This window comes from Parasteatoda tepidariorum, chromosome 5, assembly GCF_982258835.1.
Source record: "Parasteatoda tepidariorum strain Cologne lab strain chromosome 5, Ptep-v5.0, whole genome shotgun sequence".
Classification (NCBI taxonomy): Eukaryota; Metazoa; Arthropoda; class Arachnida; order Araneae; family Theridiidae; genus Parasteatoda; species Parasteatoda tepidariorum.
In genome coordinates, this window is record NC_141759.1 from 110025323 (window position 1) to 110169501 (window position 144179).

At 31.0% G+C, this 144179-nt stretch overlaps 4 protein-coding genes across 5 annotated transcripts in view; 2 read left to right on the top strand and 2 right to left on the bottom strand.

The window, feature by feature from the left end:
* The window catches only part of LOC107450145 (uncharacterized), a 14367-nt gene extending 4642 nt beyond the window's left edge, over positions 1-9725 (top strand). Inside the window, exons 2-8 of one of the 2 annotated variants that reach the window (XM_087164778.1) lie at positions 650-764; positions 2452-2754; positions 3081-3158; positions 3481-3726; positions 3923-3970; positions 4845-4994; positions 7618-7750. In XM_087164778.1, the coding sequence (XP_087020904.1) occupies positions 650-764; positions 2452-2754; positions 3081-3158; positions 3481-3726; positions 3923-3970; positions 4845-4894 (840 nt within the window). In that variant the 3' untranslated portion in view covers positions 4895-4994; positions 7618-7750. Of the gene's footprint in view, positions 1-649; positions 765-2451; positions 2755-3080; positions 3159-3480; positions 3727-3922; positions 3971-4844; positions 4995-7617; positions 7959-9620 lie in introns of those variants that run through there. The other variant, XM_087164779.1, reaches the window with a different exon arrangement.
* Positions 9726-19708: 9983 nt separating this feature from the next.
* Positions 19709-31304, bottom strand: LOC107445746 (popeye domain-containing protein 3). Its single transcript, XM_043055135.3, has 4 exons — positions 30421-31304; positions 27365-27467; positions 22969-23248; positions 19709-20179 (listed from the first exon to the last, which is right to left on the bottom strand). The coding sequence occupies exons 1-4, from the start codon at positions 31053-31055 to the stop codon at positions 20109-20111; spliced, it is 1089 nt and encodes a 362-aa protein (XP_042911069.1). The 5' UTR covers positions 31056-31304; the 3' UTR covers positions 19709-20108.
* An 84-nt stretch (positions 31305-31388) lies between these two features.
* Positions 31389-62576, top strand: Ns2 (nucleostemin 2). Its single transcript, XM_016060221.5, has 17 exons — positions 31389-31607; positions 34641-34722; positions 37156-37250; positions 39206-39339; positions 42836-42934; positions 44896-45048; positions 46596-46754; positions 48428-48541; positions 49504-49632; positions 52959-53063; positions 54461-54619; positions 55976-56071; positions 57831-57890; positions 59335-59467; positions 61676-61734; positions 61817-61936; positions 62452-62576. The coding sequence occupies exons 1-17, from the start codon at positions 31532-31534 to the stop codon at positions 62539-62541; spliced, it is 1863 nt and encodes a 620-aa protein (XP_015915707.2). The 5' UTR covers positions 31389-31531; the 3' UTR covers positions 62542-62576.
* Positions 62577-64739: 2163 nt separating this feature from the next.
* LOC107445747 (uncharacterized) lies at positions 64740-99637 on the bottom strand. Its single transcript, XM_016060223.5, has 10 exons — positions 99428-99637; positions 90194-90322; positions 86723-86854; positions 80709-81846; positions 77445-77719; positions 73618-73796; positions 69998-70181; positions 67560-67731; positions 65537-65685; positions 64740-64869 (listed from the first exon to the last, which is right to left on the bottom strand). Exons 1-10 carry the CDS (start codon positions 99492-99494, stop codon positions 64799-64801), a joined length of 2496 nt encoding a protein of 831 aa, XP_015915709.3. The 5' UTR covers positions 99495-99637; the 3' UTR covers positions 64740-64798.
* Between the last annotated feature and the right edge of the window lie 44542 nt (positions 99638-144179).

The window sequence follows — 144179 nt, forward strand, 5'->3', positions numbered from 1 at the left end:
ATCCGTAAAATAAAGGATTGTCAGATTTTTATAATTGTGCTTAACTTGCTGTATTTTTCTCTCGATACACTTAGAAGACATTAAATTTTTTAAAGGAGACATTAAACTTCGTAAAAATTTCAAACTCTGATGAATTTTAAAAAAAAATCAATTTACTCGAGTGCCGACAACAATTTTTGTTTCGTTACTGTTTATAATGCGGAAGATTAAAAAATTTGTTCAGTTTCCGTCTTTTCTTTCTATAATTTCAAATTATAAATTTTCTAAAAAAAAAAAAAAAAAAAAAAAAAAAAAAAAAAAAAAAAAAAAACAACTGATAATTAAAAACCTCTCCGATTAAAATAGTTTCGTCAAGAGTTTTTCAGAAAAGCGAGATCAAAGTAGACGGTGAGATCAATTCATTATGTGGGCTTTCATTTACGATCTCATCGATCGTAAATAACAACGAGCGATGAACGAAGGCAACTTAATTTGACACGATGTATTTTTTATACATTTTAAACTTTTTTAACAAAGGCAACTAAAATTGACACGATGTATTTTTTAAACTTTTTTGACAAAGGCAATTCAAGTTGACACGATGTATTTTTTAAACTTTTTTAACATAGGCAACTCAAGTTGACACGATGTATTTTTTAAACTTTTTCAGGTACTTCATCTTTTTGCATTGGTGGCCTACTGTGTGGCCGCCGTCAAGGTACAGGAGAAGATTACATTGAAGAAACCAGAAGGAAGGAATGTCGATTTGTTATCTTATGGTTTAGGTAAGCTTCACATACTATGAACCTTTCGAAATGAATCTTATGACTCACTGGAAAATCCATTTATTTGAGTCAGATTAGGGGTGAAGGAACACTACATCCCCGTCTATACCAAAATAGTTTAATAATGCAATTACAAAACTTTTTTGGATTTGTTGTTTTAAGCAAACAAGCTTTCAGAAATGGATGTTCGGAAAATAAAAAAACTTTCTTTTGATATTTAAACTGATTGTAATTTTTGATGAAAATATATATACTATCTGTAGAAAAGTATACAGACTACCTGGTTGTTATGGTGGAGGAAGAATAATGGTGTGGGGATGTTTCTCACGGTTTGGCCTGGGTTTGTTAGCTCTTGTGGTTGGAAACATGAACTCTGAGTTGTGTATGTGGACAATGCTGCACTCCCAACTCTTATGGCAATATTTCTGCCCATTTCTCTTCCATTCACATAGCAAGGCTTGCACAGACGTGGTTTTACGAAATGGGTGTTCAAAAACTGGACCAACCTTCGCAGGGCCCCATTCTAAATCCCATAGAACATCTTTGGGATGAATTAGAACGCAGGTAGCCAACCAAATTGCTCACTTCAGCTGTGATGGAAGTCAATTCCTACTCAAAAACTGGCGGAACGTCTTTTCAGACGTGTGCAGGCTGTCACCGATGCAAAAGGGGGAACAACATCATAATATTGTGTGCCTCAAGACGCTCTAAGTCCATATTGTTGGCCAGATAGTGTACGTTTTAGACTTGTTTTAATGCTGAGCGGGTGATCTAGATGAGATCTTTGCCGTCGTATGATTGTTATACATCTCTGATCAAAAATTAATTTCGTTGAGGGAAAAAAAATTCTTTATTTTCAGGAATGTCATTGAAAAAAATTGTAACCTTAAATGAACAGCAATGATCGATACTGGGAGATATTGGTTCTTTGCTGAGAGCACGACTGAAAACGGTAAAGCTTTGGTGGCTGTCAACAGCAAAAAGTTAAAAATCGCTAAATTTCTCACCTTTCAAAAATTAATTTGTAAAGGAAAAGATGCCTATTGACATTATATTTCGATGAGTTTTCTGAGCAAGAGTGAAGAAGTGCTTTCCTAAAAATAGAGACTTCTCTGACATTATTTTACCTTAATTAAACCTAAAAGCTTCGTACCCTTTCAAATTAAACCCTTCAACTTAAAATTATCGATCTTTTCACAGAAATCCTTATCGTTCGATTTGAATTAGTTATAACATTTTTCCATTAAAATCATTTAAAATATCTTTCTATATAAATAAATTATAACATTTTTCCATTGAAATCATTTCAAATATCCTTCGATAGGAATCAGTTATAAAATTTTTCTATATAATCATTTATAATATATCTTTAGATATGAGTTAATTATAACATTTTTCCATTAAAATAATTTAAAATATCTTTCTATTTGAATTAGTTATAACACTTTTCCTTTTAAATCATTTGTAATATCTTTCTACATGAATTAGTTATAACATGTATTCGTTACAATATTATCCCTACTTAGCAATCATTTGTATCTTTTTCCATGGGGATTATGGAATTTTGCATATGGGAATCATGAATCTGTAATGTCTTTTCAAAATGTGTATTGTCTCCAATGCGCAGCTCTAGTACGACATAAATGAAGTACTACTACTACAATTAGCATTTTTTTCGTCTCTACAGGTGACAGCCAATCAACGTACGGTTCAGATGGCTCCCTAGAAAAGACATATAACCTTCCTGGAGGCCACGAAATCAGTTTGGGTGTCGGCAAAGATGGGGGATTCGGTTACGGTTACACGACCGACGAGCACGGCCAGATTGGTGGCCTCTCCGAGATCTCTGGCTTTGATCTCGGTGAAGGTTATGGTCTGAGTGAACGAGGACACGGATACGACCATGGACATGGTGGTGGAGATGGCGGTGGTCACGGTCATGGTCATGGCAGTGGTCACGGTCATGGTCATGGCGGTGGTCACGGACATGGTAAGCAAATTTACAAAAATTAATGACACTCTATAACTAAACACTTAAATTTCTCTATTTTCATAGATGTTTAAATTGCATCAAATTACAAGATTAAACTTTCGAGCGATGAGAAATTCAGTTCTAAAGAGAATTGACATTAGAAATAATATTTTAATCTTAGTCATTGTTATGATAGATATATTTTGTTCACTAAAAATATGTATTTTTATAGTATAGTACGAGCATAAGGATCACTATTAGGTTCACTTTAAAATGAATTCATTTCATATTTTGACAAAATTTGTAAATGCATGATGTAAATATTAATGTATTGACTTATATAGGTCATGGTCATGGAGATGGTCACGGGCATGGAAATGGTCACGGACATGGACATGGTCACGGGCATGGTCACGGACATGGTATAGAATTTATGCATTATATTTGATAAGTTAGAAATTTCATTTTCCTTATAACTAAATAATATTTTATATCTCAACATAATTTTACACATTTTAATTAATATTTGATATTTTCGTTAATAAAAACCTTTCAATGAACTATATATAATAACATATACATTATAGCATATATACATATATGCAATAGCATGCAATAACACATACACACACACATATATATATATGTGTATATATATATATATATAATAACATATATATGCTGCAGTTGAAAAACAATATTTACTTCATATTATATAATCACGGTTTAATCGATTATTTTCAGGTCACGGACACGGTCACGGGCATGGACATGGTCACGGACATGGACATGGTCACGGGCATGGACACGGTGCCGGACATGGACACGGTCACGGACATGGGCATGGTCACGGGCATGGACATGGTCACGGACATGGGCATGGTCACGGGCATGGACATGGTCACGGGCATGGACACGGTGCCGGACATGGACACGGTCACGGACATGGAAACGGTCACGGACATGGACATGGCCACGGACACGGTCACGGTACACAATTTATGAATTATATATGATACATTAAAATTCAATTTCTAATATAACAACTAATTAATAGTTTATAACAACAAATGTGTACGCATTTAAGTCTATTTTTGACATTTTAATTAAAAAATATATTCCTTTCAAAGATGGTTTTTACATTTACTTCATATTATATTAACACTGTTTAATTGGTATTTTTCAGGTCACGGACATGGTCACGGTCATGGACATGGTCACGGTCACGGACATGGTAAGTTAATTCCGCTTTTTAATAAATTTCTTTAAAGATTGTTGACGCATCTTAGTTCTCTATCTATTGAATCTAAAAACATTTTTCCGCAGAATATGCTCCGAACTTCTAATGGATAAATAATTATTATATTCACTTAATTATAACAAAGGCGAATGCACTAAAATGCCTTAACTAAGTTTGAATCCACCAAATTCGATCAAAAGGCTCAGGTCAAATTGCTTCCAAAAAAGTAATTTTAGAGAAGTAAACTTGTATTTAAGAAAACGCCAAGCTTTTATATTCTGGTATTATCAGATACATATCGATTTTGAAAAAATTTTTCTGTTTGAATACTTTACACATTTAAAATATTTTAACGGGAAGAATTTTCAATTTTACTCTTAGAACTTCAACTCAAAAAGTGTGAAATTTCTTTGACAAAAATTTATTATAAAAATGATTAGAAAAATCAGTTAATTAAAAACACAACAAAAGAAACGAAAAAAAAAACAACACCTGGGTTGAAATGCTGCTAAAATAAAGCAAAATGAGAAGAAACTTTTTTGAAAAATGTGCACATAGAGAGGTTTTTTACACTTTCACGCTCTGCATAGTTTTTACAAAAAAATCTCTATTTACAAAAGAGTTTGCATACAACTTACGTACTGGCATAATGCTACGTGCAAAATATCTTCCAAGAAAAGGTACTTCAAAATTTTTTATTTTTAACATGCATTGATCCTCAGACCTAAACAAATTCTATTCATTTAATCACGTTGCGAATAAATAAATTCAAGTTGTAACCCCACTCAATATATAAGTATTTTTTTTAAATTTAATAATGTCGAATTTGCATTAAAAATTCTTTAAATGTATGATTACCCTTATTTAGGACATGGTCACGGACATGGACATGGTCACGGGCACGGTCATGGTCACTGACATGGTCGCGGACATGGACATGGTCATGGACACGGACATGGACACGGACACGGACATGGTCACGGACATGGACACGGACATGGTCACGGTCACGGACATGGTATGTACTGTATAAACGTATGCATGTTTGTAGATAAGACTATATTAAAGTTTCTTTTATCATCAAGATTCTGCCCCAAAAAATATCTCACAAATTGAGCACTCATTTATCACGAACCAAATGTAATTGTATAATGAAATAACTGTTTTCACTAAATTAAATTAGTATTCTTCTATAAAATTATATTATTTTCTTCCAATTAACAGAAGTATTGAATTTAATAATTCTATTTTTGAATACGACGAAACAGTTACTATTTCGAAAATCCTCTAAAACTCAAAAGTAATACATGAATTCAAAATTTTGAATGTTATGTTTTGTTTATAGGTCATGGACATGATCACGGTCATGGACATGGACATGGTCACGGTCATGGACATGGTCACGGTCATGGACATGGACATGGTCACGGTCATGGTCATGGTAAGAAAAAATCTAAATAGATATACTTCGCTTTATTTCATTTTTTAATTATTTTTTTTAATTAATTGGAAATATTCCAAATATCTTTACAAATAATAATTTGGTAACATCTCCTTAATTGTACTTGTTGATTTTACGCGTGATAACTTACTACACGAAAATAAATAAATCATTACTATAAACTGAAATTCATTTTTTAAATTTTTTTTGAATGGTGATTTAAAAATTCTCCTGTCGGAATCTGCACCAAATCAGGTCGTTCAGAATTTGTATAAGAAATTCTACCTGTCCTTAAAATATATTCCTTAATCATTGAAAGAAATGGTTGAAACTGGTTAATGATTAATAGTATGGTTTTAATTATTTTTTCAAGCAATGCGGCATCAAGTTCCATAAAATTTAAAGCACTTAAACAATGATTTAAACAAAGAGTTTTCTAATTTTATTGTAACTCCTTTCTGTACTCAACATATTTAAGTTCCGCGGCATTTTTTCAAAAGAAATTCTAAAGTTAAGGAGTTAAAATAATACATTACGAGTAATAAAAACCACGTGTTAGCTGTTCTTAAAATGAAAAGTTTAACAGCAGAACAATCTAGACAAATTTACCGCATCTTCTCAATATATATCTGCATAGAATCTCTCTGCATAGAATCTATCTACATAAAAAATAGATAGAAAAATTACCAAAACTTCCTTTACTCTAAAAAGTTCTTACAAGTTATCGTTAAGTATTTATTTGATTTTGTAAAAAAATTTATTCTTACGTTATTCCTTTTACATCGATTGTTTTTAATTAGGAAAAACATTCTGATAGCTAATGATAAAATTCTTATGTCATTTACATAAAGTACAGCCAAGTTTCAGCAAGTTTTGACGAATTCACTGTGAAATTCAGTCCTTCTTTCTGTAATTTACTGAACGACATAATACTCTTCTGTTTTAACTGTAAGTGTTTTAAACAAACACTTATCAAAAATAAAAATGTAAATAGAAACATTTTTGTTCAATTGAAATTAAAATCAAAACAGTTTATTTCCTTTTAAATTTCAAAACAGTAATCTAAAAGCAATGAAGCGTCTGTATTATATCTTTTTAGTTACGACAGTCAACAATTTCCATCCAAAGAAATATAGATCGATTTCGTTAACTGTAACTGACTGGTGATAGTCAGAGTTCTACTCAAGTCAAAATTTTTGATGGTTTTCCATTGATAGCTCAACATAATCCTGATGGTAACCATTATTTATTCCATCATGAACCATTATATTTTTTGATGGTAACTAATATAAGTAACCAATGAAGGAATTCGGACTGATTTATAATAGTCCAACTTGGATTACTTTGACAGCAGCCACACAGTAGGCCACCGATGCAAAAAGATAAAGTACCTAAAAAACATTAAAAAAAAAGCATCGAGACAACTTGAGTTGCTTTTGTTCATCGATCGTGACAACCCGACTCAAAATGTTTGATGGTTTTCCATTGATGGACTAACATGATTATTGTAACCATCAGTAAGTCTATGACGAACGATTATATCTTTGATAGTAACCAACATACGTAACCATCACTCCAAAGTAGGAATTCGAACTGATTTATGATGGTCCAAAGTAAGAATGACACCTTGTCTTGATGGTTTGTTCACGTTGAACCATCATATATTTCCATCATAGTATCTTAGAAATCAAATGTTGGAACGATCATCAACAACCATCCTCTTAATGTTGGAATTCGGACTGATTTATGATGGACCAACATAAAAAAAAAGAAATTGTTTTGATGGTATATTACTCCGAACGATTGAAATGTATGGGTGGAACTATCACGGATCATCATAGATGGTTGGTCCATGAGAGTCAAACTTCTCTCGATGGTTGACCATCCCAGTATTAAAGTGGCATTTTCCATCGTGGAATGATAGAAGTTTGTTGGCATATCAAGAACCATAAACACGTGATGGGAAATGTTGGATGATGGTTGGACCATCATGAATCACACTGAAACCAACATAAATCCTCAAAATATTTGTGATCGGAGAATCAAGAACTTTGACATGACTAATATTCAATAGTCAGACGAATTTATACAGAAACCATATCAATTGCTGAATAAGTCATTTAAAGTAATGCATTTAGATTCAATCGGTTCTATTGATTAGGCAGAAATTTTTAGAATACACCTGTTGTGCTTTTTTCAGGTCACGGACATGTCCATGGATATGGTTTGGATCACTATGGTCGATCTGGCAGTGGTCTTTTTCTTCCCCATGCCAACATCGGAATCAGAACCTACGAAAAAGCAGCCATCTCATCTCGCGCACATGATTCACCCATTCAACTGGATTCACAGGAGATGGTCCATTTGGAGGGAATCATCAAGAATCGCTTCGCATCATCACCCAGTCTGCCTATCGGGGGAACTCCAGAAGGCAGGATAGCCGGAGGATCTTTCACCGGTCCAGCTGGTGAAAAAGTCACCAAATCTGCAACTGCCAAATCTTCATAGAAGAATGTGATAGAACCCTTCTGTGTGTTCCAAGTACGTCAGAATTCAGTAAATTGTGTTTAACTAAGAAACATTCGCACAACTCAAATAAAATTAATTTAATTTAATAAATGGCCGTAACATTTATATCCAATTGTCGTTAAATCCACTGAAATGAGGCCGCGATGGCTCAGGGGAATAGAACGAAATGATGTGAGCGAACAGGCTCTGGTCGATACGAGTTCGCATCCGGTTTGCACCGACCACAGTGCTGACGTGAAAGACGGATCAAGGGTTAGAGTCCCTTTGCCGCGAGGCTAACCGTGGGAAGTTCTCGTGGTCTTCCACTCCATGTAATGCAAATGCGGGTTGCTTCCATCAAAAAAGTCCTCCACAAAAGCGAATATTTCTCTATACTTGATCCAGGAGCGTCCTTGTATCCTGGATTAGGTTCAAAATGACAACATTAGTAGTCGTAAACCCAAAAATTAGGTCGGCTCTTCAACGACAGTGTGGGGGCGGAGTTATTCGGCCATGCCAACCTTCATCTATCAAAAGGTACCTCATGATAGAATCAAGTTAGCATGCTTTATATACTAGTGAATGATGTTAAACTTTTGTAGTGGTAGTTACGCCACAGTACTCCCCCACCAGAATTTTATCAGAGATATAATTCGATGAACAGATCTCACTAGTTGATGTACTTGTGAAAGACCGGGAGAGAGTCACCGGATTTTTTGAGTGCTGAATGTGAGAGGTGTATTAACATCACAGTCGAAGTCGCTGCTCCTGTGTTGCCATTAGCAGTCGAGAGTATGCAGGCGTTGAGAGTGTAGACGTTGTGTGAATGTTCGAGACGAGACTGAGAAGCAACAGCGCAGGAGGTGAATGATGCATTCACAAATAGCAAGTCAACCGTTCAATGTGGACTATCCATCGAAGTAGGCGTAACCGTTAAGAGATTGCGAAGTGGGCGTTACTTGCGTGAGCAAATCACGTCCGAAGGTCACCAATGTGGGGGCGGAGTTATTCGGCCATGCCAACCTTCATCTATCAAAAGGTACCTCATGATAGAATCAAGTTAGCATGCTTTATATACTAGTGAATGATGTTAAACTTTTGTAGTGGTAGTTACGCCACAGACAGTTATAAGGTTATAAAATCCACTGAAATGTTCCACATAAGTTGTTCCTATTTTGCATATATTTTCATAAAGCAAGCTCCCAAAAGAACATTTGGGTGTACAGTTACAGGTAACCATTATATATCTTTAAACGTAATCAAAACAATGATTTTTCAACCTAACAATGATCTCTCTCAGGGGATAGAGCGCTCGCCTCCAACTGAGGAGAACCAGGTTTGGATCCTAGCAAGGCTGGTCGATATGAATTATGTTCTCGGCTCACACCTACCATAAAGCGAACGTAAAATATACTCAATGGTTGATAGATCATGGGTTAGAAACCCGTCAGGTGAACTGTGGGAAGATTTCACGGTTTTTCCCTCTATGTAATGCAAATATACAAGTTAGTTCCATCGAAATAATTTGTAATCTTCCACGAATGATAGTTTGTCTCAATGCTCAATTCAAGTGTCTTTTGGGTGACATTAAAATTACATGGCTAAACGTCAATAATGATATATCGACTGTTTGTTATAGAATAAAATGATCTTAACTATAAAATATAGATTAATTTTGCTACTTTATTATTATAGGTTGGAATGAATTCCAGTTGTTACCTCCAAAGAAGAGAGCATTCACAGAATCACTCAAAGATAAATGTTAATTTATTGAATAAAAAAAAAGTCTTTCCTTTTCAATTTCTTTTGTTTCTTGACTCAAACACAGATCATGAAATAAATATCTATCTAATCATTAAATATGAAGTTCCGTATCCTATGGTAAAAACCAAAACATATAATGAGTCTTTTTATAAGAAACCTAGCTGAATATACTCGTAAGAAACTATAGTTCGTTCACTAGGAGTTGGCACTTGGCTCCACCTCCTCGGACGCAGAGTTCATTTCAGCGCGGGAGAGAAACACCTCCGCGCTTGAAATTGAGACAACCTTTATTGCGCGCCAAGCACAAACAGTGAATTCTTTTTCAGTCATTTACTTCGCTTTATCATCTGCTATTATGCCTTTCGTTTCTCTAGCTATTTTAAATTTAAAAACTGCTGTTTTCCCAGCAAAATGTCTCGAAAAGGACAAACTATTCACTTAAAAGAGAGAAGTATCATAAAAAAATGGAGCGAAATATCGTCAAATGTATGAAATGTTTAACGTTAAAAAAAATGCAGATAAGGTTTGCGAAATAAATATTTTTGCCATACGATTGCCAAATAGCAACCTTGTTCACAACCTTCTCCCAAAGATAGCGAAATAGTATCGTCGCATACCACGTGATGAAGGCGGGGCCAAGTGCCAACTGCTGATGAACGAGCTATAGCTGAAACAAAGAATATATAGGGGCTTTGGCTGAAAGTCCATTCTTCGCTCTGGTTGAAAAAAGGTTCAACTAATCACAACAAAGTTTTGCACAAAACTTTCAAACGAATGCCGAACACAAATATTAAATAGCAATTTTTAAAACTTTTTATTATTATTGGTTGCCCTTTTCAGCAGCTTCACTTTCTTGGATTAAGCAAAAACACACTTTTAGTAGTTCATCCTATCAAAATAGAGATTAACTGCATTCAGTATTATCTGGAATAATGCTGTTGCTCAAGGCAACTCATAATATTTAAAATTTACCACAGTCAAGCTACTTTCTCCTGTATTTATATTTTCAAGAGAACATAAGAAATCTATCCCAAAAAAATGTACAGCATTGGTTCAGCTGCAATGCCACCAAATTTACTCTAAAACACGTTGTATTGTCTAAAATAAGAGCACATTTGGTATAGAATAAAACTGCAGCAATTACTATGAGGCCAGTAGTATAGCAGAATAATAATTTCCTAATTATCCTAATAATAATATATCCTAATTGTTGTATGGCGACTTTTTACGGTATCCCCTAACTAATAAGTACATTTTCTATATTAAGTTTTCTCTTTAGTTCATAGCTTATTTCTTCAATTCCTACTGTTAGTTCATACTCTCCCTATGTTCAATCGTCAATTAAATACTTTTTATTCATGTTCAAATACATTTTTTTGGACTTGCAGTGGATGATGACACTTGATGTTAATACAGTTTTTTTCAAATACAGTATAGAACCCGTTATCCGGAAATCAGAAAACCGGAAAACCAAAAAACCGGAACGAAATTCGATAAATTTTCTCGCCATTTTTTAAAAAACATTTTTTTTTTTCCCTCATAAGATTTTACGATTTTTCTTTCTTGTTTTCACGATGTTTACCTTACCATCATTTTGGAAATAATCATTAGTCTATTACAGTAGGGAACCGATTATCCGGAACGATCGGGACCATCGCTATTCCGGATAACTGATTTTTCCGGTTTTCTGAATCGCTACAAAAAGCCGTTTTTTTTATTGCTGAACCCAACTAAAAAAAAAAAAAAATTTAGAAATAATCTTGAAAAAAAGAAAAAACGATGAAGTAATACACTAATGATTATTTCCAAAAAAGAAAGAAAAATTCTAAAATCTTATGAGGAAAAAAAATTATTTTTTAAAAATATGGCGGGAAAATTTTTCGAATTTCCTTCCGGTTTTTTGGTTTTCCGGTTTTCTGATTTCCGGATAACGGGTTCTGTACTGTACTTCATCGTTTTTTCTTATTTTTAAGATTATTTCCAAATTTTTTTTTTTCAATGAATTTTTTTAACAATGAAAAAACGGCTTTTTGTAGCGATTCAGAAAACCGGAAAAATCAGTTATCCGGAATAGCGATGGTCCCGACCGTTCCGGACAATCGGTTCCCTACTGTATTAATTCCTTCATTAAATAGGAATGAGAGAAAAACGAAATGGAATTTTCTGATGGGTTAAGCGTTAGTCATTCTTTTTCTTATAAGCGATTCCGTTTTTCACGTATTTTAAAGACAGCATCCATCATAATTTCTAACTTATTAACAAATAGTTTTTTGCGCACATTTAAATATTTAATTATTTCTTATTCACTGTGTCTGATAAATTCCATAAAGAACATGACGTTTTATCACGTGTGATCCACGTCACCAGATTTATACTTTTTATAGTCGTCTGATACCACGCGCCTTATTTCTTGCAATTTCTTCTATTAGTTCACATTCTCCCTATATATATATATATATATATATATATATATATATATATATATATATATATATATATATATATACACATCTTGTTCAATTTTGAATCGTTAAATAAAATACTTTTTATTCTTCTATTCAAATACATTTTTTTTTAAAACTTGTAGTGGATGATGTTAATACAGTTTCTTCAAATATTAATTCATTCATTAAATGTAATTCATTTATTTTAGTTTTACACGGGAGAAAAAATTATTAATCATTCAATAAAAAGTAAGAAAAATGAAATATTTCTTTGTTGACCCTAAGTAGGAATTGACATTTTTCTTTGCATTACTTGTCAATGAGTACTTATATTGCATTCATTGACTTTAATAATAAATTTTTTACGCACCTCTCTTAAACGAGCCTTTAATTCTGCCTTTTAGTATTCAGTTCATTTTTTTTAAAATTTCAATTAGTAATTTAACAAAGTTAATTATTCTTGACGTCAATACTATCATTGGTGTTTTTTACGCTCATTCCGTAATGAATTAGTTACATTTTTCCCTTAAATGAAACTTATTTTTTTGAAGTTATACTTCTTATGCGACTTCCAACAAGGTTGCGTTAAACGTTTAACGCTACATTTTTATTGGCCGGGAAATCACGTGGTAGGTTTTCCCTCATTCATTTCCATATTGTTTTGGTTCTCACTAGCATAAAAATAATAAAAGTATTGTTTTTCTATAAATATTTTTTTAGTTTGTTTTGATACACTTATAATTTAATAGGATAGTATTTTTTATTTTCAAATTTAGTGGATAACAATTGTAAAAAATGAGTGAAAACAATCCCACGGACAATGCGACGGATTTAAGATTATGTCAAGGTACGTCTCTTGTGAATATCAATTGATTGTTAGGTTTTCTCTTTTGAAATTACATTATGACGCACTCACATACATTATTACTACAAATACATTTTCCAGGGAGAGACGATGAGGCAACCACAAGCACTTCCACTGGTTCAAGAGGTCCACGAGGGAAAAATGCACAATATTACCGTTATTACAGAGCACGGAAGCGAGCGGAGCAGGAAAAAGAGTCGTTGAATAGAACTAGTGATCCTTCTACGACTGCTGATTCTTCTACAATTAACGTCGCAGGTTACGAAGTCTAACTTCTTCCGCGCGGAGGGACTTTACCAGTGAGTATGCATGGATTTTCCAGATATTTACAACTCCGATATTTTACCGAATGACACCTTATTGGATATTAAAATTTGTTACTATTAATAAATGTTAAAATATCCACGAATAAATTAATATCAAAGTGGACAGAACAAATACGCTGGTAAAAGGAAGTCAGAGAATTTGCAGACTGGGTCTATTATCTCTGGAGCAATTTTAATGAAATCTGACGTGTACATAAATGGATACAAAACAAATAACCATTCAACAATTGTAATACACAGGCATGAGCGTACGTGACACTCTTTGGAGTCGGAAGGTATGAAAAAGCGGTTGCAGAATAAACAAAGGAAAATGGGTTTATAGGGGGGGGGGTATGATCCCCTCTTACAGGCCTTGCAGTGTGATTTCAAACTTGAATTCAGGCAGTTTATCATTTCCTACGGCAATTGACCTGTGGCTCGGTATACCCTACACTGGCGTGTTTTTAAAGTCAAGTGCTATTTCTGGGTATATATTTGACCGATACTCCAAACACTGATGTTTCTTCTAATCTATCGTCAGTAAGTATTAAAATATAGAATAAATGTAATTATTTCCAGGAATAAATTAATATCAAATCGGATGTAATAAATATTTCGGACATTCACCAAAGCGACAATGTGATTGTCAGCATTCACCGGTGAAAGTCAACAACCACCGATTTCGATCATTCACAGTAACATGCACATCATTTACATAATAACCACACAGGACGTTTATTTCATACTTTGCCTAAATAGCATCCGGCATTATATATAATGCCTAGGCATTATATACAATACCTAGGGAAAGTATGTAATAATTCTCACATTTCATACTTTGCCTAAAAAATCCGGCATTCTATACAATGCCGGCGTTTCATACTTTGCCGGTAACATATACAAATTTTTACACCATTTTAAAGTATGTAATTTTCGACTACACACTTAACAATGTAATACTTCATAATTCAAATTCCTTCGCTAGATAAAATAAATTATAATAATTATTTTACATGGAATTATATTCGGATAAATGAATTTTATGATTTTGTGCTAAAACTTTTTGCTTCCCTTAGCAACTTCCAGAGATAAAGCGAAATACGTAAAAAGTAATTCTTGCAGGAGTCAGGAACTTTATTTTCAATAAAAATAGACATAAGCCCCATGCTAACGAAAAACCCTTATAAATTTTGATCTACTTCACTATCTGAATGAGTGAAAGATTGATTTATTTTATTGAAATTACATACATTTGCTGACTTGTGTGCTCAATATAGGCTTATAAGTCATTGTCAAGTAGAAAATACAGATAGAACAATTCAGAGAAAGACATCACAAAGAATACATCCAGGGTTACGGCGGGATTCGAACCCGCTACCTCCACGCTTAACAGAGTGTTTGGACCGGCGATACCGCTCGGCCCCTGAGTGAAAGAGGACATGCGTTGGTGGGAACATCGTACGTTCTAGGAGCACAGTGGTCTCACTCTGAAACCAGGAAAATTAAATGTAAAAATTTAATACTTTTCTTTGGAATCTTTATTGGGGAAAAATTTGTAGGTCAAAAAGAGCTTAGAAACAACAAATTTAAGTATTATATTTCAAAAAAATTTTGTATTTTACTAAGTAAAAAAAAATTTTTTTTGAAGTAAAGAAAAAATGCATTGAAAACTTTATATTTTTCTCCAAGAAAGACATAATCTAAGTGTAGTGGTGCTATCTAGTGATGGTTAGGAAATAATTTCTAATAATTGTGAAATTTAATATACCAGCGGTGCAAAAAAATTTATTTCTCAGGTTTTGCATCCAAGAAAATATTTATTCAAATACAAACATTTAAGCCCCTGGTGTGGAAAATCAGTTACTTACCCTTGTTTACGCAAAGTTACTTCCCTGCTCTAGTTTTGTATGTCAGATCTCAGGTATTCACCGACTATGTAAGTGATCGTCTGTTAAGAAAAAGGCTTGGTCATTTTTTGATGGGATACCGGCAACACACAACTTTTTCTCCCCTCGCGGGATTGAAATAAATGTAAAACAATAGCAGAGTTGCCATTCAAATCTTGAAAAAAAAATTCCCTGTACATATTATACACAATATATTAAGAGGAAACACAACAATTACTGTACTCTTGTGTGAGCTATAGTGGGCTAATTATATTTATTTGTTTTAATTGCTGGAAAAACAGCTGAACATATTTAAATAATGCTATAGTAAATGAAATAGTTTAGTATAGCTGAAATATCATAATTAAAATATCCCATAGATTACGCTTTGAGTGGCCCCCATTTTTTAAAAGGCAAAAATAAGAAACAAAAATCCCTGCATTTTCCCTGTTATTTTAGGTGATTTTTAAATTCCCTGTATTTTCCATGTTTTCCCTGTGGAGTGGCAATTCTGAATAGCATTGTAGTTCAAACCATGAATGCTTGTAAGAACATATAATCAAATTAAAATAACCACACAAAAATTCAAGAAAATTTTTTCTTCTTCTTTCATTGGTGCTTTGTGGACACGTGTTTAATTAGCTTAATGGTCAATCTGGCCCTGGGTTCACTAGACACAACTGTTTGCTTATTCTGCTGATTATTTTAATTTCTAGCTTAAAAACAAGTGAATTCAAATAAACAATCACGTAGACAAAAACATGATGACTTTATTCATTAAAAAAAAATACACTATGTCTTTTTAATAATTATTAAACATATAAAATGAAACACAATTGCACAAAACAGAAATTAAATCTTGATTGTTTTCTCACTCTAAATACTTTCTTTGGTTAAATCTCTTTTTCTTTACCTTTAGTAAAGCTAATCATTAACTAATCCTCCCAATTAATCACGTAACTAATTATTTAAATTGAAAGATACACTAAATAAATAAAAAAAATGCAAATAGTTTACATTTCAAAATCTAATTAAAAATTGAAATGTTTATCTATCAATTTATGCTGCCTAACTCAAATAGCTAGAATAATCAATAATTTCTATAAAAATGAACTGATTATTTTAGGTCTAAGGAACAGAAAGAGTAAAAGAAATAAATAAATAACTGATACCTTCATTAATAAAACATCATTGAGCAACAATTGTTTTTAAGAAGTTTTGGTAATGGTTTTTCTTTTTTACTTAGTTAAAGAAAACATCTTTCTGCACGAGCTCTGCAACGTTCTGCGATTTTGCCTCGGGGGTCTGGAATGATGTATTTCAACTAGTGTTCATTGAAAAAGAAACTTTAATTTAATCTGCCTAATTTTATCAGCTTAGCAATTTTGATAAACAGATAATCTCCATTTTACTTTTTAAGTTTCATGTGTTTCAAATTGAAATTAAACAACATGCATTAAATTTTTGTCTACAAATTTGTGAATTAAAATTTTTCAACGCATATATTTGGGTAAACCTTATTTTTTTAATAATAGTTCTCTGCCTGACTGCAGGCAAATTTTGACTTCTGAAGATGGTGTGGCTCAATACATTCCGCTGCAAAGCATATAAATACAGACAGAAAACAAGAAAAGAACATAGAAAATTAAAATAAAAAATGATAAGAAATAATTATTTAAAATAATAATTTATTAATAAAATCAAAATTAGGAAAAAAAATTAAATTTAAAAAAAAAATTACTTAATTAAAAAATTTAAGAATGAAAAGATAAATCTTTTTATCAACTCATGTAAATAAAAATTAATGCTTTCTGATATTGTATAATATAGTCATATCAATACAATAGTGTGAGGAGCACCAAAAAAGAAAAACTAGACCAATCAGTTAAAATAATTTAATTATGAAAAAAAAAACACAAAATTTGAAATAAAACATGAAAAAATAATTAACATTGAAACAAGAAGAGAAAAAAGATAAGTATTAACGATAATCTTATTGATTTTTCTTTCAGTCTTAATAGTTATTATGACAAACCTGCTAAGTCTCCTGTTTTCTAACAAAGACTCTTGTATACCCATATATTCTCAAATTCAAATTTCTCTGTATTTGTTGAAGAAATTTTAAGAAAATTTATTTTCCTGATAAAATATCCGCTGATGGCAAAAATACTTCTCTTATTCCTCAACAGATGGTGCTACTGCAGTATGTTTAGTGAATAGTTTAAGAAGAGCCTTGATGGCTCCGAATTTCTCTTTTTGACTTATATGATTATGCATGATGTCTTAACTCATTTTTATTTCTCCAATGTTGGCAGATATGTTATGAACCACCAAAGCTAACACTCCAAAAACTCTGATTGTAATTGATACAGGCATAACCCACTGTATAATGAACCAATTAATTTAAATCTCAGTAATATTTCATATGTTGTGACAAAGCGCTGATCTTTACTCAAATGAAAGCGAATCACAGTTGATTGAAAGTCTTATTTAGGAGAAAGTCATACTTTTCCTTATGCACTCAATCATCAAATTTTTTAGAACTATTCATTTGTACTTTTTAATAGAATTGTTTAAAATTTTTCATCATCCCCACTTGAATTAAAATCCACACATCTCGATTGTAATTTGAATGAGCATTTCTTTTAGTTACAAAATGAATATTTTTTACATTTATAATGTGACAGAAGCTATTCGGATTAACCCAAGTTTAGTTCAACTTTATATACTGGAAAATAACATTTCATCCCCTTCCCATATTGTATAAAAGTGTATGCACAAAAGAATAGGGTTGAAGTTGATGCGTCATGTTACAGTTACTACGGCAACAAATACTTTTTCTTAGTAAAAACTGATTTTTAAACTAAAAATCTCAAAATTGAGTTTTAATGTCATTTTTAGCATGAAAACCAGCAGCACAGTATTTTAAAAAGCTTGGAGGTATCAACAATTCAGCTTTAGAGAATGTGTTTTGTAACAAGACAGCACAGTATTTGAATGCATTCACTATTCCTGATAAAAAATTTTGCTCAAACAAATATTTTTAGTTGGAGCTTAATTAATAATAAATTTTAAACACAAGGTTTAAGATCTTAATAAAAAAAAAGATGGTTTGAAAAATGCCTTGTAACAATGAGAGCTAGATATAGATTCCATTATTCTTGATGACAAACTTTTCTTACAAAATTTTGTTTTTTAGAATGACATAGAGTAAAGTTATTCTTTATTATTCTTGATTTCATTACTATTCTTGAGCACACACTCTTTATACAAAACTTCATTCTGTTTTCTAGAATGGTATTCTCAAAAGGACAAAGTTATTTCTTAATTAATATGTGTATTGAAAAGAAAATTCTAAAAAATACTAATGACAAAATATTTGATAGCAAAAAAAAAAAAAATAGGACTCAAGACATCTAAATCACACATTTAATCACAACATTTTAGCTGCTTCATGTGAATCAGCAGAATATTTTTGCAGGCAATTGAAGAGCTTCATTGAATAAACATGTTGAGAACATTTTAGTGAATTTCTCAAAATGAGTTACTTTGAAAGCATTTACAATGATAAAATAATCCCCCCCCCCAGAATACTGATATATTTAAAGATTTAACACAGCATGTTCAGAGTTTTTTCTCAAATTATGATACAGTAGCAATCTTTAAAAGGCATGTCTTGAAATGGGCAGTTTAGTGTTGTATAGAATTATGTGACTCAACATTAAGTATATCTATCAAAGATAGTAATACATGCATAAACATTACATTCTTAAAAGTTTAAAAAGAATTTTTTGAGGTAAATTATTTAAGATAAAAAAAAATGATCACAAGTGTTTCATATTTTCAGAAAATAAACTAAAAAAATATAAAAATTAACAACAAATATATTTATAACAAATATATAGATAAATTTACTGCATTTTTATAAATATGCAGATAATGACTGCTAGTTGCCAAAAATAAGTACATTTTAGAAAAAAAAGGTCATTGAAAAAAAAAAAAAAAAACTAAGCACCAAACAATGAAGAAAAAGCATTTTTAACCCTTTATGCACTGGTGGAACTCTTAAGACACACTAATATTATTTCCACTTGACATTGAAAAAGAACAAAATTTTCAACAGGACTTATCTGTCCCTGTAATAAGTTTATCATTACTAGTTGACAACACATGATTATCTAAAGTTTAACATCAGCTATGGAATTATTTAGTTGATATTTCATTTAAAGGTACCATTTTATAATTCCTCTGTTTTATTTTAAATTTTCAGCTTTCTATCTATATCAATTTTGAAAGTAAGTCTTTAAAATCCATTGACAATTTCAATTAGTTATAAAACAAAGTATTAAATGCTAAAACTTTAACTGAAATCTTATAATGTGGTTTAAGGAAAGTCTTGTAATGTAAGTCCCAAATTAAAATAAATTTTGAATATTAATTTTTTTTTTAAATATAAATAAATAAAAAATATAATATCTACATAGTATAAGAAAAAATATTAAATAATAAAATTATTTTATGGGACAAAAACATTGAGCACATTTCTAATAATTTTTTAATAATTAGATAAATAAGGGATTAAAGAGACCAAAAACACTGAAGATGGAGGTTTTCAAAATGTCGCTAAACATGATATTCAAATATGCTCTTCAATAATGTTATCTGCAATAAGAGGTTTGACTGTATAGACATATAAATAAATGCAAAGCTCTATATATAAAAAATATATCTACAATATTATGAGATTCATGCTAGGTTAGAAATAAATTAGCACATTAAAAATACATTCGATTCAAATAACATCTATAAAATCTCATAAATATAGAGAGTAGCCCTAGAGAATACTATTCATGCATATGACCTAGTTTCTCAAACAAAAGAAAAGAAAAAAAAGACATCAAATGACTAAGAGGCAGTTCTCAAACTGAAGTTTCAGCATCGACATCTCCGTGTCCTTTTTTGGCAAGCGTCCAAACGTTGGTTTCTCGATCTGAAAAAGATTAAATTTTTATTTTCACTATATCGTCTTACACATAAATTGATACTTCATCACCTATCAATTTTCAAAGTTAGCAAAGGGTTATCTAGTTGATTTCATTTGACACTGTTATATATCAGTTTCCAGCAAATTAAATAAAAAATTAAAATTTTAATTGAAATGGGGTACTTATCTGATTGATGGATCCATCAATGATCAAGGCCATCAGGCCGACCCTCTTCGAGAACCCCCTCAAAAAATGAACTGACTGCTACACACTCAGCGTCGAAATTTGAAAACCGAGGAGAAAAAATCTGGCATTCGTTGATAGGTTCTCGTCCTGTGACGTCCCTCAGCCATTTACTGCTTATTAGAAATTGTCATTCGCGTGAAGAGATTTCTAGATTTAAAAAGGAAAATTCGCTAACATGCGACAAAGCTAATATTATGAAATATACTAAAAATATTAGAAGATATTAAAAGGCTTATTTTCAACTCAAATATTGGTTGGTGATGTCTTGATTTTTTTATTTAATTCACTGAAAATTAATATATAACAACACAAAATAACTAAGATGAACATTTTTACAAGGATGGACACTAAAAAGAAAATGGTCTATGTAAAGATATAATGTTAATCAATAAATTAACTATTTATAAGCTAATGTAAATGCTCGGGAGAAACTAATTATTTTATCATAAACAGATCCCTCAGAAAATATTTATAACCACTGAACCATTTAAAAACAGATATTAGGAGGCACAGTTGGAGGATGTTCACCAGATTGCACCAGTCATTTCCTTGAAAAATAATATTTATTCTATTTCATATACAGAAGAGTCTCGATAATTCGAGGTCAAGAGAATCGAGTTTACCTCGAATTTTCAAGAACATAAAACTTAATAAATATTTAAATAAATGGGAAAAAGCAATTTCAGTATTTAATTGAAAAATATATTACATTCAAAGCTGCCAACATGGATAGGAAAAAATCCAGTGGATTTTCAAAATAATATTAATTTCATGATAATTGTTGCAAAATGTACTAAACATTTTATACATAGGGAATTTCAGGGATATTTATTGTCATCAAAATAGAAAATCTGCAATATTTTCTAGTTATGATTGACATGAAACATACTTGAAATATTATGTATTATGATTCCTCACAATTTCGAATATTAACGGGCATTTAATTAATCAAAGATAGTTAAAAGATTTTTTAATTAATTTAAAAAGATAGCTCGGAATAAAAATAAACTGAAAATTTTCGAACAATAAAAAGTTTTAAATGATTTTTTGAGGTTTGGTTCATTATGTATTAGTAATAATTATTTAATTATTCAAGCAAGAAATAATCCGTACAAAAATTCTATTTTAATAGGGACTTTTTAGAAAACTTACTCAATTTTAGGAAATTTTCTAAAATGTACAAAAACCAGGAGAATTTCAATTAAACCAGGAGAAGATTACAAAATGTAGAAGATTACATAAATAAAAACCTGCCATAGTAAGTGTTACACGCGTTGCGTAAGTGTTCATCATTTTGGAACAAGCCTGATTTTTTTTCTCACTAGCTCGAATTTACAGGAAACTCAAATTATAGAGACTCGAACTGCATTTTTTTTCTATTGTCACAAATATTATAACTTTTTTATTTTTTAGAATCACAAACATTCGTTCTGATTACAGTCCTAAGACACTTAATTAAACATTCAGTAAATTTAAGATGATAAATTTTTTATAGCAGTAGCAATGAACCAAATAAATTTCACTTAATTAGAGTAAACGAGACATCATAAACTGTTTGCCAAAACCTGTACCTTTGCCATTTAAGACAGCACAATCTAGTAAATAGATGTTAAAAAAACCCAAAGAAAACACCTTGGTATGGACAATTACTTCTAGGGACTAATTATAAAGAAGAACAATTAAAAGGATATTTTTCTCATGTCTAAATTTCTAAGTATTTCGAAGTGGATAAATGTATTTTTTAAAGTTTTCCAATACTTTAAATAATTAAGTTTATAATTTGGGATAAGCTTCGGCAATAACGTTTACAACTCTTAAATATTTTCATTCATTATATAAAAAACAATATATCATTTTATTATATGATATATGATTTTATTCATTATCTAAAAAATGATTCATCAGGGTGCGTAGCCATATTTTTCAACAAAAAATAAGCACCTTTTAAGAACTTTTCAAGCACTCAAAAAAATGCACTATATACACTACCAAAATGCAAAATAATTTTTAAAGACTTAACATGATCATGATAAAATAACTATTTTCTGACTTCCTTTCTTTTTCTTGATTATATTAGACATTATAAAATGTCTGAAATTGGAGAATAGCTTGCAAAATGCAACAGAGTTGCCCATCAAGGTGCAACAATAATCTCAATGATCCCAGCTAAGTAGATGCACATGTGGACTCATAAGTATTTCATCAAACATGTAAAATAATTACCGCTTTCATAGGCTATGGACCGACAGTACGCCGAAATGGATTGTGGTTGAATGGATAGTGAAAAGCACGCTTTTGCATAATACATGGTGAAAATCAACAAAAAAAAGAAAAAATTCCATTTTCAAAAGGGAAAAATTAAGCATTTTTTTAAAACGTCTAATGAAAAGAGCACCTTTTAAGGGCTTATAAAAAATGAAAACCAAAAATAAGCACCTGAAAGCACTTTTTAAAAGCATTATGCTTTATAAATTGCAATAAAATTTACAGACCAAAAGGCCCTGCTTAAAATAGTTAGAAGCTGCAGAGAAAAAAGAACAAATCTTACTTTTCACTTGTCGAGAAAGAAGTACACTTAAACCTGTTTGCCCCGGTTTGTTTTTACTTTTGGCAAGTAGCTTAGTAGTCTCCGCAACGACGTCTTCACACACATAAAATCCATTCCCATTGCAAGATGTCTCTGATACAAGCAATAACTTTTTCACAACATCTTTACCCAAAATATTGTCAAACACAGCTTGGAGAAAAGAATCATTGCAAATAGACAATTTTAGCTTATCTCTGTGCCACACAAGAACCTGGCTTTCCTCTAGAGCAGTTATAGACACCTGAAATAAAGGGTTTCTCAGGTTACAGGTATAAAGATAGCAGAATTAAGAATATATATATATAATGGTGGCAGTCATGTGAGCAGAACAAGCAGGCACAGGATTTTAAAAAGAGCAAATTAATTTTATTTAATCATGATGTGATGATGGAAAAGAGAGAGAGAGTGGCACTAAATCGTCATGCTGCTCAATAAAAGCTGGGGAAAATCTTGCAAACTAAATCTGTAAAATGCTTCATTTTAGGGAATAAGGGGAAACTTAGTAATTTTAATTGGTTTATTAAATAGGTCATGTGATTTCCACAAAGAGCAAAGGAAAAAATTCTTACTCTTAATTAATGCATACTTGAACCAAAAATAGATTAAAAGACAGGATGTGAATTTAAAAGTGTGAGAAACCATTTCGTTTTGAATAATAAATGAAGAAAAGGATTTACAGAAAAGGAATAATATAAAAAAATTCATTGAATATTTTTATGTTACATATATATATATATATATAATATCTAAAATAATAGCTAAATAGAAGTAAAAAACAATTAAACAGAAGGAGTTATTAATATGTTTGTTTAAATACTACCTCATGCATAGAGTAAAAATTATTAATTTTTTTTAAGTCTTTGATAAGCATTTTTTAAAAGTTTTTTTTTAATATTGAATAACAAATAGATAAACAGGTCATACATTTACATTATTTTAAAATAATGGATTGTTAGTGAAGTAAAATTTTGATTAAATAATATTAAATTACCATTTAAGCTAGCACTATTAAAATAAATATGTAAGGTAGTAAAACTAACCATAGGAACCTCATTTTAATTCATAAAACATATAACTTAGTAAAAATTAATAAGTGAATAAAAACTAATAAATCAACATAAAAGAATCTTTAGTGCCAGTACCTGACACAATCTTAAGTAGAATCTATGAATTTAAGTTGATTTGATCAGTTGTCACAGATTTTGTAAAGTCATTATAGTAACATTTTAGCAATATACCTGTTTTACAATATTCTCAGAAATGCAAAAGAGATACTGTTTCTTTGCATTATTAGCAGTAAAAAAAAATCAACCCACTTAACTGTACTTTCTTAACAAAACGAGAAAAAAAACCAGGTGTTTTAAAAATATTTAACGTTAAAAATTAAGAAAAACCGAAGTGAAAGAAACTATTCTATATTTTGCTTAGATAACTATATTATTAATACCTTCCAGATTTCATGATTAGTCACAAAGTTTGTCAACAGAGTGTGATATCAATAATACTTCAATTTGTTTATTATTTTGGAAGAAATAACCTAAGATAATTATAAATAAAACCTGTATTATTAATTGTATTGAAAATTTTTTTTGTCCTTTGATGGGATTCCTGTAATATCCTTGATGAGCGAGCAGATGATTTAAAAATTAATTAAATTTTTTTACATACATAAGCAAAACATTTCAATAATTGATTAAAATATTTTAATTAAAAAAATTGAATTAGTGAAAATAGCTGAATAATTAAAAAAAGTAGGTTTTAAACGATCAAAATGCATATAAATAATTTTACAAATTTATAATGGCTAAAATATTTTTAGTTGCAAATTTTTGATTATGAATATTGACAACTTGGCTATAACAATGAAAATTATTAACCTAAATTAACAGGCATTTACTTCTTGGTTAGACATTTTTATTCACCTTTTCAATTCTTTTTCCACCATAAGTTTTATTTAGTTTTTAAAAAAAGAAAATAAACCAAATTAATCTTTTTGTGATTTCAAATGTGTATTTTAGAATCTTTTAAATGAACTAGTATTTTATTTACGTCACACAAGAACTGCACAATGATCTTGGTCAATTTGTAAGTTGATCAACACTGTGGATTTAGACATATTAAGTAAGCTGCATTAACACAAAACTATCAGCATAACTTAATATATATACATATATATATATATATACACACATATATAATTAATTATAAATCGAACTTAAGTTGTTAATAATGAAAAACTAGAAAAAAGGGGTGACAACCTTTTTGAGTGAAGAGCCACTTGCAAAGCAAGTTGACTAATGAAGGGCCGCATGCGCATTTAAACATGTTGACGACAAATATGGTAATTTTTAAGTAAACATTAATGTTAAGCCCTAAAGTTTTTATCTGTTAATTTAATATTTACAGAAAATTAAATACTCTTAATTATTAAATTTTATTCAAAAATGAAAAAAATTGCATTTTTTTAAAAATATTTTTTCGTTTTTATCAAAAATATATTTATCAAAAAAATATAAATATTGGAGAATTTTTTAAAATTATATCAAACAATGTTAAAGCTAATTTTAAAATAAATTCTAACAGCAAAAAAAAAAAAAAAATCTGCAATGCTCACAGAGAGAATAAAATATTACATATAAAAAAATAAATAAATATTTCAATGAGTAATATAAATACAAATTTTTTCATTGAAATAAACTTATAGGGTTTAAAAGAAACTGTTATAGTACAAAATAAGATTCAATATTTATTTGGTGTAGGATATATTTAAAATATGTCTATTTATTGAATTATTAGAGGTTTTGTGAATGCTAAATAGTAATTTCTTTTACTCTAAAAAAATAACTCTAGCAACACAAAATTTAAAACAGTAAGCAGTTTACAATTTTGCGTTTGCATCCACTTTTGGAATTTTTCATGTTGCAACATGCTATGATGAAATGTGCACAAATACATTGTTTCAAAAAGTTATTATTTAAATTTGTGATTAGTTACTTGCATGTTCTAATAACATTGCAGTTAAACTAACGAGATCCTCATAAACACTTAAAACTAATTAAAGAAAAAAGCACCTATATTTTTGATGAAATCAATGTGAATAACGCATGTCAATACATAATTATTTAAATGCATGATTTAAAATTTGTACTTCGTAATAAAAATATCAGAATTATTTAAAACCATGTGGGAATGCATAACAATATCCGTAAAAAAATATGCTTAAAAAACAACTTGGATCTATGATGAAATCAGCAGAAATAAAGTGCTCCAAAAAGTGGTTATTTAAGTGGGAGATTTGAAACTCGCATGTGGTAATAATATGGTAGTAAAAATACAGGACTTTCAAAATCATATAGAAAAACTGTCTTAAAGACAAATAACTTGGATTTACAGTAATTCATTGGCACAAAGAGAGCTTGCTAAAAAGTTATTATTTAAATGTGTGATTCAACTTCGAGATTCATAGAAATAACATATTAAAAATATGAAGATTTTCAAAACTAAACAACTGAATAAGTCGGAAAATCGTATTAAATCTATCGGGATTTTAAATGGCAGTTACAACTGCAGAAATGTCACTTGGATTTCTGATGAAATCGGTAAAAATAAGGTGTGAAACGAAAAAAATAATTTGTGTATTGTTTTAAAAATATTGCTTTTTTTTTTTAAACAATGTAAAATTCTGTATAAATAATCACTGAAAAGGCGATCAAGAAGTAAACTGAGCTCATTAAAAAGAAATGACTGAAATAAAAAAACCTAAGGGAGCTCGGGGATAGGCTCTTTCAAACTCTGCTTTCTCCTAAAATTGCTTATTTACTAATTTTTTTTCCCTTCTTGAATTAGCAGTCTTTTTAAAATACCCGAAACTCTCTCTTAGGCAAATTGATAATGATTAGACGTAAAATAGTTTCTAGTGATAATAAACACCCTTAGACTGCCAGGTGGAGAGGGGGCATCTATTCAAATACTAAGGATTACATTATTATAAACATAAGTTTCCTAATATAGGACAAGAATTTTTGGAAATTTTTTTAAAAGATTCAAGTGGGAGAGGGGCAGGTCAGCTTAAAATGAAATCTGTTAACGTTACTAAATTCCTCATGTTCATTGGTCAAGCAGTTGCTAAATATCACAAAATACAGATACATAAAATAACAATTGAAAATAAAATAAATAAAAATAACAATTGAAAGAAAACATACAAAATTTGTCAAAAAGATAGAAAAGTATTCTTTAATGCTAATTTTCCCTCATAATACAGAAAAGGGAAATCCTCAAAATTCAGATGGCTCTCACGAGTAAACTATAAATTATTATTTTGTTTTTCAGCATAACAATGTACATAAGGTAGTACCTGGTAAGTATCATTCGTACATACTCCAAACCATTCAGGAGAGTCCAAAAATTGCTTGTTGTCCACAATGTGTAGAGGACGGCCATTCTGGGAAACAACAAGTCTGAAATCAATAAAGCATTTTAGTATATAATAACATTCTTGTGAATAAGTGAACATTAAAGTATAGTTTGTCTAAGCTTAGAACTCCTCCCGCCACGAAGTCTGAGGCAATCTGATGCTATGGAAACAAGAATGGTGCATTTTAGGGAGGGTAGCTTCACTCTAAGACTTACAAGGGTGATTGTGAGCCCAACTCAAAAATTTTTTGGGTAAAATCTTTAATGACGCATTTCAAAAAATTAATGTCTTTATAAATTTAAATCATTGATATTTTCACAACATGAAATTCTAAATAAATTATATGTGTCGTAATTTAAATTAATAATTATGTATAAGTTTACTTTTATCACTAATCACATTTATCATTCTACCAGAAAAAAAATATTTACAAATGAAAGAGATGACAAGTAAAAATTCTAGTTCTAATGTTTTTAAATAAAATATACAAGAATTTTTCTACATAGATGTGATTGATGATTTCTTGAAAGTTTTGGATCTTGGATTTTCCGATCGCGGTCAGCAAAAAATCTGTATTTTTTCTGGAGCATAATCATCTCTGGACTTAACACAATAGATCGAAGAAAGAGATTCCCTTTCTCTCACCGACCAGAGACCACTCCAAAACAGTGACCCTGCACCCCTACTTGAAAAAGTAATACTTCATTGCCATAGTCACGGCCACTGGTTCAGACGAATGTCTGGGGGAGTTCTTATTTTAGACACACTATACCTTACAATGCTTAACTTACAAAACTAATATAAAACCAACTAAGTAATCTGTTTTATTAATTGAAAGCATTTAATTATAATACTCATATAAGATTTATTTTATAAGTGTGATGAATTATTTTGTACTTATAAAATTTACAATAGAATTAAAAGAATTGTAGGGTATGAATAGTAAGTAATATCTTTTCATACTGGCAAATGGCAGTTAACTTACCAAATTTACAAATTATTTATCTAACTTTAAAGGCATTTATTGGCAATAGTTATTTATTATGCATTCTTAATGCTATTCTGGACTATTAACGTGGCTCGATTTCTATTCTTTCAAATTAAAATCTAAACTAAAATTGCATTTCTTTTATTATATAAAGTAATCCTGTAATTATTACATTGTTATGTAACATTTAATAAAAATACATGTGGAGAACAGAAATAACTAAATTAGCTTAAACAGTTTCCAGTCAAAATTTACAGTTAAAATTAAAAATACAAAATTGTTAATTATAATTATTCTTACAGAACATAAATAACAATCATTTAGCAAAATAACAAACATTTAAATAACTCTATAGTGAGAAAAAGTTAAATAGAAATTTAAAAAAAAAATTTGTAGGTAAATGCAATGGTAACTGAATTTTACCTAAATAAAATAGAACTGTAACTAAATCTGTGTTAATGTAGTGAAAAATTTTGGGATCTTTCAATTTAATAATTTAATGCAACAATTTGTTCGTTATTATCCTATAAAAATAATAACCAAACAGTTTAAAACTTTCGTAATCAATGTTTAAATTGCAACAAAACAAGTGATAAATATTTGAAAATCACATTAGGATCATGAAAAATATTTAAAATAACTCTAATAAAACCCGAAGAAGCCTGGGTTTAGATATAAGAAAACTCAGGTGGGTTGTGCTCTTAAAAAAAAAAAAAAAAAACTAGGTTTTGTGCAAACCCTGATGTAAGGGCTTCTCCAAAGGTAACTACAAACTTAACATGTTTAAGTTTATCCTATATAGTATATACTATGATTTTTATTTATTTCAATATTAGTACCTGTTCAGGCCACCAGAAATAAATGAGGCGGCAAATAAAATTGCTCAGTTGCTATACTACAATAAATTTAAAAATAAACACATAGTGGTTGGCCCTATTTCCACTTTTCAAGTTTGTCCCATGCTGTAATGTTTATTCAGTTACTAACATGAATAAACATTAATTTGTATCGTTGCCAAATTATCTCTGATAGTTGGCAATTGTATTAACACAAGTCCAGGTAGTTACTGATACGGATATTTTTGATAAAACTGACCCCCAATTGCATAACATGGAGAGGAATTGACCAGCCATCACTGGGATTTCAACCTGGGTTACCTGATTGGAAGGCGAACGCTCTATCTCATAAGCCACCACGGCTCTGAGACAGTTATTTAATGAATTTAATATCCGTCGCTGAACAGCAGATCCGATTTTGGGTTCATGACTACTAATGTTCAACTCCTTAGACTTGTAATTTTGAACCAATCCAGAAGACACGGAAACTCCTGGACCAGTACACCCAGAGGTATTCATTTGTTATGGGAACATGGAGGATATAGTGACTCAACAGATTTAACTTTCATCAGTCCTCATTTACTTCACAGGGAGTCTTCGGCCGGCGGGGATCGAACCCACGAACTCTTAGACATGAGCCCACTGCCATTCCAACCAGGCTATCCTGGCCTCGATACAGATATTATCAAGTTTTGTCACAGGATCTTGAATGAAAAATTTCACCGAGTTTTACTTGATTATTAAAAATATTTTTGAATCAGTTACTGCACCAAATTTTGGTGACAACCGTGCAACCGGAACTTTAAAAAAAAAAAAAAAAGCATCACGGAAGGAGACCGGGGGTATGTCTAGGTTTTTCTGAGAGGTACCCATTTTGTAAAAATTTAGGCATAATTTGTGAAAATTAAAAATTATATCAAAAAATCAACACAAAAATATGGATTTATCGATTTTTTAGGGATGCAAAAATAAAATTTTAAGAAAAAGTATTTTATGAAACTACCATTTTGTCTACCGCTGAACGGTAGTATATTTGGCCTGGACAGATCCCTGGAGACCAACTCCTAGACATACCACAACATATTTTTTGCAAATACAAACATGTTCCTGTGCCTTGGTGATAGTAGTTGGCGTGAACAGGTGCCAATAAGGAACTATTCCCTAAATATTACCTGCCAGAAATAACCAAGGAAAGGCGATCCACCTTAGTTACATTTTCAACACAATAAGGATCTTTAGGTTTCAAGCTCTTTATTTCCCGCATACAATGAACAATTCGTTTAAATTGATGACGTGAAACTCGAAGGGGTTGAAACAGTTCTTTATAGATCTCTTCTAACTTTCTATTGAATTTCACTGGTCTTAGTATGTACAAAAGTATAATGACATGTATGAAATTAATTAATGTGAATACTGCATTCCAGAGGAAGGTATCGAAGGCACATAGAACAATCCAACCCCACAGAGCAAAGAAAAGAGAACCCAACATCAAACAAGATCGAAGGAAAAGTAAACCATGAACACCCACTGGCGCCAAGTAAGAAAGGAAAAGAAAAACATTGGCTATCTGAAAAAGAGCATGATTTGGCGTTGCTGTCAAATAATAGAAACAATAAGTCCAGTTCAGAAAAGCTGAGGATGTCGAGTTGAAGTTTTCTTTATCACTAAAATTATATGAAGCATTTTCCATTGAGATATTGGGATTTAAAGTAGAACTGAACTGCTGAATTTCACTGAAGTTATGTTCTAGAGCATTGGGATGGGTAAGACCACTTTTTTCGCTCTCATATGAGGTAGTGAAAAGCATAATTCACATTTTCCATATAACAACATCGGAAAGTAGCAATTATTACGTTCAATTCTATAATACTGCATCAATTTTTGTTTTTTCTACTCAGAGAAATGATGATGCGTATTTGATTTAATTAAAAGTCCACACAACAAGTAAAATTCTTTAAATGTTAAAATGTTGAATCGTAAAGATTCCAATGAGAAAAACAAATCAAAACTTAGGACATAAATAAACATCTTTAAAAGGGCAGAAAACATAAATGACAAATCGTTGCGGTTAACAGTTAACATTATTGCAAAGATTTATTATCCTCAATTTAAGCTACAAGCAAATTGCAACATTCGGTTAAATGCTCCAAATATAGCTTCCTCCTTTTGGATCCATGTGTTGGCCAACAATAACAACGCAACGAGTAAAATTAGTGCTCAATTTTTTTCTCCGTTTAGATTTGAAAATTACTTATTAATAGTGTTATAAATACTAACTTTACAATGTCAAAAACAAAGAAAAGAACGAAAGTTGTGAGAGACCGGCCTTTGAGCAAGGCATCTCATAGTTTAAATCCTGGTAAAATTATCGAACTTCTTTTTCTTATGTTTATTGATATAAGGTTTTGTCTTTATTCATAAAAGTTCAATATGTATTATGGGAAGTTTATTGAATTTCATATTTATAATATATGTCGACTACGAAAATGAGCAAAGTAAACAAGTTGAATTAGTAAATATAGATTAGTAAATATAGGTAAATAAAGTCATTTCATTAAAACGTGATATGCTGCGTTGTCAAATTTATGCATTTTCTTTTCTGTTACAATACTATGCTTTGCATAGCGCATTATTCAATCGTGATTTAACAATTTGGTTCTCATTTAAAATATATTTTTCCTTACACAAATTTTTAATCCTGATCGTTTTTTATGAATTTTCTTGGTCTTAATCTGTTAGTTAACATTTGAAGTTTTTTTTTACAATAAAATTCAGATAATACTCTTTTTTATTAGTGATGAATTACATTTTCTTAAAAATGATAAATATTTTTTTTAGCACTATCTTGTTTTATTACTGTTAAATATTTAAGTTAACCCTTTAATGGGACATTTTTTTAGTAAAGGTACATTAAAATACTTTTTGAATTTAGATGAAAAAATTCATTTAGATTAGTTGAGAAAATTAATTTGAATTATAAATTTTTTTTTTTTTTGTGGTAAGTATGTTTACTACTACCCAGAATGTGTTATAAAAAAAAAGAAATTTAATTTCTCTTCATTTGTAAAATAAATTTCATAATTACTCCAAACTGTAAAAGGAATTATATGCAGTAGGGAACCGATTATATGGAACGATCGCTATTCCGGATAACTGATTTTTCCGGTTTTCTGAATCGCTACAAAAAGCCGTTTTTTTATTGTTAAACCTATCTGCCTAAAAATAAATATTGGAAATAATCTTAAAAAGAAGAAAAAATGATTGAGTAATACACTAATAATTATTTCCAAAATGATGGTAAGGTAAACATCTTTCAAAAAAGAAAGAAAAATCCTAAAATCTTAAGAGGAAAAAAATTTTTTTTTTTAAAATTGCTGGAAAATTTATCGAATTTCATTCCGGTTTTTTGATTTTCCGGTTTTCTGATTTCCGGATAACTGGTTCTGTACTGTATTATAATTTTTAACTCTATTTAATATTACATCATCAGAGCTGAATTTAATAACAAATGACATGTCAAAGTTATAGTGGTAGTAAATATACTTAGAAAGGCCATGACCTTAGAAAGGTTTTAAAAAATATTTTGAAATAATGTGGACCAATATCCAGGGATAAAACTTCTTGCAAATCTCAGAGATAATGAACTCTGAAAATTTTTTAATTATTGGCAGGGCAATGACCATGTCAATTCGATGTAATTTCAATCTATTATTAAACATCAAAACTTATTCATAGAAAGTCATGTGTCTTAAGGACCCATGATTTCTAAAGTCTAGAGAAATCACTGCCCCTGCAATGCGCCCTGCAATGATGCTCACCAGCATTTTATTGCCACTGACCGACCAAAGTCTTATAATTTTGCTGTGGTGAGAGACGTTAATTGTTTTGATTTACTAATTTATATTTATTTGAATGTACTTTTGTGGTGTATCTACTACTAAAAAAATATAATTCCAATTCCCTAGTATATAAGACATATTAACTCGATTCTATGTGGGGTACCTTTTCATAGATGAAGGTTGACATTCTCAATAACTACTCACTTCCCACATTGGTGACCTTCAGACGTGATATGAACATCCCCCCAAAAGCAGAAAGTGCCTAAAACTGTGACGTACGTCGTAGAACAAACAAAGTCCTGCAGAACAATTTGTATCTTGAATAAGTGACAGTGTTTTCCCGCCCACCTGCCTCTGATAGTTTTGCAGAACAATCCCCAACCTTAATCTCATGCATTCTTTTAAGGCAGCCCTTATTTTAATTTTCAGACCTTCATATCATAGGCATTTTATTAATAATTCATCGTCATTAGCAAAATTTTGTACTTCAAAAGTGATTGAAAAAGTAACAAATCAAGAATGTTGGTCTTGGTTTAAAAAATAATGTAGTGTATCTGTGCATGATCCTGTATTTTAATAAATGAAAATATAATATTTTAACGTTAATTGACCTCTTTTTGCTGTGAAATGCTTGCAGAACATTTGAAAATATTCTGCTTATGGGAACATGCCTAACTTGACTAAAACCCCCACTTCAATATGAACTTGCCTAACTTGACAGTAAAGGGCACTACGATTTAAACGTGCCTATTTCAGTGGATGGTACACATTAAACAGTTGACTTGCTACTTGTGCTCTTGACATAATCCACCTCCTCACGCTGTTGCTTCTCTGTCTCGATCACACATAACGTACAACGTATACACTCGACTGCGAATGGCACTGCAGGAAAAGCCATGACCGTGAACTTAATACAGCTCTCACGATCAGCATTCAAAGTTGGGTGATCTTAATGCAGTTCCCCTGGCTTCTCTCAAAACAGCAATGAATCAACTAGTGGCATCAAATTCTATCACATATATAATTCTGGTGTGGGAGTACTGTAGTGCGTCTACTACTACCAAAATATAATTCCAATTCCAATGTATATAAAGCATGTTAACTTCATTCTATACCGGGGTACTTTTTCATGGATGATGGTTGACATTATCGATAACAACTCTCCCCACTCTTTCAAAATTTTGTACAGTCAGATGCATGGTATATGTGAGGCTTTTGGTGACATCTGTCATCTTCCTCTTAAACTCTCTTCTATGGAAAGTCGCACAAACTCGGAAGAAATACACTAGTAAATGAAATACAAATAATTTAATGTTTCTTGAGTGGCCCTGTACCATTTGATCCAGGGGTTTGGGACCACTGCTCTACAAAACTGAAGTTGCATATTTTCACAAGTACCTCTTTTTTTTCTTTTCTTGTTAGAACATCTATGCCTAAACCATAAAAAGATATGAAGGTTTTTAAATTTTTGCTCATGAATTTTTGAGCAATTTGAAGTTGTCCATCTTTGTGTGACAATCTTGTATTAATTTTATTCTTATTATCCTTTTTAGATAGGGAAAGGACAAATCCAAACATGAGAGACAAAAGCACAATCAATCGTTTGAGAATGTATAAAAATTTTAAACCTAAAAGGTAAAGTATACCCTTTTATTACATTTTTAAAGTTAGTAACAAATGTTCTGATAGTTTCACAGTTTTTTCCCCATCTTGTTACACTTTTGTTTAATAAATCAGTTATGATTGTGAAAGATATATATTTTTCAATAAATTAGTTTAGTTATAATGTTATATACATTTTTTCTGAAATTAACAATTGCAATATAGATGCAACCCATGTGCCAACATATTCACAGAAGTTCTTTAAATTTGTGAATACTTTTTTAAGAAATACATACGTTTATGTAAAAAAAAAAAATTTTTTTTTACGAAGTATATTTCTACAGAATTGAATATTTAATAGGCTAATCATTAAACAAAAATGAGAACCATATTTCAAATTGCTTTGAATAGTTATAAAGATATTTAATTTTTTGTTGTTTTTAGAATAAAATCATTCTGTTATTAGGAATTATTATCAGTTCGCATATACTTTAGGATCATAGGCACATATAATTTATTTATTTATTCTTTTATCTTACTTTGGAATTAGTTATTAATTTTTTGAATTAATCATTCAGTTTTTACCACCATTGAAGGCATTGGAACCGATTTTTTACCCATACTAAAAAGAGTTTTTTTTTTTACTAGTAATTTTTAAATAAATTCCCCTGGCATTAATTTACATAATGTGTTAAAAGCGGCCCTGTATTATTAAAAATTAATTGTTATTTTCATTTCAATTGAGTCCATTAATATGGAATTATATTTAAAATAATTTTTGGAGCAATTTTATAAACATATAAAAACATTGTTGTCCATTTTATTTTCAATCTAAAATTTGGTACTGTGTTCAGCTCCTATTTCTATGCATTAAAACGAAAGCTGTACTTTGCAGAGTATGACCAAAAAATAACCCACATGAACTAAAAGTATCTGCAAACTCATAGTATTCCTTGGAAACAGAATAATTTTTATCTAAAAACTAAATATTTTTCTCCAGAACTTTTTCAGAAAATGTCTGCTTTTACAAATGTGATTATTTTGTCCCAGTATTCTTTTAAAAAATAATTTAATTTTAAAAAAATGCGTTTTCAAAATTTAAAAATCCCTGCCAAAATATTTATTTTTCTTTTAACCGCCGTTGAACAGCTGACCCAATTTTGGATTTACGACTACTAATGTTCAACTCCGTAGCCTTGTAATTTTTGAGCCAATCCAGAAGAAAAGGAAACTCCTGGATCATTACCCCTAGAGGTATTGGTTTGTTATGGGAACATGGGGGACTTTGCGACTCGACAGATTTAACGTGCATCAGTCACCATTTTATAGCACGGGAAGTCTTCGGCCGGCTCCAAATTCTTGTACGTGGGCCCAGTGCCCTACCAACAATGCTATCCCGACCTAAAATACTTATTTGTGATAATTAAAGAAGAACTGTTTTTATGATGATAAAGGCAAAATATATTCCCCTTAAAATATAGAGTATAAAATTTTTTTTTTTGTGCTTATTATTTATAGTTATATTCAGGGATCTTCAAAAATTTGAAATTTCTAGGATCTAATAGTAAGATTTTCTATTATTAAATTAGTTACAATTATTATCTGATTTGAAAAATTAATTAAATTTTACTGAAATATTAGGTGCGAGCTATGATTCTTTAAGTGACCAGGCAACCAGAATTTGTAGACCTCTTATTATATTATATAGAGATTTAAAAGATTATTGTTTTCTCTCTTTCTTTTGATTTTCTGAACTTTTGGTACCTTTTTTTTTGCGGAGCCATAAAAAACCCATGATCAATATACCAGTATTATGTTTTACCTCAGAGGTGAGTGCAAAATGCAGACGAAACTAAAGCAAACATTAAAAAAATTGCTGACAAAAATAATTTTAAAAATATTGCTCTCTCCTGTATTGACAGCTAAACATTTAAAAGTTAGCTTTTCATCTTTTAATTAAGTTTCTGTTCATTCATTTTAAATTCTTTCTTTTAGTAGCAAAGTTATTTTATCATGTATTGTATTATTAGATATTATTCTTAAACTTTCTAACTGTTGTGAAATATTGAACAGAAATATTTTACCATATACTCTGGAAAAAAAATTTCTGTGTGTTTGTGGCCACTTTTATTCGCACCAATATTTCTTTGCATATATATTGAAAAATAAATCAAGATTTGAAATTGATGAAATAATAATTTAAAATTCTCTTCTCCATTTGTTGTAACATCAAAGTCATCAGTCTCTTTTTAAATATTATCTTGTCAACTTTATTACATTGTTTAATCAGAAATGGTAAAAAGAAATAATATATGTTTATTCATTTTTTCTATAACATTTATTTTTAAGCATTGATTTTAGTTGCTCTCCTTTTTTTTTCCCTTTACAAAATATCTATGTTTAGGATTCATAAGATTTTTTTGTTTTAATATATAATTATTCATAATATGTTTTTTTTTATTCTAGAAATAAAATAGGCAAAATTATCAGAGAGGCTCCTTTTCAAGAAAGATTAACTCCTGGATCAGTGGCAAGAATAGCTCCAAATCAAAAATGGTTTGGTAATGTTCTTATTTCTTTCCCTTTTTTTCACACTGAAATTTGACTCTATAATTTTTGTCTGCTTTTTTTTTAAGGGTGAATATAAGTAAAAGTTTAAAGTGTGTAAAGTGTCTCTCTCTGATTTGCCACCTTTTGGAGAGTTATGTCATTGAAACATGATTTCTGGATCTTTTTTTTTCTCACTAAAATAGCTGACTGTAGACGTTGATGTTGTTTTCTTTTATTGTTGGACGTTCACTTGGCCAATCATTGACTTTCAAATTGATATTGCTATGTCTGGAGGTGTGCCCCAGAGTTTCACTTTTATCAACCAGGCTGTTCTTTCCTTTTCCATCCTTCCCTGAGAAAGGGGGAAGTAACGAAGTGTTACCCATGTCAGAAAATTAAGTTTAGCAAAATTGAAAATGGGCGTTGAAGGAAGAACTTTAGTTGTAAAAATGATTGGAGAGAAAAGCCTCTTTGTTTAATCAATTAACAAATGTAGACTACAAAATTTCAATCAAACATTAATGAACTATTTTTCAATAAGCGTTTTTTTTTTGGGTCTAACTTAGATAAATACATTTTTACATTTATTTTTTATTTATATAACATTTATTTAAAAACATTTATCCTTTAAAAATATCTTTGCTTTAGTGGTTTGTTATTTAAAATCATCCTTAATACCTTTTGCTGTTTTATGGGTTATTGCAAAAAGATTTTTTCAACCCATCTATTTTGTTTTAACAAGGCTCGACTGTATTTTAAATTTGAATCATTTAAAAATGTTAATTAAAAATAAAAATAATTTTAGTTAAATTCATATGTTGAAGGTAATTTAATGAATTTAAAATAAGATTGTTCTTGAAATCTTTATCAAATTAACCAATAGAAAGCTCTAAGTGATTGCTTGTGAAGTATTTTTTATTTAATGAAAGAAAAAGTTTTCATAAAATTTTGTTGTGTATGTTTTAGCAATGTGATGGGATATGTTTTTTTGCATAAGTAAATGATTGTATTCATGTTAGAAAGAAGATTACTTTTGAATTTTTTTTTTTTTTTTGATAAAAAAACTGAATAAACAATGAGTAAATGTTAGTTTAGTTAATTTTGGCAAAAATATTTCTCTATTTTAAATATATTTCACAACACTGGTTGTCTTGTCCTCTTTCAATTGGAAAGTCAAAGTATCTGAAGTCAATTACTAAATTATCATTCTTATATTTAAATTTCAAAACAACTCTCTTTTCAATCTTCATCATTAAGTGATAGATTTTCTGAATTTAAAGAAAATGTTGCAATTTAAATTCTGAAAAGCATTTAAATTGGGATATTCTAATGAATGTAAGAAACATTGTACTTTTTGCATATTATAATTGTAAGGTCGTTGTATTGGACGCTTGTATTTAATGAACATTCCTTTTAAATTTGCAGTAATTTTATTTGAATATTTTTACCTACTATACTGTATTGAATTTCATTCCTAACACATGTTCTTTTTGAAACCTTTTTATTTTTAAAAAAATAAATCTATGTTTTTTTGAATTAAAAAAAAACATTTTTTAATCAATAGTATACTTTAAGCTACTTTATTTAGAAGTAGATTTAAGTGTAATCCTCCAAACTGAACTCAGTGGTGCAACAGCCCATTGAGGGCCATGGCCTACTGTGCCTATCTCAGTTTTCTTTACCCTGATCTCTGGGGTGCTAAAGCTTTGTTCTCATTTTATCGACCTACTGAAAAGGGATAAAAAGCTGAGCCAACCTTGTCCGACGCGAGGATCAAACCAATGCCATTTGATTAAGCTAAGCCATTTGATTGTATTACTTTGATTACATCCATTTGATTGTAACACTCAGTCACTTGATTGTATATTGTGATCCAATATTGTGTTGGACACATTGTGTTGCACTTATTTAATTTCTATTTGCACTTTAAAGAAAAATATATGTCTATTTGTACTTTTATTTACAGGAAATACAAAGGTTATTGGGCAAAATGCACTTCAGCGTTTTCAAGATGAGTTAGGGAAGGCTTTAAAAGATCCATATCAAGTAGTAATGCGTCAAACAAAGCTTCCTATCACGTTGCTTAATGAAACAGCTAAAGTAATTTTATTTGATTCTCTATTCAGCTTTTTAATCGTGTCCTTTTTTTATGAGTGTATGTGTTAATTATATTCAATTCTTGAACTCTGGGTTACTTTGGAAAAATGATGTATAATATAATCTTAATTCCCATTTGGAAGTAAAAATTAAAAGATGGCGCAGCTAATTTCATTTGATGCAATGATAAAGATTTTTTTTTACCTTAAATTTACTTTTAATTTGGTTATTTTAATTATTTGGTTATATAAATGTACCATTATTTTTTTTACCTTCAATTAGATTTGTATATATTCATATTTATACTGCCAGTAGCAGAAACCTTTGTATTGATCTGCAAAGCTTGCTAGCTCCGTGGCAAAATCGCGGCGATATTGTCGCAGAATGTTACAGAGAATGTTTTTTCTTTTGCAAAGTTAACAACAAAAAAGAAGAAATCCAGAAATTTACACCTAAAATTTAAATCATTTATTTAGATTATCACTTTTTGAGGCGCTTAATTTAAGCCAATAGTATCTTAAATCAAGGTAATGTTTCGATTATATTTTTGGCAGTTATTGATATTGATTTTCACTTGGATTTTAAATATCCCAATATATTTCAAACAATATGAAAAATTCCATTCGTGCATTTAAGTATTTTGATTTGAAGGAAATAATTCTATCGAATTTTTGGCAGTTATTGTTGTCAATTTCTTCATAGTTTTAAAACCCGATGTTTTTTTATTCGATGTTATTTATTACAACAACCTAATCTCGAAACGAAACACACATTTGAGGAGTCTGAATCGCGTGATTTCATTGTCGATCTTTTCTTCGGCAATTACTTCTCAGGAATTCATTATTTTTTATTTTTTTTATTGAGATGATTATTTACAAAATGCAAGAAAGAAAATAATTTGTCTGTTCCCCCCCCCCATCAAAATGGGAGAATATCCCCATAGTATTAGAATGAAAACTTATTTCATGTTCAATTAAAAAATATACAGTCGGACCTCTATTTAACGAAGTCGGTAAATCCCGAAAAAAAGTTCGTTATATGGAAAATTCGTTAAATAGAAAATCATCTTTTGAAATACTTACACAACGTAGAATAGGTTTTAAATTCATGGATACTAGAAATAATTAAAATTGCAATTGATGCACCTTTATCTTGTAATTTTTTTCTTTAATAGTCAGGCACTTTCGCTTCGACATTTTGCAGCTGTAAGAAAAGCAACAAGCAGCACTCTGATCAGCAATCTTAAAACAGGAGCTCTACCGAGTGAACAACGAGAAAGTTGAAAATTTTTCTAGAAAGGAAGTGAACAGTGGGGGTGGAGATAATAGGACATGTCAATAAGGGACCAGGGACCACACACTTTGATGACCCATTCCTTTTATCTTCTCTGCTCATTTCCTATTCAAGGAATTTGACCCTTTCCCCCCTTTTCTAGTGGGATTGCATTTCCTGTATGAAATGCAAACAAAAAGGGAAAGGAATTTTACTGCTTTCTCTAAAAGTTAAGGGGATGCGAAAATCAGTTCAAGGTTATTTCCCCCATAAAATGCGTTAACTAGTTAATAATTTTCTCAAATATTTTGGGAAATGGGGAAAGTAGATCCCAAAAAAAAATTCGTTAAATAGAAAATTCACTTCGCTATTTAGAAGTTATTTAACGAAGAAATTTCCCAAAAGTTCTTGGTTCCACGAAAAAATTCGCAAAATAGAGAAATTCGTAAAATGGAAGTTCGTTAAATAGAAGTCCGACTGTACATATAGTTTTTTTTTGTAAACACAGAGCTTTTATTATTTTAAATCATTAACATATATGTTGGTTATTAATAAAAGTATCTTGCAGAAAATTATAAGTGCTGTAGAGTTTTGTCGCAGATAGCTCGAAAAAATTCTGCTATAGGGCCAGCAAGTTTATTTGCAGAGCGCTGGATAAAATATTTCTATTCAAACTTTGCCCTTTGGAAGTTCGTGTGTTTTAAAAGACTGAAATATCTAATACTACCAACTGTGATGAAATATCTGCTCCACTAAAGGAAGACATCTGAAATTAATTTTACCCTTATTAGTTTGAAAATAATTGATTGAAAAAAGAAAAATGCTTTTTAGTTTAATCATCTTTAGGCAAATAAAAAAAAATCAACATTAAATGAAATCTTAAAAAATAAATAAAATATTACTTAAACCAAATGAAGTTTGAGAGAAAATAAAGTTTAAAACAATCTAAGTCTTTCCAAAGTTCTGCATGGACCCAATTGAATGGTGTTTTGTGTCAAATAAATGAATTATTAAAATGTTAAGTTAAAAATAGTATTAATGTGTCAGTTTTGCATTTTAAAAATTTTGCTTATTCTTTTTCAAATTTCGCAAACCCTAATAAAATTTTATTAAAACATTTATTCAAAAACTATGTATAAATTCATAACAATGTTTTTGCTTACAAAGTCAAAATTAATTTACTTTTCCTATTACCAAACTACATGCAATGCTAATTCTGCTACAGGACTTCTTTATTAAATTCACTAATATTTATGTGTTATTAAGTTTGGCAATGCAATGGTTTCTTTGCTACAGTTTACTCTATGGTGCATAGCATTTTTAAAAAGTGCTTAAACAGGGGTCTGTCCAGGCCGAATTTACTACCGTTTAGCGGTACCTTCACAAATTCAACTTTAGGAAAAACGGTAGTTTCACAAATTCAATTTTAGGAAAAACGGTAGTTTCACAAAATACTTTTTCTTAAAATTTTATTTTTGTATCCCTTAAGAAACAATAAATCCAAATTTTTGTGTTGATTTTTTTAATATAATTTTTAATTTTTCACAAATTATATCTAAATTTTCACAAAATAGGTACCTCTCAGAAAAACCTAGACAGACCCCTGTTACAGGTGCTTATTTTTGATTTTCGTTTTTTAAAAGCACTTAAAGGAGCTTTTTTTATTGAGTGTTTTTAAGATGTGCTTAATTTTCCCTTTTCGAATACTGAGCTGGGTTCAGTGAGATTTTTGCAATCTCCTGTGCAACTCTGCTGCATATTGCAAGATATTTTCAAATTCAGGCTTCATTTTCCACCCTCTGAAGTACTCCGAAAAATCTTTTGATCTCTTTATGGTGGCTAACATAATCAAGAGAAGAGTTCTTTGTAAGGAAATAGTTATTTTATCAAGATCACGTGAAGTCAATGTGATCAATTATTTTGCGTTTTGTTAATGTATATAGTGCTTTAAAATATTTTTAAATGTTTAAAAGTACTTAAAATGTGCTTATTTTTTGTTGAAAGATTTGGCTATGCACCCTGTTCTCTATTATTGCTGCAGTTTTTTCAATGTTTCAGTGGAGTTAATGTTATTAGCTAATTCAAAATCATATTACTGGTAACAATTTGGCATTTTTTGAAAACTTTATTCGTAATTAATTGTTTGAACATTTTTATCATAAATTGTTTTATTTGATTTATTTATTTATTTTGCATGTCTTATATTTGTATCCTCTCTGTCTTGCAGAATAAAAGGTTTCACATTTTAGACACTGAAGGTTATGAAGTCACATTTGGTCCTAAAGCATTAAGAAAAAAACCTTTATTAAAAACTTGTAACTTGGAAGTAAGTATTTCACAATTTTTTTGTGCTTTTAAATTATTTGTTGAAATTAACATCATTCAAGCTAACATGACAAAGCATTTTTATTTTCAAATAACGAGATACCCTTAGCTCCTTAAATTTTTAGGCTATTAGCCGTGATTTTGTTTTAACTGGTAAAAAAATTATCATAGTCTTATAATAGAAGTTCAATAATTGTGTTTTATTTTAAAATTTCTTTTAAAATGTACTATTTTTTTTATCAATCTTATTTAATTAGTGGCCATTTATGAAATTGCTAATAAAATCAATTCCTTCCAATAGGGTATGAAGCATTTTCAAAATGTACTTGCAGGTACTCATTATTCATTGCATCTGTAAAAGATGGCTTGATTTTTTTATTTTCCGAAAACTTTATTCTTTTGTTTGGCGCCAAGAGTAACTAAAAAAAACCTAGTTTTCATGACAAGATTGTTAACCACAGTCTGTTTTAAGGATAAATTCATATCACAAATTGAAATTTTTATTTTTTTAATAATTTCTGATCAACTTGTTCACATCCTGAGTTTTTTATTTGAAAACGTTTAGGGTTGCCCATGTTTTTTTTTCTTAAATATTCTAAAGAAATAGCTGAACAGAACTAAATTTTCAAATCAATATATTACAATATTTTTTTAACCCTTTATTTCCACTTCTTAAAAATAGTCTTGTGTATATTGCATCAAAAGGTGTCCAGATTTTTTGTAAAGCATTGTCTTAATTTTTCTATTGAGCCACTAAGAAGACTACAGACATTGATCCAAATTACTAATTTAAATGAAACTTAAATTCATAGATTCACTAGTTTGGAATTCTAATTTGAATTTCATAGTTTGCTTAACTTTTTAAACAACCAGATTCATTAAATATAATTAATGAGCTATTATTAATTTTATAATTTTGTTGAGTATGTAATTAGTGAGCCTCAATGGCTTTGTGGTTAAGGCACTGAACTGTCATTTTGAAGAACTAGGGTTCGATCCTTGGTGGTGACTTGAAACCCACACAACTTCAGATTAATAGATTGTTTGGGTGGCCTTTGAGCTGTGCTGACCACATTGACACAGTCATGCCATTGGTCTCAGAATTGAAGGGTCTTGACCTCTGTGACCCCCTGGCTTACGACGGGTTGTTGCGGAAATGCTTTATTTTTTTTGTAGTTAGTAATTATTTTTTTTATATAAATCTAGAAAATGTGCCCAATAACTTTTTTTTAAAGTTAGTGTAACTAGCTGTAATTTTAAATTAAAATTAATTTTTTTTATTTAATTAAGTAAATAATTTAGAGAATTGAGAATGGTTAACTTTTTATTGAATATAATTAAAATTAGGCACAAAATATTTCTAGGCTGACTAATAAATTTTTTTAAAGTGCTTAAAAATAATTTTTGAATGCTAAAAAATGCTCGATTTTTATAGCTTCACCCCTTGAAAAAATTTTGCCTGGTTCATATTAAATTTGTAAAAAATAAAAAATTAAATAAATAAAATGTTAAATAAGCATTTACATTGTGACGAAATATGAATGTTATTCCTGAAGCAGGTTTGAGGATTTATATACACACTAAATAATTAAAAATCTAACATTGTTATTCTTACTGAGAATCAGTTGTTTTTAAAATATAAGTTGCAAATCTTCTGTAGCTACAAAAGTTAAAAATCAGTTTCCAAATATGAGATTTTTCAGTTATTTTACACAATTCAGTAATCTTTAAGGGGTGTTTTCAGTAGTTTTATGCAAGATTCATTAATATGTTGGCAAATTGACATCACTAGGCTATTTCAATATTTTTTACTTTAATTGAACCACATGTCTGGTTTCATAGCTGCTCAGTTCAGCCATGAAGTCATTCATATCAGTTTTGTTAATATATTTTCTCTCTCATTGTTTAAAAAAAATAATAATAATTTTTAAAATGTCATATAAATGTATCATGTTTTTATAGGAATTTGTTAATGCAGCCCAAGAGTCAACTGAAAAGTATGATTCAACCAAAGATGGAAGCATCATAACAGGAGAAGAGAAAGTTGTAAAAGAAGCAAGGGAAATGATTATGTTTAAAGGCCAATCTAAGCGCTTATGGAATGAGCTCTATAAAGTAAAATTTACTTTCCTTCTTTTTTTAACTGATATAACATATCTCTATATCACAAACATAGTTGCCAACATTTCTTTTTGATGAACATTTTTCCAACTGCTACGTTAGCAGAGATGCCAACTTGCGCCAGACAGCAAATAAATATTTTCGATTGGTGGTTTATTAATCTGAGATTCTTGGTTTTATAAATTCAATTTATTAGGTTTTTATCTGTCACTATTTCTAACTAATTCGTTGGTTTTTATAATTCATTACTTTGTTACTGTAAAGTTATGCCACACTGTTTAAAAAGTAGGCAAAATTAATCAGATATTTGTTTGCCGTTGTATACTGTTTTTTAAATTATTATGGCATGTCCGGAGCAGTTGGCATCTCTGTGTTAGAAATTTAAAAAATTTTAATCACTGTCCAAAGAACTAGATATTAATAGATATTATATCCTTAGGTACTCTTAGATATAGATATCCTTGTTTATATTCACTGATTTCTGTTTGATTTTTTTTTAAATAAGAAAAGAGTTAGTAAGCTGCATTTATGATGCAGAGAATTTGTAATGCTGCATCTACATTAAGTATGCAGGGGTAATTACAGACGTATCAACTCTCCCTAATTGTAAATTACTTTAATTCATTTTCAAGCCATACTTTTCTCTTTTACATTGACCTGTATCTCACATCTATCGTTTATAATGAATGGCTTCTTGAGAAACAATTGATCAAATTTCTACTTATTCCCATTTTCTTTTAAACTTAATGCTTTAAATATACTAACAAAGATTTTACTTGCATTATAATTTTGTAACTATTTACGTTTTGGATGACAGTTTCAACCAAGTTGTGATGTTTGTCATGTCAAAAACCCAGGCTTCATTTTCTATTTATTATTTTTTATACCTGCCAAGTATCCTGTTTTTTTTTACGAAGACTCCTGTTTACCCGTGTGTTCTCAAGTTTCTCCGTATTTGTTGAAGAAATTTTTTTTAAAAAAAAGAGGGAAATTTTTAAAATAAAATATCTGCTAATCGCAAAAATACTTCTGATGGTGTTATTACCAGTACTGTAGTATGTTGAGTGTTTATACTTTAAGTAATTATAAATAATGGTTTAAAAAAATAAAAAATCTTCTTTAGATTAAGATTTATTTACTTATTTTTTACTTCGCTACTTGTAGGTGCTTATATTATTTCCAATTTTGAATTTCTCTTTTTGACTTACGTGATTATGCATAATGTATCAAATTTTTACATGTAGCCTAAAAAATATTGTAGTAAAATCTACATTATTTTATTTCTCCAGCGTTGGCAGGTGTGATTTTGTATATGTTCATTGTTCTAAAAAGGAACACATTGCTGTGTTTCAGAAAATTTTATCAAATCATTCTCAGTATAGAGAGAACTTTGTTACAGATTATTAGAGGGTTAATTTTCCTATTGTTCGCTGAGCAGGCTTACATTAAAAAAAAAAATTCTATGCAGTGTAGAGTGTTTCATTGTTATAGGCTGCTATATGAATTTATTATGCTGTATTTACAGTATTTAAATTTTTTAGGTAATAGATTCTTCTGATGTCGTAATCCAAGTATTAGATGCCAGAGATCCTATGGGTACAAGATCTAAACATATAGAAAATTTTTTGAGAAAAGAAAAACCGCATAAGCATCTCATCTTTGTTTTAAATAAATGTGATCTAGTGCCTACCTGGGTTGCTGTGAGTATATTATTGAAATTTTTTTACGGCAGCTTTATTGAAATTTCATTTCCTTACCCGTTGTATGCTACATTTTCTATTTTTCTTTACATTTGTTATTTTATTCTTATAAAACATAGAATTACTGTGACAAAATGGTTTGGTTCTAGTTGAAAAATTCCAGTTGAAAGTTTGCCTTGCCTAATAGGAGTATGATAAATTCTGCATAGTCTACTTGTTGTACCAGCCATATGTAAAAGATTAAAGTTAATACATGTTAGAAATGTATCAAAATCATTAATTTTTGTACTATAAATAAAATGCTCAGTTTAGAGAATAATATAAACTAATATAGCAAAAAACTTTGCTTAGGTTTACCTATACTTAGGTTTATTTTATTTAATCTGAGATTTTGCATTGATTATCATAGGGTTAATTTTTCATAAAAATTTTAAGAGTTGAATATAGAATTGGGCACATTTCTTTTCATTGGGAAATGTCTGTTTTAAGCAGTATTCAATTGCTTGTATAATTTCAGTCCTGTGTAGTTTTGCCTCTATCATGTCTTCCTTTTCAGAATCAATTTCTAACTTCTTATGATTGTCCATTACACTGTTCAAAATCAATTCATTTGTTGGATATAGAGCAGTTAAGTTCTCATTAAGTTAAGTTGAGTGGTACGTAAATAACAACTCAAGTTGTTTGGGAAATATTTTCAGAATTATTTAATGCTATGCTGCAATGAAAAAATTTGATTTGGGAAGAAAATTGCTGTAATGACCAGAGACAGGCAAATAGTGGCCACCAGGTCAGCAAGATGACCAAAAAAATTTCCTTGGCTACCAACTTTTTCAACATAATTATTCTACAACTTATTATTTATTATAAGCAGTGGGATTTATTAACAAAGAAATGAAAAGAAATTAATGCTGATTACTTTTTTTGCTAGAAACTTGAAACTTGTGAGATAGCGGCAATATTAATGTGTATATCAATTTAATGTTTGTAACAAAGGTGAGAATATTAATGTAGCTACTGCTTTAGTTTTTATTTCATAGTTTGTTTTATCAAAATATAGAAATTGCAAATAAAAGACTTATTTCGTTAAAATTTTTTCAGATTTGTATTTTTCAATTGAATATTTAACTCTTTTAATGCAAAAGTACACCATATGATTAAACAATAGCCAGGAGTGTCTATGAGAAGTATTTTATTTTGCAATAAATGTGATAAAATCAATAAATCTAGAAGCTGTCTGCTGAGAGTTTTTCTTAGCTGCTAAAATTTTATAAGATTTGTCAGTCTTTGGTCAAGACAGTCTGAACGAAGACTCTACTACATATTATAGATTTCTTTTTAATTTGCTACATTATGTTATCATCTACCATGTTGTTTGTAATTAAATGTGATATTTAGTTGGTTTTTATGAACTTCAAAAACTGTTAATGAATCTAAATTAACTTGCTTTATTTTTTTATGCTAATGACATGCAAAACTGAATTTAATTTTAATCGTTATACTGTAAGTAAGGGTGTGCAACCTTTTTCGGATGTTATTTTATGATTGTGTATGTAATATCCATTTTATTTTGGGCTCTGTGTAGTGTATTGCAGAAAAATAACCTTCTTAAAAGTTTGTATAATGTGAATGAAGTTTCTTTCCTAACATGAATTCTTGAATGTTTTATCTCACAGCAACGTTGGGTAACAATTTTGTCAGCTGAATGCCCAACAATGGTGTTTCATGCCAGTCTAACAAACCCTTTTGGAAAAGGAGCCCTTATCAATATATTAAGGCAATTTGGCAAGGTATTTCTTTATTATTGCTCTTTCAAAATAATTTGTATTTTATTATTTAAATTATTTCATTTGCAATTATATCCTTTCAGTATCTTTTTTTTCTTTGAAATGTTGTGTAGAATTATTTATATTTTATGTATAATTATTTATATTATTAAGTTATTTAATGTTTTACCTTTTTAATTTGTTAAAAAATAATAATTTTTTTATTCGGCTGATTTCCGTTATAATAGTAATTAGTTATTTTTTTATGAGATTTAAAAAGTTTTTGTCCCATTTTTTTAAAAAATAAATAAATAAATGAGGTAACATGTTACAGAAATAATAAAGATTGAGTTTTTTTTTCTTTATTGTGATATATATATATTTTATAATTTGTGGTCATACTTCTAACAAATGTTTTATGCTTCTAAAAGTTTTTTAGCTGCATTTTTAATCTTTTTTCTTATGCATTATATCTTTTTTCCCCATTATTATAAAAATTATTATTTTTTCCCATTATTACTTAAATTGAAAAGAGCTTTAAAAACTAAATACGTATAATTATAACTTTCTTTATGGACTTATTTTAATTTGAAAGTAATATTTAAATATTTTGTGCTCATGATTTTAAAAGTTTTTTCTAGTTTTTGTCTCTAGCAAGTCTAGTTTTGTTTCTTTTATTTGTTAAATGAAATCAATATACATGCCTTTCTCATAAATGAATTATATTTTAATGCTTTTTTACCAGCATTTTTAGTAGTTTTTTTAATGCATGAAATCTAAATAAATTTTCCTTTTCCTATCATCCTATCTATTTTTAAAAAGACATGAATAATTAAATGCATATAATTATAATTTTATAAGACTTATTCAATTTTGATCACAATTTTATGCTTTGCACATGCTTTCATTTAGTTTCTATTTTTTAACAATTTTTTTTATCTGTCTTTTTTTTTTAAATTTGTTTAAGGAAATTTTTATTTTTAAAGCTCCATGAAGATAAGAAACAGATCAGTGTAGGCTTCATTGGTTATCCTAATGTTGGTAAAAGTTCAATAATCAATACTTTACGTTCTAAAAAAGTCTGTAAAGTGGCTCCCATTGCTGGGGAAACTAAGGTTAGTGTATTTAAAATAATTTTTTTTCTCCATAAATTTAAATGTTTTAAGTTTTTTAAGGCTCTCAATTATCTGGCTTGATAAGGCATGTTTGTACCTGCTGTTTTAATTTATAACTGTTGTTGAACAGTTGACCCAATTTTTTGGGTTTGCGACTACTAATGTTCTTGTAATGTTGAACCTAATCCGGAAGTCGAGGGAACCCTTGAATCTAGTATTGGAAGAAATCTGCCTTTGTAGGGACTTTTTGATGAAACTAGCCCGCATTTGCGTTACATGGAGAGGAAAATCATGAAGATCTCCCACTGTTAGCCTGACTGCAAGGAGACTCTAATCCACGATCCCTCTACCACTGAGGATACTTCACATCAGCACTGTGGATGGGGCTAGCCAATTGCTGCGAAATTCGTAACGCCTAGCAATCGCTGAGATTCGGACACGGTTTACTTCATTGGAAGGTCTATATATCCCCGTAGTCATCACGGCTTATATTTGTCATGGGATGAGAAGGAAGAAAAAATTAAGAGTGCTAAAGCAGTTATCTGCTATCAACCCACTCCTATCAGCCTGCCACTTGTAAAAAACAATATACCTTGACTCGTTCTTGTCATAATTTTTTATTTTATTTGTAGGGCTCACACCAGTATGCATACTTGCCAAGTCTCCTGTTTTTTAATGAAAACTCCTGTATTTTACGATTATCTCCTGTTTACCCAAATATCTCCGTATATATTAAAGAAATTTATTTAAAAAAAATTTGGTGATTTAAATTTGCTGAGAAAAATACTTCTCTTATTCCTCAATAGCCAGTACTGCAGTATGTTGAGTGCTAATAGTTTAAGTAAAGATATCCTAAGTGGTAGACGGATCATGGGTTAGAGTCTCCTTGCCATCAGACTAACCATGGGAGTTTTTGTGGTTTTCCTTTCCATGTAAGGCAAATGCGGGTTAGTTCCATCAAAAAGTCCTCCATGAGGACAATTTTTAGTCAAAGACATTAAAAGTCTTCTGCAAATTTGCAATTTTGAAACGTGCATAACAAGAACAGAAGTAGTGATAAAACAAACAAAAAATTGGGTCTGCTGTTCAATGACGATTATAAAATAAAATAGTTTTAAGTAATTATAAATAATTGTTTAAAAAGATATTTTTTAGATTAAGATTTATAAACATATTTTTTATGTCTCTAAATGTTAGAGCTTACATTATTTCCAATTATTTATTTAAATTTCTGTTTTGTATTCTGATGTAAAACTTTACTAGTAGCCTACGAAATATCACTTGTAAAATCTCCATTATTTTATTCTCCAATATTGGCAGGTATGAGTATGGCAACATGGCTAGAATTAATGCCAAATATTTTACAAATATCACTAAAATTACACCAATGGGCAACAACTATGTTGCCTTGAAATGATTTGCAATTTAAAAAATATTAATCAAAAATAGTTTTTTTGCATTGATTTCCATGCCATAAAAAAATTTTGTACTAATTTTATTTACTCGCATGGTATGGAATGACTGAATTATCGTCAAATTTAATATCTGGAAGTGTTTAGTGCAAAAATGTTTTTTTTATAATTGTTGAAATTTAAAATTTATATTTTGTGCTTTGCATTCATGTACTCCTAGTATAAATGTTTATCAATAAAAAAATCTTTTTTTTCTCTTTTAGATAGTAACTATATTTAAAATTTTGTAATTTTGTAATTTTTAGTATAATATTTTGTTAATTCTTTCTTTCTCTGTTCTTATAATTTATTTATGTGGTCTCAGCATTTTAGTCTAGCATTGTAGGTGCATTTATTTATTAATATTATTTGAGCCTTTTTTACTACATAATGTTGTTAAATATCTTCAATCATTATGGGTAATTAACCTGATTATTTTTTACAGGTTCTTAAATTCCTTAATTTTCTTTAAAAATAGAGAGTGTCCTTAAATGCCCTTAATTATTAAACATTTCAATAAATGTCCTGAAATTTTGTGTTTTCCAAATTTTTGTTAAAGTTAACAAGAAGAATAAATATTATTTATCTCAAAAATTCAAGAAATTTCAAATACAAAAGCTATTTTATATGCCATGAAGCAAAGTAAATAATGAATTGAATGACGTCTTCATAGCGTGCCCAGTACAATATTAATCTACTTCCAGCATTAGAGACTGCTACCCTTGATTTGATGGCGTAAAAGCATTCAATGTGGGAGTAATGAACGAAAAGCTGCACTATTTTCCTTACTTTTTGGGGAAAAAACTAAAAAAAATTTTTTGCATATTTTAAGGAAAATTTTTTTTTAAAAGTCTTTCTTTTTTTCACTTAAATGCAGGAACTTTTAAAACTATTCCCAATTGTATATCTGCGAATCCATGTTGGTATCATAGAAATTGCTCCCATTGGAGAATCAGCTTCCTTAACTTTTCTTCAGTTTGGAGGCAATTTTGTCCTTATTTTTTTATGTTTTGAACTTTCAGCCCTGTTTTTAGGGTGATATAAATGACAATAAGTAATTTTTGATGTGTACCATACCATGAATTAAAAAATTGCATATTTAATTTTTTTTTCTGAAGTTTGTCAACCATATTGCGTTTTTGAACCTATACCTATTGGAAATATATATTGATCAGGCTAACCGTGGGAGGTTTTCGTGGTTTTCCTCTTCATATAAAGCAAATGCAGGTTAGTTCCATTAAAAAGTTCTCCTGGAAGGCAAAATTTCTCCCAATAGTTGGTCCAGGTGTTCCCTTGTCTTCTGGATTGGGCTCAAAATTACATTTTAAAAAGAGATTTTTTCTTTGTCGTATCAATTGTCATTCTAAATTACAAAGAATGCATGATTTTCACAATTTTCTCCGCAATATTTATAAGAAACTAGTAATTTTATCATGATTAAGTAAAGTTTCTGAAAGTGTTTCTGAATTTTGTTTATAAATTAAGAACTTTATACAATAGAAAAAATAATTTTTATTGCTGTACAGATCATAATAATGAATTATTAGAATTTTTTTTTTTTTTTTCAAATGGATTAAAAATATTTTTTAAGTGCTAAAGAGGTGCTTATTTTTTGTTGAAAATCTGGGTACGCACACTGTACAGAGTTGAACATTAGTTGTCGTAAACCTAAAAAATTGGGTCGGTTGTTGTATGACCTTTCTAAAATAAAATTGTTTCCCTTTCATTAATTGTTGTTGACAACTGTATGTTTCTAATTTTATGGTTTTCATCATTCACAAACTTCTGATGATCCATTTTTCCATTTCTACTCTAAAGAAGATAAAAATATTTTTCATTTCTCTATTGATTAATTATTTCCTATGTTATTTGAAGGTTTGGCAGTACATAACTCTGATGAGAAGAATCTACCTTATTGATTGTCCCGGTGTTGTTTATCCAACTGGAGACACAGATACTGAAATTGTTTTAAAAGGAGTCGTAAGTATATTATGAATACCATAATTTCGCGAAGCCTTGGCTCAAAACTTGATTAAAACTATGTGTCATAAAATATATATCCGCACCACCATGTATACCACTCAAAATTTTACCATACTAATACAGGTGCTATTTGTGGCATTAACGCACATGTTATAAATATGAATATAACAATTTAAATGGTTAAATAAAATCATTTAAAAAATAATTATTAAATATACAAGAAGGAAATATAAACAATCTTAATATATATAATGGATTCTAATAATTTTCCAAGTGAAATTACACTTTTTTAAATTCTAATTTGAAGTATTCATTAAAAAATGAATCAATTAGACTTCATTAAAATTAATTTTTAGAATGTGATAAATTAAAATGAGCATAGTAAGATAAAAACATTAAGTATCTGCACACGCAATTCAAAAGTATCTGCCAGCTCATATTATTTTTGATAATAGAATAATTTTGTTAAATATACAAAAGCAGGTAACTATTTAAAAATTTTTATTACTCTTGACAAAAAAAGAAAAAAACATCTTTATATACATGCATATTAACAAGAACATTAGAGGAAGATTAATATTAATTAATAGTTATACATAAATAGGAATGCATAATTTTTAAGAACTGTGTCCATAAAAAGTAATTATATCAATTAATATTTGTAATTTTGCTCCAAACGAAATTTCATTAAAGGATTTCCTACTGTCATCGCAATAATTCATTTTCGTTGTAAAGCGATAGTTGAGTTGTAAAAAAAAACTAACTAATTGTCGACTCAATTGATAACTATGGGATCTCTTCTTTGGGCTAAAGTGGCAGTTATATCTTTTCTCTTTGGGAGCAGCGTGCATATAACTAAACACTGACTTTCTTCAACCATGTCTAGATCCTGATAATGCCGCCTGCATCATATTTTCTGCCCCCCCCCCCTCACTGCAGGCTTTGCAAGCACGGATGCTTTTTTTTATACTACAATAAATATTTAAAAAAAAGTATCTGCAAAATTAGAGAATCACCACCAATGTATCCGTGCACGGTGTGCGTCTGTATTATCTAACTATGAAAATGAGACAATCTTATTTTCAAATCAGCAATCCAAAATCTTCCTTTAAAAATAAGCAATAAAAACTAATGAATTTAGTCCAAAGAAAATTATTTATTTTGAGTTCACATATCACTACATATGTAAATATATATATATATATTTATATCTTCATGATATATTTTAAAAATCTTCCAAATCTAAATTTTTTTGTATCAGAACAAAACAAGTTCATTGATTAATTCAGTATCACTCACTCTTTCAATATGTTATTACTGAACACTTAATACAAAGGTATTGGAAACAGAATTCTATTAGTTTCTTCATCAATTTGAATTTTGATTTATTACAGGTAAGAATTGAAAATATTCAAGACCCAGAAGATCATGTTCCAGAACTTCTGGATCGTGTTAAAAAGGAATATATCATAAAAACTTACAAAGTACTGCAGTGGAGTGATCCAATAGATTTCCTTGAACAATATGCTCGCAAGTGTGGAAAACTACGAAAGGTTTGGATAAAAAAATATTAATCGTCTTGTTTATTTTCTTTTTGCCATTGCCAATCTTGTGTAAAAAAAATTAAAGGCAAAATAGTTTGTTAAAATTACTTTCAGTTTGATGAGTTGGACTCTAAAGCTGGCTTTTTAACCACTTAACATTAAGGCAGGACTGCCACTTCCTGGGGAAAACCTGGAAAATACAGGGAATTCACCTAAAACAACAGGAGTAATATTGAGTTTTTCCTTACAAACTTGGAAAATACAGGAAATTTTATTTCTTATTTTTGTCTTTTAAAAATGGCGACCACTCATATCACAATCTATGGGACATTTAAGGATGATATTTCAGCTATACTAAACTATTTAATTTACTGTAGCATTCATTGTTTTATGTACAGTAGGGAACCGATTATCCGGAACGATCGGGACCATCGATATTCCGAATAACTGATTTTTTCCGGTTTTCTGAATCGCTACAAAATGCCGTTATTTTATAGTTAAACCCAACTAAAAAAAGAAAATTTTAAAAATAATCTTAAAAAGAAGAAAAAACGATGAAGTAATACACTAATGATTATTTCCAAAATGATGGTAAGGTAAACATCTTTCAAAAAAAGAACAAAAAATCCTAAAATCTTATGAGGAAAAAGAATTTTTTTTTTTTTTAAATGGCGGGAAAACTAATCGAATTTCGTTCCGGTTTTCTGATTTCCGCATAACGGTTTCTGTACTGTATATTAAGCTGTTTCTTATTTTTTAAAGTTTGTCCAGCAATTAAAAATAGTACAGCTATACTAATATAGGTCACTCAGGAGCTCAGTGATTGTGTTTTAATATGTACAGGGAAAACTTTCCCCAGATTTGAGTGGCAACCCTGCATTAAGGCTATTCAAAACACATTTATGTATTAAAAAGTACTTACAAATGTTTTTTTTAAAATCATTTGCTTGAAAGTATATATGAATGTTTCTTTGTGAAGTCTTAAGTTAAAGGTAAGTATTGAAATTGCTTCCATTCCAAAATGTCAGGCTTTAATGCTGCCTCTTGAACCGCTTTAACTTAAGGCTGTACCAGAAACTGTGATACGTTATAAAGTGTTTCAATGTTAAATTTATTTTAGTAGTGTTGAATCTTATTAGGATAATAATTGAGCCTCAACTGCAAAAATACCTGATTATTATTATTTTTTTTATGGATTTAGGTAGCACACAATATTATTTTAAAAGGAAATAATTATTAAAGCTAATTTTCAATTTTCTTACAAGTTTGGAAGCCTACTTATACTATTACGACTGATGATAAGCAGTTGTTTTCTTGGTTGCTATGTTGAATTTACTTTTAAAAAAAATTCATTTCTCTGTAAAGGGAGGAGAACCAGATGTGACTGCAGTTGCGAAAATGGTGTTGAATGACTTTCAACGAGGGAAACTTCCTTACTTTGTCAAACCACCGGCAGAAGAAGTTAGTATATTTTTCAATGGATTCAATCAAACGAAATTTTCTTTTAAAATTATGTTTTTCTAATGTAAAAATAAGTGTTATTTTTAGGTTTTATTTATTTGCGACCAATTTCGCTTAGCAGAGAATTGATGCAGTTGGTTGTGGGTGGGGGTTGAAAGTAAAGGACCGGTTACTATAATTATTAGTCCATACATATTTTCACTGGTCTGAATACATGTCTCCATAAATTTACATGACTGAATTCATATATTAAGTAAATTTATATGAATACAAAGAATATGTAATGCTAAAAATTATAATGAATTAACTATTTTTTAAGAATCACAAACCAAAGCATGAAATTTTTTTTTAAAAATCAAGAAAGCATTAAATTTCATTAAATGTTTGTAATTACTAATAATAATTTGTTAAAAAAAACTATATACATCTCAATGGTACACCTTCATCAGTAAGATAAATGGCAAGAATGATAAAACAGAGATGATTTAATCCTACGTCACACTAATAATAGTGTCATTTATCATACTGATGACGATGTACTACTGACACACCTCGAGACATTTAGGTTTTAATCGAAGTTTTATCTAAATAATTTTGCCAATCAGTCGAATATTCAGCAAAAAAAAATAATAATTTGATAAACATAATTTTGTTTATAAATAAGTTTAGTCATTGTTGAGAAATAATCAAAACTTAGTTATATCGTTAGTATAGGGTAAAGGGAAAAAAACTATAACAGTTATCCATTAGAAATATTTAAGATAATTAAAAAACTGACTACTGAAATAATAAAATGGAAAATAAGAGAAAAATTCTCTTAATTCTTCTCTAAAAATTATATGGAAATATAAAAAATTATATCGGAAAAAGTATCCATAAAACATTAAAAGAGTGCTATCATAAAAATGCCCATAAAAAAGATTATGTACAAAAATGAAGCAGAAAAAATAAAAGTTGGTCTGAATTTTTGAAAGAAAAGATTAAAATTGAGCATTTCTGTTTTCCAATTACCATATTTTCAAACAAAAGTAAAGAAAAAGGAATAAAGCCTAGTAGAAACCCTCTTAATTGTCATATTATAATTTAAAAAAATTGATAACAAAGGAATTTTTTTTTCAAAAGGAAAATCTTTAAAGAAATCGAAACGAAAATCACTATAAATTTAATAACGAAAAATTCAATGCTAAAATTTCAATTTAGCTTTCTCAAATTGGTATATTTTTAGAAAAAACAGATAATAAAACAATAACTTTCATACGAAATGCTTTTTAAAAAAGGCTGTTATAATAAAAACGCTGATATAACGCAAAGGATAACAAAAAAAGCAAAAGATGAGTAGGAATAAAAATTGTTCTTAGTTGGTTTTTAGGGGTTGAAATCCTAGATAAAGACCATAAAGGTTATTTCTAATTTAACCAAAAACTAGAACATTGATGCCAAGTAATCAATTTATTTTTATCATTTTCTAATGAAGTTTATAAAATTTCAGTGTTGTATAATTTCTGATTTAGTACGTTTATTTTAGAGTTACTTTCTTTTTCATTTAATCATAAATTATTGCATGAATTTATTAATATTATGTACTAATGTAGAATTAAGTATTAATAGCACCTTTATACACTTTAAAATTGTATAATTTAAATTTCGCAAATATTAACTGTGTGTTTATTTCTGTATTACCATGTTTTTGACTACTGATAGCTAGTTTGAAGGGTTGTAACTAAATAGTATTATTTCATCAACTCTTGTTTATGTTTAGATTAAAAAAGAAGAAACTGAAATAACACAACAATCAGAAAAAATGGAGTCTAATCCTGAGGTGAGTATTTATTAGAAAATAATTGAGAGTATTGTAATTTTTGATACAGCTCCGCTGACATTTTTATTCTCTGTTAGCAATGCTTTACGTTATGTAAGTTAATTTTATACAAACATTTTCTATTTATTTTTCCTAATTATTGAGAAATCTCGGCACATTGAACGAACTTCTGCAGCTGCTTGCTTAAACAAAAATTTGTACTATTGTCGTATCTAAATTTGTTTGAGTTTTCAGTTTGAAATGCTGATTATTAGGAATGATTTGATTGAGTTTTCATTTTGAAATGCTGATTATGAAGTTAAGATTATTTTTAAAAAAAAGAAAAATTCTAGAGGTAGAACAAGAAATAAACAATGCTGAAACAAACAAAAAAATAGACATATAAATAACTTCATGAGAAAATGAATGGTTTATTAGCCAGTGAATTAACCAAATGGGGAAAAAATCAAATCATTGATTTAATATTTGTGCCATTATTATGGAAAAGGTGCATTTTGGAGTCAGTGAGCTGTAAATTTCTGGCAAACAACGCTAGATCGTATTAATGGGTCAAAAGAAAGTTCAATCTCGAAATTTTTTTATTTGGGCACCCATGCTTATGAACAAGTTCTACTTTATCTTATTATTTAATGATTTTAGATTTAATGTAATTTACTTAAGCTTTATTAAATACAATAGAACTCCTATTATCCAACACTTAAATAAAATAAAAAGGACACTTCGGTTATCCGACACAACTTTCACTCAGACGAGATTCATATTAGAATAAAAAATGCTAGTACTATAATGTTAGTAGTGCTCTAACTCACTCTGAAGCAAGAGATACATTAAAATTAAATAAATATGTTGATTGGTTTGAAAAACAATATGAAGCTGATGTTAACTGATTATTGCTAATAAAGCTATTCCAAAATCTGGCTGGTAAAAGAAATGACATTTGAACAAAAAACAAAAATGCATAACTGATTTTTAAAAAAAAATTTTTTTTTTTTTGTTAAACAGTTATATATATGTCAGAACAATAAAATTCAAGTTCTTTCTTTTCTTTTTGAGGCTACATTATTGTCACTATTTTAATAATTTTAATCATAGTTTAATATTTATAAATTTAAAAAAATTGTCTTAAGGAAGTTCCCTGATTATTTGAGGATTTTGATTTTCCAAAAAACCCCTGGTTCTGAGAGTGTCAGGTAATGAGGTTTCTATTTTTATTTATCATTTACAAATGTTCACTATTCGCAGAAGTATTGTTACATGATGGAACCTACACATTGATCAATTGTTTATGTTTACTGTAACTATTGATCAATGTTATAGTAAACATAACTGTTACATTATGTAACCTTCACATGTTGCATAATGTAACATGAACGAGAAAAATGCAAAATATGTTTAATGTTTTTGTCACCTATTAAGGTAATTAATGACTTTTTTTTACTTTTAGAATGAAGAAAAAGCAAATGAAGAGGATAGAGAGGAGGAGGAGGATGAAGTAGATGAAACTGAGATTGAAGATTTACGTGATTTAAAAAAGACTTTTGAATTTGATGAAGAAGATTTAATACCAGATACGAATGGTAAGTTTTATGGTTATTTTTGAAACAATTATATCTCGGAATTTTGGGTGTTTCGTAGTCTAGAACATCAGTTCCCAAAAGGTGTTCTGTGGAATCTAGACTTTAAACATTTTTGAAGCCTGCCATTTTATTTATATCCAAGCAAAACAATTAATTTTATATTTAATATTTTGGTCATTTTTATGAAATTATTGGTAAATTATTAGTCAGTGAAAAATATAATAATGTTTTTTAAAAAGAAAAAAAATTCTAATAACAATGTATTGAAAGGATTATTAAAAAAAATTTGCATTATAATTTCCCATCAAACCTTTTTCAATCCAAAGAAAATACAAAATTCAATAACAATCATTCTCAACATATGAGTTGGTTCAAACAATGTACATAATTCATTTTCTTTTCAACAAAAATCATAATTGGGTTCTTTTTTTTCTTTCTTTCATTTTTAGCTCATGTGTACACTAAGAACACATTCAGAGTTACATTTCATGCTGCTCCATAACTGAAAATTCTACTGCTTTACGTGAAGTGTACTTTTAAAACTATTACTGATAAGATGATTAAATAATTAGTAGTGTTTCTATGATTCGGTTTACAATTGAACTTTATTTATTAATTTGGGGTTCCGCCAAAGGAAGGTTGATCAATTAAGGTTGTGTAGCCGAAAACAATTGGGAACCGCTAGTCTGGGAACACCAGGCGTAGACAAAACTTTTGCAATATTGTTCAAGTATAAATGTACAGTGAAATCAGACAACAATTCAAGATCTGTTTTGCGATATAGATAGTTATTGCAACAAAAGCTATTACAAAAATTTCTTGATTTAAAAAGCTTAAATCGTAAAGACATTTGGATTGTGCCATTTTACATTCGAAAGTAACCCAATTATGATGAATTTCTCTATTTCCAGGGTTTCATAAAAATATCTTAAGGGGTTTCTTGAAAAATCAATGTTCCAAGTTCAGTCATCTAATTCAATCCAGTAGTTTGAATGAAAATAAAATATCCCTGTTCTCAATTTATTTATTTGAAGAATTGTCAAACCAACTTTAAGTTTTCTATATTTTTGTTCTATAGAATAAATTAGTTTTATATGCAGTCCAATAGTTATCATTTGCTATTAGTATTCAATATTTTATATATTTTTATAATTTGTTTATTTATTTTTATAAACAAAGAAGATAAGCTGAAAGATATATACTATTATAAATAAGTAAAACAAATCTAAAAATAGAGGTACAAGTTAGAGTTTGATATTATAAAATAATATATATAAAAAATTCATAATTTTTAAAACAATTTTTAAATATGTTTCAACATATATGAATTTATTTAACATTTATATAACTTCTAACAAAATGCAACATTATGAATAGTTTTTTTCTTTTTTAATTATACGCGACTTTCATTTTTCGGTGTAAATAATGTACAATAACAACTGTTTTATTACTAAACTAATTATAAAAAGAATTTCCTTTTGCTGCAACTTAAAGTACCTTTAAATTTAAACTGTAAAATAGAAGTATTACTTTAAAGAAATTACAAATAAATTGGGGTTCTGTTGGGGGAAAAAAGTTTGTCAGAAGGCTCCTTGAACCAGAAATATTTGGAACCACTGCTGTAATGTATCCTCATAGCTGCCAACTCTACTGGAGTTTCCAGTAGACTACTGGTTTAGGCCGGTTTCTACTGGTTTAATTAAAATTCTCCTGGTTTTTATACATTTTAGAAAATTCCATAAAATTGAGTAAATTTCCTAGTATTACTAATACATAATGATGCAAACCTCATTTATAAAAAATAGTTCAAAACTTTTTTTTTGTCCAAAAATATTCTGTTTATTTTTATTCAAAACTCTCTTTTTAAATTAATTAAAAAAATCTTTTAACTGTCTTTGATGAATTAAATGCCCATTAATATTTGAAATTATGAGTAAACATAATACATACTATTTCAAGTTCATTTCATGTAAATCACATCTGGAAAATATTGCAGTTTATCTATTTTGGTGATTATAAAAATCCCTATGTGTAAAATATTTAGTACGTACATTGTGCAACAATTATCATGAAATTTATCTTTCGTAAAATCTACTGGATTTTTTCCGGTCTGTGTTGGTAGCCATGATAATGTCTCTTCCAATTTGTTACAAATGTCGGTTGCAAAATTAAATAATTAACTTAATTTTCAATTTTCTTCCCCTGTAGAAACAACTGAAAAAGCAGAATCTATGACTGTTAGCTTTGAAGAGGAGATGGCTAGCAAGGTATGCTTGTTGTGCTTGTGGAACATTGATTTTGTGATAATCATATAAAAAAAAATTTCAAATTATTCTTGTTATGTTGTAGGTATCATCATCAGATAAAGATGAAAAAAAGAAACCAAATAAGAGGAGAAAAGGAAGGAAAAGAAAACAAGCTGATGATAATTGTGATGATATTCCAAAAATGAAGTTGAGCGCTAAACAAGTAATTAAGTTATTTAATGTTTTATTTTAGCCAACCACTCATTTATTTTTCCCTAAATGTTTTTAAAAATAGTTTTTACTCTGTTGAGGAGAAATTTATCCTACAAAAAGTGTCTTATTTTATTTTTATAAGAAATTTTATAGTATATTTAGGTATATTTTGTTCTTGTGAACATTATATATATATATATATTAAGAAATTTGATTAAAAGTGCTTTAATTGTTATTATTTTTATATAATTTAATTTTATATCGCATACACTTATAGAATTAAGTTGTACACACACCTTAAAATTACATTAATTTGAATTTCGTTTATGCTAATTGTATATTTCTGATTACTGATAGCTGGTTTATTAAAATGAGACCTCTGCTCTCCCATGTACTCTTCATATGTTACATAATAATTAAGTAGTTTAAAAGTTTGCATTGTTTTTTTTTATCATCCTTCAAATTATTCAATTAATTGATATATTTGAATTGATATTCATATTTATCTTTTCTTCTTATTTACAGAAAAGAAAACTCATGCGAAGTCAAAAAGTGAAGAAAATTGGTGTCCACTTCTATGATACTGCAAATGTAAAGAATCGTAACAGAAAATAAATTGAAATATAAATATATAATTTTTTTTATTGAAATGACATTCTGTACTTTATTTATTCAAAATTACACTGCTTTTTTTAAAAAAATTATTGTTTAGAATTGCATTATTTGAAGATTTGAATTCATATCTTACTAAAATCTAAGAAGTCTAATTTTAAGCATCTAATGACCGATATCAACAAACTAGGATGTTGATGTAACACAAATTAAGCATCAACAATTTATTTTTTTCATAAAAAATGTCAACTGATAAATATTTGTTGATCGAGTCAGTTCAACACATTAGCAGGTTTCAAAATGGGCTTAGATAAAAATAATTTCCTTGGAGAATTCAACCTATAACAGTTGGCATGCTCTTTGGAGCAAACCTCTTTCTGAAATGCAAGCGTTGGAACAAACAAAGTTTGATAGAACTGTTGCCATATTGGAATCAGTCAAAAAAGGTGTTACAAGATGGCGGAGTGTCAAGGATTTTTTTTTATCCTATCTTTTTTCCCATTTATAAATCGTTTGTCTCAATCTCACAAACTGTACTTTTTGAGTTGTGCCAGTAAACAAACACTCCAATGAAAATATTATTACATACAGTTATGCTTGTTTCATTTTAGACAATGGTGGTTAACGCCTTTGCTTGAAACTTCATGAGTTTTACACAAATGCTGATGACAATTATTTTGCTTAATCAAACATTATGGATTGCATTAAAGCTGATTGTGCCCAAATGTTCTTTCTAAAAATCAAGCTCAAAATAAATTTGGTTTACTTACAGAAAAAAGTTTACGAATTTAGCATTACTCTGAAAAATGTTTTCCGAACTACATTCTATATGAAACTAGATCGAATTCTTTATTATACAGGGTGCGTAGCGTTTCCTCAAGTAAGCAGTTAAAGGTGCTTATTTGCGATTTTTAAAAGCCCTTAAAGGTGCTTTTTTCATTGGGTGTTTCTATAAAGTCCTTAATGCTCCTTTTTCCAAAATGATATTTTTAATTATATTTGTCGCGAATCACACCAGAAGTATTGTTTGCACACTATTCTATTCAAAGTTTTCACAAATCATTCAACCACAATAATAGTATTAGGATGTGCTCACTAATAAAAATAGTTTCTTCCTAGTTTTGAACATTCATATGTATGTATATATATATCCTAATTATATTTGGAGAGATTTCTGTATTAGTGAACTGTGTTAGAATAATCACCAATTCTTGCCGACAGCGACCCTCGAGAATCTTTAAAAAAAAAAACATCACAGAAAAGGACCAACTCAAATCGTAACCACCCTCGGGCTGAAAAATCTAAATTTTTCGCTTAACACGGTCCTGAAATCAAAGGTCCAGAAATTTTAAGAAATCATCGATCACATTTATGTGTAAAAAATCTTGTATATTTTATTTAAAAATATTATAACTAGCATTTATACTTGGCGTCTCTTTCATTTGTGGTGTTGGTTTCTGTCGCGAATTACGCCAAAAGTGTTGTTTGCACACTATTCTATTCAAAGTTTTCACAAATCATTCAGCCACAATAATAGTATTAGGATGTGCGCACTAATAAAATTTGTTTCTTCCTATTTTTGAACATTCATATGTATGTATATATTTATATATATATATCCTAATTATATTTGGGGAGATTTCTGTATTAGTGAACTGTGGTAGAATAATCACCAAGTCTTGCCAACTTCTGGACAGCGACCCTCGAGAATCTTTAAAAAAAAACATCTCAGAAAAGGACCAACTCAAATCGGGTAGAATAATAAATGTGATTAGAGATAAAAGTAAACTTACACATAATTATTAATTTAAATTATGCTGCATATAATTTATTTAGAATTTCATATATTAAAAATATCAATGATTTGAATTTATAAAGACATTAATTTTTTGAAATGAGTCATTAATGATTTTACTCAAAAAATTTTCAGGATTTTTGAGTAAGATTCACCCCGTCAGGATTACAATATTTAAATTAGAATGCAGTTTTATTTATAATGGTATTGAAAAAGCTTTTAAGCTCTTTTTGGATGGATAAAAAGGACATTATTTCTAAAAGCATGATCTTTTCTGTGAACAGTTTTGCAGTGTAAAATCTTCCAAAACATTTGAAAAGAATGTTTTGCATACAGTTAATATAGAAGTTTTTTTATATTTCTGCCCGACCCCTATAATTATGTATCAGGGAAAGTAAAAAGAAAATTGTTGATGTAAATTTTATTGTACAGAGTTTTTTCTCACATGTTACTAAGATGTTGCTCTTACTCAAGTTTGTTAGAATGGTACCAAAATATAAAAATTTCTCTCGATTTTGGAGACAGGCTTCTCAAATCTGAAAGAGAAAAAAACAAAGTTTAATTATTTATTATGATAATTTTGAGAATAAAATTATTTCTTTACTTGTAAAATTAAATAAAATTTTATTCAATTCCTACTTATTAGTTCACGCTCTCCTTACATCTTGTTCAAATTTTCAATCGTTAATAAAATACTTGTTTTTATTATAATTTTGGGAGAAGTATAATGACAATACAAGAGGCTAATTTTTAAATAAGTTACTAGAAATTCGCTAAGTGAATAGGGTTGATTTTTTAATAAGTTCCATAAATTTTGAACTGAACTCCATTTCCTGGGTTCGTTTTCGGGACGGGTTTGATTAGATAGATTTTTTAGAAGATAAAAGAAGTCTATATAACACATTCTTGGAAAGCGTACAGTGTCGACAGAAAAGAACTTATTCTGCAGCACGATCATGCGAAGCCACAATATTCACGAAAAACCCTTGAGAGAAGGCAAATTACGAAATGGGTTGTCAAGAAAATGCACCATTGAATTTTCTTTTCCAGTAATACTTTCAATGACAAAAAATATTTAAAAATTTGGATGATGTCTAAAGTGCCAATACCAGATGTTTTGCACAAAAGACAGTAGCAATCGGGTTTCTATTTTATTTATGTACGCGAACCTGCTATTTTAAATACAAAATCGAAATGCATCACCTCCCATGAACCTTTCATTCCTGTCTGGGTCGTGCAAATATGAACTTGAGGCTTGCCTTACGTAAAGGTGCCAAGATTGTCCCATTTCAGAATCGTTTGGTAAACCAGACAAACTGTAGACTTTGGAGCTGTTATTTTCTAGAGAAAATCTGCAAAGTAAAAAGGTAAAAAAAAAATAAACAAAAATTAAAATCAAGTGTTGTACAAATTGGAAAATACATATAAAACAAGAAAAATAAAAACTACGTTTTTTAAGTTTGATGAAAATAAGAGAAATTATTTATTCTGTCTGATATAAAGCGAAAAATGTATCCAGGTAACAAAATAAGGTTTATTTTCACACAACAAAAACCTTTTAATGTAAACCTAAAAAGGTTTTTTATGCGGTTTACATGTAAACCTTCTGATCTTGAAACAATATCTGTGACAATATGCTCTATTCTACGCACAGTACCCTTTAATTTAAAACCTTGGAAAACAACCTTCTATGCAAAACCCTTAAATCGAGGTTGTTTTAGCGTGGAAAAAATCCTTGGATAAAGCTAGTCTCAAGTTGAAAATAATCTTAAATCTAGGTAGTTATAAGGTTTATTTTCGCAACGTCTTGTATGCTCAGCTAAAATCCACCTTGTCATGAAATTTTAATGGACAATGCGATTTGATCCTATCACTAGTGTGACGTCAGCTAAGGCGTCATTATGGATCTAAGCAGTGCCGTTCCTGGGGTGGCGAACGCCTGCGTGCAAGAATAATTTTGTGCGCCCCTATATACTATGTATATAGTTTAATAGTTGAATTTGGAGCCCCTTAAATTGGGCGCCTACGTGCGGGGCATTCGCTGCATACCCGCCAGGAACGGCACTGGATCTAAGTGACCATTTCATTAAAATAATTTAAAAAAGTAATTTTTATCCGTTTAGGATGTTGAAACTGCAATATTTTTACTTTAGTGAAAGAAGGTTTTTAGTACAGTACAGAACCCGTTATCCGGAAATCAGAAAACCGGAACGAAATTCGATTAGTTTTCCCGTCATTTTTAAAAAAAAAAATTTTTTTTTCCTCATAAGATTTTAGGATTTTTCGTTCTTTTTTGTAAGATGTTTAACTTACCATCATTTTGGAAATAATCATTAGTGTATTACTTCATCGTTTTTTCTTCTTTTTAAGATTATTTCCATTTATTTTTTTTTAGTTGGGTTTTACTATAAAAAAGCGGCTTTTTGTAGCGATTCAGAAAACCGGAAAAATCAGTTATCCGGAATATCGATGGTCCCGATCGTTCCGGATAATCGGTTCCCTACTGTACAAACATTTCCGTGACAATAAAAGAAAATTCCAACACAAGGTGTCCCGCAGTGAACTGATCATTAAGACACGGTTCCCAGCAGATCACCGAAGTCAGGCATCACTGGCTGCGGTCAGTGTGCGGGTGGGTGACCCACATGGATCAGTCTGCGTAGGGACCGAGGGTGTGCGGTATTGGTCCTCGTAAAACCGTGCTACCGTAAAGTGCTCGACTTCGCGTGCAGGTCGTTGGGCTACCGAAACGGGGGTGCCGCAGAGGATCAAAATTGTGATGGCATGTCTTCGGATCATCCTCAGGGATGTTTCCCAGACCGTCGCCAATAGCCCATTGTGCAGCTCTAGTGCGACGTAAATGAACTCCAACACAAGGTTGTCGTAAGGAGACATGCTTTCTGGGTCTGTAACTGGTTATTCTGTAAAAATATCGTTTCTTTGTAAGGGGTTAAAGTGTAGAATCGGGGGGGGGGGCCCTCTGATATTTAACGATTTGATAACATGCCTATGTGTATACATATGAAAATGAACTAATTACATAACGGTAAATAGAAATTGTGGTAACCTGATGCTGACGTCATTAAAAGCAGAGAGATCAAAAAAATAATATCACGGTAACCAGAAATTGAGTTTCAGCAAAATTTTACAATTGAAATGTGTTGCCAAACCCCCGATTCTACACTTTAACCCTTGTAAGGTTTTATTCTAGAGTAAGAGAAGTCACCTGAAATTTGGATCCTGGTATTCAGCAACTCTCATCACATCCAAGAAGTTTATTCCTTGTGGTAAATAAAGAAATAATGATTGAGAATTAACAAGTGGATATCCGAAATACAGGGAATAGTGGACGTATTGCTTTGGTCCTACGAATTCTAGGATTTCCTTCGGTGTTAGTTCTGCATTTAAAAAAAAAAAGAAATTGTAAGCTATTATAAAATAACGAAAAATAATATATCTAGTGAATTAAATGTATTAAACAGGGTAAAAATGAAATAATCTATTATTACTCGTTAATTTTATAAAATTCAATGACATTATTTAATGCTGCATAAGGACATAATGTTATGCCGAAAAGTTTCATTGAAATGTTCTTTTATATTAAAATTTTATGGTGTCAAGAGACAATATAAAAAAAAAGTTGTGATCATGGGTCAAATGCTTTTTCTTTCTGGATTGACTCCGTTAAACATTTCAAAGCATGGGTTGCTGTCTCCATTTGATGTTTGTCGTCGGATTGGTTTTCATATCATGCCTTATGTACGTTTTTCCTTCTTCAGCATTTATATTTAAATCACCGTCAAGCCAGTCATTATAAGTTAAAAAATAATAAGAATTAAAAAAATACTTTAAATTATTATTGTGTTAATACATTAAAAATGTCTGCTAGTGAAAATAGAAAGAAAAACAGCAGCGGTCACCATAGCAACGCATGCAATGACGACGCATGCGCACTTTGTACTATTACTCTGGAACACAGTTGAAAAGTGTGTGAACGCCATCAAATCCAAACCAAGACCCATTTTAACAATGGGTAAAATATGTTAATTCTTTTGGAATATGTGAGGATAGACGATTTTGATTGAGAGATAATTTTGTATATGAAAGACGTTTATTATGGCTTGCTTTGTCATCCTTTAAAATAAAGCCAGGTGTGTTAGAGTGTGGACATCTTGAATGACTTTTTTACTGGTCATAATTCTCCTGTGCATAATCACACACCAGTGATTACATTTCAGAGTGGTGGGATCACTACTTGTGGGAAGAGAGATGATATAGTTTGTCTACGGTAATAACTCCCTCCACCACAAAATCTGAGGGATTCTTCTGCTATGGAAACAAGAATAGCTCATTTCAAGGAGGGTAGCTTCTCTTCACACAATAGGCAGGAGAAAAAGATGACCTTTCTCTCAACGACCCGAGCCAAAACCTATCCTAAATAATGACCCTACACCCCTATTTGAAATAGTTATATCTCGTTACCATAGTCACCGCCATGGGTCCAGACGAATGTCTAGGGGAGTTCTTACTTTAGACTAACTATATGTATCGGCTGGCGGTGGAACGCGATTTTGGAAAATGGCTGAAAATTTTCCTTTGATTGGAAAATGGCTGTAAATTTTCCTTTGAACAAGTTAGATTTTCTGTATTTCTGCTTAATAATTTGTTATTGATTTAAAGTCTGTGTGCAGAAAAATTTGGTCGATTGTAGATTTCGATTTATTTAGCGATAAAGTATGCAGCATGTAATTATTAATATTTTTTTTTTTAATGCCGGGCACTTGGAACTATTGTCCATTGGCCACAGAAATTGCCAGAACTGCTAATTCTCTTTTCGTTACCCAGTGGCCACCTGTGGCGAAACCACAGCGATGGAGCAGCGTCACCCACGTCACACTATCACAACCCGTTTATAGGGAGGGTCACATTCACACACAAAGGAGAAAGGACATCCATGCCTTGCCCGGGATTCGAACCCAGAACCTTTCTGATGCAAGGACAGTTCCCTGCCCCCTACACAGACCGGTCGGCTTTATTATTAATATTTAAAAACGTATTATTGAACTTCTATCGATTATTTAACTTCTTTTAACGAAATTGTATAGTTGATATAATTATAATTTTGAAATGGAAAAAAAATCTATCTAGTTTCTTATGGAACTAGTGCAATCAGACGACCATAATGTTAAACAAAAACTAATAAAAAATTTTTTCATTGAATAAACCAAATGGATGTAAGCTCGCACGATTCTCATTTCTAAATTTCATCCATGTATTTCTCTAAATTCGCATTCCAAGTCCATGTTTTCAGTTCGAAGGCAGATTTGAATAGAAAACAAACAGTTGTAAACAGCTTGCTTGTAGCGTATTATTGCTTTATTGAAATTACATACATTTGCAGGCTTGTTTGTTCAATTTAGGATTATAAACCTTTGTCAAGTCGATGGACAGATGGGACATCACTGGTTACGGCGGGATTCGAACCCGCTGCGTTCACAGTGCGTTTGACGGACGATACCGCTCGGCAAGGGAGGCCCCTTTGTAGCGTAAATCACGCCAACAAAAGCGTAAGGAAGCGCCCTAATAATTAAAAGATAACTTTTATTGTGACATCTTTGAAAAACGACTCATTATGAGTGAAATTCAGAAATAAGTAATTCAGACCTTTTTTGGCAGGATTGCAGTTCATGTTTCTCAGATGTAGCAGACTTCTTCCACTCAAAGCGGGAAGTACCCAATAGGTGGCCAAAAAATCTCCGAAAGATCCATCTTGGCGCTGTTGATGTTTCAGAAAACTCATTGTTTTATCTGCTTCCCAGTTATCCGTCTCGTTTGTCGACATTAGGGCCTATGATAGAAAAATAAAAAAACAACTTATATTTTTTCTAAACCGTTAAAAGGAATGCTGAACCATTATCTTAATTCTTGAATATTACAATACCATTTCTATCAATTCGGACATTTACTAAAGTGATTGTCAACATTCACCGTGTTAAACCACCCATTTCGGACATTCACCGTAACATATGCGCAATTTTACTGTAGTATTATATATTACTATCCAAGTATTTAAATTTGGCAGCAGCGTGCAAATTCTTTTTGCAGTTTTAAGAAAAGGTTTGATTGTTAGAAATATTTCATTTTCTTTTTTTTACATTGCTCCGAAATTCAATGAAAAAACTGAACTCCGATTGGAGTAAAAAATAAAACTTTGATCTGTGTAAAAAGGTAAAATTTAATTTTGTAAAAAAAAATATAATTGGATTGGTGTCTAAAATAAAAAAAAATTATTTTGTTTTCAATCTAATAAGTGAGCTGATTCTGATATAACAGTTCCATCGATTTCGACATAATTAAATGTTATTTGTTGATTTTCTTAGATTAAAATTCGCGATCGCAACACTCGAATACGCCATCTGGGGAGAGACCGGTTTCATGCCCTTCTCCCTTCCCTCTCCTCCTCTTTTCAGTTATATAGGAATGTACTACGATATTTTCCCTTTTCTTAATATTTTTCCTTTTTACTTAATAAAAATATTTTTTAAAATTTACGTGATACTTTTCTTTAGAACTATGTTTAATGTAGTTTTCAGTTCCATGTAGTTTTTCAAGTTAAAAGATTCTAATCTATATGAAAATCAAGAGAGAAACTAACGTATTTCCTTCCTCTATGACTTTCCACACGCTAATGGGGAAAGCATGTAAAGTGTTGCCATAGGAAAAGAGTTCTGCTCTACGCCACCTGCAGCCCATTTCGATCGCCAATGAAGAAAAAAATATTTGGCCAATTTTTTCAATAATTCACATTAATTGCAAAAAAAAAAAAATTTTTTTTTCAAGACATTTGTTTTCTTTCATAATTTTTTCAGTATTTATGTATTATTCAGGTGATAGTTTAATTAATCCAGCCCCTAATACTATATAGGTAACGTCAATAACTTTTAAAAACAATCGCTGCCAAATACTGAAAACCGCCAAAAAGTACCGATCCAGTACTTTAAAACTACTTTAATACAATAATATAAGGATGTTGCTGTTGTTGTTCATTTACGTCGCACTAGAGCTGCACAATGGGCTATTGGCGACGGTCTGGGAAACATCCCTGAGGATGATCCGAAGACATGCCATCACAATTTTGATCCTCTGCGGAGGGGATGGCACCCCCGCTTCGGTTGCCCGACGACCTGCACGCGAAATCGAGCACTTTACGGTAGTTTAACGAGGACCCATACCGCACACCCTCAGTCCCTACGCAGACTGATCCAAGTGGTCACCCACCCGCACACTGACCGCAGCCAGTGATGCTTGACTTCGGTGGTCTGATGGGAACCGTGTCTTAACGATCAGTCCACTGCGGGACCAATAATATAAAGAATAACTCGTAAACTCTATGAAGAATACCAAACAAGTGCAAGCCAAAGAATGACCATGATCCAAAAAAAAAAAAAAAAAACTGAATAATAAATATATATAAAAAAAAATAGGTTGTGAATAGTAAAACTGTACGAGCACTCTACCGGACAAGAGTTACAATAGATCGTACTATCAACAAATATAGCGTACCTTCGAGCTTTTTCCGACTTCGATTGATCAGTTGTTTTTAAGTTTATCTTTTGTTCTTGCTTTAATACATGGAATAAATAACGTGTATAAATAGGATGTAATTTTTAATAACTATAAATTAAAGTTTGCAATGCCGATTCATTCCACAGACGTGATTTTGCCATATTTTGAAATTTGAATGTTGCATTGTTATATAAATAGCAAAAAAATAATTTTATATTCTTATTACCCATTGGCAAAATGGGTGTTGTTTTGGGTTATATGGCGTGCTCACTTTATTTGGACGTCATCACACTTTTCAACTGTGTTCAAGAATAATAGTAAACAGTGCGCATGCGTTGCTATGGCGACCGCTGCTGTTTGATAATTTTTTTATAATTCTTTTTTTTTCACCAACACTCATTCTTAATGTATTTACATAATAATAATTTATAGTATTTTTACATTCTTTTATTTATTATTTTGCTTGAATACTCGATATTTATATTATTTTTTGTTTGAAGCTCCAACTCATTCTCGAGTAAAGAAATATATATGCTAACTCATTTACATACTTTGAGTAGGGGAGAGTGGGGTCAATTGTAACAGGGTACGATTGTAACAGAGCAAAAATTTCGAGTGTCAGGTTCTAGATTTGGTTTCTAGGTGGCGCACAATGTGTATTTAATAAATCTACATGTACACCCCTGCTGGCGACCATTTTTATGTACTTTTGAAAAAGTTACATCACAAAAGATATTTTAACGCTACGTAAGTACTTTTTTTGGTATTAGAATATTATATTGTAACAAAGTAATTTTGTTTAAACAAATAAAAATTATTAACCGAATACGTAAGTGGAAAATTATTAACCGAATAATATTGGACACCTTAATTAACATTTCAAAAGAAAAAAAGATTAGTTTTGTTAATTAACTAGCATTGTTTTTAACAAATGAAGCTGAAATGGCGTCTTGGGGACGATTGTAACAATAAGTAAAGGGACAATTGTAACAGCTGAAAATAAAATTCATAATTTCAATTGCAATTGTTTAACCCCTTAGGTCCCATTTCTTATGTTTACAAACCATTACTTAACTCTTTAAGAATCACCAATAGTTTCCTACATCATTTATATTATGTTGCATGTGCATTATTTTATTTGTCACCTTTCACAGCATAAATTAAAATTTTTAACCCTTTAAAGTTAAAAGTTTAACCCTTTAGGTCTCTGCTCATTATTATTTTTACTCCTAAAATATCACTACTATTTTGATCAATAAAAAATATATCACAACTATGATAATATGTATAATTAACTATGTTTTAGTTGAATTTATGAACTGTTACAATTGACCCCGTAAGTGGGGACAATTGTAACAAGTGCACAACTGTCAAAAATTGTTAATAACTAATATAATTACATTTAAAATAAAGTATTTTTTTTTCTAGTAGAGGATAGTCCACTTTACTCGACTGTCAATTAATACTAATAATATATTGGATTTTTTGTTAGTTAAAAATATTTAAGTAAAAAGTTTTACAATTGACCCCACTCTCCCCTATATATTTTATTGCAGTTTAAACAATTATGAATGAAAGCATGAGTGACATATTTAACTAACGTTACTGGGTGGTAAAAGCTCTTGCTGTGCCATTGAGATGAGAGTATATAAAAATATTGTAACTATGATTTTTTGAAAACTATAGCGTTGCTCGCTATAGAAATTTAGTGAACTCACTTGTGCCGCGAGTGCTGTAGTATAAACACTTCCAAAACTTCCATCTTCGGCAACATATTGTAAAAGTCTAGAGATTGCGTCATTCAATCTACTTCGAAGTGATCTGCTGTAGTTTGAATCTTCAATAGAACTCTGATGAACGTAGCAAGAAAATGCCAGGATGGCTGCAATCAGCGTATCTGCGTAGAAATATCACGAATTCAAAAGGATATTTTAATTCAATTCAATTGTGCAGTATTGTATTTTCATAACGAATACTGACTTTAAGCTGATTTTTCTGAAAATTCATACTAACTCAGTTTCCATTTTTATAGTTATTATGTTTACAAGTTCTTTCAATTTATTTGCACGCATTTGTGTTCTAAATATGTTTAGCGAATGGAATTCTGATTCAAACTAAAAGAATTTTAGATTATGGCTACATGAAGAAGTTTTTAAAAAACGAAAAATAAAACGATGTACGAGTACAAAAAAAAAGGAACCACTTAATAACTTCCGAAGTAATGATCGGATTTTCAAGTGCTAGGACTCAATCATGGGTGTGAAGTTAGATACGAAAATGCATTTTATATTTTAGTTCAGCAAAAACGTACTTTTCTGGAAAAAAACCCCCTTTTTTTTTGGTGTAGATGGATTCATGATTCTTGACCCTCAAAATATGAGGGGTAGCTGCAATTTTAATTATATCTCAATAGTGGAGAATGATCGATAGTTTGAACGCTTTAATTTCACTGTTTGTTTTTTCGCCATATCTCTTAAACTAATAAAACGAATCAAAACTAAATTTTGTACACAAATACAAAACTTGCTTGTCAAAAAATACAAGAATTGTTTATTATCATTATTTATAATTTTTTTTATTATTTACTATAGTAATAATAAAAAAAGTTTGAATTGTTGAACAAATTTTTACTTAGTGTTAAATGACTTAATTCAAAGGAAATGACACGATTAGTTCTTGAAAAATCCAAATGTAAAATTATGATTTCTTAGAGATGTTAAAATAAGCAAAAAAGTGATATTTGCATCAAGTGGGCTCGATCTTTTGAAAGATCTCCTAGCTAAACTTCTCGAACTCGTATTTATCAAATTGTGGCTAGAGGTTACATACTAATAATTAGAATTCTTCGAAGTAAAGTACGTTTTTGTGACTAATTTGGACTCCACAAATATTTTCTCATATTTAAGATTAACAATTTGAACCATTTAGATTGAGTCCTGGTATGTGAAAATCTTATCATTATATTAAAAGTTATTGAATTCGGTTTCATGCGTTACTCTAGGATTGAAATTATCCGGTCTGATCAATTGAAAATTTTCAGATAAAAAAGTTATGAGGTTTTTTCAGCATAAGAGTAAAATAAATAAAAACTGAACATAGTATCGAACAATAAAATTTCAGCTGTGAATAACAAAAATCTCTTTTTTGTGATGCAATCAACATCAAATTTTACAAGTTCAAATTTCTAGCATGTTAAAAAAAAAGATTTTTAACGCACCTGGGCATATATTGAACACTGATTAGCTGCATTTTAATAAAAAATTGCGATAATGTCCATGAGAAAATGGCAGTTTTCTTTCTTTTTTGGCCGGGTTGCAATGCTTTAAAAACAAATAAATGTGTATTGAGGGTGATTCATTATATTATAACAAGCCTGTAGGAGATATCATAAGACGGAAATGTTATTAATAAGAGCTCATTTGAGAAAGCACATCGATTGTATTCTTGTCTTTCAAATAATTATTTTCGAAAATTGTATTCGGCTCAGAAATAACAATTTTATATAATTAAATTTAATAGTTTGGCTACTAACCTGTCAAGCTCGGCAAGTTGTTAACCAGTTTACTCAAATATAATGTTGTTATCGTCGGCCATTAAGGCAGGAGGGGTGCCATCTATGACCAAGAATTTGACTTCTGCCACACCCATACGTCGCTCCCGTTTTATAGACCGGACCCATTCACTCATCTATTCATTCCTCCACAGATCGTAATTTTGACCTGAACCAGAGAACGATCCATCTCCAATTAAGTACCCAAAGAGGTATAATTTGTTATGAGAACCTGAAGGACTTCGTGATCCGACAAATTTAGCTTGCACCAGTCACCATTTACTACACTTGTAATCTTCGGCTGCCTGGATTCGAACTCCCAGTCCCACGAACTTGAGTCCAGCTCCCTGCCAACCATGCTATCCCGGCCCCACGAAAATATGACAGAGAAGATAGCTATTTCTGGTCTATCTTAAATTCAATTTGGATAATAATTCGTAGAAAGTGTAAAATTACGGATAATACTGTCACAAGTGCGCACAAACAATCAGTTCATTATGTGGTGGTGCCCGTAGCGGCGTACTTCCTTTTCAGACATGAGTTATCATGCAGCTCTCAATATTTAAGATAAGCCTTAGATCCCTTCTAAGTGTGCAACACTGAATATGGATTTCATAAATGGAAAAAAAGTTGTATTAAAAAAAACGTTTGTACATTTTGACAATAACTTTTGTTTCTAACTCCAGTCTAAGTAATAAAGTGTAAATTGCTTGTATAAATTTATGTATAAGTATTCACAAGAAAGTAGAAGCATAATTTTAGTGCAGTATTTTTCTTCGTTTTTTTTTGTTGTTGTTTTTTTGTTGTTGATATAAATGAACGACGCTTATATTTAAATGACAGCAATCTATGTTGCAATTATCATTTATTTTAAGCCCAACAGAATTCATAACAATTAGAAGTTAAAATAAATATCAAATTTGTTCTAATAAGAATAATTCAAACGGCTCAAGTATTGGGTACTTTAATACCATAGTAAAGTTTCTTGCTGAAAGCAATTTGAAGGGAAAAAAATAGAACATATCTTGACTTCAAAATAAAATCAGACAATTTCAGTATTTATAACCGTATAAAAAATATTATTGCAATTAAACTTCTTCTAACTAAATTGTGTAATTAAAATGAATATAATTTGTAATTTTAAAATAATAAGAATATATCTAGTTTCTTATGGAACTAAGGCAAGTAGACAACCATAATGTTAATCAAAAACCACTGAAAATTTTTTTTAATTTGAAATTGTTGTAAGATCACGCGATTTATTTCAAAATTTCATCAATATATTTCTTTGAATTCACATTCCATCTCCATGATATTTTTTTTAATTATTTTTATTTTATAACCATCGTTGAACAGCCTACCCAATTTTTGGTTTCACGACAACTAATATTCTACTTAGAAGCCTTATCATTTTGAACCCAATCCAGAAGACAAGAAAACTCCTGGATCAAGTATCGGGAGAAATTTGCCTTCGTGGAGGACTTTTTGGATGATGCTAACCTGCATTTGCGTTACATGGAGAGGAAGCCCACGAAAAGCTCCCACGGTTAGCCTGGCGGCAAGGGGACTCTAACCCATGATCCGTCTACCACTGAGGATATTTTACGTCAGCACTGTGGTCGGTGCGAGCCGGATGCGGAATTCGTATCAACCGGCCATCGCCGGGATTCGAACCCGGCTTATGCTTATATTTAAAGGCGGACATGCGCAGTTGTTTTAAATCTTAAGAAGGGGAGTGAGCGGAAGCTAACGTAAAAGTGCGAAACCTTCCTAATCTTTGCAGAAACTATGATCAATATTTGCCGCACCATTTGTTCCACTATGTAGCAAACTATTATTGTAGCAAACATGAATGATAATATGATTCAAAACACTTGAAAAGTCTTAACAATATTTCAAAATATTTAAAAAATTTAATTTAAAAAAAAAAAGTTTTTTAAACTGGTTTTAAAACCTAAACCTGAGATAAATTTCTGATTGAGCCTCGTACATTACCTTTGCTTCTTTCGTTCGGAATCACAGTTATGGACATTTGATTCATCAAATGATGGATTTCAGTTGAAGTCAGACTCTTATTGGATAAGCACAGGGACAAGAACACAAAAGAATTCTGGTAGGACCTGCGTTTATTCTCTTGGGTCTTATCTATTTTGTACCTTAACTTCTCTGCCAAATCTATTCCGTGGAAATCAGTCGGATCCTCGCAAACAGCCAACAGGGCATTGATCGCCATAAACAGCCTATTTATATTAAAATCTTCAGTGTTGTTTCTGAAAATAAAAGCGTAAAATAAATCCAGTTGTAGGATACTGACGTTAGTTTAGACTTTATCAGTAGCACACGTGTAGTAAAATAAATACTGAATTCTGATTTATATTTGATTGTTTTATGTACTAATGTTATGTTTTATATTCTAATAAATTATATTCAACAATGGATTATTTATTTTTAAAACGTCGATTTGATCCTCTGCTTCGGTAGTCCGACGACCTGCACGCGAAGTCGAGCACTTTACGGTAGCACAGTTTAACGAGGACCAATACCGCACACCCTCGGTCTCTACTCAGACTGATCCGTCGCCATTGGTTACTCATGGGTCAAATGCTTTTTCTTTCTGGATTGACTCCGTCACACCATTTCAAATCATGGGTTGCTGTCTCCGTTTGATGTTTGTCGTCGGATTGATTTTCATATCCTGCCTTATGTACGCTTTTCCTTCTTCAACATTCATATCTATATATATATATTTCTCTTACACGGCCCCCCAAAAAAGCCTCATTACAACTCCCCGAATGGCAACGTTAGAAAATCGACCAATGATTGCTGCTAAATATGTCACATGGCAAATGTCGCGCTTTTAAAAACGAAAACAATAACCAGAGTGAGCATTATCAGGATGTTCAATTCAGATTCATGCCCTAAAAACATGATAATATTTAATTTAAACTCAATTAGGAATTAATTAATTAATTGAAGTGAGAATGCTTTAAAAGGCCGCTGTTGAATTGATATTTTTCTACTGGGAGCTACCTAAACGCCTAAAAAACGTCTAAGTGTTTGTATTGAATGCATTGAATTTTTTTATATTTCGCGTTTATTTATGCATTGAATTTTCACGCTTTAAAATGCAAAATATTAGTGAAGCTTCTATTGGCAGTAGGCAAGGTGAACTGCCAAAATCAAAAATCCCCGATTAGAAATGCAGCATGGCGACCTCCACGTGGTATTTCTCGGGTAATGCTAACAGCCATGCATTTTGTATGTAAAACATCCTTATTTTGTTCTAAAATGTTATGTACTTTATCACAAATGTTAATTAATATAGAAATTGATTTCAATAATGCTGATCACCAAAAAATATTTCATTTGGTGATAAAACAAATTTTTTTGTTCTTGAAAATAAAAGATTTTTTGAGGGTTATTATCTCACAAGGAAAAATTAAGGTTTATGATATTTTTAAATAATAAAATTGTTTTCTAAAACTTTCAGAATTTCTAGCATTAACTAATTTATTATACACATTTAGTTGAATTTAGGTGAGTAACTGCAATATTTGATAATTTGTTTCTCATTTAGCTAATGTTTTGATTTTTTCACCATGTACAATCTAAATAGCTAATATACTTTTTTAAAAGCCAATAAGAACATTGATAGAATTCTTCTACATAAGTACAATACTATGTCTTTGATGATAAAATACTATGTCTTTGATGATAATATACTATGTCTTTGTGCTAGAACATTGTGTTCATTGGCGAGCGAGCACAGCGAGCCATGGTTCACGGCGTGAACCACATAGGATTGCGTAGCAATTCTCGGGGGTTGGCGTGCGCTAGCGAGCAGGGGGCGGAGCCTCCTAGTTTATATTTAAATCACCGACAAGCCAGTCATTATAAATTTATAATAAAGAGAATATAAAAATAATTTAAATTATTATCATTACCTTAAAAATGCCTGCTGGTGAAAATAACGAGAAAAACACCAGCGGTCGCCAAGGCAACGCATGCGCACTGTTTACTATTACTCTTGAACACAGTTGAAAAGTGCGTGGACGCCATTAAATCCAAACCAAGAGTTTGCCAATGGGTAATGAAAAAAACTTTATAATATAGCTGTTGAAGAGCTCTTTTTTTTTTTATCGCCGATTCGTATAAAAATGTAGATTACTTCAAATTTTTCGATTTCTCCACTTTTTTTCTCCCCGCACCTTAGCGTTCGAGACAAGCAAGAGATTTTATAAGGTTGTTTTTGGACTATTTGTCACCAAGTCATTTAGAAGATTTTTGCATCCGAAGAATACTCAAATATCGTCACTTAGCCGGTTCTTCCACTGAGTATCTTTAGAAATAATGAATAGATTTTGCAATCTAAATGAATATTATATATTTCAGTAAAGCGAAAATAAGAACTTTTCCTGATAAATCTTAATTTTTTTTAAATATGTCACTTAACCGGTTCTTCCACTAAGCTCTTAAAATGTCTAGTTGATGATATCGTAAAATCACAATAAATTAATATTATTATTAAATTCGAATTCTCATGAACTAAATTATTTAATTACAATTCCAGCAGTTTGCCAATCGACGCATTAAAAGTATATTTTTTTTTCGTGTAATTTGTTGAATATTTTTTGAATGTTTGATAAAACACTAAGGTTCACCTTCAAGTTTTATTAAACAATCAAACTGCTTTTTTTCAATGGCCAAATGCCCTGGCCAAATTATTCGACACATAAAATTCTATGTAAAATCTTTATTACCAGGTGATACTATACAGCTTTATTGTTTTTGCTTGCATTTGTTTATGCTCTTGTATCAATTGGTTAACATTGTAATGCAATACGTTAAAAATAAATACAAACAGGAAGTATATAAAAAATCTCCCGAATACAAACCCATTACATGTATCTTTAAATATAAAAGCCTTGCATAGAAACTCGTGCAAAACAAGTCATTATTAAAAAACTACAGTGCGTCTAATAAATGGATCCAACTATTATAATATACTAATATAATACCTGATATAATAAATATTCTATATTTATGTAATATATCATCAAATATATCCAATCGTTGAATTTGTGTTATTATATATCGTCTAATTTAATCAATTGATACACGAGCGTAAAAGTAATAAAGCTGTATAGTATCATCTGATAATTAGGATTTTACATAAAATCTTAAAGTGCGTCTATTAATTTGGCCAGGCGCTGTATATTAAAATGGGTCATCACGGTTGGTAAATATATATATACTTACTTAAGTAAATCAGCTCCAATTTGAACCATAAATCTTCTTTTAATCATTTCTCCGTCATTATCACCATTAAAAAAACTGTCGTTGGAGGATAAAGCCAAAGCGACCACAGCCCTCGGAGTGTCTTTACCCCAATCTCCAGAATCAGAACGTTGCCTCAGAACCCACTCTGTCCCATTGCGTATAGACTGTACCTTATCTTTGCCATACAGAGAACCGTAATCTTTGGCGAAGTAAAAAGGTCTCCTGACCTTCTGTTCAGGGACATACGGCTTGAAGTGGTATCCAGAATTCCGTTGTCCATTCACTGACCTGTGCCCGTTATGGCTGTTATTAGGAATTGGACGATGAGGATGATGAGAATCGGAAGCAGACTGATAAGAATTGGAAGATCGCTGATAAGAATTGGAAGATTGTTGATAAGAATTAGGAAGATGCTGATAAGAATTGGGAGAGTGCTGATTGGAAATAGAAGATGGTTGATAAGACTTGGAAGAAAGAGGATAAGAATTTAAATGAGGTTGATAACGGATGTCCAGAGAATGATAACGGTTGGAAGGGTTCTGACTATGACTCATGTGTGGCTGATGATATTCGGCAGGATGCTGATGCTGATTTGCAGGAGCCCGATTATGATGTACAGGAGGCTGGTAATGATTATATCGCGAATTAACATTTTGATGTTGTTGTCGCCTTGTTGGATAAGTAATTTGAGATGGTGGGACATTAATAGGGGGACGCCAACTACGAGTTTTCGTTGCTGAAATAGGTGTAGTGAAGATTCTAGAATGCGTTTGCGAAATTGAATGATCCACTCTATACGCTCTAGTCGGAACTGTTCTTGGAAAAATTCGAGAAGGATGGTCTGATTCAGAATCTGTTTCTCTCAATCTTTTGTCGTAATAGCTAGTACTTGATTTTAAATGACCGTCCACAAGACTTGAATAAGTATCACGTGTAGTTGAAGACTCCTGCTCATCTTCTTCGGAAAGCTTTGTAACTGCTGTAGTTGAGAACGAAGTCTTGTGCGATGGTATACGGCTAGCTATCTCTTCACTTGTATCGTCATAATTTATGTTAGAGTCTGCTCTGGTAGTTTCAGTTGGCGGTGGTTCAGGGTTATACAATACGGAGATTTCACCTATGGGGTAAAGATAAAACTGAATTTTACAAACGCAACTAATTGAAATTCAGATTTATAAAAATAAAATTAGGTTTAATGCAAATTACCCTAGAAAATATTACAGGTTAAAATTGGTAACTTTTCGAAGTGGTATGAACACAAATTCACTCCAACTGTTGTAAGCGTAAAGCAAATTTTTTTTTATCTAACTGATTAAACTAGCATGGCAGTGACGCTACCTTCCAACTACTACGGGATATCAGGAAATACTTCTCCCAGTGGTAATGCATTAATATTTAAACAAAATTAAATTAAAACAATCTGGTCCCCCACTACATGTATAAAACAGTTATATAAATCATAATATAGACAAATATTTGAGCTCTCTGAAGTACTGATAAAGTTAATGAAAATTTTATTCGCTATAAAATTCTTTGCTTCAGTTCAATATGAAACATAAGTATTGTTAACTCTATTTATGTGCCTAGTTTAGGAAAATAGAATATTTTTAAAAGAGACACTTCTTTCTTTTGCTCTAGTTTGTACAAATTAAGTATAAATGCAAATAATGCCTTTCAAGAACTTTTATCGTGGAGTTTCAAAGTTTGCTACACAACATTTTCTACGTCAAATGTATGAGAAAAATTCTTACATTCCATAGCCGTGAAACACAGTATTATGTCATAACTGTTTTTTCCAAGAAAGTATTTTTATTTAATTCATCCAAAAGTAAAGATTAATAGGAAATATAGGGCCATTTTGCAATACAGAATATGGCTTCAAATTTCCTCATTTTAACGCTAATAAGCACACTATTATATCTATACATACATTGTAACCTATAGGGTGACATTGTGTACCCCTAATTAACTATAATTATTTCCTCTGGTTGGAAACATAAGTACCCAGGATTATAATACGTGTTCGAATTTGAATTTTATGGGTCAATATTAAAGTTAGATATAAGGTCATATTTTTTTACATACTATTAATTGCGAATTTCGTCACTGAACCCACTATGTTTACATCAGTACTCGAACACACGCTCCTTTAATCAATGCTTGAAACCACTAGCATTTATTCATTTCTTATAATCCACTCTCTCTTGTTTATAACTTGAACTCAATATCTTTACATCGATACTCTAACAAACTCTCCTTGAATCGGAGCTTGAAGCAACTATCACTTGATCCATTTTTGTGATGTACAGTCCGGGCCTGGATCTAGGAGTTTTCTTGTGTTCAGAATTGGGTTTAAAATTACAAGTTTACGGAGTTGAACATGGGTTCGCGAACACTTAAAATTAGGTCGGCTGTTCAACAACTGTTGTAAAATAAAATGTATGTATTAATAGTGCTGTGTTGGCTCAGGGGATGGACCATTCGCATTTCCAGTGACGGCTGGATGATGCAAATTTTGCATCCGGCTCGCACGGACCACAGTTAATGCCAGTGGAAGACGTTTTCGCAACGAGGGGAAGAATTTTTAAAAATGTCTTATAAATAGTTTTTTCAAATTCTGACACATATTCTTTCACTCTACATCAATATCTCTAAGCCGAAAAACTATTTGAAAAAATCTTTAAAGTGTCTTTCAAATGAACCCTTTAAAAGTAACTATTAATAATAATAACTAAATGAAAAAAAGCAGTGCCTAAAGCGGAAATAGGCTGAAGGATCCCTTAAGTGTTGGGTAAACAGAATTTTTAACCTGCCTCATATATCAATTGTATATATGCGAATTTAGCAACATCTGTGCTAAGGATGTAGAGGAACAAGGACAATTTTTTTTTTCGAAATGTTTAATTTATACTACTTAGCAAATCTGTATATTATTGATAAGTTTTATGCATATCCTTTACATTAATATCAAAATTATCTTTGAAATTAAAATGATCCCCTCAAATGCAGTTATTAATAATAATCTAAGATATATATATAAATGAATATGAGTCTGTCTGTTCTTTATAGACTCCTAAACCATCCGACAGAAAACTATGAAACTGGGCATGGAGATAGATCGAAGCACGAGGAAGGTCACTGTCGATATTAGAACATTCTGCGACAAGCCGTTCCAGCGGCATGAGCGAAAATCGAAATGGAATTTTCTGATTGGTTGAAAGTTAGCCATTATTTTAAATTTTGCTATAAACGATTCAGTTTTCAAATATTTTGAAGATAACAACAGTGATATTTTCTATCCTATAGCTCTATTCATTTAGAATTTTGTTCCCATTGATCCCATTGATGATTGGAAGAATATTGATTCCAACTTCTAGACACGATGCGATCAACTTTTAACAACTCATTATATGCAATTATATATTATTGATAAATTTTTAACAATTCATCATATGCAAAAGAATATTCAAATTTAGGCCTCCTTTTTAATATCGGGGTCATTAGAATTCACTCAAAACAAATTTTGCAGTTGTCTCCAAACTAAATTATTGTTGCTAAATTTCAAGCTTGAAAAATAAGAATTCATTGACAAGGGAAAAACCGTAATGCGTGTACAAAACAGAATTTTCAAAAATATTTTGTAGTCATGCTTATTTTTAATTTAAAAAGAAGTCTCAAATTGATTCAAAATGCTAGCAAGGAGGAATACTTGCTAAATTTATGAGGTAGGATGTTTGATCGATTAGAGAGTTGCTTAAAAAATGAACTGAAAATCTAAATAAAATCATCCTGATTCACAGCAGCTTATCATTAAGTTTAACATTAATTTAAAGTCTTGAGATATAATCAGTAATTTTCTTCTTAGTAGAAAAAAAGGACTAATATAAAGAATTGTGTCAGAAAATTAGTTGCCAAACTTACTATGTAAAAAAGTTTTGAAGGTATTTCGGAAAAGAAATTGAACCTGTAAATTGAATTAAGGCTCTTCTTGTACTACTGGAATGTAGAACTAAGAAAAAACGGCCTTAAAAGTCAGGAGGTGCAATTTTTAGTTTTGTTTTTTTTTTAAATCAAAACTACAAATTGCATTTAAGTATTTCATACTTTTTTAATTTAGTGATATTTTTCTTATATACACTGGTTATCATAAATTAAGGAAAATTCACAAAAATCGCGATAACTCAAGAAATTACACATGGAATTTTATGAAACTTACCCACAATATACAACACATAGTAAGGTATTAAACAACATAAAAAGAAATTATCAGACATTAATAGTAGTATAGAAATTAGCACATGTATAAAATAAACAAATTGGAAGTATCGGTTTGCAATAGAAAAAGTACCTTTAATATGGAATATGATTGCCTCTAGAAGCAATACAGCACAAACAACGATGTGTGATGCTTTCAATTATGCGGTCTATCAGTTCAATAGGAAGTGAGAGCCATTGCTCTTGTAAAGCAGTTGCAAGCGTGGCAAGGGTCTGAGGGGGCGGATTGATGGCAGATACACGCCTCCCTAGAGCATCCCAAACGTGCTCGATAGGATTCAAGTCCGGGGATCGAGCTGGCCACTCCATGCGAGTAATTGTTTCCTGTTGAAGATAATCATCAACAATGCGAGCTCTGTGTGGTCTTGCATTATCGTCCTGTAACAGGAAGCAATCACCAATTGCCCCGGCATATGGGCGCACATAAGCATCAAGGATGTTGTCTCGATAAACCTGAGCATTCACGGTTCCCCTTGGAAAGACATGGAGGTATGTGCGCCCTCCTAAGGATATGCCTCCCCAAACACAGACACTGCCTCTTCCGTATGCATCTCTTTCACGGATGTTTGATGGATGATAACGGGTCCCAGGTTCTCTCCATATCAAATAACGTCTACTGTCACTTTCTAGACTAAACCTGGACTCATCCGTAAAGAGAACAGGCCTCCATTGATCTGACGTCCAGTGGACATGTTGTCGGGCCCACTGCAAACGGTCTCTCCTATGGCGTGATGTGAGCGGCACGCAAATGGCTGGTCGTCTCGCATACAGACCACCTTCGTGGAGCCTTCTGCGCACAGTTGACGTTGACACCAACCTTCCGGTGGCTGCAGCAAGAGAGGATCTAAGATGTGTCGGAGTAGCGGTTCTATTCCTGCGTGCACTTAATGTCAAATATCGGTCATCGGCACTGGTCGTAACAGTTGGCCGTCCTTGACTGAACCTCCTAGATGCCGAATCTGTGGTTTGAAATTGCCTCCAAAGTCTATGAACCACAGATGGACTCACATTTAGCCATCTGGCCACTTCTGATTGACTCTGCCCTGCCTCTAGTCTCCCGATGGCTCTCCATCGTAGTTCTTCAGGCAAATGATGCCTAGAGGTCATTATTACGAATTGGCTATCTCAGATTTTCAATGTCGCAATCACAGTAAAATTTGTGTGCTTTCTCTCAAACTTGGACTTTTATGCTCCAGGCAGATGACGTAAGCCGAGTGCAGCGCCACTAATTTGCATATTGCAATTTTACTCAGCTACTCTTAGTGGACAACATATGCAAATTTTGCACGGTTTGGCTTACTTTTGAAAGAGTTATCGCTATTTTTGTGATTTTTCCTTAATTTATGATAACCAGTGTATATATGTTCAAAATTAGCTGTCTGAAATTGGGGTTAAAGTCAACCATTTGTTTAGCATTAGGAGATGGCAACGTTAAAATTTTTGAGGTACAATGAGTTATATCGTTTTTTTTTAATTAGTCAAAATGCTTAGTGATATAATCAAAGAAAAGTACTTGTAAAGATTTTAAAGTAAAATGTTCAAAAGTATAAATTCATACTCTTTGCTGGTGAAGAATAAAAATGTTGTTTCCGGTATATATTGCTATTTGATCTTTTGAAAGCTGATTTCAATTATTGTGTGTCAACACTATTTTACTCTCAAAACAGTTCGTGATAATGATGCAGAACGAAGAAAGCAGAGGCTAGTTAAATACTTACAGTTTTCTTCATCAGTATTATCTTCACAATCATTGTATGTATCACACTTAGCAGCAATAGGTATACAGATGCCAGAACCGCATAAAATATGAGTTTCTTTTTTTGCTTCACACTTATTTGGATCATCACCCTCTGAAATAGTTTATTCAGTATTGTCATTTCAGAGTTTGAGAAAATGACACAAAATATTTGTAAAAAACTTTATTTTTAAAATATACCCTTTTTAAATAACAAAATGAATGATATATGGATATTTAAGACCTAGTTTGGGTGAAACTACTCAAGAAATAGTTTTATTACTGATTTTTTAAAAAAATTATTTTTTTAAGAACACAATGTAAAATTGTCAGGAGTTAATTTTAACCTAACGATCTAAAACTTAATTCATTAGTTAATATAATCAAAGGGAACAATTTTAGGGGGAATTTTGAACGAATTCCCTTAAATTTGTTCCTTTTGATCAGCAATTTTTTCGTATCGAACAAATTTCAGGATTTCTTATTTTATCCAAAATAAGAGAAGCACTAATATTTGCTTAAAAAAAGCATAGCAAGCAGAAACGTTATGAAACCTTTGCGTGATAACCATGCATGGACATAAAATGGAAGAATACAGGTTTAATAGAACGCAATTCATGAAAAAAAAAAGAAGCAAGAAACAATTGCATGGGAATTATTTGGAATGGTTTAAAGAACATGAAATGATGTTTCAAGGCAACAATTTGATGACATGTAAAGGACAAAAAACTGATTTGTACGTAAATGATTCAGGATGTTTATTATGGTGAGTGCTTCCCTCCAACTGTTAAGACTGTCACACACCTAATTTACATGAATATGATAAGATTATCGATGAGACTATACTGTTCCACTCTTAAGGGGCCTCCATACCGACTGCAACAGCGATGTGAAACACGATTTCTCTTCTTTGCTGCAGTGTGTCTGTTGTAAGAGATTGCAAGTACCTTCACACCGCATGTGACAACAAACCTCTTTCCTGGCTAGCGTATGCACACTTTTCTTCTGTATCTAATTTTTGTTTCATAGCTCATTTTATCGTTATTTTTTGTATTTATATTATTATTTTCTACGTATATATTATATTTTATATTTATATTATTTTTTACATTTATATTACTTTAAGATTTCAGTACACGATTCTTCATAAATTGATTGGCGAAATAAGCTTCGTTTCACATTTTTACAAACATTGTATCAATAAATTATACATAATTATTTTTTTCTATTTTTTAATTTTTGCCTTATAATTTTGTCCAATAATAATTTAATACTTAACTAATCTTTTTATGGAAAGAAAATGCATTTTTTTCTGCATAATTTTTTTCTTACGTATTTTTATTTCGTTAAATGAAATAAACTAATGGAATATTAAGAATAAAATTAAAATAAATTAACGTAATATTAAATAATTTACATAAAAAAACTTAGGAAAAATGAAAAATAGAAATTATTTTTTTATCAAAAGTCTTGTTAGGAAAAATATTCGTTTAAAAACATTGTTGTGAACAATATTTTGAATATTACAAATATATCAAGTTTGCAACTTAACACTTTATATAGAAATGATAGAAAGGATTTTATTTACATATACAAATGCCTCAATAGGGGAGAGTGGGGTCAATTGAAACAGGGTACGATTGTAACAGAGCAAAAATTTCGAGTGTCGGGTTCAAGATTTGGTTCCTAGGTGGCGCTCAAGGTGTATTTATTAAATCTACATGTACACCCCTGATGGCAACCATTTTTATGTTCTTTTGAACGAGTTACATCACAAAAGATATTTTCACGCTACGCAAGTACTTTTTTTGGTATTAGAATATTATATTGTAACAAAGTAATTTTGTTTAAACAAATAAAAATTAGTAACCGAATATGTAAGTGGACACCTCAATTAACATTTCAATAAAAAAATATTAGTTTTGCTAATTAACTAGCATTATTTTAAACAAATGAAGCTGAAATGGCGTCCAGGGGACGATTGTAACAATAAGTAAAGGGACGATTGTAACAGCTGAAAATGAATAATAATTGAATAAATAATAATTGAAATAATTGACCCCGTAAGTGGAGACAATTGTAACAAGTGCACGACGGTCACAAGTTGTTAATAACTAATATAATAACATTTGAAATCAGGTATTTATTATTTTTTCTAGTAAAGGATAGTCTACTTTACTCGTCTGTCAATTAATACTAATAATATATTGGATTTTTTGTTAGTTAAAAATAGTTATGTAAAAAATGTTACAATTGACCCCACTCTCCCCTATAGTTTTCTCTTACATTCGCAAGTTGATAGGAATTTATGAGATAAATATTTCACTCTACGGAATTTCCGAGTGGAGCCACTTACATAACATTTTAAAATGGATACCTTTTATTATGTAGTGATCCTTTACAATATGACTATGATATACTACTTTATGAGAAGTACAGGAACGTGAGGGTATTTTTCTTCCTTCATTTATGATTTACTTTTTTACTTAGATTACGTTTTCTAAAAATTGTAAAAAAAATAAAAAAAGGATTAAATCTTTCATCACGTTTCAAATATGCTGGGCCTCTTTTTCTTGCTGAATGGTACCGTCGCATAAAGCCGGGGAAATGTCAGTCTGACATAACCACTGGTAGCTATATTTTATAGCACTCCAAATAAAAATTCTTGGAATTGCGGTACCTCAACTATCAACGATAGACACATAAAGCCTATAGCATAACATAGAAATATAACAAAAATTTTATTAGTAATTTATGTTCTTGAACCTGATTCATTCACTTAATTGGCGAAAAATTCCAAATATGTTCCCAATCTTCCTTGATTCATTAAACTTCTGAAAGTTTCTCAGAGCAATGAAATCAAATAATTGTTTTTGTTTCTATGAAAATATTTAAGTACAAAAAAGGTGTTTTTTTCATCATTTCTATATCTACCCAATTTTATCCGATCATGATGAACAATACCGAGTTTTTGCACACTTCCATAGAATAACCAATTTACACTAAAAAAAATGCAGCTTTTTTTTGTTCTTTAAAAATGTTTTATTTTTTAAGCTAAAGATCGATGTAATTTCATGCAAATAAAAATTAAAGCAATTCTGATTATGAAGTTGATTATGAGAAGAAAATTTAAGGACCCGGTATTGTGCACTGTTATCGTATTTATAAAATGTTCTATAATCGAAATTTCGTACGAAATTTTCCAAAACTTTTCATTCAAAATTTTTGTTTTTGTAATATTGAAATCTTACATGAGTCTCAAGTTGGTTCGAGAATCAAGTTCGCTCATTTTTCAGATTTAGCTAAATTTCAAGATTAGTTTGAATTTCTGAGAAAGTAACGAAGTTTCTAGTTTAATTGCATTCTAGTAGGTTGGTGCTAGACTTGGACTTTGTAGTAAACTTGGACTTAAAAAAAATTATTCATATTCTAGTTTGAAAAAAATAATACTTACTCCAAAAACCTGCTTTTTTGCAATAAAATTCATCGCTTCCATCTTCACAGTCGGATTTTTTGTTACACCATTTACTTCGATTCACGCATTGGTCACCACTGTCACATAAAAAGTGCTCTTTGCTGCAGTCTGTAACAGAAATATAAATTTTAACGCAAATAGTTACTTTTTATGTATTTTCAGATCACGATGTCAAAACTATGTACGGAGAGCAAAATAATAAAAAAATATGTATATATACACTGTTCAAAACCGTTAAAGGATATTGAGGTTGTGGGTTGATCTCGCACCACCTGAAGAATTGTTTGAGTGATTGATACATTAGCGACAGACATAGTAGCCTATATGTGATAAAAATGACATTTGTTTGGCAGGAAAAAAAATTGTCTGTTATTGAGCATTTGGGAACAAAAGGAAAAAAACACAATTTGTGCATATGAGAAAAACAAAGAAAAAAAGGTGATTCCTTCAAAGAAAATCGTTTTTAGTAAGGGCATGGTTTCCCCGGACGGTCAGCTACGTTGGAAACCTACAGAGCATCGAGTCAATGAGGTTATTAATGAGGGTTTGGGATATTCTGTCCCACTCCTCCAGAAGAGCTCTTTCCAATTCTTGGAGGGTTTGTGGGAGTAGTAAGCATCCAGCAATGTCTGCCTAGAATGCCCCAAACATCCTTGAATGGGTTCATGTCCCGACAACATGTTGACCAATCCATTCGTATGATTCCTCTCTCCAAAATAAAATCATACACCAAGTTAGCACGACGCGGCCTGCAATTGTCGTCCATTAACATGAAGTCATCTCTAATTGCTGCAGCGTAAGGGACTACAATAGGTCTCAGGATCTCATCCTTATATCGGCGACTGACCAGAGCTCCATTTCGAATGATATTGAGATAGGTGCGCATATTAAAACAGATGCCAGCATAGACCATCACTCCCACCCCACCAAGTCTTACACTTTCGTGTCCTAATGCAGTGCCACGTTCCCTCCAGAGGAAAATACGCCTATTATTAAAGATGAACAAAGAAACGGGACTCGTTAGAAAAAAGAATGTTGCGCCATTCATTTCTTATCCATTTCACATGTTCTGTTCTTCTCCATTCTCTGCGAGCTCAACGATGTCTTTCTGTTAACGTAACAAACGCCATTGGTCGGCTATCATACAGATCTACAGCGCGAAGGTGGTTTTGGACAGTTTGTGTCGGAACTGTGGTGCCAGTAGCCGAGCGAAAGTGTTGTTGAAGAAGAGTGGCATTCATATTTCGTTGTCTCCGAGATGTTAGCGTTAAATAAGAGTCTTCATTGGGTGTTGTTGCACGTCTACGCCCTTGACCTGATCCTCAGTCTGCATTTCCAGTCTCCAAAAAAAACGGTTCCAGCTCCTGGAAATCTGACTTTGTGACACTCCAATGGCTTCAGATACTTCGGCTTGTGTTGGGCCAACAACTCCCCAAGCTTCTGATTCGGTTAAATGACTTCTTTGAGACGCAGCACTCATTGAAACAACTCGCTTACTGAATGTCGATCATTCTTTTCCAAACACTACAAAAAGTATGTAGTTGCCGAACACATACTGCTGTCGAATATGTAGCCAAACATATTTTAAATTCTTAAAATATCTTAATGTCTGATATATCGTCCTGAAGGTCTTTATTTTAAAATTAAAAGTTTAATTACCTTGGCCATGAGTGTCTCGTAGAACTATTCCACCAATTATTTTGAGTAGAGAGCTGTTATCGACAATGTCAACTTTCTTCTATGAAAAGGTACCCCAACATAGAATCGAGTTAAGATGTGTTATACCTATAGTGAATTGGAATTATGTTTTTGTAGCGGTAGATACAACATTATGTTTTTATATTCTTCTCTATGCTACCACTTGGATTTTATTTTCACAGGCAAGGTAAAAGTGTATAAATTTGCGCAACCTGCGATTTCTCTCTCTGTTTCACAGCGGAACTCGCTCTTTTCCCATTCGTGGTTTGTCCCGCAGGGGACTGATCGTTAAGACACGGTTCCCAGCAGATCACCGAAGTCAAGCATCACTGGCTGCAGTCAGTGTGCGGGTGGGTGACCACTTGGATCAGTCTGCGTAGGGACCGAGGGTGTGCGGTATGGGTCCTCGTTAAACTGTGCTACCGTAAAGTGCTCGACTTCGCGCGCAGGTCGTCGGGCTACCGAAGCGGGGGTGCCATCCCTTCCGCAGAGGATCAAAATTGTGATGGCATGTCTTTGGATCATCCTCCGGGATGTTTCCCAGACCGTCGCCAATAGCCCATTGTGCAACTCTAGTGCGACGCAAAGTAACAACAACAACAACCATTCGTGGTTTAATTTTGGTTTGTTTGTGATGTTTGATTGTGTATTCAGATTTGAGATAACAGGTGGCGCAAGTTATCCACATTTTTGCGAAATATGCAATCATCATTAACATTTTAGGCGATTTTTTTTGCAACTTTATAGGGGTTGTTTACAAAATGTGCCTACAACATGTTTCTTTCTTTTAAAAAGAGGCAAAAAAAATTTTTTTTTAAAGAAACGTAAGTTGTAAATTACGAGATAAGACCTTGCCTCCAACATTGTTTCGAAGTTCATCATATTAAACTTCATTTCTAATAGTCCCGCAGTGGACTGATCGTTAAGACACGGTTCCCAGCAGGTCACCGAAGTCAAGCATCACTGGCTGCGGTCAGTGTGCGGGTGGGTGACCACTTGGATCAGTCTGCGTAGGGACCGAGGGTGTGCGGTATTGGTCCTCGTTAAACTGTGCTACCGTAAAGTGCTCGACTTCGCGCGCAAGTCGTCGGGCTACCGAAGCGGGGGCGCCATCCCCTCTGCAGAGGATCAAAATTGTGATGGCATGTCTTCGGATCATCCTCAGGGATGTTTCCCAGACCGTCGCCAATAGCCCATTGTGCAGCTCAAGTGCGACGTAAATGAACAACAACAACAACAACATCATTTCTAATAAATGTTTTGTAAATATTTCGCATATTTTCATCAGTGCTTGCATATATTTTTGGGTTTCATGAAATAAATCATAATTTAACCAATATTATTTTTCAAAAGTTTGCTTTTACATGATTATTCTTTAATTTCCATTCTCCAGTAGTATTTTTTCCATGATCTAAATTCTTTTACAAAGAAATTTCGATTATTTTAAACTTAAAATATTTGTATATCTGATATGTAGATGGATTTAATGAAACAATTGATTAGTCAAAAGAATCAATCAGTATGTATAAATCTAAATTGGAAATTCGGATAAAATAACTAGATATAATGAAATAAAATCAAACGTTTCAAATAGACTGAAAAAATGAGAAAAAAATTTGATTTTTGACAAATCAGAAATGAATTACTTTCGAAAGACGTGGAGGATATTTTCGGTAGTGATATAATTCCATAAAAAAATGATGTTCTTAGCATTTTTCTTATGACAAAGATCAAATTTTTTTCTCAATTTTTTTTATCCACTTGAAAAATATAGTTTATAATTCATTTTATTATTTTCATCGTTTTAGTTTTGTGCCTGTTAGATAAAGTCGGAACTTATAAAAATTTCCTTTGGCTATAAATTTAGCTTGAACTATTTATATTATTATTCTTTATTTTTTTCAGACGCAGAGCTTTTGTTGAAATTTTAGCATACTAGCTAGTATGGAAGCGTTCGAAATTTAAATGGATGATAATTTTTACTTGACAATCTGTTGTTGTTGTACGTCATTAAGGCAAAGAGGGTGCTTTTCTCTTCTTGTTTGCTAGTGGAGCCATCTATGCCGAAGAACTTGACTTCTGCACACATATACGTCACAGCCTGTTCATAGGGCAGACCCATTCATACATTCATTCATAGACAGATCGTAATTTTGACCTGAACCAGAGAACGATCAATCTTTAATTCAGTAACCCAGAGGTATAATTTGTTATGGGAACAAGGAGGACTTTGTGACCCAACATATTTAACGTGCATCATAACACGGGGAGTCTTCGACCTGCAAGGCATCGAACTCACGACCTCTTGGACATGGGCCCCAACAACCTAATTAACGATCTGAATCAGTGGTTACCAACTGGCGGCCCGCGAAGCCCTTTTTTGAGACCCACGAACTAAAATATATTAGTTGACATTTTTTTGCGGACAATTTTTGTAAAAAATCTATATGGATTTAAAATAATTTTCTTTTGTTAAAAAAAAATAATTTCTTCGTTTCTGTGAAATTCAACATACCAATGATGCAAAAAAATTTATTTCGCAGGTCTTGCATCCAAGAAAATATTTTTTATTATTTGTAATTCAATACTTTTGTTTTGAACAACTTGATAAAAATCTGACAGTAATATTTAATGTTACTTCAAGCATAAGAGTCCTATATAAAATTTTTACAAAGTTGCGGCCCTCCATTAGACTGGTGTTTTTAATTGTGGCCCCCGGCCTCATGTAAATTGGAAACCCCTTATCTAAATTATGCTTATATAGGTTAAGAAACTATTGATGCAAGCTTTTCCATCTAACAGCATTTAAGTTCATTTAAGAATATTTTAATTAGTTGAAACTTTGTTTGAAGACAAATTCCTTTCGGTGTTAACAGGGTTCTAAAATATGCATTTAATGATCAGGAAACGATTTAAACTTGATATGTCTTCCAGTATAGTTCTCCATTTAAAATGTGAGAACTCTAGCTAATCGGGCTGTAGTTGAAGTTTCAATTAACCATAAATTTCTTGTAGTGCTGATAAATTTTGCTTGCGATAAAATTAAGAGGAAATAATGATTATTTAATTGTCATCCGGATCGGATCTCTAGATGAGTTTTAAGCACTCTAGCTTTTCAGAAAGTAGACAAAATATTTACCAATTTACTTCGCGATAATATGGCGATGAATTTTGATTGTCTTGAAAAAGATTGAAACTTGCTTTTTCGTTAAGAGCACAGGAGCTTTTATAATGTGAGTTCCTTGTGGTTAATCAGGCCATAAAAGTTATATTTTAGAATTATATTTTTTGATCCTTTAAAAATAATAGAAATTTACTTTTGAATTTGCTCGTCAGTGTTCAAAATTTTTATTAATGATAAAAATGGCGATAAATTTCCTAATTTGTAATGGTATCAGACACATCTATAGTTTAAATTTGGGTAGAATAGTTGCCGGAAATTTTTTTTTCGTATTTTACTCTATTTACACAACAATAAATTAATATGCAAATTAAAAACTAATGTGTCTGAAAGGAGACCAACTGAAATGTATGAGATTCCCCTCTTTACAAAAGAAATTTCACGAAAACAGTTTTTTTACTTAGCACCTAAATTATATAATAAATTACCATTTCAGTTGCAAAACATCAAAATATATTCTTCTTTTAAGCGTGCTTTATTTCAATTTGTGATGAACATTGACGATTTAGATCTCTATTTTTCACTTTAAAGGAAGCACTTGATTTTTTATACCAGTCTTGTGCCAATCCAAATGAATTTCTTATGTTACCTTTGTTATTTTTATTTTTTTTTCTATTATTACAGTGTTCAACAATATTGACGTCTTATGATGAGCAAAATAATTTATGATTGTAATACCCCCTTTTTTTTCTTTTTTTTTTCTTTTTTTTTTTTTTTTAAATTTTTATTTTAAATTTATTGTATTACTTTTCTTTGTCGCCTGGACAGGATTTTCCTCTTGACGACGAATATATATTCTTTGTATTTATGTGTTTTTGTTCTCAATAAAGTTATATTTGTTTGTTAAAAAAATACAATCAATTTGAAATGATAAATTGCTATTAAAAGGCGATTTAAGCTCTACTTGTAGAAGTCATTAAACGATCAAAACTTGTATTGCCATTCTTCACAGAGCTCCAGTTGAGAAATTTGTTGATCGAAAAATGATCAAAATTTTGATTAACAATTAATTTCCTAACTCAATAATACGGCAAAAAATTCTGTTTGTAATGGTCGGAAAACTATTTAAACATGAATTATCATCAGACATAGAATTCTGTTTAAGATTTCAGTTCTCTAGTTTGTCGGAAGTTTGAATTAATGACAAGTTTCATTGGTTGCTCGTGGTCAGGGGGGAAAATTGTAACATGAATCAAGTTAACATGCCTCCTATACTAGTGAATTGATATTTAATATTTATAGAGGTAGTTATGCCACATTACTCCCCTTCCGGAATTTTATCTGTGATAGAATTTGATGAGCGAATACCACTAGTTGAGTTATGCTTTTTTGTTTATTTTTTTACACCATTTTGTTCATTATATTCTTTCTTCATTTTTTGTTTATAGCATTTCGCTCATTTTTTTTTTTATTTTCTTCATTTTTGTTTATTGACCGGGGTTTTCTTCATTTTATTTATTTACTTTATCGGATTTTTTTTCCCTTGAGCTGCATATTATTGAGTAAATCAACTGTTTAATGTGGACTATTGTTGACGAGTTCGTATCACGTCCGCAAGTTACCATTGAATTGATTTAACTATCGACCGTGTCAACCTTCATCTATCAAAAGGTACCTCTTGATGGAATCAAGTTAACATGTATTATATACTAGTGAATTGGTATATAATATTCATAGTGGTAGTTACGGTACAAATAATCTGTCCTAGCTTTGAGTGCTCTAGATTAGGGAAAACATACCTCTAGAGATTGACGGTTTATCATATTATAATATTGGTTATTATAATTGACCAGTAGACCAGGAGAAAACGGCAAAATCCAGTAATCTACTGGTAAGTCCAGGAGAGTTTGCAGCTATGTGTGTCATATCTTATTGAAATTTTAGTTTTGTTGAATACAAAAATGGTGGAAGCTACTTTAACAAGACATTAAGAGGACATTTTTGGTGTTTAATTGTTTCGTAAATTATTTTTGGTTTTTTTGTGTAGCAAAACACTTAAGTACGAGGAGTTATGTATAGTGATTCAATTTCGTGTCAAGTAGTATTCACCATTTTCGGTATTGAGATAATTGTTGCTCAAAAGTCGTATCAGAAAAGGATGTCTTTTGCAGGAGAAGTGGTTGTTGCCGTCGGAGGGGAAAGGTGTCAAAATTTACCACCGAAGTGTTTAGATCCAGCGAGAGTCTCGCAGTGGACTGATCGTTAAGACACGGTTCCCAACAGATCACCGAAGTCAAGCATCACTGACTGCGGTCAGTGTGCGGGTGGGTGACCACTTGGATCAGTCTGCGTAGGGACCGAGGGTGTGCGGTATGGGTCCTCGTTAAACTGTGCTACCGTAAAGTGCTCGACTTCGCGTGTAGGTCGTCGGGCTACCGAAACGGGGGTGCCATCCCCTCAGCAGAGGATCAAAATTGTGATGGCATGTCTTCGGATCATCCTCAGGGATGTTTCCCAGACCGTCGCCAATAGCCCATTGTGCAGCTCTAGTGCAACGTAAATGAACTACAACTACAACTACAACAGATCCAGCGAGTGGTTGACTGTAGGATGTTTAAATTTTGCTATTGGCAATCAAAATGGTCTGCAGGTGGAGTTGAGCAGAACTCTCTATCTATGATAACACTTCGCATGCTTTTACCATTAGCGTGAGGAGAGTCGTAGAAGAAGGAAGTTCGTTAGTTTCTGTCGAATAGATTGAAAATTTTTAATCGAATCGATTGAAAATTTTTAAGTTAGGTAACTATACTTCAAACATAGATCTAAAAGAAAGTTCATTTACAAAGAAAGGACATTTTACAAAAATATTTTTGATAGCTAAATACGGAAAATATTAAGAAGGGGGGAAAATATCGCAGTAGATTCCTGTACAACTGAAAACAAGAGGAGAAGGAAAGGGATCGGTCAAGGCATGGAATCGGTCTTCTCCCCCAGATGGCGTATTCGAGCATTGCAATTGCTAATTGTAAACTAATAATGGTTGAACTTTCTTAGAAGTGGGTAAAATCTTAATTATTGTTGTTATTATTTTTGTTTAGTATTAGCCTGTGAGTCACTAAGCCAGTGATGAGATTTAGAGGGGATAGGCGTGAAATAAACAACCCAAAATTTGGGAAATACCAAAATTTTGTTAACACAAAAACTTGTAACTTAAGACTTAATTTTTTTTGCACTCAATTTTTATATTCGGAACAAATGATTACTTTTCCATTTTGTTCCTGCAACCATTTCATGTGAAGAATGAATAATAAAGATCAACTTCTGAAAAATTGATCTGATTAAAGAAATTCCGTGAATTATACAAGGTATCTCATAAATATTAGTACATTCTTTAAACCCTTGACATATTATTTCTCGATATCGAAATGATCTTTGATTGCACTGTAAACAACAACTCGCAACGGAATGTTGACAGAGATGCCAACGGCTCTGGACACGCCAAAATAATTATTAAAAAAAAATGGTAAATTACTACAAACTAAATTTTGCAAATATTTGACTATTTTTGCTTGCTTTTTGAAAGGTATAGCATGACATAACTACTATAAAGTGGTGAATTATATAAGCCTAAGAATTATTTAGAAATAGTGGCGGATCTACTAAATTGAATTTATGAAACCAAGAATCATAATTGATAAACTACAACTTCGAAATATTCATTTGCTGTCCGGAGCAAGTTGGCATCTCTGTGTTGAAGACGTCTGAGATTCAAATGAGTCAATTATTGTTTTGACGTAAGAAACAAATGACGTCTCCCAGACGTCTTCGTATGTCAAGGGGTTAGAGCACATAAGTTATTTTTAATTCCTAAATGCCTCAAGGCGAGACTGAACACAGTTCTTTTGCCGAAAAATAAGAGATGCACAATTAAAAACCAATAACAAGAGAAGTACAAACAAACAAAATAGAACAATAAAAAAAGGAAAGAGTCAAGGTGTTAAACTAAACAAAAAGTTGTCTCCTGAGCTCTATCTCCTGAGCCATTATCATTCATAATTGGTAAATGTGTTTTTATACGTAATGATATCAGTAGGGATTATTTCTATCAAAGCTAAATTTTATTCATGAATCTGGTTTTCATTACGCCAACAGAAATGGCATTTCCACACCAAGAAAATCACACTGATTAAAATTAAAATAGTTCACGAAAAACCGCGTAGCTGCGATAACATTTTGAAGTCAATGGAGGTGACTTCTAAGAACAATCCAACTGCATTGACGACCATTTTACTGTGGCACAGAGAGTGGTCGCTTTTGAGAGGTTGCACTACACGTGTTCGGCGCTAAATTAACTTCTAAGGGGGACAACTTCACTATAAATAAAACCTTCTTACCTATGTTTGAAGATGTGGTTAAATGTATTAAACATCCTGCAATTAGTAAGTATCCAAAGTAGAACATTTTCAATTCTTCTTTTAAAAAAACGCTTATTCGCTTAATCTTCACTATCACAAAAATGCTTAATAAGCTAAAAACAAGATCAGATATCGGCTGTTAGTAGAAAAGAAATCTAGTTACACATTCAACAAAACGAACCTTGATCTAATTTTTTTCTTTAAATTATAAGTGTAAGTATGCATGATCTTCTAAACAGTTAACTGATTAAAAGATAATGATTTTTATTTCTTTAATATGATTGACTGTGTCGGATAAATTCGATAAGATTATTTAGTAGTTCTTTCCCTTCTATTCTATATCAGGGAATAATTAAAGAGAAATTTGGAGTCGTTTAAAGACCCTTAACGAATTATTTTATCGTAGCTCTTCATAAATACACATTATCTTAAATAGACTCTTCACAATATTTTTTTATTTCATATATGAACCGTTCTCAAAATTCTTCCTAAGATAAGGTCTTTGAGTAAGGTGATTACAAAAGTAGGTGATTACAAAAGTAAGGTGATTACAAAAAAATGTAATATTTAGCTGCCGTATTAGTATTTATTAACTAAGTATGTGCTTTAATTTTTAAAAAAAAAACAATGTTAAATGATATGATTCGTAAGACAATTATTATAAGTGCGATTTCAATGAAATCTATATACATATTATTGTTGTTGTTGTAGTTCATTTACGTCACACTAGAGCTGCACAATGGGCAATTGGCGACGTTTTGGGAAACATCCCTGAGGATGATCCGAAGACATGCCATCCCAATTTTGATCCTCTGCGGAAGGGATGGCACCCCTGCTTTGGTAGCCCGACGATCTGCTCGTGGAAGTCGAGCACTTTACAGTAGAACAGTTTAACGAGGACCAATACTACACATCCTCGGTCCCTACGCAGACTAATCTAAGTCGTCACTCATTGCAGACAGTAATGCTTGACTTCGGTGATACATATTATTCAATTTTGAACTAAAAATATTTAATAAAAATATATTTCTGTAAAATAGTTTATTTAAGTAAATTCATGGATTTAAAGAAATTATACACATTCCATGCAAAAAGTAACTATTAATAATATTTATTATTATTTTATCGATTAATTATTACAATTAACTGTTAACGAGTAATAATTAACAATTATGTGTGGCATTAAAATAACTCATAAGAATGAATTACTTTTACTATTTTATTTCATAAATAGTCGAAAAACTTTAAGTCGTAAGATTTTTACATCATTTTGATTCAGGCTATTTCAAATGACAAAACATGCAATTTGGAAAAAGTCTTGCGAACAGTTCTTGAGAAATCAAATTTTAAATATACTTGTTTTTTTGAAATTTTATTACTTAGAATACGATTTAATTACTTAGAAATACAAATGATTTTATGGAAGTTTTCAATTTCGTTATTTCTAAGTGCATACTTTAAAATGAAATAAAAATTTGTATACCTCACCATTTAACATTTTTTTCTATCGTTATGTGTCCCGCAGTGGACTCATCGTAAAGACACGGTTCCCAGTAGATCACCGAAGTCAAGCATTACTGGCTGCGGTCAGTAGGCGGGTGGGTGACCACTTCCCGGATATCAAAATAAGGTTTATATTCACTCAACAAAAACCTTCTAATGTAAACGTAAAAAGGTTTTTTACGCGGTTTATGTGTTAACCTTCTAACCTTTAAGCGAGATCTGCTCTATTCTACCGAAATCTTGAAAAACAACCTTCTGTATAAAAACGTGAAAATCGAGGTTGTGTTAGGGTTTTCAAGCGTGAAAAAAATCCTTGGATGAAGCTAGTCTGAAAATAATCTTAAATCTAGGTTATTATAAGGTTGCTTTTCGCAACGTCTTGTATGCTCAGTTACCTAAAAGACAATCTTTTTTAAAAAAAAGTTTTTAAAAACAATTTTCAACTTTTTTAAGATGAAAGGTTTGAAATTGCATATTTTTGGTTTATTGAAAAAAGGTTTTTAATACAAACATTTTCGTGACACTGAAAAAAAAATTCTGACACAAGGTTGTCGTATGGTTACATGCTTTCTGGGTTTGATCAGCCTGCGTAGGGACCGAGGGTGTGCGGTATCGGTCCTCGTTAAAACGTTCTGCCCTTAAAGGGAAGCCTCTGCAGATTATCAAAAATACGATGGCATGTCTTCGAATCATCCTCAGAATCAGGGATGTTTCCCAGACCGTCGCCAATAGCCCATTATGCAGCTCTAGGGCGACAGAAATGAAGTACCTATCTATCTATCGTTACATAATTCAATTCAACACAATAAAAAAAAAAACATTATAAGTTGCTTTTTGCGTAGAATTACATTTGGGTAAAAAAAAATTATAATGGTTCACAAAAATATTTTGATTTGTCTAAATAGTGGCAAAAAAATAAATGGCGTAATATTCGCTTAATACTTGACAAATCTTAAGAGAACTTCGAAAATAAAAGTTGAGAACACAAATTATGTTTTTATTTTTACTTTCCTGAGAACGCGTCGTAGTGTAGAAAACTCCGAGCAAGCTAGCGCTTGCTTTAACATCAACTACAACTTTGTAGTCAACACTAATTATTAAGTTTTACATTATTGGAAATGTATCATCCTGTAGTGTATAGATACTGCTTTAAAAATAAAAAAATTTATAATTGAAGAGGGTGCCTGTAATAAGCATCCTGTATATGGTACGGTGAATGAACGAAATTAGTGGTTGTTGACTATTCCACCGGTGAATGTTGACAATCACATAGTCGCTTTGGTGAATGTTCGAAATATATACTAGGTATAGTGAAGTGCCACTGCCAGGTATGTATTTAACCGGTACTCCGAACACTGATGTTTCCCTTTATCTATCCTCAACAGATATTAAAATATCGAATAAATATAATAATGTCGACGAATAATTTAATATCAAATAGTTCGGGCATTCACCTAAGCAACTACGTGAAAATCGACGTTCTCCAGAATTCGAGCATGCACGTTAACATATAATGCAAAAAGATCATAATTATACTATAAATCAAATATATTATGAAGTCACAAAAATAAATAAGTTATATCATAAAAGTTATGTATTATTTTTTATAATATTATGCAATATATTTTTCATATTTTTAGAATTAAAGTTTTGGAATTCAAACGCAATCTATTACCAAGTATCAATACGAAATATGCATGATTAAAATTCAAAACACGAAACTAAAGCAATTTTTTAATTTAAAAAAAAGCAAAACAATCACGTCAGAAAAGGGATTAAGATCAGGCATTTTAAAAAAGTGTATTTATTTTCTACACTTAAAAAAAAAAAAAAAAACTAAACTGCTTCTGCTGAAAACCTATGTATATCTAAGAAACAGAAAGCATTTTTTTCGTATTCTCTCTAATTTTATGATTAGAACTTTTATGAAGTAAGTTTTGTAATCGTAAAATATGGAGTCAAGCAATTTATTCCTATACAGAAGAAGGGTGGGAAAGGGGAATTATAATACTGAATTTCTTCGTGTTTCATCATATATCTGAAAAGAAAGATAATGTGCAATCAATTTTCTTACTTCTTTTACTAATAAAAATTTGAAACGAAAATTAAATGCTTCCCAAGTCACAATTTTCTAATGGTTTTAAACTGGTGGATCAACAAAATCTTGATGATAGTCATCGCTAATTCCACCATGAACCATTCTGTTTCTTTTTTTTTTCGTAAACAGCACCCCAAAGTAGGAATTCGGATTGATTTATCGTGATTCAACATAAGAATTACAACTTGTTTTGATAGTTTGTTAATGTTGAACCTTCAGAAATTTCCTTTGAAGTTTCTTGGAAATCAAATGTTGGAACGATCATGAACAACCATCACCCCAATGTAGGAATTCGGACTGATTTATGATGGTCCAAGATAATAAAAAAATTAAATAAAAAACAGAATTGTTATTTTATGGTATATTCCTCATAACCAACAAGATCTACCATTAAATCATCGTGGAAATGTATAGTTAGAACCATCATGCATTGTTGGTGCATGACAATTAAGCTTCTCTTGATGGTTAACCATCATAGTATTAAAGTAGCATTTTCTATCAAGGAATGATGGAAGTTTGTTGGCGTATCAAAAAACCACGAACGCGTGATTTACAGAGGATGATAGAAACCATCAAATTATGTGGTACAATCATGAATCACACTGAAAACAACATAAATCATCAGAATTATACTAAGTACCGAAATCGTCAGAAATTTTCTAAGTACCGTAAAAGACAGAAATTTTCTATGTCCAAACAACTTCTAAATATTTTCAAAGTAACCAAAAAGACACAAATTTTCTAAGTACCGAAAAGGTCAGAGATTTTCTATATCAAAACAGATTCTGAATATTTTCTAAGTACCGAGGTCGTCAGAAATTTTCTAAGTACCGAAAAGGTAAGAAATTTACTAATTTCCGCAAACATCAGAAATTTTCTAAGTACCGAAATCATCAGAATTTTTCTAAGTACCGAAATCGTCAGAATTTTTCTAAGTACCGAAATCATCAGAATTTTTCTAAGTACCGAAATCGTCAGAATTTTTCTAAGTACCGAAAAGGTAAGAAATTTACTAATTTCCGCAAACATCAGAAATTTTCTAAGTACCGAAATCATCAGAATTTTTCTAAGTACCGAAAACGTCAAAAATTTTCTAAGTACCGAAATCATCAGAATTTTCCTAAGTACCGAAATCGACAGAATTATTCCAAGTACCGAAATCGTCAGAATTCTAAGTACCGAAAAAGACAGAAATTTTCTATGTCCAAACAACCTGTAATATTTTCTAAGAACCGAAATCGTCAAAATTTTTAAAAGTACCGAAAACGTCAAAAATTTTCTGAGTACCGAAATCATCAGCATTTTCCTAAGTACCGAAATCGACAGAATTGTTCCAAGTACCGAAATCATAAGAATTTTCCTAAGTACCGAAATCGTCAGAATTTTTCTAAGTACCGAAAACGTCAAAAATTTTCTAAGTACCGAAATCATCAGAATTTTCCTAAGTACCGAAATCGAGAGAATTATTCCAAGTACAGAAATCGTCAAAATTTTTAAAAGTACCGAAATCGTCAGAAATTTTCTAAGTACCGTAAAAGACAGAAATTTTCTATGTCCAAACAACTTCTAAATATTTTCAAAGTAACCAAAAAGACACAAATTTTCTAAGTACCGAAAAGGTCAGAGATTTTCTATATCAAAACAGATTCTGAATATTTTCTAAGTACCGAGGTCATCAGAAATTTTCTAAGTACCGAAAAGGTAAGAAATTTACTAATTTCCGCAAACATCAGAAATTTTCTAAGTACCGAAATCATCAGAATTTTTCTAAGTACCGAAATCGTCAGAATTTTTCTAAGTACCGAAAAAGGCAGAAATTTTCTAAGTACCGAAATCATCAGAATTTTTCTAAGTACCGAAATCATCAGAATTTTTCTAAGTACCGAAATCGTCATAATTTTTCTAAGTACCGAAATCGTCAAAAATTTTCTAAGTACCGAAATCATCAGAATTTTTCTAAGTACCGAAAAAGACAAAAATTTTCTAAGTACCGAAATTGTTGGAATTTTTGTAAGTACCGAAATCATCAGAAATATTCTAAATACGGAAAAGGTCGAAAATTTTCTAAGTACCGGAAACGTCAGAATTTTTCTAAGTACCGAAAACGTCAAAAATTCTCTAAGTACCGAAATCATCAGAATTTTCCTAAGTACCGAAATCGACAGAATTATTCCAAGTACCCAAATCGTCAGAATTTTTCTAAGTACCGAAAGCATCGGAAATTTTTCTAAGTACCGAAAAAGACAAAAATTTTCTAAGTACCGAAATCGTCAGAAATTTTCTAAGTACCGTAAAAGACAGAAATTTTCTATGTCCAAACAACTTCTAAATATTTTCAAAGTAACCAAAAAGACACAAATTTTCTAAGTACCGAAAAGGTCAGAGATTTTCTATATCAAAACAGATTCTGAATATTTTCTAAGTACCGAGGTCGTCAGAAATTTTCAAAGTACCGAAAAGGTAAGAAATTTACTAATTTCCGCAAACATCAGAAATTTTCTAAGTACCGAAATCATCAGAATTTTTCTAAGTACCGAAATCGTCAGAATTTTTCTAAGTACCGAAAAAGGCAGAAATTTTCTAAGTACCAAAAACATCAGAAATTTTCTAAGGACCGAAAACTTCTAAATGTTTTCATAGTACCGAAAAAGGCAGAAATTTTCTAAGTACCGAAATCGTCGGAATTTTTCAAAGTACCGAAATCGTCATAATTTTTCTAAGTACCGAAATCGTCAAAAATTTTCTAAGTACCGAAATCATCAGAATTTTTCTAAGAACCGAAAAGGTCAGAAATTTTCTAAGTACCGAAATCGTCGGAATTTTTCTAAGTACCGAAATCATCAGAAATATTCTAAATACGGAAAAGGTCGAAAATTTTCTAAGTACCGGAAACGTCAGAATTTTTCTAAGTACCGAAATCGTCAGAATTTTTCTAAGTACCGAAAACATCAAAAATTTTCTAAGTACCGAAATCATCAGAATTTTCCTAAGTACCGAAATCGACAGAATTATTCCAAGTACCGAAATCGTCAGAATTTTTCTAAGTACCGAAAAGGTCTGAAATTTTCTAAGTACAGAAAACATCGGAAATTTTCTAAGTTCCGAAAAAGGCAGAAATGTTCTATATCAAAACAACTTCTGAATATTTTCCAAGTACCGAAATCGTCAGAAATTTTCTAAGTACCGAAATCATCAGAATTTTTCAAAGTAACGAAAAAGGCAGAAATTTACTAAGTACCAAAAAGGTCAGAATTCTAATTACCGAAAAAGGCAGAAATTTTCTAAGTACTGAAAACATCAGAAATTTTCTAAATACGGAAAAGGTCGAAAATTTTCTAAGTATCGGAAACGTCAGAATTTTTCTAAGTACCGAAATCGTCAGAATTTTTCTAAGTACCGAAAACATCAAAAATTTTCTAAGTACCGAAATCATCAGAATTTTCCTAAGTACCGAAATCGACAGAATTATTCCAAGTACCGAAATCGTCAGAATTCTAAGTACCGAAAAAGACAGAAATTTTCTATGTCCAAACAACCTGTAATATTTTCTAAGAACCGAAATCGTCAAAATTTTTAAAAGTACCGAAAACGTCAAAAATTTTCTGAGTACCGAAATCATCAGCATTTTCCTAAGTACCGAAATCGACAGAATTGTTCCAAGTACCGAAATCATAAGAATTTTCCTAAGTACCGAAATCGTCAGAATTTTTCTAAGTACCGAAAACGTCAAAAATTTTCTAAGTACCGAAATTATCAGAATTTTCCTAAGTACCGAAATCGAGAGAATTATTCCAAGTACAGAAATCGTCAAAATTTTTAAAAGTACCGAAATCGTCAGAAATTTTCTAAGTACCGTAAAAGACAGAAATTTTCTATGTCCAAACAACTTCTAAATATTTTCAAAGTAACCAAAAAGACACAAATTTTCTAAGTACCGAAAAGGTCAGAGATTTTCTATATCAAAACAGATTCTGAATATTTTCTAAGTACCGAGGTCATCAGAAATTTTCTAAGTACCGAAAAGGTAAGAAATTTACTAATTTCCGCAAACATCAGAAATTTTCTAAGTACCGAAATCATCAGAATTTTTCTAAGTACCGAAATCGTCAGAATTTTTCTAAGTACCGAAAAAGGCAGAAATTTTCTAAGTACCGAAATCATCAGAATTTTTCTAAGTACCGAAATCATCAGAATTTTTCTAAGTACCGAAATCGTCATAATTTTTCTAAGTACCGAAATCGTCAAAAATTTTCTAAGTACCGAAATCATCAGAATTTTTCTAAGTACCGAAAAAGACAAAAATTTTCTAAGTACCGAAATTGTTGGAATTTTTGTAAGTACCGAAATCATCAGAAATATTCTAAATACGGAAAAGGTCGAAAATTTTCTAAGTACCGGAAACGTCAGAATTTTTCTAAGTACCGAAAACGTCAAAAATTCTCTAAGTACCGAAATCATCAGAATTTTCCTAAGTACCGAAATCGACAGAATTATTCCAAGTACCCAAATCGTCAGAATTTTTCTAAGTACCGAAAGCATCGGAAATTTTTCTAAGTACCGAAAAAGACAAAAATTTTCTAAGTACCGAAATCGTCAGAAATTTTCTAAGTACCGTAAAAGACAGAAATTTTCTATGTCCAAACAACTTCTAAATATTTTCAAAGTAACCAAAAAGACACAAATTTTCTAAGTACCGAAAAGGTCAGAGATTTTCTATATCAAAACAGATTCTGAATATTTTCTAAGTACCGAGGTCGTCAGAAATTTTCAAAGTACCGAAAAGGTAAGAAATTTACTAATTTCCGCAAACATCAGAAATTTTCTAAGTACCGAAATCATCAGAATTTTTCTAAGTACCGAAATCGTCAGAATTTTTCTAAGTACCGAAAAAGGCAGAAATTTTCTAAGTACCAAAAACATCAGAAATTTTCTAAGGACCGAAAACTTCTAAATGTTTTCATAGTACCGAAAAAGGCAGAAATTTTCTAAGTACCGAAATCGTCGGAATTTTTCAAAGTACCGAAATCGTCATAATTTTTCTAAGTACCGAAATCGTCAAAAATTTTCTAAGTACCGAAATCATCAGAATTTTTCTAAGAACCGAAAAGGTCAGAAATTTTCTAAGTACCGAAATCGTCGGAATTTTTATAAGTACCGAAATCATCAGAAATATTCTAAATACGGAAAAGGTCGAAAATTTTCTAAGTACCGGAAACGTCAGAATTTTTCTAAGTACCGAAATCGTCAGAATTTTTCTAAGTACCGAAAACATCAAAAATTTTCTAAGTACCGAAATCATCAGAATTTTCCTAAGTACCGAAATCGACAGAATTATTCCAAGTACCGAAATCGTCAGAATTTTTCTAAGTACCGAAAAGGTCTGAAATTTTCTAAGTACAGAAAACATCGGAAATTTTCTAAGTTCCGAAAAAGGCAGAAATGTTCTATATCAAAACAACTTCTGAATATTTTCCAAGTACCGAAATCGTCAGAAATTTTCTAAGTACCGAAATCATCAGAATTTTTCAAAGTAACGAAAAAGGCAGAAATTTACTAAGTACCAAAAAGGTCAGAATTCTAATTACCGAAAAAGGCAGAAATTTTCTAAGTACTGAAAACATCAGAAATTTTCTAAATACGGAAAAGGTCGAAAATTTTCTAAGTATCGGAAACGTCAGAATTTTTCTAAGTACCGAAATCGTCAGAATTTTTCTAAGTACCGAAAACATCAAAAATTTTCTAAGTACCGAAATCATCAGAATTTTCCTAAGTACCGAAATCGACAGAATTATTCCAAGTACCGAAATCGTCAGAATTTTTCTAAGTACCGAAAAGGTCTGAAATTTTCTAAGTACAGAAAACATCGGAAATTTTCTAAGTTCCGAAAAAGGCAGAAATGTTCTATATCAAAACAACTTCTGCATATTTTCCAAGTACCGAAATCGTCGGAATTTCTCTAAGTACCGAAATCATCAGAAATATTCTAAATACGGAAAAGGTCGAAAATTTTCTAAGTACCGAAAACGTCAAAAATTTTCTAAGTACCGAAATCATCAGAATTTTTCTAAGTACCGAAAAAGACAAAAATTTTCTAAGTACCGAAATTGTCGGAATTTTTCTAAGTACCGAAATCATCAGAAATATTCTAAATACGGAAAAGGTCGAAAATTTTCTAAGTACCGGAAACGTCAGAATTTTTCTAAGTACCGAAAACGTCAAAAATTCTCTAAGTACCGAAATCATCAGAATTTTCCTAAGTACCGAAATCGACAGAATTATTCCAAGTACCCAAATCGTCAGAATTTTTCTAAGTACCGAAAGCATCGGAAATTTTTCTAAGTACCGAAAAAGACAAAAATTTTCTAAGTACCGAAATCGTCAGAAATTTTCTAAGTACCGTAAAAGACAGAAATTTTCTATGTCCAAACAACTTCTAAATATTTTCAAAGTAACCAAAAAGACACAAATTTTCTAAGTACCGAAAAGGTCAGAGATTTTCTATATCAAAACAGATTCTGAATATTTTCTAAGTACCGAGGTCGTCAGAAATTTTCTAAGTACCGAAAAGGTAAGAAATTTACTAATTTCCGCAAACATCAGAAATTTTCTAAGTACCGAAATCATCAGAATTTTTCTAAGTACCGAAATCGTCAGAATTTTTCTAAGTACCGAAAAAGGCAGAAATTTTCTAAGTACCAAAAACATCAGAAATTTTCTAAGGACCGAAAACTTCTAAATGTTTTCATAGTACCGAAAAAGGCAGAAATTTTCTAAGTACCGAAATCGTCGGAATTTTTCAAAGTACCGAAATCGTCATAATTTTTCTAAGTACCGAAATCGTCAAAAATTTTCTAAGTACCGAAATCATCAGAAATATTCTAAATACGGAAAAGGTCGAAAATTTTCTAAGTACCGGAAACGTCAGAATTTTTCTAAGTACCGAAATCGTCAGAATTTTTCTAAGTACCGAAAACATCAAAAATTTTCTAAGTACCGAAATCATCAGAATTTTCCTAAGTACCGAAATCGACAGAATTATTCCAAGTACCGAAATCGTCAGAATTTTTCTAAGTACCGAAAAGGTCTGAAATTTTCTAAGTACAGAAAACATCGGAAATTTTCAAAGTAACGAAAAAGGCAGAAATTTACTAAGTACCAAAAAGGTCAGAATTCTAATTACCGAAAAAGGCAGAAATTTTCTAAGTACAGAAAACATCAGAAATTTTCTAAGGACCGAAAACTTCTAAATGTTTTCTAAGTACCGAAAAAGGCAGAAATTTTCTAAGTACCGAAATCGTCGAAATTTTTCAAAGTACCGAAAAGGTCAGAAATTTTCTAAGTACCGAAATCGTCAGATTTTTTCTAAGTACCGAAAACGTCAAAAATTTTCTAAGTACCGAAATCATCAGAATTTTCCTAAGTACCGAAATGGTCAGAAATTTTCTAAATACGGAAAAGGTCGAAAATTTTCTAAGTACCGGAAACGTTAGAATTTTTCTAAGTACCGAAATCGTCAGAATTTTTCTAAGTACCGAAAACGTCAAAAATTTTCTAAGTACCGAAATCATCAGAATTTTCCTAAGTACCGAAATCGACAGAATTATTCCAAGTACCGAAATCGTCAGAATTCTAAGTACCGAAAAAGACAGAAATTTTCTATGTCCAAACAACTTGTAATATTTTCTAAGAACCGAAATCGTCAAAATTTTTAAAAGTACCGAAAACGTCAAAAATTTTCTAAGTACCGAAATCATCAGCATTTTCCTAAGTACCGAAATCGACAGAATTATTCCAAGTACCGAAAACGTCAAAAATTTTCTAAGTACCGAAATCATCAGAATTTTCCTAAGTACCTAAATCGACAGAATTATTCCAAGTACCGAAATCATCAGAATTTTCCTAAGTACCGAAAGCATCGGAAATTTTTCTAAGTACCGAAAAAGACAAAAATTTTCTAAGTACCGAAATCGTCAGAAATTTTCTAAGTACCGTAAAAGACAGAAATTTTCTATGTCCAAACAACTTCTAAATATTTTCAAAGTAACCAAAAAGACACAAATTTTCTAAGTACCGAAAAGGTCAGAGATTTTCTATATCAAAACAGCTTCTGAATATTTTCTAAGTACCGAAGTCGTCAGAATTTTTCTAAGTACCGAAAAAGGCAGAAATTTTCATAGTAACGAAAAAGGCAGAAATTTTCTAAGTACCGAAATCGTCAAAATTTTTCAAAGTACCGAAAAAGGCAGAAATTTTCTAAGTACCGAAAACATCAGGAATTTTGTAAGGACCGAAAACTTCTAAATGTTTTCTAAGTACCGAAAAAGGCAGAAATTTTCTAAGTACCGAAATCCTCGGAATTTTTCTAAGTACCGAAATCATCAGAAATTTTCTAAGTACCGAAATCGTCAGAAATTTTCTAAATACCGAAAACGTCGAAAATTTTCTAAGTACCGGAAACGTCAGAATTTTTCTAAGTACCGAAATCATCAAAATTTTTCTAAGTACCGAAATCGACAGAATTTTTCAAAGTACCGAAATCAACAGAATTTTTCCAAGTACCGAAAAAGGCAGAAATTTACTAAGTACCGAAAAGGTTAGAATTCTAAGTACCGAAAAAGACTGAAATTTTCTAAGTACCGAAAAGGTCAGAAATTTTCTATATCAAAAAATTTTCTGAATATTTTCTAAGTACCGAAGTCGTCAGAAATTTTCTAAGTACTGAAAAGGTCAGAAATTTTCTAATTTCCGAAAACATCAGAAATTTTCTAAGTACCGGAAACGTCAGAATTTTTCTAAGTACCGAAATCGTTAGAATTTTTCTAAGTACCGAAAACGTAAAAAATTTTCTAAGTACCGATAACATCGGAAATTTTCTAAGTACCGTAAAAGACACAAATTTTCTATGTCCAAACAACTTCTAAATATTTTCAAAGTACCCAAAAAGACAAATTTTCTAAGTACCGAAAATGTCAGAAATTTTCTATATCAAAACAGCTTCTGAATATTTTCTAAGTACCGAAGTCATCAGAAATTTTCTAAGTACCGAAATCATCAGAATTTTTCTAAGTACCGAAAAAGGCAGACATTTACCAAGTACCAAAAAGGTCAGAATTCTAAGTACCGAAAAAGACAGAAATTTTCTATGTCCAAACAACTTCTAATATTCTCTAAGTACCGAAATCGTCAAAAATTTTCTAAGTACCGAAAAAGGGAGAAATTTTCTAAGTACTGAAAACATCAGAAATTTTCTAAGGACCGACAACTTCTAAATGTTTTCTAAGTACCGAAAAAGGCAGAAATTTTCTAAGTACCAAAAACATTAGAAATTTTCTAAGGAACGAAAACTTCTAAATGTTTTCTAAGTACCAAAAAAGGCAGAAATTTTCAAAGTACCGAAATCGTCATAATTTTTCAAAGTACCGAAAAGGTCAGAAATTTTCTATATCAAAGAAACTTCTGAATATTTTCTAAGTACCGAAGTCGGCAGAAATTTTCTTAGTACCGAAAAAGGCAGAAATTTACTACCGAAAAGGTCAGAATTCTAAGTACCGAAAAAGGCAGAAATTTTCAAAGTACCGAAAACGTCAAAAATTTTCTAAGTACCGGAAACGTCAGAATTTTCCTAAGTACCGAAATCGACAGAATTATTCCAAGTACCGAAATCGTCAGAATTTTTCTAAGTACTGAAAGCATCGGAAATTTTTCTAAGTACCGAAAAACACAGAAATTTTCTATGTCCAAGCAACTTCTAAATATTTTCAAAGTACCCGAAAAGACAGAAATTTTCTAAGTACCAAAAAGGTCAGAAATTTTCTATATCAAAACAACTTCTGAATATTTTCTAAGTACCGAAATTGTCATAAATTTTCTAAGTACCGAAATCGCCAGAAATTTGCTGAGTACAGATGTCATCAGAATTTTCCTAACTACCGAAATCGACAGAATTATTCCAAGTACCGAAATCGTCAGAATTTTTCTAAGTACCGAAAACTTCTAAATGTTTTCTAAGTACCGAAATCGTCAAAAATTTTCTAAGTACCGAAATCATCAGAATTTTTCTAAGTACCGAAAAGGTCAGAAATATTCCAAGTACCGAAATCATCAGAATTTTTCTAAGTACCGAAAAGGTCAGAAATATTCCAAGTACCGAAATCCGCAGAATTTTTCTAAGTACTGAAATCATCGGAAATTTTCTAAGTTCCGAAAAAGGCAGAAATGTTCTATATCAAAACAACTTCTGAATATTTTCTAAGTACCGAAGTCGTCAGAAATTTTCCAAGTACCGAAAAAGGCAGAAATTTACTAATTACCGAAAAGGTCAGAATTCTAAGTACCGAAAAAGACAGAAATTTTCTATGTCTAAGCAACTTCTAAATATTTTCAAAGTACCCGAAAAGACAGAAATTTTCTAAGTACCGAAAAGGTCAGAAATTTTCTATATCAAAACAACTTCTGAATATTTTCTAAGTACCGAAATTGTCATAAATTTTCTAAGTACCGAAATCGCCAGAAATTTTCTGAGTACAGATGTCATCAGAATTTTCCTAACTTCCGAAATCGACAGAATTATTCCAAGTACCGAAATCGTCAGAATTTTTCAAAGTACCGAAAGCATCGAAAATTTTCTAAGTACCGAGAAAGACAAAAATTTTCTAAGTACCGAAATCGTCAGAAATTTTCTAAGTACCGTAAAAGACAGAAATTTTCTATGTCCAAACAACTTCTAAATATTTTCAAAGTAACCAAAAAGACACAAATTTTCTAAGTACCGAAAAGGTCAGAGATTTTCTATATCAAAACAGATTCTGAATATTTTCTAAGTACCGAGGTCGTCAGAAATTTTCTAAGTACCGAAAAGGTAAGAAATTTACTAATTTCCGCAAACATCAGAAATTTTCTAAGTACCGAAATCATCAGAATTTTTCTAAGTACCGAAATCGTCAGAATTTTTCTAAGTACCGAAATCGCGGAATTTTTCTAAGTACCGAAATCATCAGAAATATTCTAAATACGGAAAAGGTCGAAAATTTTCTAAGTACCGGAAACGTCAGAATTTTTCTAAGTACCGAAATCGTCAAAATTTTTCTAAGTACCGAAAACGTCAAAAATTTTCTAAGTTCCGAAATCATCAGAATTTTCCTAAGTACCGAAATCGACAGAATTATTCCAAGTACCGAAATCGTCAGAATTTTTCTAAGTACCGAAAAGGTCTGAAATTTTCTAAGTACAGAAAACATCGGAAATTTTCTAAGTTCCGAAAAAGGCAGAAATGTTCTATATCAAAACAACTTCTGAATATTTTCCAAGTACCGAAATCGTCAGAAATTTTCTAAGTACCGAAATCATCAGAATTTTTCAAAGTACCGAAAAAGGCAGAAATTTACTAAGTACCAAAAAGGTCAGAATTCTAAGTACCGAAAAAGACAGAAATTTTCTATGTCCAAACAACTTCCAAATATTTTCAAAGTACCCAAAAAGACAGAAATTTTCTAAGTATCGAAAAGATCAGAAATTTTCTATATCAAAAAAACTTCTGAATATTTTCTAAGTACCGAAGTCGTCAGAAATTTTCTAAGTACCGAAATCATCAGAATTTTTCTAAGTACCGAAAAAGGCAGACATTTACTAAGTACCTAAAAGGTCAGAATTCTAAGTACCGAAAAAGACAGAAATTTTCTATGTCCAAACAACTTCCAAATATTTTCAAAGTACCCAAAAAGACAGAAATTTTCTAAGTATCGAAAAGATCAGAAATTTTCTATATCAAAAAAACTTCTGAATATTTTCTAAGTACCGAAGTCGTCAGAAATTTTCTAAGTACCGAAATCATCAGAATTTTTCTAAGTACCGAAAAAGGCAGACATTTACTAAGTACCAAAAAGGTCAGAATTCTAAGTACCGAAAAAGGCAGAAATTTTCTAAGTACTGAAAACATCAGAAATTTTCTAACTACCGAAAACTTCTAAATGTTTTCTAAGTACCGAAAAAGGCAGAAATTTTCTAAGTACCAAAAACATCAGAAATTTTCTAAGGACCGAAAACTTCTAAATGTTTTCTAAGTACCGAAAAAGGCAGAAATTTTCTAAGTACCGAAATCGTCGGAATTTTTCAAAGTACCGAAAAGGTCAGAAATTTTCTAAGTACCGAAATCGTCAGAATTTTTCTAAGTACCGAAATCGTCAGAATTTTTCTAAGTACCGAAAACATCAGAAATTTTCTAAGTACCGAAATCATCAGAATTTTTCAAAGTACCGAAAAAGGCAGAAATTTACTAAGTACCAAAAAGGTCAGAATTCTAAGTACCGAAAAAGACAGAAATTTTCTATGTCCAAACAACTTGTAATATTTTCTAAGAACCGAAATCATCAGAAATATTCTAAATACGGAAAAGGTCGAAAATTTTCTAAGTACCGAAAACGTCAAAAATTTTCTAAGTACCGAAATCATCAGAATTTTTCTAAGTACCGAAATCGACAGAATTTTTCAAAGTACCGAAATCGACAGAATTCTTCCAAGTACCGAAAAAGACAGAAATTTTCTAAGTACCGAAAAGGTCAGAAATTTTCTATATCAAAAAAACTTCTGAATATTTTCTAAGTACCGAAGTCGTCAGAAATTTTCTAAGTACTGAAAAGGTCAGAAATTTTCTAATTTCCGAAAACATCAGAAATTTTCTAAGTACCGGAAACGTCAGAATTTTTCTAAGTACCGAAATCGTCAGAAATTTTCTAAGTACCGTAAAAGACAGAAATTTTCTATGGCCAAACAACTTCTAAATATTTTCAAAGTACCCAAAAAGACAAATTTTCTAAGTACCGAGAAGGTCAGAAATTTTCTATATCAAAACAGCTTCTGAATATTTTCTAAGTACCGAAGTCGTCAGAAATTTTCTAAGTACCGAAATCATCAGAATTTTTCTAAGAACCGAAAAAGTCAGAAATTTACTAAGTACCAAAAAGGTCAGAATTCTAAGTACCGAAAAAGACAGAAATTTTCTATGTCCAAACAACTTCTAATATTCTCTAACTACCGAAATCGACAGAATTATTCCAAGTACCGAAATCGTCAGAATTTTTCTAAGTACCGAAAGCATCGGAAATTTTCTAAGTACCGAAAGCATCAGAAATTTTCTAAGGACCGAAAACTTCTAAATGTTTTCTAAGTACCGAAATCGTCAAAAATTTTCTAAGTACCGAAATCATCAAAATTTTTCTAAGTACCGAAAAGGTCAGAAATATTCCAAGTACCGAAATCCGCAGAATTTTTCTAAGTACCGAAATCATCAGAATTTTTCTAAGTACCGAAAAGGTCAGAAATTTTCTAAGTACAGAAAACATCGGAAATTTTCTAAGTTCCGAAAAAGGCAGAAATGTTCTATATCAAAACAACTTCTGAATATTTTCTAAGTACCGAAATCGTCAGAAATTTTCAAAGTACCGAAATCGGCAGAATTTTTCAAAGTACCGAAAAAGACAGAAATTTTCTATGTCCAAACAACTTCTAAATATTTTCAAAGTACCCAAAAAGGCAGAAATTTACTAAGTACCAAAAAGGTCAGAAATCTAAGTACCGAAAAAGACAGAAATTTTCTATGTCCAAGCAACTTCTAAATATTTTCAAAGAACCCGAAAAGACAGAATTTTTCTAAGTACCGAAAAGGTCAGAAATTTTCTATATCAAAACAACTTCTGAATATTTTCTAAGTACCGAAATTGTCATAAATTTTCTAAGTACCGAAATCGCCAGAAATTTTCTGAGTACAGATGTCATCAGAATTTTCCTAACTACCGAAATCGACAGAATTATTCCAAGTACCGAAATCGTCAGAATTTTTCTAAGTACCGAAAGCATCGGAAATTTTCTAAGTACCGAAAGCATCAGAAATTTTCTAAGGACCGAAAACTTCTAAATGTTTTCTAAGTACCGAAATCGTCAAAAATTTTCTAAGTACCGAAATCATCAGAATTTTTCTAAGTACCGAAAAGGTCAGAAATTTTCTTTATCAAAAAAACTTCTGAATATTTTCTAAGTACCGAAGTCGTCAGAAATTATCCAAGTACCGAAAAGGTCAGAAATATTCCAAGTACCGAAATCCGCAGAATTTTTCTAAGTACCGAAATCATCAGAATTTTTCTAAGTACCGAAATCGTCAGAATTTTTCTAAGTACCGAAAGCATCGGAAATTTTCTAAGTACCGAAAGCATCAGAAATTTTCTAAGGACCGAAAACTTCTAAATGTTTTCTAAGTACCGAAATCGTCAAAAATTTTCTAAGTACCGAAATCATCAGAATTTTTCTAAGTACCGAAAAGGTCAGAAATTTTCTTTATCAAAAAAACTTCTGAATATTTTCTAAGTACCGAAGTCGTCAGAAATTATCCAAGTACCGAAAAGGTCAGAAATATTCCAAGTACCGAAATCCGCAGAATTTTTCTAAGTACCGAAATCATCAGAATTTTTCTAAGTACCGAAAAGGTCAGAAATTTTCTAAGTACAGAAAACATCGGAAATTTTCTAAGTTCCGAAAAAGGCAGAAATGTTCTATATCAAAACAACTTCTGAATATTTTCTAAGTACCGAAATCGTCAGAAATTTTCAAAGTACCGAAATCGGCAGAATTTTTCAAAGTACCGAAAAAGACAGAAATTTTCTATGTCCAAACAACTTCTAAATATTTTCAAAGTACCCAAAAAGGCAGAAATTTACTAAGTACCAAAAAGGTCAGAAATCTAAGTACCGAAAAAGACAGAAATTTTCTATGTCCAAGCAACTTCTAAATATTTTCAAAGAACCCGAAAAGACAGAATTTTTCTAAGTACCGAAAAGGTCAGAAATTTTCTATATCAAAACAACTTCTGAATATTTTCTAAGTACCGAAATTGTCATAAATTTTCTAAGTACCGAAATCGCCAGAAATTTTCTGAGTACAGATGTCATCAGAATTTTCCTAACTACCGAAATCGACAGAATTATTCCAAGTACCGAAATCGTCAGAATTTTTCTAAGTACCGAAAGCATCGGAAATTTTCTAAGTACCGAAAGCATCAGAAATTTTCTAAGGACCGAAAACTTCTAAATGTTTTCTAAGTACCGAAATCGTCAAAAATTTTCTAAGTACCGAAATCATCAGAATTTTTCTAAGTACCGAAAAAGGCAGAAATGTTCTATATCAAAACAACTTCTGAATATTTTCTAAGTACCGAAATCGGCAGAATTTTTCAAAGTACCGAAAAAGACAGAAATTTTCTATGTCCAAACAACTTCTAAATATTTTCAAAGTACCCAAAAAGACAGAAATTTTCTAAGTACCGAAAAGGTCAGAAATTTTCTATATCAAAAAAACTTCTGAATATTTTCTAAGTACCGAAGTCGTCAGAAATTTTCTTAGTACCGAAAAGGTCAGAAATTTTCTAATTTCCGAAAACATCAGAAATTTTCTAAGTACCGAAAATCGCAGAAATTTACTAAGTACCAAAAAGGTCAGAATTCTAAGTACCGAAAAAGGCAGAAATTTTTTAAGTACCGAAAACATCTGAAATTTTCTAAGGACCGAAAACTTTTAAATGTTTTCTAAGTACCGAAAAAGGCAGAAATTTTCTAAGAACCGAAATCGTCGGAATTTTTATAAGTACCGAAATCATCAGAAATTTTCTAAGTACCGAAATCGTCAGAAATTTTCTAAATACTGAAAACGTGGAAAATTTTCTAAGTACCGGAAACGTCAGAATTTTTCTAAGTACCGAAATCGTCAGAATTTTTCTAAGTACTGAAAACGTCAAAAATTTTCTAAGTACCGAAATCATCAGAATTTTTCAAAATACCGAAATCGACAGAATTTTTCCAAGTACCGAAAAAGGCAGAAATTTACTAATTACCGAAAAGATCAGAAATTTTCTAAGTACCGAAGTCATCAGAATTTTCCTTAGTACCGAAATCCGCAGAATTTTTCTAAGTACCGAAATCATCAGAATTTTTCTAAGTTCCGAAAAGGTCAGAAATTTTCTAAGTACGGAAAACATAGGAAATTTTCTAAGTTCCGAAAAAGGCAGAAATGATCTATATCAAAACAACTTCTGAATATTTTCTAAGTACCGAAATCGTCAGAAATTTTCAAAGTACCGAAATCGGCAGAATTTTTCAAAGTACCGAAAAACACAGAAATTTTCTATGTCCAAACAACTTCTAAATATTTTCAAAGTACCCAAAAAGACAGAAATTTTCTAAGTACCGAAAAGGTCAGAAATTTTCTATATCAAAAAAACTTCTGAATATTTTCTAAGTACCGAAGTCGTCAGAAATTTTCTTAGTGCCGAAAAGGTCAGAAATTTTCTAATTTCCGAAAACATCAGAAATTTTCTAATTACCGAAAAAGGCAGAAATTTACTAAGTACCAAAAAGGTCAGAATTCTAAGTACCGAAAAAGGCAGAAATTTTCTAAGTACCGAAAACATCAGAAATTTTCTAAGGACCGAAGACTTCTAAATGTTTTCTAAGTACCGAAAAAGGCAGACATTTTCTAAGTACCGAAATCGTCGGAATTTTTATAAGTACCGAAATTATCAGAAATTTTCTAAGTACCGAAATCGTCAGAAATTTTCTAAATACCGAAAACGTCAAAAAATTTTCTAAGTACCGAAATCGGCAGAATTTTTCAAAGTACCGAAAAGGTCAGAAATTTTCTATATCAAAGAAACTTCTGAATATTTTCTAAGTACCGAAGTCGGCAGAAATTTTCTCAGTACCGAAAAAGGCAGAAATTTACTAAGTACCGAAAAGGTCAGAATTCTAAGTACCGAAAAGGTCAGAAATTTTCTAATTTCCGAAAACATCAGAAATTTTCTAAGTACCGAAAAAGGCAGAAATTTACTAAGTACCAAAAAGGTCAGAAATCTAAGTACCGAAAAAGACAGAAATTTTCTATGTCCAAGCAACTTCTAAATATTTTCAAAGTACCCGAAAAGACAGAAATTTTCTAAGTACCGAAAAGGTCAGAAATTTTCTATATCAAAACAACTTCTGAATATTTTCTAAGTACCGAAATTGTCATAAATTTTCTAAGTACTGAAATCGCCAGAAATTTTCTGAGTACAGATGTCATCAGAATTTTCCTAACTACCGAAATCGACAGAATTTTTCAAAGTACCGAAATCGACAGAATTTTTCCAAGTACCGAAAAAGGCAGAAATTTACTAATTAAAGAAAAGGTCAGAATTCTAAGTACCGAAAAAGACAGAAATTTTCTATGTCCAAACAACTTCTAAATATTTTCAAAGTACCCAAAAAGACAGAAATTTTCTAAGTACCGAAAAGGTCAGAAATTTTCTATATCAAAAAAACTTCTGAATATTTTCTAAGTACCGAAGTCGTCAGAAATTTTCTTAGTGCCGAAAAGGTCAGAAATTTTCTAATTTCCGAAAACATCAGAAATTTTCTAATTACCGAAAAAGGCAGAAATTTACTAAGTACCAAAAAGGTCAGAATTCTAAGTACCGAAAAAGGCAGAAATTTTCTAAGTACCGAAAACATCAGAAATTTTCTAAGGACCGAAAACTTCTAAATGTTTTCTAAGTACCGAAAAAGGCAGAAATTTTCTAAGTACCGAAATCGTCGGAATTTTTATAAGTACCGAAATTATCAGAAATTTTCTAAGTACCGAAATCGTCAGAAATTTTCTAAATACCGAAAACGTCAAAAAATTTTCTAAGTACCGAAATCGGCAGAATTTTTCAAAGTACCGAAAAGGTCAGAAATTTTCTATATCAAAGAAACTTCTGAATATTTTCTAAGTACCGAAGTCGGCAGAAATTTTCTCAGTACCGAAAAAGGCAGAAATTTACTAAGTACCGAAAAGGTCAGAATTCTAAGTACCGAAAAGGTCAGAAATTTTCTAATTTCCGAAAACATCAGAAATTTTCTAAGTACCGAAAAAGGCAGAAATTTACTAAGTACCAAAAAGGTCAGAAATCTAAGTACCGAAAAAGACAGAAATTTTCTATGTCCAAGCAACTTCTAAATATTTTCAAAGTACCCGAAAAGACAGAAATTTTCTAAGTACCGAAAAGGTCAGAAATTTTCTATATCAAAACAACTTCTGAATATTTTCTAAGTACCGAAATTGTCATAAATTTTCTAAGTACTGAAATCGCCAGAAATTTTCTGAGTACAGATGTCATCAGAATTTTCCTAACTACCGAAATCGACAGAATTTTTCAAAGTACCGAAATCGACAGAATTTTTCCAAGTACCGAAAAAGGCAGAAATTTACTAATTAAAGAAAAGGTCAGAATTCTAAGTACCGAAAAAGACAGAAATTTTCTATGTCCAAACAACTTCTAAATATTTTCAAAGTACCCAAAAAGACAGAAATTTTCTAAGTACCGAAAAGGTCAGAAATTTTCTATATCAAAACAGCTTCTGAATATTTTCTAAGTACCGAAGTCGTCAGAAATTTTCTAAGTACCGAAAAGGTCAGAAATTTACTAATTTCCGCAAACATCAGAAATTTTCTAAGTACCGAAATCATCAGAATTTTTCTAAGTACCGAAATCGTCAGAATTTTTCTAAGTACCGAAATCATCAGAATTTTTCTAAGTACCGAAATCGTCAGAATTTTTCTAAGTACCGAAAAGGTAAGAAATTTACTAATTTCCGCAAACATCAGAAATTTTCTAAGTACCGAAATCATCAGAATTTTTCTAAGTACCGAAAACGTCAAAAATTTTCTAAGTACCGAAATCATCAGAATTTTCCTAAGTACCGAAATCGACAGAATTATTCCAAGTACCGAAATCGTCAGAATTCTAAGTACCGAAAAAGACAGAAATTTTCTATGTCCAAACAACCTGTAATATTTTCTAAGAACCGAAATCGTCAAAATTTTTAAAAGTACCGAAAACGTCAAAAATTTTCTGAGTACCGAAATCATCAGCATTTTCCTAAGTACCGAAATCGACAGAATTGTTCCAAGTACCGAAATCATAAGAATTTTCCTAAGTACCGAAATCGTCAGAATTTTTCTAAGTACCGAAAACGTCAAAAATTTTCTAAGTACCGAAATCATCAGAATTTTCCTAAGTACCGAAATCGAGAGAATTATTCCAAGTACAGAAATCGTCAAAATTTTTAAAAGTACCGAAATCGTCAGAAATTTTCTAAGTACCGTAAAAGACAGAAATTTTCTATGTCCAAACAACTTCTAAATATTTTCAAAGTAACCAAAAAGACACAAATTTTCTAAGTACCGAAAAGGTCAGAGATTTTCTATATCAAAACAGATTCTGAATATTTTCTAAGTACCGAGGTCATCAGAAATTTTCTAAGTACCGAAAAGGTAAGAAATTTACTAATTTCCGCAAACATCAGAAATTTTCTAAGTACCGAAATCATCAGAATTTTTCTAAGTACCGAAATCGTCAGAATTTTTCTAAGTACCGAAAAAGGCAGAAATTTTCTAAGTACCGAAATCATCAGAATTTTTCTAAGTACCGAAATCATCAGAATTTTTCTAAGTACCGAAATCGTCATAATTTTTCTAAGTACCGAAATCGTCAAAAATTTTCTAAGTACCGAAATCATCAGAATTTTTCTAAGTACCGAAAAAGACAAAAATTTTCTAAGTACCGAAATTGTTGGAATTTTTGTAAGTACCGAAATCATCAGAAATATTCTAAATACGGAAAAGGTCGAAAATTTTCTAAGTACCGGAAACGTCAGAATTTTTCTAAGTACCGAAAACGTCAAAAATTCTCTAAGTACCGAAATCATCAGAATTTTCCTAAGTACCGAAATCGACAGAATTATTCCAAGTACCCAAATCGTCAGAATTTTTCTAAGTACCGAAAGCATCGGAAATTTTTCTAAGTACCGAAAAAGACAAAAATTTTCTAAGTACCGAAATCGTCAGAAATTTTCTAAGTACCGTAAAAGACAGAAATTTTCTATGTCCAAACAACTTCTAAATATTTTCAAAGTAACCAAAAAGACACAAATTTTCTAAGTACCGAAAAGGTCAGAGATTTTCTATATCAAAACAGATTCTGAATATTTTCTAAGTACCGAGGTCGTCAGAAATTTTCAAAGTACCGAAAAGGTAAGAAATTTACTAATTTCCGCAAACATCAGAAATTTTCTAAGTACCGAAATCATCAGAATTTTTCTAAGTACCGAAATCGTCAGAATTTTTCTAAGTACCGAAAAAGGCAGAAATTTTCTAAGTACCAAAAACATCAGAAATTTTCTAAGGACCGAAAACTTCTAAATGTTTTCATAGTACCGAAAAAGGCAGAAATTTTCTAAGTACCGAAATCGTCGGAATTTTTCAAAGTACCGAAATCGTCATAATTTTTCTAAGTACCGAAATCGTCAAAAATTTTCTAAGTACCGAAATCATCAGAATTTTTCTAAGAACCGAAAAGGTCAGAAATTTTCTAAGTACCGAAATCGTCGGAATTTTTCTAAGTACCGAAATCATCAGAAATATTCTAAATACGGAAAAGGTCGAAAATTTTCTAAGTACCGGAAACGTCAGAATTTTTCTAAGTACCGAAATCGTCAGAATTTTTCTAAGTACCGAAAACATCAAAAATTTTCTAAGTACCGAAATCATCAGAATTTTCCTAAGTACCGAAATCGACAGAATTATTCCAAGTACCGAAATCGTCAGAATTTTTCTAAGTACCGAAAAGGTCTGAAATTTTCTAAGTACAGAAAACATCGGAAATTTTCTAAGTTCCGAAAAAGGCAGAAATGTTCTATATCAAAACAACTTCTGAATATTTTCCAAGTACCGAAATCGTCAGAAATTTTCTAAGTACCGAAATCATCAGAATTTTTCAAAGTAACGAAAAAGGCAGAAATTTACTAAGTACCAAAAAGGTCAGAATTCTAATTACCGAAAAAGGCAGAAATTTTCTAAGTACTGAAAACATCAGAAATTTTCTAAATACGGAAAAGGTCGAAAATTTTCTAAGTATCGGAAACGTCAGAATTTTTCTAAGTACCGAAATCGTCAGAATTTTTCTAAGTACCGAAAACATCAAAAATTTTCTAAGTACCGAAATCATCAGAATTTTCCTAAGTACCGAAATCGACAGAATTATTCCAAGTACCGAAATCGTCAGAATTCTAAGTACCGAAAAAGACAGAAATTTTCTATGTCCAAACAACCTGTAATATTTTCTAAGAACCGAAATCGTCAAAATTTTTAAAAGTACCGAAAACGTCAAAAATTTTCTGAGTACCGAAATCATCAGCATTTTCCTAAGTACCGAAATCGACAGAATTGTTCCAAGTACCGAAATCATAAGAATTTTCCTAAGTACCGAAATCGTCAGAATTTTTCTAAGTACCGAAAACGTCAAAAATTTTCTAAGTACCGAAATTATCAGAATTTTCCTAAGTACCGAAATCGAGAGAATTATTCCAAGTACAGAAATCGTCAAAATTTTTAAAAGTACCGAAATCGTCAGAAATTTTCTAAGTACCGTAAAAGACAGAAATTTTCTATGTCCAAACAACTTCTAAATATTTTCAAAGTAACCAAAAAGACACAAATTTTCTAAGTACCGAAAAGGTCAGAGATTTTCTATATCAAAACAGATTCTGAATATTTTCTAAGTACCGAGGTCATCAGAAATTTTCTAAGTACCGAAAAGGTAAGAAATTTACTAATTTCCGCAAACATCAGAAATTTTCTAAGTACCGAAATCATCAGAATTTTTCTAAGTACCGAAATCGTCAGAATTTTTCTAAGTACCGAAAAAGGCAGAAATTTTCTAAGTACCGAAATCATCAGAATTTTTCTAAGTACCGAAATCATCAGAATTTTTCTAAGTACCGAAATCGTCATAATTTTTCTAAGTACCGAAATCGTCAAAAATTTTCTAAGTACCGAAATCATCAGAATTTTTCTAAGTACCGAAAAAGACAAAAATTTTCTAAGTACCGAAATTGTTGGAATTTTTGTAAGTACCGAAATCATCAGAAATATTCTAAATACGGAAAAGGTCGAAAATTTTCTAAGTACCGGAAACGTCAGAATTTTTCTAAGTACCGAAAACGTCAAAAATTCTCTAAGTACCGAAATCATCAGAATTTTCCTAAGTACCGAAATCGACAGAATTATTCCAAGTACCCAAATCGTCAGAATTTTTCTAAGTACCGAAAGCATCGGAAATTTTTCTAAGTACCGAAAAAGACAAAAATTTTCTAAGTACCGAAATCGTCAGAAATTTTCTAAGTACCGTAAAAGACAGAAATTTTCTATGTCCAAACAACTTCTAAATATTTTCAAAGTAACCAAAAAGACACAAATTTTCTAAGTACCGAAAAAGTCAGAGATTTTCTATATCAAAACAGATTCTGAATATTTTCTAAGTACCGAGGTCGTCAGAAATTTTCAAAGTACCGAAAAGGTAAGAAATTTACTAATTTCCGCAAACATCAGAAATTTTCTAAGTACCGAAATCATCAGAATTTTTCTAAGTACCGAAATCGTCAGAATTTTTCTAAGTACCGAAAAAGGCAGAAATTTTCTAAGTACCAAAAACATCAGAAATTTTCTAAGGACCGAAAACTTCTAAATGTTTTCATAGTACCGAAAAAGGCAGAAATTTTCTAAGTACCGAAATCGTCGGAATTTTTCAAAGTACCGAAATCGTCATAATTTTTCTAAGTACCGAAATCGTCAAAAATTTTCTAAGTACCGAAATCATCAGAATTTTTCTAAGAACCGAAAAGGTCAGAAATTTTCTAAGTACCGAAATCGTCGGAATTTTTATAAGTACCGAAATCATCAGAAATATTCTAAATACGGAAAAGGTCGAAAATTTTCTAAGTACCGGAAACGTCAGAATTTTTCTAAGTACCGAAATCGTCAGAATTTTTCTAAGTACCGAAAACATCAAAAATTTTCTAAGTACCGAAATCATCAGAATTTTCCTAAGTACCGAAATCGACAGAATTATTCCAAGTACCGAAATCGTCAGAATTTTTCTAAGTACCGAAAAGGTCTGAAATTTTCTAAGTACAGAAAACATCGGAAATTTTCTAAGTTCCGAAAAAGGCAGAAATGTTCTATATCAAAACAACTTCTGAATATTTTCCAAGTACCGAAATCGTCAGAAATTTTCTAAGTACCGAAATCATCAGAATTTTTCAAAGTAACGAAAAAGGCAGAAATTTACTAAGTACCAAAAAGGTCAGAATTCTAATTACCGAAAAAGGCAGAAATTTTCTAAGTACTGAAAACATCAGAAATTTTCTAAATACGGAAAAGGTCGAAAATTTTCTAAGTATCGGAAACGTCAGAATTTTTCTAAGTACCGAAATCGTCAGAATTTTTCTAAGTACCGAAAACATCAAAAATTTTCTAAGTACCGAAATCATCAGAATTTTCCTAAGTACCGAAATCGACAGAATTATTCCAAGTACCGAAATCGTCAGAATTTTTCTAAGTACCGAAAAGGTCTGAAATTTTCTAAGTACAGAAAACATCGGAAATTTTCTAAGTTCCGAAAAAGGCAGAAATGTTCTATATCAAAACAACTTCTGCATATTTTCCAAGTACCGAAATCGTCGGAATTTCTCTAAGTACCGAAATCATCAGAAATATTCTAAATACGGAAAAGGTCGAAAATTTTCTAAGTACCGAAAACGTCAAAAATTTTCTAAGTACCGAAATCATCAGAATTTTTCTAAGTACCGAAAAAGACAAAAATTTTCTAAGTACCGAAATTGTCGGAATTTTTCTAAGTACCGAAATCATCAGAAATATTCTAAATACGGAAAAGGTCGAAAATTTTCTAAGTACCGGAAACGTCAGAATTTTTCTAAGTACCGAAAACGTCAAAAATTCTCTAAGTACCGAAATCATCAGAATTTTCCTAAGTACCGAAATCGACAGAATTATTCCAAGTACCCAAATCGTCAGAATTTTTCTAAGTACCGAAAGCATCGGAAATTTTTCTAAGTACCGAAAAAGACAAAAATTTTCTAAGTACCGAAATCGTCAGAAATTTTCTAAGTACCGTAAAAGACAGAAATTTTCTATGTCCAAACAACTTCTAAATATTTTCAAAGTAACCAAAAAGACACAAATTTTCTAAGTACCGAAAAGGTCAGAGATTTTCTATATCAAAACAGATTCTGAATATTTTCTAAGTACCGAGGTCGTCAGAAATTTTCTAAGTACCGAAAAGGTAAGAAATTTACTAATTTCCGCAAACATCAGAAATTTTCTAAGTACCGAAATCATCAGAATTTTTCTAAGTACCGAAATCGTCAGAATTTTTCTAAGTACCGAAAAAGGCAGAAATTTTCTAAGTACCAAAAACATCAGAAATTTTCTAAGGACCGAAAACTTCTAAATGTTTTCATAGTACCGAAAAAGGCAGAAATTTTCTAAGTACCGAAATCGTCGGAATTTTTCAAAGTACCGAAATCGTCATAATTTTTCTAAGTACCGAAATCGTCAAAAATTTTCTAAGTACCGAAATCATCAGAAATATTCTAAATACGGAAAAGGTCGAAAATTTTCTAAGTACCGGAAACGTCAGAATTTTTCTAAGTACCGAAATCGTCAGAATTTTTCTAAGTACCGAAAACATCAAAAATTTTCTAAGTACCGAAATCATCAGAATTTTCCTAAGTACCGAAATCGACAGAATTATTCCAAGTACCGAAATCGTCAGAATTTTTCTAAGTACCGAAAAGGTCTGAAATTTTCTAAGTACAGAAAACATCGGAAATTTTCAAAGTAACGAAAAAGGCAGAAATTTACTAAGTACCAAAAAGGTCAGAATTCTAATTACCGAAAAAGGCAGAAATTTTCTAAGTACAGAAAACATCAGAAATTTTCTAAGGACCGAAAACTTCTAAATGTTTTCTAAGTACCGAAAAAGGCAGAAATTTTCTAAGTACCGAAATCGTCGAAATTTTTCAAAGTACCGAAAAGGTCAGAAATTTTCTAAGTACCGAAATCGTCAGATTTTTTCTAAGTACCGAAAACGTCAAAAATTTTCTAAGTACCGAAATCATCAGAATTTTCCTAAGTACCGAAATGGTCAGAAATTTTCTAAATACGGAAAAGGTCGAAAATTTTCTAAGTACCGGAAACGTTAGAATTTTTCTAAGTACCGAAATCGTCAGAATTTTTCTAAGTACCGAAAACGTCAAAAATTTTCTAAGTACCGAAATCATCAGAATTTTCCTAAGTACCGAAATCGACAGAATTATTCCAAGTACCGAAATCGTCAGAATTCTAAGTACCGAAAAAGACAGAAATTTTCTATGTCCAAACAACTTGTAATATTTTCTAAGAACCGAAATCGTCAAAATTTTTAAAAGTACCGAAAACGTCAAAAATTTTCTAAGTACCGAAATCATCAGCATTTTCCTAAGTACCGAAATCGACAGAATTATTCCAAGTACCGAAAACGTCAAAAATTTTCTAAGTACCGAAATCATCAGAATTTTCCTAAGTACCTAAATCGACAGAATTATTCCAAGTACCGAAATCATCAGAATTTTCCTAAGTACCGAAAGCATCGGAAGTTTTTCTAAGTACCGAAAAAGACAAAAATTTTCTAAGTACCGAAATCGTCAGAAATTTTCTAAGTACCGTAAAAGACAGAAATTTTCTATGTCCAAACAACTTCTAAATATTTTCAAAGTAACCAAAAAGACACAAATTTTCTAAGTACCGAAAAGGTCAGAGATTTTCTATATCAAAACAGCTTCTGAATATTTTCTAAGTACCGAAGTCGTCAGAATTTTTCTAAGTACCGAAAAAGGCAGAAATTTTCATAGTAACGAAAAAGGCAGAAATTTTCTAAGTACCGAAATCGTCAAAATTTTTCAAAGTACCGAAAAAGGCAGAAATTTTCTAAGTACCGAAAACATCAGGAATTTTGTAAGGACCGAAAACTTCTAAATGTTTTCTAAGTACCGAAAAAGGCAGAAATTTTCTAAGTACCGAAATCCTCGGAATTTTTCTAAGTACCGAAATCATCAGAAATTTTCTAAGTACCGAAATCGTCAGAAATTTTCTAAATACCGAAAACGTCGAAAATTTTCTAAGTACCGGAAACGTCAGAATTTTTCTAAGTACCGAAATCATCAAAATTTTTCTAAGTACCGAAATCGACAGAATTTTTCAAAGTACCGAAATCAACAGAATTTTTCCAAGTACCGAAAAAGGCAGAAATTTACTAAGTACCGAAAAGGTTAGAATTCTAAGTACCGAAAAAGACTGAAATTTTCTAAGTACCGAAAAGGTCAGAAATTTTCTATATCAAAAAATTTTCTGAATATTTTCTAAGTACCGAAGTCGTCAGAAATTTTCTAAGTACTGAAAAGGTCAGAAATTTTCTAATTTCCGAAAACATCAGAAATTTTCTAAGTACCGGAAACGTCAGAATTTTTCTAAGTACCGAAATCGTTAGAATTTTTCTAAGTACCGAAAACGTAAAAAATTTTCTAAGTACCGATAACATCGGAAATTTTCTAAGTACCGTAAAAGACACAAATTTTCTATGTCCAAACAACTTCTAAATATTTTCAAAGTACCCAAAAAGACAAATTTTCTAAGTACCGAAAATGTCAGAAATTTTCTATATCAAAACAGCTTCTGAATATTTTCTAAGTACCGAAGTCATCAGAAATTTTCTAAGTACCGAAATCATCAGAATTTTTCTAAGTACCGAAAAAGGCAGACATTTACCAAGTACCAAAAAGGTCAGAATTCTAAGTACCGAAAAAGACAGAAATTTTCTATGTCCAAACAACTTCTAATATTCTCTAAGTACCGAAATCGTCAAAAATTTTCTAAGTACCGAAAAAGGGAGAAATTTTCTAAGTACTGAAAACATCAGAAATTTTCTAAGGACCGACAACTTCTAAATGTTTTCTAAGTACCGAAAAAGGCAGAAATTTTCTAAGTACCAAAAACATTAGAAATTTTCTAAGGAACGAAAACTTCTAAATGTTTTCTAAGTACCAAAAAAGGCAGAAATTTTCAAAGTACCGAAATCGTCATAATTTTTCAAAGTACCGAAAAGGTCAGAAATTTTCTATATCAAAGAAACTTCTGAATATTTTCTAAGTACCGAAGTCGGCAGAAATTTTCTTAGTACCGAAAAAGGCAGAAATTTACTACCGAAAAGGTCAGAATTCTAAGTACCGAAAAAGGCAGAAATTTTCAAAGTACCGAAAACGTCAAAAATTTTCTAAGTACCGGAAACGTCAGAATTTTCCTAAGTACCGAAATCGACAGAATTATTCCAAGTACCGAAATCGTCAGAATTTTTCTAAGTACTGAAAGCATCGGAAATTTTTCTAAGTACCGAAAAACACAGAAATTTTCTATGTCCAAGCAACTTCTAAATATTTTCAAAGTACCCGAAAAGACAGAAATTTTCTAAGTACCAAAAAGGTCAGAAATTTTCTATATCAAAACAACTTCTGAATATTTTCTAAGTACCGAAATTGTCATAAATTTTCTAAGTACCGAAATCGCCAGAAATTTGCTGAGTACAGATGTCATCAGAATTTTCCTAACTACCGAAATCGACAGAATTATTCCAAGTACCGAAATCGTCAGAATTTTTCTAAGTACCGAAAACTTCTAAATGTTTTCTAAGTACCGAAATCGTCAAAAATTTTCTAAGTACCGAAATCATCAGAATTTTTCTAAGTACCGAAAAGGTCAGAAATATTCCAAGTACCGAAATCATCAGAATTTTTCTAAGTACCGAAAAGGTCAGAAATATTCCAAGTACCGAAATCCGCAGAATTTTTCTAAGTACTGAAATCATCGGAAATTTTCTAAGTTCCGAAAAAGGCAGAAATGTTCTATATCAAAACAACTTCTGAATATTTTCTAAGTACCGAAGTCGTCAGAAATTTTCCAAGTACCGAAAAAGGCAGAAATTTACTAATTACCGAAAAGGTCAGAATTCTAAGTACCGAAAAAGACAGAAATTTTCTATGTCTAAGCAACTTCTAAATATTTTCAAAGTACCCGAAAAGACAGAAATTTTCTAAGTACCGAAAAGGTCAGAAATTTTCTATATCAAAACAACTTCTGAATATTTTCTAAGTACCGAAATTGTCATAAATTTTCTAAGTACCGAAATCGCCAGAAATTTTCTGAGTACAGATGTCATCAGAATTTTCCTAACTTCCGAAATCGACAGAATTATTCCAAGTACCGAAATCGTCAGAATTTTTCAAAGTACCGAAAGCATCGAAAATTTTCTAAGTACCGAGAAAGACAAAAATTTTCTAAGTACCGAAATCGTCAGAAATTTTCTAAGTACCGTAAAAGACAGAAATTTTCTATGTCCAAACAACTTCTAAATATTTTCAAAGTAACCAAAAAGACACAAATTTTCTAAGTACCGAAAAGGTCAGAGATTTTCTATATCAAAACAGATTCTGAATATTTTCTAAGTACCGAGGTCGTCAGAAATTTTCTAAGTACCGAAAAGGTAAGAAATTTACTAATTTCCGCAAACATCAGAAATTTTCTAAGTACCGAAATCATCAGAATTTTTCTAAGTACCGAAATCGTCAGAATTTTTCTAAGTACCGAAATCGCGGAATTTTTCTAAGTACCGAAATCATCAGAAATATTCTAAATACGGAAAAGGTCGAAAATTTTCTAAGTACCGGAAACGTCAGAATTTTTCTAAGTACCGAAATCGTCAAAATTTTTCTAAGTACCGAAAACGTCAAAAATTTTCTAAGTTCCGAAATCATCAGAATTTTCCTAAGTACCGAAATCGACAGAATTATTCCAAGTACCGAAATCGTCAGAATTTTTCTAAGTACCGAAAAGGTCTGAAATTTTCTAAGTACAGAAAACATCGGAAATTTTCTAAGTTCCGAAAAAGGCAGAAATGTTCTATATCAAAACAACTTCTGAATATTTTCCAAGTACCGAAATCGTCAGAAATTTTCTAAGTACCGAAATCATCAGAATTTTTCAAAGTACCGAAAAAGGCAGAAATTTACTAAGTACCAAAAAGGTCAGAATTCTAAGTACCGAAAAAGACAGAAATTTTCTATGTCCAAACAACTTCCAAATATTTTCAAAGTACCCAAAAAGACAGAAATTTTCTAAGTATCGAAAAGATCAGAAATTTTCTATATCAAAAAAACTTCTGAATATTTTCTAAGTACCGAAGTCGTCAGAAATTTTCTAAGTACCGAAATCATCAGAATTTTTCTAAGTACCGAAAAAGGCAGACATTTACTAAGTACCTAAAAGGTCAGAATTCTAAGTACCGAAAAAGACAGAAATTTTCTATGTCCAAACAACTTCCAAATATTTTCAAAGTACCCAAAAAGACAGAAATTTTCTAAGTATCGAAAAGATCAGAAATTTTCTATATCAAAAAAACTTCTGAATATTTTCTAAGTACCGAAGTCGTCAGAAATTTTCTAAGTACCGAAATCATCAGAATTTTTCTAAGTACCGAAAAAGGCAGACATTTACTAAGTACCAAAAAGGTCAGAATTCTAAGTACCGAAAAAGGCAGAAATTTTCTAAGTACTGAAAACATCAGAAATTTTCTAAGGACCGAAAACTTCTAAATGTTTTCTAAGTACCGAAAAAGGCAGAAATTTTCTAAGTACCAAAAACATCAGAAATTTTCTAAGGACCGAAAACTTCTAAATGTTTTCTAAGTACCGAAAAAGGCAGAAATTTTCTAAGTACCGAAATCGTCGGAATTTTTCAAAGTACCGAAAAGGTCAGAAATTTTCTAAGTACCGAAATCGTCAGAATTTTTCTAAGTACCGAAATCGTCAGAATTTTTCTAAGTACCGAAAACATCAGAAATTTTCTAAGTACCGAAATCATCAGAATTTTTCAAAGTACCGAAAAAGGCAGAAATTTACTAAGTACCAAAAAGGTCAGAATTCTAAGTACCGAAAAAGACAGAAATTTTCTATGTCCAAACAACTTGTAATATTTTCTAAGAACCGAAATCATCAGAAATATTCTAAATACGGAAAAGGTCGAAAATTTTCTAAGTACCGAAAACGTCAAAAATTTTCTAAGTACCGAAATCATCAGAATTTTTCTAAGTACCGAAATCGACAGAATTTTTCAAAGTACCGAAATCGACAGAATTCTTCCAAGTACCGAAAAAGACAGAAATTTTCTAAGTACCGAAAAGGTCAGAAATTTTCTATATCAAAAAAACTTCTGAATATTTTCTAAGTACCGAAGTCGTCAGAAATTTTCTAAGTACTGAAAAGGTCAGAAATTTTCTAATTTCCGAAAACATCAGAAATTTTCTAAGTACCGGAAACGTCAGAATTTTTCTAAGTACCGAAATCGTCAGAAATTTTCTAAGTACCGTAAAAGACAGAAATTTTCTATGGCCAAACAACTTCTAAATATTTTCAAAGTACCCAAAAAGACAAATTTTCTAAGTACCGAGAAGGTCAGAAATTTTCTATATCAAAACAGCTTCTGAATATTTTCTAAGTACCGAAGTCGTCAGAAATTTTCTAAGTACCGAAATCATCAGAATTTTTCTAAGAACCGAAAAAGTCAGAAATTTACTAAGTACCAAAAAGGTCAGAATTCTAAGTACCGAAAAAGACAGAAATTTTCTATGTCCAAACAACTTCTAATATTCTCTAACTACCGAAATCGACAGAATTATTCCAAGTACCGAAATCGTCAGAATTTTTCTAAGTACCGAAAGCATCGGAAATTTTCTAAGTACCGAAAGCATCAGAAATTTTCTAAGGACCGAAAACTTCTAAATGTTTTCTAAGTACCGAAATCGTCAAAAATTTTCTAAGTACCGAAATCATCAAAATTTTTCTAAGTACCGAAAAGGTCAGAAATATTCCAAGTACCGAAATCCGCAGAATTTTTCTAAGTACCGAAATCATCAGAATTTTTCTAAGTACCGAAAAGGTCAGAAATTTTCTAAGTACAGAAAACATCGGAAATTTTCTAAGTTCCGAAAAAGGCAGAAATGTTCTATATCAAAACAACTTCTGAATATTTTCTAAGTACCGAAATCGTCAGAAATTTTCAAAGTACCGAAATCGGCAGAATTTTTCAAAGTACCGAAAAAGACAGAAATTTTCTATGTCCAAACAACTTCTAAATATTTTCAAAGTACCCAAAAAGGCAGAAATTTACTAAGTACCAAAAAGGTCAGAAATCTAAGTACCGAAAAAGACAGAAATTTTCTATGTCCAAGCAACTTCTAAATATTTTCAAAGAACCCGAAAAGACAGAATTTTTCTAAGTACCGAAAAGGTCAGAAATTTTCTATATCAAAACAACTTCTGAATATTTTCTAAGTACCGAAATTGTCATAAATTTTCTAAGTACCGAAATCGCCAGAAATTTTCTGAGTACAGATGTCATCAGAATTTTCCTAACTACCGAAATCGACAGAATTATTCCAAGTACCGAAATCGTCAGAATTTTTCTAAGTACCGAAAGCATCGGAAATTTTCTAAGTACCGAAAGCATCAGAAATTTTCTAAGGACCGAAAACTTCTAAATGTTTTCTAAGTACCGAAATCGTCAAAAATTTTCTAAGTACCGAAATCATCAGAATTTTTCTAAGTACCGAAAAGGTCAGAAATTTTCTTTATCAAAAAAACTTCTGAATATTTTCTAAGTACCGAAGTCGTCAGAAATTATCCAAGTACCGAAAAGGTCAGAAATATTCCAAGTACCGAAATCCGCAGAATTTTTCTAAGTACCGAAATCATCAGAATTTTTCTAAGTACCGAAATCGTCAGAATTTTTCTAAGTACCGAAAGCATCGGAAATTTTCTAAGTACCGAAAGCATCAGAAATTTTCTAAGGACCGAAAACTTCTAAATGTTTTCTAAGTACCGAAATCGTCAAAAATTTTCTAAGTACCGAAATCATCAGAATTTTTCTAAGTACCGAAAAGGTCAGAAATTTTCTTTATCAAAAAAACTTCTGAATATTTTCTAAGTACCGAAGTCGTCAGAAATTATCCAAGTACCGAAAAGGTCAGAAATATTCCAAGTACCGAAATCCGCAGAATTTTTCTAAGTACCGAAATCATCAGAATTTTTCTAAGTACCGAAAAGGTCAGAAATTTTCTAAGTACAGAAAACATCGGAAATTTTCTAAGTTCCGAAAAAGGCAGAAATGTTCTATATCAAAACAACTTCTGAATATTTTCTAAGTACCGAAATCGTCAGAAATTTTCAAAGTACCGAAATCGGCAGAATTTTTCAAAGTACCGAAAAAGACAGAAATTTTCTATGTCCAAACAACTTCTAAATATTTTCAAAGTACCCAAAAAGGCAGAAATTTACTAAGTACCAAAAAGGTCAGAAATCTAAGTACCGAAAAAGACAGAAATTTTCTATGTCCAAGCAACTTCTAAATATTTTCAAAGAACCCGAAAAGACAGAATTTTTCTAAGTACCGAAAAGGTCAGAAATTTTCTATATCAAAACAACTTCTGAATATTTTCTAAGTACCGAAATTGTCATAAATTTTCTAAGTACCGAAATCGCCAGAAATTTTCTGAGTACAGATGTCATCAGAATTTTCCTAACTACCGAAATCGACAGAATTATTCCAAGTACCGAAATCGTCAGAATTTTTCTAAGTACCGAAAGCATCGGAAATTTTCTAAGTACCGAAAGCATCAGAAATTTTCTAAGGACCGAAAACTTCTAAATGTTTTCTAAGTACCGAAATCGTCAAAAATTTTCTAAGTACCGAAATCATCAGAATTTTTCTAAGTACCGAAAAAGGCAGAAATGTTCTATATCAAAACAACTTCTGAATATTTTCTAAGTACCGAAATCGGCAGAATTTTTCAAAGTACCGAAAAAGACAGAAATTTTCTATGTCCAAACAACTTCTAAATATTTTCAAAGTACCCAAAAAGACAGAAATTTTCTAAGTACCGAAAAGGTCAGAAATTTTCTATATCAAAAAAACTTCTGAATATTTTCTAAGTACCGAAGTCGTCAGAAATTTTCTTAGTACCGAAAAGGTCAGAAATTTTCTAATTTCCGAAAACATCAGAAATTTTCTAATTACCGAAAAAGGCAGAAATTTACTAAGTACCAAAAAGGTCAGAATTCTAAGTACCGAAAAAGGCAGAAATTTTCTAAGTACCGAAAACATCAGAAATTTTCTAAGGACCGAAGACTTCTAAATGTTTTCTAAGTACCGAAAAAGGCAGACATTTTCTAAGTACCGAAATCGTCGGAATTTTTATAAGTACCGAAATTATCAGAAATTTTCTAAGTACCGAAATCGTCAGAAATTTTCTAAATACCGAAAACGTCAAAAAATTTTCTAAGTACCGAAATCGGCAGAATTTTTCAAAGTACCGAAAAGGTCAGAAATTTTCTATATCAAAGAAACTTCTGAATATTTTCTAAGTACCGAAGTCGGCAGAAATTTTCTCAGTACCGAAAAAGGCAGAAATTTACTAAGTACCGAAAAGGTCAGAATTCTAAGTACCGAAAAGGTCAGAAATTTTCTAATTTCCGAAAACATCAGAAATTTTCTAAGTACCGAAAAAGGCAGAAATTTACTAAGTACCAAAAAGGTCAGAAATCTAAGTACCGAAAAAGACAGAAATTTTCTATGTCCAAGCAACTTCTAAATATTTTCAAAGTACCCGAAAAGACAGAAATTTTCTAAGTACCGAAAAGGTCAGAAATTTTCTATATCAAAACAACTTCTGAATATTTTCTAAGTACCGAAATTGTCATAAATTTTCTAAGTACTGAAATCGCCAGAAATTTTCTGAGTACAGATGTCATCAGAATTTTCCTAACTACCGAAATCGACAGAATTTTTCAAAGTACCGAAATCGACAGAATTTTTCCAAGTACCGAAAAAGGCAGAAATTTACTAATTAAAGAAAAGGTCAGAATTCTAAGTACCGAAAAAGACAGAAATTTTCTATGTCCAAACAACTTCTAAATATTTTCAAAGTACCCAAAAAGACAGAAATTTTCTAAGTACCGAAAAGGTCAGAAATTTTCTATATCAAAAAAACTTCTGAATATTTTCTAAGTACCGAAGTCGTCAGAAATTTTCTTAGTGCCGAAAAGGTCAGAAATTTTCTAATTTCCGAAAACATCAGAAATTTTCTAATTACCGAAAAAGGCAGAAATTTACTAAGTACCAAAAAGGTCAGAATTCTAAGTACCGAAAAAGGCAGAAATTTTCTAAGTACCGAAAACATCAGAAATTTTCTAAGGACCGAAAACTTCTAAATGTTTTCTAAGTACCGAAAAAGGCAGAAATTTTCTAAGTACCGAAATCGTCGGAATTTTTATAAGTACCGAAATTATCAGAAATTTTCTAAGTACCGAAATCGTCAGAAATTTTCTAAATACCGAAAACGTCAAAAAATTTTCTAAGTACCGAAATCGGCAGAATTTTTCAAAGTACCGAAAAGGTCAGAAATTTTCTATATCAAAGAAACTTCTGAATATTTTCTAAGTACCGAAGTCGGCAGAAATTTTCTCAGTACCGAAAAAGGCAGAAATTTACTAAGTACCGAAAAGGTCAGAATTCTAAGTACCGAAAAGGTCAGAAATTTTCTAATTTCCGAAAACATCAGAAATTTTCTAAGTACCGAAAAAGGCAGAAATTTACTAAGTACCAAAAAGGTCAGAAATCTAAGTACCGAAAAAGACAGAAATTTTCTATGTCCAAGCAACTTCTAAATATTTTCAAAGTACCCGAAAAGACAGAAATTTTCTAAGTACCGAAAAGGTCAGAAATTTTCTATATCAAAACAACTTCTGAATATTTTCTAAGTACCGAAATTGTCATAAATTTTCTAAGTACTGAAATCGCCAGAAATTTTCTGAGTACAGATGTCATCAGAATTTTCCTAACTACCGAAATCGACAGAATTTTTCAAAGTACCGAAATCGACAGAATTTTTCCAAGTACCGAAAAAGGCAGAAATTTACTAATTAAAGAAAAGGTCAGAATTCTAAGTACCGAAAAAGACAGAAATTTTCTATGTCCAAACAACTTCTAAATATTTTCAAAGTACCCAAAAAGACAGAAATTTTCTAAGTACCGAAAAGGTCAGAAATTTTCTATATCAAAACAGCTTCTGCATATTTTCTAAGTACCGAAGTCGTCAGAAATTTTCTAAGTACCGAAAAGGTCAGAAATTTACTAATTTCCGCAAACATCAGAAATTTTCTAAGTACCGAAATCATCAGAATTTTCCTAAGTACCGAAATCCGCAGAATTTTTCTAAGTACCGAAATCATCAGAATTTTTCTAAGTACCGAAAAGGTCAGAAATTTTCTAAGTACAGAAAACATCGGAAATTTTCTAAGTTCCGAAAAAGGCAGAAATGTTCTATATCAAAACAACTTCTGAATATTTTCTAAGTACCGAAATCGTCAGAAATTTTCAAAGTACCGAAATCGGCAGAATTTTTCAAAGTACCGTAAAAGACAGAAATTTTCTATGTCTAAACAACTTCTAAATATTTTCAAAGTACCCAAAAAGACAGAAATTTTCTAAGTACCGAAAAGCTCAGAAATTTTCTATATCAAAAAAACTTCTGAATATTTTCTAAGTACCGAAGTCGTCAGAAATTTTCTTAGTGCCGAAAAGGTCAGAAATTTTCTAATTTCCGAAAACATCAGAAATTTTCTAATTACCGAAAAAGGCAGAAATTTACTAAGTACCAAAAGGTCAGAATTCTAAGTACCGAAATCGTCAGAAATTTTCTAAATACCGAAAACGTCGAAAATTTTCTAAGTACCGGAAACGTCAGAATTTTTCTAAGTACCGAAATCGTCAGAATTTTTCTAAGTACCGAAAACGTCAAAAAATTTTCTAAGTACCGAAATCGGCAGAATTTTTCAAAGTACCGAAAAGGTCAGAAATTTTCTATATCAAAGAAACTTCTGAATATTTTCTAAGTACCGAAGTCGGCAGAAATTTTCTTAGTACCGAAAAAGGCAGAAATTTACTAAGTACCGAAAAGGTCAGAATTCTAAGTACCGAAAAGGTCAGAAATTTTCTAATTTCCGAAAACATCAGAAATTTTCTAAGTACCGAAAAAGGCAGAAATTTACTAAGTACCAAAAAGGTCAGAAATCTAAGTACCGAAAAAGACAGAAATTTTCTATGTCCAAACAACTTCTAAATATTTTCAAAGTACACAAAAAGACAGAAATTTTCTAAGTACCGAAAAGGTCAGAAATTTTCTATATCAAAAAAACTTCTGAATATTTTCTAAGTACCGAAGTCGTCAGAAATTTTCTTAGTGCCGAAAAGGTCAGAAATTTTCTAATTTCCGAAAACATCAGAAATTTTCTAATTACCGAAAAAGGCAGAAATTTACTAAGTACCAAAAAGGTCAGAATTCTAAGTACCGAAAAAGGCAGAAATTTTCTAAGTACCGAAAACATCAGAAATTTTCTAAGGACCGAAAACTTCTAAATGTTTTCTAAGTACCGAAAAAGGCAGAAATTTTCTAAGTACCGAAATCGTCGGAATTTTTATAAGTACCGAAATTATCAGAAATTTTCTAAGTACCGAAATCGTCAGAAATTTTCTAAATACCGAAAACGTCAAAAAATTTTCTAAGTACCGAAATCGGCAGAATTTTTCAAAGTACCGAAAAGGTCAGAAATTTTCTATATCAAAGAAACTTCTGAATATTTTCTAAGTACCGAAGTCGGCAGAAATTTTCTCAGTACCGAAAAAGGCAGAAATTTACTAAGTACCGAAAAGGTCAGAATTCTAAGTACCGAAAAGGTCAGAAATTTTCTAATTTCCGAAAACATCAGAAATTTTCTAAGTACCGAAAAAGGCAGAAATTTACTAAGTACCAAAAAGGTCAGAAATCTAAGTACCGAAAAAGACAGAAATTTTCTATGTCCAAGCAACTTCTAAATATTTTCAAAGTACCCGAAAAGACAGAAATTTTCTAAGTACCGAAAAGGTCAGAAATTTTCTATATCAAAACAACTTCTGAATATTTTCTAAGTACCGAAATTGTCATAAATTTTCTAAGTACTGAAATCGCCAGAAATTTTCTGAGTACAGATGTCATCAGAATTTTCCTAACTACCGAAATCGACAGAATTTTTCAAAGTACCGAAATCGACAGAATTTTTCCAAGTACCGAAAAAGGCAGAAATTTACTAATTAAAGAAAAGGTCAGAATTCTAAGTACCGAAAAAGACAGAAATTTTCTATGTCCAAACAACTTCTAAATATTTTCAAAGTACCCAAAAAGACAGAAATTTTCTAAGTACCGAAAAGGTCAGAAATTTTCTATATCAAAACAGCTTCTGCATATTTTCTAAGTACCGAAGTCGTCAGAAATTTTCTAAGTACCGAAAAGGTCAGAAATTTACTAATTTCCGCAAACAGAAATTTTCTAAGTACCGAAATCATCAGAATTTTCCTAAGTACCGAAATCCGCAGAATTTTTCTAAGTACCGAAATCATCAGAATTTTTCTAAGTACCGAAAAGGTCAGAAATTTTCTAAGTACAGAAAACATCGGAAATTTTCTAAGTTCCGAAAAAGGCAGAAATGTTCTATATCAAAACAACTTCTGAATATTTTCTAAGTACCGAAATCGTCAGAAATTTTCAAAGTACCGAAATCGGCAGAATTTTTCAAAGTACCGTAAAAGACAGAAATTTTCTATGTCTAAACAACTTCTAAATATTTTCAAAGTACCCAAAAAGACAGAAATTTTCTAAGTACCGAAAAGCTCAGAAATTTTCTATATCAAAAAAACTTCTGAATATTTTCTAAGTACCGAAGTCGTCAGAAATTTTCTTAGTGCCGAAAAGGTCAGAAATTTTCTAATTTCCGAAAACATCAGAAATTTTCTAATTACCGAAAAAGGCAGAAATTTACTAAGTACCAAAAGGTCAGAATTCTAAGTACCGAAATCGTCAGAAATTTTCTAAATACCGAAAACGTCGAAAATTTTCTAAGTACCGGAAACGTCAGAATTTTTCTAAGTACCGAAATCGTCAGAATTTTTCTAAGTACCGAAAACGTCAAAAAATTTTCTAAGTACCGAAATCGGCAGAATTTTTCAAAGTACCGAAAAGGTCAGAAATTTTCTATATCAAAGAAACTTCTGAATATTTTCTAAGTACCGAAGTCGGCAGAAATTTTCTTAGTACCGAAAAAGGCAGAAATTTACTAAGTACCGAAAAGGTCAGAATTCTAAGTACCGAAAAGGTCAGAAATTTTCTAATTTCCGAAAACATCAGAAATTTTCTAAGTACCGAAAAAGGCAGAAATTTACTAAGTACCAAAAAGGTCAGAAATCTAAGTACCGAAAAAGACAGAAATTTTCTATGTCCAAACAACTTCTAAATATTTTCAAAGTACACAAAAAGACAGAAATTTTCTAAGTACCGAAAAGGTCAGAAATTTTCTATATCAAAAAAACTTCTGAATATTTTCTAAGTACCGAAGTCGTCAGAAATTTTCTTAGTGCCGAAAAGGTCAGAAATTTTCTAATTTCCGAAAACATCAGAAATTTTCTAATTACCGAAAAAGGCAGAAATTTACTAAGTACCAAAAAGGTCAGAATTCTAAGTACCGAAAAAGGCAGAAATTTTCTAAGTACCGAAAACATCAGAAATTTTCTAAGGACCGAAAACTTCTAAATGTTTTCTAAGTACCGAAAAAGGCAGAAATTTTCTAAGTACCGAAATCGTCGGAATTTTTATAAGTACCGAAATTATCAGAAATTTTCTAAGTACCGAAATCGTCAGAAATTTTCTAAATACCGAAAACGTCAAAAAATTTTCTAAGTACCGAAATCGGCAGAATTTTTCAAAGTACCGAAAAGGTCAGAAATTTTCTATATCAAAGAAACTTCTGAATATTTTCTAAGTACCGAAGTCGACAGAAATTTTCTCAGTACCGAAAAAGGCAGAAATTTACTAAGTACCGAAAAGGTCAGAATTCTAAGTACCGAAAAGGTCAGAAATTTTCTAATTTCCGAAAACATCAGAAATTTTCTAAGTACCGAAAAAGGCAGAAATTTACTAAGTACCAAAAAGGTCAGAAATCTAAGTACCGAAAAAGACAGAAATTTTCTATGTCCAAGCAACTTCTAAATATTTTCAAAGTACCCGAAAAGACAGAAATTTTCTAAGTACCGAAAAGGTCAGAAATTTTCTATATCAAAACAACTTCTGAATATTTTCTAAGTACCGAAATTGTCATAAATTTTCTAAGTACTGAAATCGCCAGAAATTTTCTGAGTACAGATGTCATCAGAATTTTCCTAACTACCGAAATCGACAGAATTTTTCAAAGTACCGAAATCGACAGAATTTTTCCAAGTACCGAAAAAGGCAGAAATTTACTAATTAAAGAAAAGGTCAGAATTCTAAGTACCGAAAAAGACAGAAATTTTCTATGTCCAAACAACTTCTAAATATTTTCAAAGTACCCAAAAAGACAGAAATTTTCTAAGTACCGAAAAGGTCAGAAATTTTCTATATCAAAACAGCTTCTGCATATTTTCTAAGTACCGAAGTCGTCAGAAATTTTCTAAGTACCGAAAAGGTCAGAAATTTACTAATTTCCGCAAACATCAGAAATTTTCTAAGTACCGAAATCATCAGAATTTTCCTAAGTACCGAAATCCGCAGAATTTTTCTAAGTACCGAAATCATCAGAATTTTTCTAAGTACCGAAAAGGTCAGAAATTTTCTAAGTACAGAAAACATCGGAAATTTTCTAAGTTCCGAAAAAGGCAGAAATGTTCTATATCAAAACAACTTCTGAATATTTTCTAAGTACCGAAATCGTCAGAAATTTTCAAAGTACCGAAATCGGCAGAATTTTTCAAAGTACCGTAAAAGACAGAAATTTTCTATGTCTAAACAACTTCTAAATATTTTCAAAGTACCCAAAAAGACAGAAATTTTCTAAGTACCGAAAAGCTCAGAAATTTTCTATATCAAAAAAACTTCTGAATATTTTCTAAGTACCGAAGTCGTCAGAAATTTTCTTAGTGCCGAAAAGGTCAGAAATTTTCTAATTTCCGAAAACATCAGAAATTTTCTAATTACCGAAAAAGGCAGAAATTTACTAAGTACCAAAAGGTCAGAATTCTAAGTACCGAAATCGTCAGAAATTTTCTAAATACCGAAAACGTCGAAAATTTTCTAAGTACCGGAAACGTCAGAATTTTTCTAAGTACCGAAATCGTCAGAATTTTTCTAAGTACCGAAAACGTCAAAAAATTTTCTAAGTACCGAAATCGGCAGAATTTTTCAAAGTACCGAAAAGGTCAGAAATTTTCTATATCAAAGAAACTTCTGAATATTTTCTAAGTACCGAAGTCGGCAGAAATTTTCTTAGTACCGAAAAAGGCAGAAATTTACTAAGTACCGAAAAGGTCAGAATTCTAAGTACCGAAAAGGTCAGAAATTTTCTAATTTCCGAAAACGTCAGAAATTTTCTAAGTACCGAAAAAGGCAGAAATTTACTAAGTACCAAAAAGGTCAGAAATCTAAGTACCGAAAAAGACAGAAATTTTCTATGTCCAAACAACTTCTAAATATTTTCAAAGTACCCAAAAAGACAGAAATTTTCTAAGTACCGAAAAGGTCAGAAATTTTCTATATCAAAGAAACTTCTGAATATTTTCTAAGTACCGAAGTCGGCAGAAATTTTCTCAGTACCGAAAAAGGCAGAAATTTACTAAGTACCGAAAAGGTCAGAATTCTAAGTACCGAAAAGGTCAGAAATTTTCTAATTTCCGAAAACATCAGAAATTTTCTAAGTACCGAAAAAGGCAGAAATTTACTAAGTACCAAAAAGGTCAGAAATCTAAGTACCGAAAAAGACAGAAATTTTCTATGTCCAAGCAACTTCTAAATATTTTCAAAGTACCCGAAAAGACAGAAATTTTCTAAGTACCGAAAAGGTCAGAAATTTTCTATATCAAAACAACTTCTGAATATTTTCTAAGTACCGAAATTGTCATAAATTTTCTAAGTACTGAAATCGCCAGAAATTTTCTGAGTACAGATGTCATCAGAATTTTCCTAACTACCGAAATCGACAGAATTTTTCAAAGTACCGAAATCGACAGAATTTTTCC

Coding starts and splice junctions, on each gene's coding strand:
- LOC107445746 (XM_043055135.3), bottom strand. CDS start 31,055: ATGCTTTTCACTACCTCATATGAGAGCGAAAAAAGTGGTCTTACCCAT. Junction 27,468..30,420: donor TCCTTGGTTATTTCTGGCAG/GTAATATTTAGG, acceptor TATTGATTTCAG/ACTTGTTGTTTCCCAGAATG. Junction 20,180..22,968: donor TCTTTCTCGACAAGTGAAAA/GTAAGATTTGTT, acceptor AATCTTTTTCAG/ATCGAGAAACCAACGTTTGG.
- Ns2 (XM_016060221.5), top strand. CDS start 31,532: ATGTCAAAAACAAAGAAAAGAACGAAAGTTGTGAGAGACCGGCCTTTG. Junction 54,620..55,975: donor AGTGTGGAAAACTACGAAAG/GTTTGGATAAAA, acceptor TTCTCTGTAAAG/GGAGGAGAACCAGATGTGAC. Junction 57,891..59,334: donor AAATGGAGTCTAATCCTGAG/GTGAGTATTTAT, acceptor TTTTACTTTTAG/AATGAAGAAAAAGCAAATGA.
- LOC107445747 (XM_016060223.5), bottom strand. CDS start 99,494: ATGTTCTACTTTGGATACTTACTAATTGCAGGATGTTTAATACATTTA. Junction 86,855..90,193: donor CAAAAAAGCAGGTTTTTGGA/GTAAGTATTATT, acceptor AAACTATTTCAG/AGGGTGATGATCCAAATAAG. Junction 67,732..69,997: donor CTGCAATCCTGCCAAAAAAG/GTCTGAATTACT, acceptor TTTTAAATGCAG/AACTAACACCGAAGGAAATC.